Source organism: Ixodes scapularis, unplaced genomic scaffold, assembly GCF_016920785.2.
Source record: "Ixodes scapularis isolate PalLabHiFi unplaced genomic scaffold, ASM1692078v2 PGA_scaffold10__122_contigs__length_95168666, whole genome shotgun sequence".
NCBI lineage: Eukaryota > Metazoa > Arthropoda > Arachnida > Ixodida > Ixodidae > Ixodes > Ixodes scapularis.
The window spans coordinates 17,830,239-17,974,107 of NW_024609836.1; the positions used below are offsets into that span (position 1 = coordinate 17,830,239).

Consider the following 143,869-nt stretch of genomic DNA (forward strand, 5'->3'; position numbering starts at 1 on the left):
CTCGCAATATGTTATCTAATTTCTTATACAAGACAGGCATTTTTACTGCCTTTATCGCCTTAGGAGATGTCCTAAAGGAAAAAGTCACTAAAAAAGAAGTATGGTGCAAGTATCGCAATAATACGCTTCATTTGAAGGGTTTGTATATCATCGCTGTCATAGCTGGAACATATTATTATTGTATAAATGTAGAAAATAATATGGCGTCTGTAACAGGCTCAAAACAGAAAACTTTATTCCTGCTGCCCATATATTTGCACAGATTGGTGTTACTGTTAGAAGTTGCTAGATTTGCGAAGTATTCCACTCAAAGCGTTAGCTAAAGAAACGCCAGGTAGAATAGCACCATATCGTTCAATATTGTCAACAGACTGACGGACAGAACCTAGATTTAGAAGTGAATTAAATGCTGAGCATACCAAGTCGGTGCGACCAATTAGTGTCACTAAGCGTCGTGTTATAGTACTCTACTTTAGCGATCGTAGCAACATTGTCCATTGATTTCGATATACGTACATGACGGCACATTTTTCGGATATCTAATTTAAAAAAAAAGTCTGCTACATTGCATTTTTATATTATTTTTCGAGTGAATCATGGGCTAACCACTCTGCCGCACTTTTTTAGTCATGATCGGAATCTCCACGAGTCGAGTTGTAGGCGTTATAAAAAAAGTGAAAGCCGTTTACAAATCCCTGTAACGCCGAATTGGAGCGCAGCTCTTGAGGAGGAGTAGGAAAGGGTACTGGGGGGGTCACGTCACCTGCGGGTAGTCACGTGACCTCGGGGGGGGGGGGGGGGGGTCACGTGATCTCGGGGGGGTCACGTGACCCCCCCAGGTTACGCCGACGCCGCTCAGGCTGTAAACGGGCCCCTATAAGAGCTGCGCTCTAAAATGTTTATTCCGATCTAATACGTACATACTCAAAACTTGTGCCCCAAATTAAAGTTATATAATGTACAAGTGTCAGAAGGCACGATGGAAAACAGCGCACAAGGGACAGAGCAAAGAGACACACACAACACACAAGCGCTGACTCGTAACTGATATTTATAGATGGAGGAAGTTTTCTTTATCTCATAAATATCAGTTACGAGTCAGTGCTTGCGTGTTATATGTGTGTCTCTTCCTTGTCCTGTCCTTTGTGCGTTGTTTTTCATCATGTCTCAATAGCAAGTGGCCCAACTCACCCCACTGATCAGAAGGTTCGTGCTACGAACTGAGATAAGTGTGTACAGTCCTGTATCTACTAATGCATTGTGCACAATAATATTCAGGCATCAAAAGTTGTACTATACTGGCCATTCTACCCTTCCACAGCGCTTGGCGCTGCGTAATAGGCCCTTCCCGAAAGTCAGTCAAGCAACCTTGGCAAACTTAGCCGACGCCATTACTACGGCGTCGCCACGAAAGCGATGGCTGCAGCTGAGTGTGGGCCAACCGCTGACAGCGGTTCAATCAGGAGCTTCATCGTGGAGCACGAGTCTCACTAAAATACCGCAGAGCTTCGATGTAGATAAAGTCGAATCCTACCGCACGTCCCGGTTGAGGTCGAGCCGTCAGGCTGCACGAAGCTACAAGTTCGTAACGGAGGCCTACATAGACCCGTCATCGATTCGAGTGTCGAGGTGAGCATTATTCTTTCCTTGGGCATTTGACATGAATCATATTATCTCTATACTCCGTTTGGCCGTAAGTATGAGCGAAGCCAAAGCTACAAGTTCGAGCAAAACGCCGTAAGCGATCTTTGCGCGCAGTCGTGCCGTCCAAGTGCTGTTAAAGGTACCATGCTGCCTGCTTACGCCTTCGAGTTCGCTTGCGCTTGAGATGGAAGCAGGGGGAACGGAATGCTGTAGTTTTTAATTCGGAGTTTGTTTTTGGTTTACGTAACGTTGCGAAACTCAGTAACGTGGTTCTTCGGCGGGGCTAAAGGGCCAAGTCAAGACGGGAGTCACTCGTTGCGTCGTGTCGGTGGATTTCGCTACTCCACGCCAATGTACCATATTGTGGATTAGTTGTTCTACCAGTCTTAGTGCAAGCTATCTGTTTCATTCGTCTTGTCCTCATTGCCGCGCAACAGCGCAACTAAACGTGCAACATATGAAGATTGGTTTTGATTTGTTGGGCCATTAGCGTCCTAGTCCTAGTGAAGCTCGTCCCCCCGTGCGCACGGATGAAGGCAGCCTCTTCCGCGCGGATCTGCCTCACCCAATTTATATTATTCACAGCATTGTTGGCAACAGTGACTTACCTTGTTTTCTTGTTTATCTTTCAGTCCTCTTTAGCTGAATAGGGGGACGCAGCAGTGAGTCGGCATCGCACCGATTAAGCACTAGCCGAACGGTACGAAAAACCGATGCCGTAGTAATGGCGGATTTTGTGTAGTACGCCCGTTTGGCACCAGAGGCGCTTACTCTTGGGAAGCCCCTATTTACAGGGAGATTGGCTTCCCGCACGTGTGCAGTTAATATCACCTTTGACGTCTCGTTCGACTGCTTAAAGGCAACGCCGCTCCATTCCGAAAATTTCGAGGTAATAAGTGATTTCACATTAAAAAGCACCCATAAAAGGCGCTACGCCATTTTCTTCGCGAAAAATGGGATATATATTTCTAAATCTTACTTTAAACATGAGCAGAAATCAAAACCGAAAATTCCGCTCCGTCAGGCAACAGTGGGCTCGGACCACCAGAAACATTGCTATAACGTGGTAGGAGATGCCACGTGATCCACTACGCAATGACGGCGGGCCGGCGGGCTGCAGTTGGGACGGGCGTATGGCAGGCGCAAATGTCGTCTGCACCGCACTTTTCACCATGTTATGGCGTCTACGACATTAGACGACGTTTGCACAACTGCGGCATCAGACTTCACGCGTAGTGTGAACGAAACTCCGAGAGGCAATAGCGAGTTTTAGTAGACCGTGTTTCCTCCTCCGCTAACCCTCTCCGCTACCCGGAACCCTACAGCCAAGGCCATCCGCACGCAGGCGCAGTAACGGTTTCTTCGTAGCGGAGGGGAAACACGGTCTACTAAAACTCGCTAATAATAGGGAGTTTTAGTAGACCGTGTTTCCCCCTCCGCTAGCCCTCCGCTACGAAGAAACCGCCACTGCGCCTGCGCGCCGATGGCGTTGGCTGTAATGTTCCGGGTAGCGGAAGGGCTTAGCGGATTTGGGAAACACGGTCTACTAAAACTCGCTAATGGCAAACGGTGAGACGACAACGGCGGTTGTGACGCGGGAGACAGCGGTAACAGCGGGAAGGCCGGACGGCTCCCAAGAGGCGCGCTGCGCAGGCGCATTACGCCAATCACGTGGACACCGCTGAGTGCCGAGAGGAAACGTTGCTGACGTCACCCGTTACGTTTGCCCGGAGAAGTAAAAACAAACAAAAAGGGGCAATCGTGATGACGTTTAGCTCAATTTTGGCTACGCCAACGCCGTTGCCTTGACTGTGCCTCTAGGTGGCGCCTCAATTCGTTAGCCGATTTCGGAAACTTGGCGCGTTGAAAAGTTTGCCGGATGGTTTAAGAAACATTTACACAGAACTAGGTCGTAATATTTGATGTATGGTCTTCCTAGATTAAAAAGGACAGTACTTTTTTTAACAAAAATGAAGCGTAGTTTTTTTGTTTTAAAAGTCATTACGCCGCCCTTTCTGTGGGTAAGCTCCTGCCGATAGCAAAGCATTTTTTTAGTGCACATTGCGTTTCGGTGAGCTTTTCTCAACAATTTTATGCGCCATTGGCAGCTCAAGGTTACAAAATTAACAAACAAAAAGATAACGAACATCATGTTGATCCGGTATCACTGAGATCACAACCCGGTTAAAAACAAATATCCTTTCTTTTTCATTTTGTGATAGCTTTCTAGCTTTAGAACAGTGAAGTCCGCAAATTCCACCGCATACAACAACTTTAAAATTTGCAAATCTCCAATCTAAGTTTTGTTAAGGGCGAGCCCTTGAAAAAAATGTATTTAGAAATATTGAATTATAGCTGTTGCCCGAATGATAACGCAACAATGCTGGAGGAATACTAGTTGTTTCAAAACATGGTGAAAGCTTTGGGGAGGATGTCACAAACAACTTGAAAACATTGCGCCAGCACAAACTTGCAGGCGTTTGATAAAGCGTGCTGCTATCGGCCTATTGTTTAGTTGTGGAATATCCACGCCACATAACCGCGCATTTCTAAAATCAAACGGGTTCCCGCACGGTTGCTTCAACCTGTCGGACATTGCACCTGAGTGTTTAGTGTTCAGGCACTCTTCAAAAAGAGTTCAGTATCTGGCTCAGCTAAGTGTTTGTAAGCCAGGTGCAGTTGTATTCAAAGTTAAGGTTCGATGTTGAGGCGTTTTCAAAACTCCAATCATACACACATAGACACAAAACAATTTTTTTTTTACTAGCAGCGTGATTTGTTAAAATTACTTAATTGTCAAAAGCGTTGATTGCTTTTCCGTTGACGCTGTAACGTCCTGCAAGTCGCCGCTGGTCCTGGGGGTTTTGAGCTCCTGGTAAAAATAACGCTCATATGCAGGGTTTGTTTGTTTGTTTGTTTGTTTGTTTGTTTGTTTTTGTTGTTGTTGTTTTTGTTGTTGTTGTTGTTTTTGTTGTTGTTGTTTTTGTTGTTGTTTTTGTTGTTGTTGTTTTTGTTGTTGTTGTTTTTGTTGTTGTTGCTGCGTTGTTGTTTTTGTTGTTGCTGCGTTGCTGTTGTTTTTGTTGTGTTATTGTTGTTGTTGTTGTTTGGAGATATGTATTTAAGAAAGTTTGGGAATTTACGCTTACGCGGTCTGTGCAGAAGAGTTATACGGGCAGGGGTACACGTTATAGGGGACTAATTATTATGATCTGCCCTTGAAAAAGTGAGTGAAGCGTGCCTTCGAAGTGGGTTGGCCGGCCGCCTAACGCCTGCGCCGCGATCTCTGCCGGCCACAGAACGCAACTGTAAAAAATTAGCCCAAAAAAAAAAAAAAAAACAGAAGAGGCAAGAGTGAGAACTGCGAGACGCTTCGAAAAGACTTCGTCAGCCGCGAATTCTGAATTTGAAGAGGAAAACGAGGGCAACAGTACAAAAGGAGGACGTCGAGACACTGACCACGGCGTCGCATGCCTGGAAGGCTGAGTGGAGTTCCTCGTGAAAGTTAAATTCTGCATTTGACGGTTTATCGATCAATAGATAAAAATAAAACTGCAATCTTGCTTTTTGTTTTTGGCCTCCACCTAGGTATATAGTTTCAAATAAACCTATTGAAATCGGGCTGCGTTCAGTTTAGAGCCTACATGAGGAATTGCCGAGCCTATGAGGTGCTGAGCGGCCATTCCTGAAGCATGACTCCCAGAACGCTGTCTGGCAGGCTGCAGTCAGTCGAGTAATGCGGAAACTGCTACGTCTTTCTATGTTTAAATTCTTTCATAAGTGTTTACGCTATACCAACGCACTCACCCTCGAAAGTATACGATCCATACTGTTTGGGCCTGCGCATCACCCGAGGAGCAGCTTGGAAAAATAGTAACTAAAATATCAAATAAACAAATTCATTTAATTTAAGTTCGATTTATTTTATATTAATTTGATAAATATGACTGAAATCACTTTAACGTGAAAATATTTTCACTGCGTGTTTCTTCTTTTCTTTAGCATGGCAGTTCAATTTTTAAGTCCACCCGATCACTGAAAACAGTGTTGAAGAGTAATTTCTTCTCAATTTAATTGTATTATATAGTGCAACGCACAGTTTAATTCTTTTTTTTTTTATGCAAACTGCGCTATACCAGAAGGAAAGCAGCTCGATTTTCTTTTTATTGAAAAAAATTCTACTCCTGCGAATAATTCAGAAAATCGAAACAGGAGTCGCGAAATTGAGATTACATATACGAAAACGTTGTGGAAGCAACCCTGCCCATTTTATAATCTCCTCTGTCGAAAGGCTCCAGCCAGATTGTTTTCCGTCCGTTTCGTGCGTGCTGTGCCGTTGTTCCCACTGCCTCTTCGGCAGGCTCCAGAAGAAATATTAGCGATCTCTCGGCAGCACCAAAAGTGAGAAGCAACGAAAGAAAAAGACATTCAACGACTCAGAATCGCGGCCTTTAAACTCAAGCACGATTTGCAAGTCCCTTGCCGTCGGCGGTTTTTTCTTGTAGTTTTGAAGTGCGAAAGGCGGAGGTAGAAAATAAATAATTTTATACATGCAAATTTAAAACAAAAAGAGGCAATATCGTGCAAGTGAACACGGATATACTAGCCAGTACAATGTCAACCTTAGATGAGTTACATGTATACCATGTATAACATAGCTCTTTCTTTCTCTCTCTCTCTCTCTCTTCCTCTGTGTCTCTGTCTCTCGCTCGCTCCTTTCACGCAGGCTTTTCTTGTTTTGTTTTCTTCGTTCTGCCCAGAAGAGCACCGTTTTACTCGTCATCAGCCTTATATATATCGTTCTTGCTTAATAATTGCTTAACTTAAAGGGGCGGTGCAGCGATATTCAATTGGAATGTTTGTCACTTTACACGAGCTTACTGGCACTAATGCGACTTCAAGATACTTGCACGCAACGCCACTAGCCAAGAAACTCCTTCGTTGCGGTGTAATTTCAAGGGCAAAAGAAAGCGTTTTAATTCAATCACTCCTTGGCCAAACTTGATGACGTAGCTGGGCTGTCGCAGTATCCTTCAGTGACGGTATTTGAATGCGGCTTATTGATTGGACCCAAGCACTGCGTGACACCTGATTTGGGGTCATGATAAGCGATAGCTCGACAAGTATTCGGGTAGTGGCCCGTGTCCAATCCCTGCAATGACGACAATAGCCGAACCGTAGCAATGTCTGGAACTCAGGGCGTGTCCTGTGCCTTGTCAACCCCAGCGCGAGGCTAGGACCAACATGGCCGCTCCATATCACATGGCCGCTTATTCTAGCTGCGAGTTCAGGTTGCGAACTCTGCTCGTTTTTCTTTCATTTTATTCTGCGACTTCGATTGCGTGAGGTGAAGAACGAACGGGTGTTTTATGGGTCATTAAGGTCAGGGATCCGTTCTAAACGGTATTTGAGCAAATTACGAAAACAAACGTTGCATCGCCCCTTTAACTAAAATTCGCATGAGAAACAAGAAAGGGTAAAAAAACGTTATGCGTAGTGTTCAATTTTACCTGAAACAAATTATTAAAAAAAAAAGAGAGCGAGAGTTGCTTTAAAAATAAAATTTTGGCTCAACTGGCTGTACGGAAAAAGTGGCGACAGATGTCGTAATTTGGACAGTGTAACTTGGTCACGGGTTACAAGACGCTTGATGGTGGGAAACGAAACTGGGAACAGTGATTCCGGCAGAAGGGAACAAAAAATGCGAGTCATACTCTATTTTCTAGACTGCCTGCAAGTTTTACATGCTACGTCACGCCTCTAGCAGTTGGGAAAAATTTAGAAGTTTGTTTTAGAATCACTCTTTCTTTTTGCTTTTTTTTTTTGTTTGTTTGTTTTTTCTTCTCGAGAGCAGTTCTTATTTTCAAGGTAATAAATAGCGTGTCGGGAAGAGTAAAACCCAGGTATCGCTAAAATGTAGTTAATTTCGGTAGCTCAAAGAGGTGCTGCTCGGGGTAGGCTATCTCGGGTGAGCCTGCAACGTCCCGTAGTAGATCTCATGAACAAACAAAGATAAAAAAAACTGTGAGTGCGCAGTCGAGCTGGTGGATGTTGAACATAATGTAGAAAAACCGAGACTGTGGTAAAAGCAGGGAAACGGTGTCAAAGAAAAAAGACAGGGGAAAAGAAAAGAAAGATAGTCGGGGTCCGTATATCCCGCCCTCGGGCAAGGTCAGTCGTCTTTAATTCCCGCCTGGACACGTGACCACGACTCCAACCCCCAAATGTCCGCGGAGAAAAAAAAGGAAAAAGCGATGAGCCGTACAGCGCGAGTCTGCCTCCTAATGGCTTGGCAGCCGTGATTGATAAGCGCGCCGGCGTTTATACCTGAGGCTGATAGTTAGAAGGCAGCGTCGGGGTGCTAAAACCGGACGCGGGCTGAGCTGCACTCGGGAACAGCCGCGCCGCACTCTTGGCGTCGCCAATCGATGGCACTTGGAGCGAGCACCCATTTCGGCCTTCCAGGTTGGACCGAACGTTTGGCAGCGAGCAACTCGCGCGGGACACCGTCCAGCCGCGTCGGTCACACTTGCACGCTGGAGTGACGCTGAACGCATAGAGGCAAACGATCGTTGGTCCTTCTTTTGGTTGGAAAAGTACCTCGAGAGATGAGAGAGACCATCAAGACGCGAGGAACAAAGTTGGCGGACGTTTCTCATTAAAATGTCGGCGTATGTGTCGGTGCGCTGTACAAGTCGAGCAAGATTTCCTCGGAAGTTTCTGAGCGGCAGCGAGCGCCAGCGAGTCAACGCCCTCAGCGTGACTACACCGTGCAGCCGAAGCACGTCTAAATGAATCGTCATACTAGGCGAACACGGGGCAAACATCGTTCGCGGACATGTCGACCACAAAAAGAAAAGAACAAACATTTTTCTCAACAAGCGGTTACAAGGCTACAAGCTATCTAACGCATATTTTTTTCTTTTTCTTTTTTCTTTTTATAAATAAAAACCCCTGCAACATGGTCGAAATATCTTGCACGCAGGAAACACTTTTGGGTGCTAGGGCGTCCAATTGGTTCCGCCGGCCTCTTTTAAGCGTTGTGAATGTAGATTGGGGGGGGGGGGGGGGGGGGGGAAGGGAGGGAGGGGGAGGGGGAGGGGAGGAGGGGGGGGGGGGGAGAGGAGACGGCCAATTGTTAACAATGCGTTGACACCGCACACGCTCGACACCTGATTGGTCGGCAGTCGCGGTGACGCAACGTGTTTGGAACACCTGGTTGGCCCGGGAGACTCGAAGCTTTCACTTCGGTCCATAACGTTGCTCAGCAGCGGCTTTCTTCTTCTCGCGGTCGGTCCCGAGTTTGTTGGGAAACCCTAACTTGGCCCCATCCTTTTGTTCTTTCTCGTCGAAAGGACGGCGAAAAAGGGGAAAATTTTGGTTTAATTATGGTACTCGCTCCTGTAACTAGGGTTTCGTTTTTACTTTTCTTTGTCGCGTCGACACGGTAATTCGCTGTTCTCTCCGTGAGCCAAAAAGTATTTTTTTTTTTTTTTGTGCGGGATTTGGTTTTTGTTTTTTATTGGATTTGTAAAATTCGATGCGCTGATGCTTCGAGCGTCCCTAAATAAGGCAGTGAATATGAAGCATGCATGTGAAAACCAACATGTAACCTAACTCGACCGCACCCCCCCCCCCTTTTTTTTTTTTTTTTTATTTTTCCTTGCCATTTTAAGAAAGGAAGGAAGGAACGGCAGAGGTTGTGGGGCAGGCACCGCCAAACGCCAAAGTGGTTCTCAGATATCAAGCGGGCAACCCTCGTGAGTGTACGGGTGTTTATCGGAGCAGCGACCAGAGTACGGCGTACTAGTGTATGCGAGTCAGGCATGTACTCGAGCTCGAAAGATCGACGGAGGATGCCAACGTTGAGTAGACCACGTTGGGCCGTGCCGGTCAGTTTCATCGAGCCCGTCGAGCTGCCGTGTTGACAGAAGTAGACGACCAGGCGGCCGTCTCTCTGGCACAACTTGTTTGCTTCCTTGAATGAAACGAACGTTCGCAAGCATTCCGTACGTTTACGGCGTGACGTCGTCTTATTGTGTGGCCTGCTGCAGCGGCGTGTTGTACTGAGCCGGTTCACCAGTTTGCGAACGAAGAGGAATCGCCGAAGCTGTATCCCACAACCTGGTTTATAAATCTGCCCCTGTCTTTGCCAGGTTTAGCATCACTTGTCCTTGCTTCACAAGCTCCGCGAGGCAGCGAGCCTGCCAAATGTATCTTCTCTATATCGCTCTATGTCGCTAGTGTGACTCGGGCATTAACAATGCCCGAGTTTCTACTCCAAACTTTTCCGATGCAACAGAGCAAACTGGGCAGTGCTGGCAGCGCTGGCACCGCATGACGCTGGCAAGAGCACGTGGTGGACGTGCAACGTGCACAGGAGAGTAGCCGGGACGTCGTTGTCACGAACCATACCACGGTTTCTCGGCCACGCGGACCGGTGTGGCCATCTACGGTCAAATTTTAAAGGGGTACGGAAACCAAATTCTGGAGCTCATTTCTTTGTTTCAACACGACGCAGGTAGCAGCACAACCACAGAAACATAAATATTGCGCTAGAAAACGCAAGAAAACATATTTTGAAGTGAATTAAACGATAATCAAAAACCACCTGGTAGTTGGTTATGAAGCTTCAATGGAATGTCGTGACGACAACATGCCTCTGAAAGCAGCGCCGCAGCGGTATGTCCGCTCACTGGTATAGATTGCCTAGGCCTGAACGCAATACCGAGGCGTCTTGGTGGAAAGAGCCAAAACGAAGTGAGCCACCTTGGTTTCAGCTCTCGCGCGACGTGCAAACGCGTGCTTCGGTTGTTCTCAGGTTTGGTGCGCGTGCTGGCCCCGCGATATCTACAGCCCTTGGGTACTTCGACAAAGCGAGATTGTAACGCGTTGACGCCTCCAAGTGGCAAAACTCGTCACTACGGTACGCTTGGTCGTCCGAGGCATGATGACGTCAAGACGTCTGCCGGATCTCCCGAGATGCATCGCGCTCCTCCATGGCTGATTTTGAAGCGCTCGCCAAAATCGCGGCATTTAGAGCATAAAATATAGCCATCTGCTCAAAATACGACCGTGCGATTATTCATTACAGGCTTAGCTGATCATATTGAACTCATTTCTTGATGTTTTCTCTATATTTCAAGTTTCGATTCCGTATCCCTTTAAGCTTCTTCAAGATGGCCGCCGTGGGACGTCAGCCTGAAAGCAAATTACGATGCTGCACTCGCTCGTGGTGGTTTACGTGACTCGCGCGTTCGCCAACAATGGTAGTCGGTACTTGTAGAGACGCCAAGGGTGGATTCTATTAATTTTACTCACAGTGCTGGTTTGGCTTCGCTGGCTTCTATCGCCCGCTTGACGTCTTCTAAGTTATTTTAAGGCCCATGTTCTGTTTCCGAGAAACATGCGCTGTGGCTTATCTCATCGAAAGACCTCTGGCCACACCGTCCACTTTAAGATATATCTGTGTCGAAATGCCCTGTTTTCCGCATTCGTTGCGTGAGCCAAGCCGGGCGTTAGTAACGATTCCGTGACAAGCTTTAATGTAGTTATCCTACTCAGCTTTTTGCATCTACGGCGTCCCGTACCTCAAAAGTTAAAGAGACGCAAGTTTGGCCGAGTTAGCGTTAGACATGGCTTGCACATAACGTCACTGCACAATGCTGTTGGTTTTTCCTCCTTGTGCTTGCCAAGAAAAAGAAATGCTATGGTATAAAATTTACGGTGCAAACGCTCCGTGCTCTGCAGCACTGCGCTCGTGTCCTTCGCCTCTGTGACTGTGAAAATATTAAAGGCCGGTTCTCACAGGCAGCGAAGCGCTCATGTAGCGCTCCTCACGTGTCGTCGGCTACTTATCCTCTGCCATGAGCAACAGTTTTGACGGTTCGATACAAAGCTGGTGAACGCTGCCGTCAGCACGCGCTTAGCGCGAGGTTAGCGCTATGCTTGTAGCGCTCCGCTGCATGTGTGAACGGGCCTTAAAGTGCGAATGACGCAGAGGACATTTAGTTTTGGAGAAGACACTTCCTCACGATCCATGCAGTGGTTCATTATCTGAGACAGATGCTATAAATTTAGAGGGACTGCACTTTCTAACACAACCGGTCGCTGGGGGGGGGGGGGGGGGGGGGGGGGGGGGGGGGCTTGCTTATGACAAAATGCTGTGTGATGGGGAGGGGGCAGAGGAGGCCACAACGAAATGGAAGATTTCGGGGGGATGGGGAGGGCCGGGCCTCATGCCCCCCCCCTGGCAACGTGCTTGCGGTCGTTAGTGTGGTAATGTACGCTGAATCTGTTGTGAACAAACTTATGTCGTCCCAGCACATCGATCAGTTCTTGCGGTTACGTGATCAACGAAAAGTGGTCAGGGATCTGGCACTAGGTACGCTGTCTGAGTTCGAATACTTGAACACTTGTGCGAGAGAGTCATTAAACATTCTTCTTAACGATGTCTGCCAATACAAAAATGATGCCTGCCTTAAACAGGGTGCAAGGTCTGCTCCAGCCGAAAAGCAAGTGTATGTTTTCCAAAAAAAGTTAGCGTTATTTTAAAAATAAATTGTGAAGGAACCACGACATCTCTATAGACCGACATACTAAAACCAGAAACGGAGGCAAAAAGGAAGTTGTATCATGAGACGAACTATACATTTTGTCAGGTTCATTTATTACATGATGCCCTTCTGACATGTGGTCAATCAGTCACATCTTGTTTGGCATTTACTTGTTTCACTCCATTACAACTACCTTTTTTTCTTTTAATAAAACAAATGACTTAAATAGCGAGCCGTCACTTATTTTCGTACATTTTAAATACAAAAGTCCCCGTCCAACCTATGGTGGGAGGTCTAGAGCGCGCTGTTACTTTTGTTTCATCTTTCAGGAAACCACCTAGAAGGTGCTAAGCGTAAAATACTATTTCACATTATTTCTGGTAGTGTGGTAAGCCTGCGTCAAGAGTATGTTTTAAGCTAAAATATATGTGATTGCAGAGCAGTGCTTTGGTTTTACAAAGGAGATTAAGTTAAACAATTGTGGAAAGGGTGTAGGCGCTAATATTTATCATGAGCGTTTTTGTCGTCGTAACTTAACAAAAGAGCTGCAGAAGTTCGAGTTGTTATATGATCCTCTAATCTTAAAATACTCTAATCTAATTAATTGCGTCGTCGTCACGCACGGGTAAGTAGCATTCGTACAATATTTTCAATCAAATCCACAGGCCGCCCGTCAGCGCGTCGGCACAGCGACGCCCACCGCCCAGCCGACTTTCTCTTTTCCGCTCGCTGGCCTAGCTACAGTGACGTTACGGAGAGGGCACGCAGGCCTTAGTTCGTAGGTGTTGCACTAACGGGGAGGAGGTCGTGGCTAGAGGTGGGGTGAGGAGGAGGTGTCCACGTGATTGAGCGAGGGGTAGACGAGTGATTAGCGCTATCGCGTCATTATCTCACGAAGAGAATCTTAGTGATGCGTGAGCAAAGATGTTAGACACCTGAGTTTGAGCACTAGAGGCTAATCCCACACTACACAGACTAACAACATCAGCGCGCTTGACTGGCTTGACGCTGAGCGATTAAGTCAGAGCGTTTTGCATATGCGCTTTTTTTTAACTCGAATATTTTTTTAGAGAGCGTGATAGAGACGAGTGTCGTGTTCACAATACATTCATTCATTTATTAATTTATTTCTTTTATGTGCTCATGAACAGCCCCAGTCTTGTTAATGATGCTAGAAAAGTGAGGCAGGTAGTCGTTTCAGTCATATCGTTACTTCTGTCGTTGGCGTACCCACCAAGGACACGCTGCCCGGATAGTGATGACATGACTCAAACGACTACTTCACTTTTCTAAGCGTCATCGTGGACAGGGCTTTTGGCGCGCAACTTTTAAATCGGGTTACAAAAAAAAGACCTGAAAATTTATCAATATCACAAAAAAATTACATTTTTGCAACTTCTTTTATTTGGGCTGGCCTTTAATAGCAATGGCCATTAATAGTACAATGGCAACAGAACCCCTAAAACTAGGGATTAAGGTGTTACTAACAGATTCTAGTTAATAGTTTTACTTATTTATCATGATGATTATCCCTCACCTAATGACCGCCGAACGTGAGAAATAAATGGTGAAGACGGTAATCGTCTAACTCTTCCTCCCCCTTTCCCATTTTTTTATCGGGTCCAATTAAAAAATGAATAGTCACGTCCAGACGAAATTTTATGAAGCGAAGCTCAACAGCAAAGTGGGCGTTGCAAAATTATCTTACGATGCACTGCCTCGTATTCTTTGGCATCAAACTTATGCGACAAACAAGCGACGAATGCCACCGAGGCTTCTACGTGCGACCAAGAAGTCAGTTGTCTTAGCGACTCTATAACTTACGAAACTACGGAACTACCAACGAAGACAACCATCGTGCACAACCAATGCACAACACAAACAACAAATCTGGTGTTCACCAAATCTATCAAGATTGCCGGCCTCAGAACCCTAAAAGTGTGAGCTTGTTCCGAGCATGCCAAGCACACTTAAATATGGCGTCCAGTGAATACCCTACCCCCTATAAGGAGCATTCACTGAACGCCATATTTCTTGGTGTCGTTTAGAGCGCGTGCTCAGAACGAGCCCACATTAATAGTTTGCCAAGAACGGCAATCTTGATGATCCGGAATGCACCTTGCAAAAGAACAGTGGAAGCTCGCCAACAGGACGCATTCAGAAGTCGCGCACACAGCTATTCGCCTCGAGATCGAACCGTCACGCGCACGGTGGCGAAAGGCGGAACTGTGCCTCTATTTGCACTCACCTGGAGCACAGTGAAGGCTAAAGACGCGTGGTCGAAGCTCTAAAAGGCGCCAATTTACCGTCTAGCTAGAAGCAGCGTCTCAAGCCAAGATCTGCGGGGACGGTTGTGGTCATCTCCTCTGCGTTCACGAGAGAATGCTCACAGGAAACCATGGATGAACAAAAGCACGTGTCTCCGCTTTTGAAACTGGATCTCGAGGCGAATGGGCACCAGTGAGTACTTGCTACTAGCGACATGTTTAGGTGGTGCCCTCTAATGGCTCCTATTCCTGACGTCACAACCAGGGTTATCAGTAGCGAGCAACAAGTTCGATGGTGCATAAAAAGCGCGGCGGAAGACAAACCCTTCCTAAATTTGTCGGTTGAGAGTCTGACACATTTCCGTCGATGAGGGCAGGAAGGATCCTACTCAAGACGTCAGAGTGAGTGTCTGGCCTTTTGGTCGCGCACGTCGTCACTAGACCTATTGCTATATTACCCAAGCATCAAGGACAATGCGGAACACGCGTCGCACGCGCACACCTTCCCCGTATAAAAGGTTTGAAGTAAATAAGCAAAATAAAGCGTCGACGAACGCGCGTGCAAGTTGTGTGTTTTAGGTATTTGATTTAAAAAAGTTACTACTGCTGAGGCCAGCACGTGCGGTGCGTGGATCACCAATCCCTGCATTCTCCTTGATGCTTGAGTAATTTGACAATAGGTTTATAGCTTGCCAAGATCGGTGACGAACAACTCGTGGCCCGAGTCAACCCCAAACGCCCGCGCCGCATACGCAGCTGGGAGCGAGTCGTTTTTTGAGGAAAATATCGCGCCATGTTTGAGCAAAAGGTTACAGATAAATCGCGGGTGGTAAAAACTAGGAAGCAGGAATAAAAATCGCAGCTGTGCCATTTCGTTTTGTTGCTTGTCAATCGCAGACTTTCAAGGTTAAAAGTTATCCGTTATTTCTTATGGAGTAGTTCATTTTATATCATAAAATATTAGTACGGATGTTTACGCGTTATAAAAGCAAGCATATAGACCTTTTCCACAAGGGCGCCGCCATCTTGAATTGTCGTCACTTCCAGTATGGGCGAAAACATTACTTTGCCGTCGCCACGCCAATAGAACACATTTAGGATATAAGCCTAACCGTCACACATTCTCGTTTTGGCTCCCCTCTATTTTTTTACTGGTTACACGTTGAGACGTTCTACTATTTTGTCGTCGCCCATACTGGAAGTGACGGCAATTCAAGATGGCGGCGCCCCTGTGGAAAAGGTCTATACACACGTTTAATGCTTTAGTTAGTTTAGTGTAGTGAAACAATAAAGCCATGAAAAGCTGCACTTAGCGAAAAACAGCGCAAAAAAGACGGACAAAAAGGTAGAAGGCGGACACAGGGCATACGTTGTACGTCATCTACTTTGTGTCCCGTCTTTGTTGCGTTGTTTTTGCCTATGTCGTTCAACAAACCAGCCCAGCAAGCTAGCCTGTTAGTGCAACTTTCATCCGCTAGATAGCGTCAGCTCGTTTTCAATCCTCGCACATGCGCACGACCGCCGAACTCAAGTCGAACTTTTGTCAAACTTTCCGGTAGAATTTGGAAGGAGTCGAACCCGGCCGAACTCAAACCTCGTCAGGTTGGTGACGTCCCGAATTCTGCCTGTGTTGCTAGCAACAGGGACCGATACGGCGCACGCGTCCTTGTTCCGAACTGCGTCCGGACGCCTGACATTCAGCCGAAGGAAATGCCGGCGGCTAAAGAGAGAGCAATCAGTCCCTCGCCCCTCATTATCAACAGATGGAAAACTGCCCGGGCGGCCCGAGCTCTTGGCGGAACAGCCGCCCTTCGCGGCTTTTCTTTTGACCGCGATTACTCCACGCGGTCCAGAGTCGCCCGTGGCGTGACGGCGACAAAGAAAGCCTCGGCAATCTCCGTCGTCGGCGCGCGCATGGGCAGTAGGGAAGATTCTTCCTTTCTCCTGCCCTCTTGACGAAACTCCTCTCCTCTGGCGTTTCTACCGCGAATGCACACCACGTGACTCTGCTCGCTGCCTATTGTTTCGCCACCTTCAAGTTAACATGACGCGGAGCACGTCACTTCGATCCAGCTTTCCTTTCCTCTTCGTATTTTATTGTTCGCTCTTTGGCACCTTTTTATTTTTTTTTGGGGGGGGTCGCTCTTATGGCATTTGCGATTCTTTCTTTTAACCTTGTTTCCTGTGGTAACCACGGACCAACTGAAAAGTCGGTGTTCAGGTTGGTAGTTTCCATACGAAGAGTGTCCTGCAATCGACAAGATGTTTGGGTGGCGCCCTCTTATGACCTCTTATGACCTCTATCCGTGACGTCACGATCCAGATTTTTAGAAGGAGTGACAAGTTCGATGGTGCGTAAAAAGAACGGTGGAAGCCTGGTCATTACGTTCCAAAATGAACCCCTTCAAAGTTTACAGTCTGCTCTAATTTCCGTCGATGAGAGCAGAAATATTTCCACCCAAGATGTCATAGTGAGGCCAATCGAGGAAGGCCGATCACAGTGCTGGGAAGCTCGCTGGGGGCGCTTTCGTTTTCCTCACTTTGGGGAGTGCAGGTGCTACCCACGCGGTTATGTTTTATTTTCACAGTGCATAGAAGCTTGGCATTGCACGTGCTTGCACCAGCAGAGGAAGTTGAAGTATCATTACTCTGGGTTGTGGAAAAATTCCACCAGGCGGCGACACTCAAACTTCTCGCCGCGAACAGTTCTTCATGCGCGCTCATCGGCACAAGATGTGGGTAATTTATCGCTTGACATGAACAGCATCTTTGACGGTGCGAAATGTATCTGGCGAAAACTCTGAGCATGCACTTCACCTCAAAGCGCACGGCTATGGCTGCCCGTGAATACTCCTTATAGGCCCGTTGTTCTCGGCCAGGGGGCGCGAGCGCGCCCGTAAGACGCAACCATGTAATGCTTGCATCGAGCATAAAAGTCCCTGCGCAAACTTGCGTTTGACTGCGTTTGACTGCGTTGCGTCGAGAAACGCGAAAGCGAATCACCGGCACATCTGTGCTTTGTAAAAGCGTGGGATCCCATTCAAGGGATAGCTTGGAACGCGACATAAGAGGCAACTGGGATGTCCTCGTCTCTCGCAGCCGCAACGCGGTCAAACGCACTCGGACGCTTTCAAGCGTACATGTACTTAGGGGCCTTAAAGCGCCACTGCAGCGGTCGATCGTGCACAAACCACGGTCGTTTACAAGCGTCTGTCTGCATCTGTTCACGCGCGGTAACAAAACGTCCGTAAAACGAAAGAGATTTTTTTTTTTTTTTTAATGCAGCTCGTGCGCTGTTTTAGCAGAACAATAAGAGGGCTTTTTTTGCAGCACTTTGGTCGTTACCTTTTTTCGCAATCTTTTATCCACCAATTAAATCCCAGCTTACCATCCGCGAGCGACGTGAAAAGCGCAATGACGAGGGCCCGAAACACGACCGAGAAGTATTCGATTTTATTCACCGGAGGACCTGCCCAAACTTGAGGGCTACATGCCTATACACCAAGTCAACTCTCTGACATCACGCATCTGCGGTGGCGCTGCTGTCGGCACTGCGCATGTGCGGAAGCTTTGCTTCACTCGAATCTGGTTTCTGCACACGGGCAATGCCCGCACCCGGTGTAGGCAGCTTGTTTGTAAACAGACTTCCCCGCTTGTTGTACAAGCCGAAATAACAAACAAATGTTAGCGCTTCCGCAGCTGATGTTTCTCTTTACGCGCTTTATTCATTTCCAAAGTACGTAAAAAAAAAGGGGTGTGTGTGTGTGTGTGTGGGGGGGGGGGGGGGGGGGGGGTTTCGCAGCAGCTGTGAAAAACGAGCCATTTCAGCACTTCACCCTTCTCTCTCTTCCCCCAAATAGACGTATCAGGTGCTCGGGATGAACGGCCTACCAAGGACCGTGAGGTCTGCAACAGATGGTGCATGACTCATGAACAAAGGCAAAAAGACCGAACGAATAACTCTAGTGGAGGAGCGAGCAGACAGCGCACGTTGGGCGCGCGCACATGCGGCGCGACAGAGAAGCGCGGTGATGGCGTGCGGTGTCGAAACCTGGGGTGCGCTCCGGCTGCGGGAGCTCAGGCACTTCAGGGTCGTTATTGGTTTGCGTGCGACTGGCTCAATTTAGGGCAGCAGCTCTTAAAGGGGCCGTGCAATCATATTTAAGCGTCTACCTTTTTTGCAGTTTTTAAGTCCCTAGGGGCTCGTTTAAGCGTCTACCTTTTTTGCGGTTTCCACGTCCCTCGGGGTTCGGGCAACCCAGCGGGCACGGAGAGAGTAACTAAATAACAGTGCGTCATATTTTAACCGGACGACGCGGAAACGTCCTCCACCTACGAAAGCGACCCGCGGTGCCGAAAGCGCGCGATATGTGACGTCTTAGGTCCTGGGCTTACTACTGGTCAGAGCCGTTAAAAGCTTATTTTTTGTCGAAATACAAAATATAAGTGGCGCGAACCGCTTCAATAGAACGATCTCACCAGCCAGTCTGACTACGCCACCGCTGCCGCAATGCATCGAGGGAACTTTAGTCTTTCTGCGCGTACGGCAACATCGCTGGAACTCTGCGCGTGCAGGGCACGAACAGTCTCATGCACTGCCGAATGCCTCCTGTGAACTAAAGTTATGGCTGCCTCGCGCAAGCGCCATACGCTTGGTGAGATCGGTCTATTACTTATAAAAGTAGTTTTGTTCACTATTTTTTATGAGAAAGGAAACAAATGCAGTTTTAAAAGTAAGAAAACAAGAAATGACCCGTCGACATACCCGCCACCAAGCGGTGCAAAAGGCGGCGCATACTAGAAAGGTGTTTTGGGATCAGGCGCCAACGAGCGGAGAGCGTAGAAAGGTCCCGGATGTACGCGGCGGCGAAGCCTCACCGTTCTAACATAGCCTCCTCTATACTGACAAAGCCTGACAGATCGTCACGTGACGCGGCCGCCAAAAGTGAAAAGGTAGAGCGGCAGACAACGGATAAAGGCCCGTTCACACTCTTGCGACCGAGTACGACCGAGAGAGACGAGATCTCTTACAACTTCTTAAATGTTTTTAGAATGAGGGAACACACTGACATTGTGGCGCCATCTATGCGGTGACCCTGGAACTGCATTTCACAAGAGCGAAGGTTTTGGGGGATTTTCGAGGTCAAATGTGCGTAATACCCATAAAAAGGCTCGTTTATAACATTGTCAAAAGTTTTTCGAGCCAAGAAAGAAAGGATAATGCTCGAGAAATAAAAAAAATATGCCGGGCCGCCGAGTTTACACTGCTTCCCAATAGATGGCGCCAGTGTATTTTCTGGTTTAACAAGTTTTAAGGAACCCAGGTTTAAGAGGTCGCAAGCAGTCGCAAGAGTGTGAACGGGCCTTTAGAGGAAAGTCATGTAACGGGCGCCCCGCTGCGGCGGGACGCCGAAACGCACTTGCCCCGAGCGATGGAATGTCCGCTCGTGCTTCTCGCGCTCCTCGAGCTATCCGCTTCTTTTCTCGTCGGGATTGAAAACCATGTTTCGTGTGCTCGCCGCTCAAAAGCTGTGCGCTGAATGCCAGACTCCCTGAGAAATGCTCTGTGCTACCAGATCCTCGCGCTCCAAATCAGCGACCGGGCACTCTATGACTCCGTCATCGAACTGCCAGGCTTTGTGAGTATAAAGGAGGCTATGGTTCTAACCAAGGCGCATCGTTGTGACTCAGAAAGCGCCTCGGGGAACAGCAAAACGTCACGAAATACGCAATTTCCGGGAAGCGCACGGCTTGCGCGCGCACAAAAACGCGTTAGTTTCAGCAAAGAGGTCTGTTACCTGGACACGTGCCGAATTGACCATGATGCTGTGGAATGCTGTTGTTTACTTCGGTGTTAATTTTCAATAAAAACTTTAGCTGAGAGTAAGCGCTGGCCCTGTGTACACCTCCTATACTTCGTCTTCGTTTCTTGTGCGCTGTGTGGAATCTACTTAGACATATATGAGGCCACCCGAACCCAAGATCCACCGAAATGCAATAGCGAGTCAGGAAAATAATGTTTTACGACTGACTTTCAAAATAGAGCTTTTAATGCCCGTGTTGTACAGCTGCAAAAGCCATATAAACTCCGTGCATATGCGACGTTACGGAGTTTTAGCAAAACAGTAGTTTCCGGTGTGACACTCCGGTCGTATCCTCATCTTCGCTGATGTTCCTAACCGTGACACTTCGTTCGATCACGGTACTCAGAGGAAGCCGCATGACGCGAGCGGGAAGTGCAGTTTCTGTTAGTAATCGTGGAATTATTAAGGCAAAAGCCTTACACGTCCTATAACGGGAAAAGGCGGCGTCGGCGTTGTGCCTGAAAGATGGCCGTAAAAATACGTCATCAAGCACGCACCGCTCAAAGTCAAAGCGGATGCGCCTCAGAAATAAGACACAAAGAAAAACACAGCAACGCAGATGCTTCGTCGCGGAAGCTGTGAAGCCGGCGGGGGCGCCGCGCCTGCGCACTGGGCGAGCGTGATGTCACCGCCGGAGCGCCGTGTGCAAAAGGAAGACGTGGCACGCTGCCTTCGGAGTCCGGCGCGTCAGTTGCGCTTCGGACTGCATCTGTGCTGGTTGTGTGCTCGGTGCGATGGACTGTGAGGCGACCGCGTCTACATCTACGGCCTCGACATCTGCGGCAGTGTCTGCATCTACGGCTGCACACCGAATACAATACCGGCAGAAACAAATTTAATACCTGTAGAAAGATTACTCGAAAACATTTCACCCGCGGAACTCTAATGCTTTCGCATTGCTACGCGTAAGCAGTCTTAAGTGCCTTCGGCTTGTTTCTGTTAAAAGGATACTTCAACGAAATTTGAAATATTCCCGTCGTGTTCAAAAATAGGTTGAATATGATCCACAATATCCGCAAATGACAATCGCACGTTTGTATTTTGAGCCTGGTGGCTGTATTTTTCGTTATGAACGGCCCACTCTGGCAAGCGCTCAGAGAAGGCCCAGCGGAGACCACGGGACATCCAACGCAATCGTGACGTAGGTCGTCTCAGGACGAGCAAAGCTACGGCGAGGCTGACGTTGAGAGGATGGCCTAGTCGTTCCTGCCAACGAAGCGGCTGCTTTTGTACGAATTTTGAGGGACGAATTAATCTTCTATAATCTCGTATGGGGACAATAGCTACTTCTGCGACACACAAAAGGCATTCTCGGGAAGAGGGAGTTCCTCCTTCCCCTCTTCTCTCGTCGTGGCCAGAGGCGAGACAATCTCCGTCACTAGCTGTCAAGGTTCCTAGACGGGCATTACAAGCGAGTCGTTAGCGACATCCACCAGGTGCTCTTTGCTAATCGTTTAATTCGTCTTAAAATTCATTTTCGAGACTTTTTTAATAAAATATCCGTATGTTCGATGTGATACCGCTCCTTTGAACACATATAGACCAAAAAATGAGCACCGAAATTTCGTTGTAGTATCCCTTTAAAAGGACACTCCATAGATTTCTCTATGACTCCCGATTCGCCTGAATATTTGCTAAACAAACCAACGAACATCCCTGAAATAGCATCCCAAAAATTAGGTCAAAACGTTTTTTTTTTTTTTTTTTTTTTGCGAAGTTATTAAATTTAAAATATTGGTTTTCACCGTGCTTTTCAAACTTATTCTCTACTGGCAACAACAAAAAATTGAATCCAGCGGAAGGCAGGGGTTCATTGTTTGGACTGTAGAATGCGTTTCCTACTCGATCCAAGCAGTTTCATTGTGTCAAATTAGTGCTTTGGAAGTTCGCTCCAATACCCGCGCACCAGTACGGAACAAATACTTGGCATAGTTTATCTTTTAGACTGGTTGCTCGACTGGCAAATCCGCCTGCCACTGACATCGCAACACTGGAAAATGCCGGTGTATTTGAATGTTGGTTTTTGCATAATTTTCATGTGCCGATTTTAAATTTTTGCGTTATTAAATATCATACTGGAAAGAGTAAACGCCGGGGATGCGAAAAATATAGTTAGTTGGGGTAGCCCTCTGTGAGCAACTTCGCTACACAAACCTGAGTTTCTGGAATGCACGAGAGTATAAGGAGTATTCACTGGCGGCCATAGCTGTGTGCGCGAATGATGAGCGCGTGCTGATGGCGAGCTTCCACAGTTCTTTTGCAACGTGCGTTCCGCACTATAAAAAGTGCCGGTCTTAGCAGCCTATTGATGTAATCTCGCTCTGAGCATGCGCACTAAACAGCACCCACAAATATGGCGTCTAGTGAATACTCCCTATAGATTCTTTTGGAGGTTTGTTACGAAGAGGCAATGAAGGTCATAGAGCCCTTAGATTTTCTCTTGAGAGTGCTGAAGATTTGTAATCAACATATGAGTTTGGACTGTTTTGAAAGCATTTTGAGGCAATTTAAAAATTAAAATTACAGTCATGTCTCGTTTATATGGACCCCGTTAGTATGAATACCCCGCTGTATGGACATCATTTTCGGGGACAAACTGGGAAAATACATGCATTTTTGTCTCGTTAATATGGACAACTCACACTATCATAATGTGAATTGTCCATATTAACGAGACAGAAATTTTTTTCTGGGGGAACGGAGCTGTCCATATTACCGAGACATCACTGTAGTTTCATGATAAAAGTGACAAAAATATGATAGTACGTACTAGAGGCGTCTCCTATCTTAACTTTAAGATCATGACGAGAAGGCTAAACGATATGACATTTGGTTTTTATGTGATTAAATTTGACGGGACTGTTTTCGCTAAATTTATTTTCAGTAAGTTCGATAAGACGGCGACACCAGCACAAAATGACCCTAGGGTGCCTCAATGCCCTTCTCTTTAGGGTGATGACCTCCTTTTAAGTACCCAATGCCGACGGAACAAAACGGTCACATGTCATCACCATAGTCATCACCCTGAGTAAAGCGCACATGAAGGCACCCTACAGGCCGGTTCTCACATGCAGCGAAGCGCTGATGTAGCGCTCCTCACGTGCCGTCAGCTACTTATCGTCTGCCATGAGCAACAGTTTTGACGGTGCGATACAAAGCTGGTGAACGCTGGCGTCAGCACGCGCTTAGCGCGAGGTTAGCGCTATGCTTGTAGCGCTCCGCTGCATGTGTGAACAGGCCCTAAATTCCCCAAGGTCAGAACATCTTTTTTTGTTTTCGGTTTCTTGAGCTCGCGGCACGCGTCGTCTGCCTGCCATTGCCGAGATCAGTTTTGCCGGGGTATGGTCTGCGTGGGATTTATGTCTGCTGCACCAACGTTGACTGCACCACAGATAAAATAGGACCATTGAAAGGCGACGGATCTATGGGGTACTCGCAACGTGCAATCTCGTGCCAACGCGCTTTCACTTTCAAACGCATAGAGTGACCGCGGCCGATGCCTAAGGTCACTGAATACGATTCCCATAGTACCGAAACTCTCAAGCTTAGATTCGTAAACGTTTCGTGTCACTCAAATTCATCCATATTCATGCCGTCACTTTGGATCCTTGCATGGTATACTCGAAAATAACTGTACGCATAGCGCGCCGTTGCCGTCATTTCTCTCAGGCAGTGTGTGGCAATGCGGATAGACTTCGTTTTCGACATATTTTACATTGCAGTCTAGCTCGAAACCGAACGTATGAAAATAAACCAATGTTGAAAAGAGTATTGCTGGTAATCACCTTTTTAAACTGACACACACACACAAAAAAAGTATTTTTGCAACTGCAGGTTTGTCGCAAAGGAGAACAAAAATAAATAATGGCTGAACTTCCGGGGGGAGTATTTTACTTCCGGTTCAATTGTTTTTGCTTGTCTCTGATGACCCTCAGTGAGAGCGCATATATTAAAAGTCTCACCGCCGAGGACTAGCTGCGGTACCTCCTGAAATTTGCTTATAGGAGTCGACATCCCTTCCTGTTCCCTTCGGTGAAAAGAAACAGCACCTGTTCCTCAAGAAAACGACAAATCTTCCGAATGTATCGCGGGCGTACCTTTATGACTATACCTATTCGACCTAAAACCTACAAATCCCTAAACGCGCTCAGCTACTTCGTGAACGGCGAGTGCTTCCCCGGAGGGGACGCCAAGCCGTGTCTTGGGTTTAGCAGACAATCTTCCGAAAGTTTTCATTAGGCTTCCTTTCCTGCGACGCGTCTGTAATGCACACTCTTCTAATGTTTTCACTTACTTGCTTTAGTATTCAAGGTTTCTTTATTAGATCACCGTGCACGTTGCGTTTGTACGTGTCGTAATGGGCCATCGTTGTGCGGAGATGGTCAGTCGAGGCGCCTCGGCGCCGCATTCTCGCGTTCGTAACGTTGCGCCACCTGTCGGCAGCACATCGAAATGGGCCAAGTCTAACATCGTCTGCCGATGCCGTCGTCCTGCAATCACCCAGGCTCGGCCGCGTCGGTGGCGTCCCTCGTCTCGCGATAGTCGAAATAACTTCAGTCGTGATATCTTTTTGTTCATGCCGGTAAGCATGAATGCAATCTCACGGAATTGCTCGCTAGAGAACCGAGAGTCGTCGCGTACCCACCCAAACACGAGGTAAGCATAGGAGAACCGGAAGTATTTCTCCCCCTGTCATGGCGACCGGAAGTGGTCTGCACGCCCTCTACCAGGGTGTAAGATAGACAGGTGAGGAAACGAGAGCCAAATGAGTGACCGCATTGTGTCCCCTTCGGTTTTCTCTTTTTCTGTGGCGCCATCAATGTGGAGCACCGCGAACTCCCACTCCGGTGGGCGACCGATGGCGACCGGCTAAACCAAACTGACGGAGATAGTTTCTCGTGGATTTTTAATGAAGGACTGTCGTGCTCTCGGTTTATTTTGCGCACTCTCCCATAGAGTTCCACGCAAATCCGATTCCGATTTTTTTCCTCTCGCCGCAGCGCCATCTGTCGCAAGTCGGGGGTACCCGCAAGCAGACGAGTACACAATCCGGTCACGGCGTTGCGGTAGGCTTCTATGGGCCGTTACCCCACCTGTCTATCTTACACCCTGCCCTGTACTTTTCCTGTTACGTTCTCATGTAGTCACGCAAATATGCCGATACTCGTACGGCCTCCTTTCCAAATCAGGAATGGCATACGTTTCGCAAGCCGATTGAACTTCCAAAAATCCTAGCCTCGAATCTGCTGATAAGCACCCAACCCATTCTTGTTAGCAGGTGTTAGACCACCGCAGGAGCTCAGCCGGTTTCGGTCTGGATTCGCATTGTACCGGCTGCGCTTGTGTAATAATTACTCCTCCATAGTTCAAGTTAAAAAAAAAAAAAAAAAAAAAAGTTGAAGAGTTGTACCGTACTGATGAAATATCTAATTCGTTTCAATGTCGAAACATCCAGACAGTGAGGGCGCTTTTTGCCCTGTTCACTCGACGAGGCTGGTTTTTGCCGCGTTGCCGTTGCAGCAGCGAACTTCATCGGTTAGAGCTTAGCCAAGGGTTTCTGTCGTTGGCATTTTTTCGATATTTTGTCGATGTACTTTAAGCGTGCAAACGTCTCGTATTAATGCAACAACATTTTATCGATTTATTTACAACTGGGTGATATCTCAAATCGCGCAGGCAAAAAAAAACGCGCTTTTAATTTTGTCGAAAAAACAAAGTACGTTGTCGGAAATTTTATACCGAGAGGAAAGGTGAAATCCGCGGGTTCGGATAATATTGTTCTCGAGTTATGGCCCGAGGGAGCTGCACGGTGGAAATTGGCGTTTTTCGCAAATGTCGAAGGTCGCGTGTTTGACAATTATTCTCCTCCCATGGTTTTTTGCTTCTACGTCCATTTCGATTTTTATCTATAACTGTGCACACTATGAAGAGGACTTACTGTAATTAAATATGTTTAACCGTTCTACGCTGTTTTATTTATTTCTTCTTTTTTTGCCTTTAAATTTATATTTAGGTCCATTTTGTATTACCTTTGACAGGCTGCTATCTGCGACCTACTAAAGTTATATTTATCATTTTGATGCCTCTGGAAAGCCCAAAAGGATAAAGACCGTATGCTATACGGGCAGAAACTAGGGGAAAGAATGAGATGAGAGCGAGAAGGAAAGTCAGAACACCGCGAACTCTGGCTGGAATGATCAGAGGTATAGACGCAAAGCTAGCTGCCGTTGACTCCACTCACCCTTGGAACGCGTTCGAACGCCGAACGCCGGCGTCTTTGCTATTGGCGTTCGAAAGCGTTCGAAGACCGAGTACAGTCAAAGGCAGTTAGGTTTGCGTCTGTACCTCGGATCATTCCAACCAGAGCTCGCGGTGTTCTGCCTTTCTCTCTCATCTCCTCCGCTCTCTCAATTTCTCGGAGCATTCGATAAGCGATCGTGTCTGATAACTGGCGAAGGGGCCAGGTGCTCGATTGGAAAGAGTGTCGGGAAGCTGAAACAGAAAGCTTGTAGAACACGTTTGCGTATTAATCTTATCTTATCGATTACGAGACAGCGATAACTCGGAACCCGTCGCCAAACTGCAGGCGAGAAGAGAGCAGCGCTGCGATTACCTCCGATCCCTGTCAATTACTCTTCCGTTGGCAAATTTTTCGTTTTTTTTTTTTTTTTTTTTTTTTTTTTTTTATTATGTAGTTTAATTCTGCCATTTCGGCTGCCATCTTTGAACAAGAATCGTTTTTCCAAGCAACCACAGTCTTCTCCTGTTACTTCAGCGCCTCGGGTCTCGCCTAACGTAACTTAGAATCCACTACCATGCATGCTTCAAAGCTCCGATATTAGCGTAATCCGCTACGTACGTCCAACAAAAACTCTCCGTTAATTAACGACTTCTTAAAAAAAAAAAAATCTGCAAGCGTATACTGAATATTCCGTAGTCCGGGCCAGTAAATCTGCAGCCGCGTAGTTTGCTGCGACAGCTGTTTCGCAACGGCATTTCGAGTGGCGCCGGGCATTCGACACTCCATTGTCCGGTCAGAGTAAGCGGGCCGCCGGAATCTTCACGGGTATAACGGCCGGTCCACCGGGTCACTTTTTGGGAACGCGGCGTCTATTTTCGGACGAGGAAAAAGGGGGTGAGACTTCGCGTCTGATACGCGCGCCGAAGGCTTTAGATTAGCCGCCGCGTCTTCGGATAGCGGTCTGGGCTACGAGAGAGGAATAAGCGCACGAAAAAATGCGGTGGAATAAAGCAAAAAAAGAGGCGATACAGACGAAAGGGAAACGCTGTCGCCAGCTCCTCTTCGATTGCAACTTCCGCGATTCGCGCCCAGCTGTAATCAGACGGAAGTGACGCTACAGGTGACACGCCGCCGCCGCTCTCCTTTCCGGCGGCGCCACCTCCGCGCCGGCGGCTCCCTTTTTAGCAGACGACGGCAGCTGCGGCTTTCGAGGCCCCGACTGACGCGCATTCTGTGCGGCTCTTCAAGTCGCGTTCGCGTGTCGTCTCCCAGCTTGTTCGTCTTCGTACTTGTCCCCCGGTGTTTCGTCCCCGCTTAGGATGTGACCCGTCCACACCGCAAACAAAAAAAAAGAAGCTCCGATCGGCTGCGAATCTCCCTTTGCCATGGCGTTCGATCTCCAAGAACTGTTACTTAGCCTTCTGTTCCACCGTGTTTCTTGACCAGCTGCTGACGTGCCGTCCGTCTTGGCGGATTCGCAGGCCGCCCTAGTTGCGGTTGTGTTTGTTCTCTCGGTGAAGTGAGCGGGGTCCCGGTCGCGTTCTCTTCGGACGTGACACTTCCCGCCTCCTGGTTGCCGTCGTGGCGATCGAGGTGCTTCTGCTGGAGGGCTGTCCCCGTTCCACGGGCGCGCTGGACGGCACGCTGGAGATCGGCGAAGTGGCGGACACGGAGCGCTTGGTGCTGACCCGTGCCGACCAGGCGAGGATGCGCAAGCCCCACTCTGCGGCCCACTACAAGGAGCTGATGGGCCTCCGGCGGAGCAACTTTCTGCTGCTCCTGCTGCTCATGATGGAGCTCAGCTACCTCTGCTTCGGCGCATTCATGTTCTGCAGCTTCGAGCGGCCAGGAGAACTGGAGCGGCGACTCCACCTCAAGATGTTCAGAGCCGCCTTTCTCAAGAACTTCACCTGTCTCACCGGTGAGCGGAACATCATCGTCATCGTCATCGTGTACCTTTGTTATCGTCCCGCACGCCGTCTCATTTGCTGTCTTCCGTGCTGTCCCGTTGGCAAAGCGGCAAACCTAAAACCTGCCGCTTTAGACGTGCTCGAGGAGTACAGTGAACCGGACAGAGGACCGCAAACGTTTCTGGCACCCGTAGTCGTGCAGGTGTCCGTCCAAATGAGCAGCGCGCAAGAGCGCCTCTTCGATCTTAAAACCACGGCAATGTCGTCACCATAATAGAACGTCACTGTGCAGCTTCCGGGGCCCCAGCCCGAGCCGGCTGGCGTTCCTAGTGCTATGAGCATTGACCACACGGGCATGTTGAGGGCTCAACTGCCACGCGAAATCGAGCTGATATTGAAGGCGAATGAACGTTGCGTGTGGCCACATCGCAGAGTGATGTGGTATAATATGCTCTTACTATTGTTTTTTTAATTTTGTATACCTAAAATTAACATTTTCGCGTAAAAGAAAACGAAAAAAAAAAAAAAACGGAGTGCATAGATTATTCTTGCATGTCAATAGAGATAGTTATTATTTCTGCTCAGCCTATATACAGCATAAAATACGGTGTGAAGAGAATCAACGTCCATATGCGAGGAATTTTACGACGAAACAATGATGTAATCGCGATATAGAAGCGACGCTGAAGGAACGAATCTGGACTGGCTAAACTTTAGAAAACAACTGCCGTTCACTGCCGCGAGGGGGAGCCAAAACCAACGGCTTCGCTAGCTGCTGTCACGCGACGGTTGTATCTCAAAACGTCCCATTCGCATTTGAACCTTGCACATTTCGACCCATTCTCATTTGGTCCTTCTCATTTAAACTTTCTCATAAGATCCGATTCGTGTTTTTCGCAACTGGAGCCATTCTCATTTCGCCCGTTCGCGCTACGACCGAATTGCACTAGTTCGGCATGCTTCTAACGTCGCTATGCCTTCGCGGCTTTGTTGATGGGCCTTACCTTGCTTGGGCCCCCAACATACCATCAGATATATGTCATGTGTAGAGGTACGCACTGATAATCGTACGTTGACGCCTGCGTCCCTTCCTCTAAGCAAATAAGAAAAAAAAAAAACGATGAACATTTAATTTGGAAACTTTGTTTGAACAGAAATAGCATACGTAATAGCAGTGGTTCTCAAGCATTGATGTTTCGCGGACCCCTTGTAGAAAGGCGGAGATGATGGAGGAACCGTTCGGGGTGAGGGGAATAGAAAGGTATAGTTTATCATGATAATTATTTAATAAATGGATATAACTAAGTGCGTGTGAAGTAGACTTATCTCATTGGCATACACACGAGAGTACACCCGAAAATTGGAACGTTTCTTCTCAACGTGAAGAAAGACAACTAATATATCCGCGCCTGACTGATGAGACAGGGCTTCGCAGACGCCTAGGATGCCTTCGCAGACCCCCTTTTGAGAACCACTGCATTATAGAAGTGGTGGCGTTGTCCCAAGTCGAGAGACCTCAAACAACGTGACATTTCGGAATATGACCTGGCTGCGATAAATAGTTGGTCTATTTTATTGTCAGATAGTAGCTTTTCATGACGACCTCGACGCACTAAAATCCTTAGCAGAGAGTATGCCTGTAGCGTGGTACACACACACACACACACACACACAAATTATATCAATGTATTTATTAATATTACCCTAAAGACGATTTTAATATAGAAAGAGTCAAGTGCGACGGGTCAACGCGAGATATTTTTGAGAATGGCTGTTTTGAAAAGGGCCAGGTGAAAAGGGCGAAACGAGTACGGGCCCAAATGAGGAGGGTTGGAGTGCGAAAGACGAAACGAGAAAGGACCAAATGCAACAGGTCCAAGAGAGATATTTTTGAGAATGGTTATTTTGAGAAGGGCCAAGTGAGAAAGTCGAAACGAGAACGGGCTCGAATGATAACCACCCCACGTGACAATACCTGTGAGTCGCGCCTCCAGCGACGAACTAAAGAAGCTCACCTGAAACACTCTCGCTACGCATCTCACGACGAAGCGGCAAGCCGTAGCGAAGTGGCCATGGTTGCCAATAGATTGGGGAGTTCTCGTAGATAGTTTTCGCCGTCCCGCAACGCTCCCCGCAATTCGCTACGATGCCTGGAACTCTACAGTCAAGGCTATCGGCGCGCAGGCGCAGTAGCGGCTTCTTCATTGCGGAGGGCTTAGCGGAGGGGGAGCAGGGTCTTCGAAAACTCCCTGTTCTGAGATGCAGTGCGGTTCTTGTCCTGGCGGCAAGCCATACCGTGGTGCCCACATATTATGAGGTGCAGTGCAGTCCCACATCCTGACGGACGTGGCAGGGTTTCCTCGGCACTCTGAGCCCTCAAACAAATCGCCTCGAAGCAGACGTGCAAGCTGGCTCATCATTTGCGCGCGCCCCATCCCAGCTCTCGTATTGTATACAGGGATTGGCATGCAGACACTGCTAACAGAACGCCAAGTGTATTCCACGCCTCGAGGTGGATTTGAGGACATTCGCATTGACCTCCTTGACGCCCATATGAGAACGCACGAGCACTCTTCCAGATGCCCGAACTCACGTGCTTTCACGGTCTTTCCGTCACTCGTTGCTTGTCATTTCTCACCTGCCTCGAGAGCGGTGCGTGACAAGGAAAATGCGGGAGAGCCTTCGGTGTCCGTTTGCGCGTTGAACCGTGCGTCGCCTTTGCGCTTCTTTGCGATCCAAATTTCGTGGTGCCCTCCTCGGATCCTCTCCGTATATCTGCTATTTCTTTTTCTCCCTCTTGGAAACGGCTCTAACCCGGTCAGAAGAGAACGGCAGTCGCCCCCGTTCCAACCGGTCTCCAACCCCTCGTGCCGTCGCTCCTGCATTTGAAAGCTTGGGTAGACCCGCTGCGCGGTGCGCTTAGGGGCGTCAGATTACGGGGTTCACTGCATCGATACCTAAACGAATCCTGCTGGAAGCCAGTTTACAGCTGCTGCGAAAAATGTGTCGGCACGTGTAAACGCGGGTCTACGACTCTTCTGAAAGCTAAACTACTCGGTGAATCAAGCTAAAACTCTCTATACTGACGTCACGACGACTGTACCGCGTGCGAGCTTTACTAAATGCCGCCAATCCTGTTCCCCTCCACTAAAAATAAAAACAGTATTTTTTTTTTTTTTTAGTTACGCAGGAAAGCACCTGCGAATGTGCGCTTTGGTGTAGATCGGTTCAAAGATAAGGGACATAAAACAGAAGCTTCGTCGCAGTGTTTACCGGTAGGCGTTACAAGTAAGGGCATTACCGGTATTACGTTGCTTTTCTTCGGTAACCTGTAACGGTGCTCGTTACTTTTTTCAAAACAATATTGGGTAACGTACTTACGTTACTTATTTCGAGTAACGGCTAACGTTACTTTTTCTTCCTAAACCTGAAAAAAATTACGCTTCAATGTTTTTCGTGTTTCCAGCCGCGAAGCCATGTAGATTTGTGTGGTTTTGCTTTTTTCTTTGCGTTTTCTTTTTTTTCGAGTATTTGGGTGAAACCGTAGAAATATGAAGTAATTGTATTCAATTTCTGCGTGGACATAATATTTCTTGAAATATGGCGCTTATGCGTTCCTGTAAAGACAAGCAAGTAAAACGTGTTCACTTATTATGATAGAAAGTATCGTAAAAGTAACGTCTGTTACTTTTTTATCTGTAACGGTATACCGCGTTCCTTTTATTATGAAGTAACGTAGGTCGGTGACGCGTTCCTTTAATTTGCAAGTAAGTAACGGCGGGGGCGGGGGGGGGGGGGGGGGGGTAGGTAGGTAGGGGAGGAAGCCGCGAGCCGCACTTTAACACGCGAAGAGCCGCGTGCGGCTCGTGAGCCGCGGCTTGGCCACCCCTGGTCTGGTGCATATCTGCTTTTGGGATCTCCACTTCGGAGGTGGTTTATTTGCTTCATATATAACTTCTATCTCTTCGAATGTGCCTTGTATTGTTTATAGCTAGTCTTGTGAACTTCGTTCGAAACATGTTTTGTCTTGTGTATACGCTGGTTCACACTTTTCCCTTCAACGGCAGGAACAGTGTTGAGAAACAGCCATCGCTGGACTGACCTCGAAGCAACTGGTGCGGTCTTTCAAGTTTCGAGTCCGTTGCTTGCACTAATGATTGTCAAACCTGATATGTGTCGCGCATAAAACTAGCCGCCTAAGCGAAGCCGTGTATATTAGAACTGCGCATTAGAAAAGAGCGTAAGCTGGCTACGGGTTAAAGTGCGCTGGCTCGCTGCTGGGAAACCGGTCCAAGTTACGGATAGGGCTAGGCGTCTATTAAAACTTTTAACCCGATTAATCACCACCCTTTAGTCGATTAATTAATCGATTGATTAATCGACTAATCAATCTCCTTCATTCTTATGCAAAATATGTATTAAAAAAAAGCAAAAAAAGTTTTGTTTTGCTTTTGTTTCTTATGTGGCAAACGGCGCAATATAAATTTTGATTTAAAATCAACCTCGATGTGTATGTGAGAACAGTTCATAGACACTCCCACAGTCCCCTCCCCCGCGCTAAGTGGGCACTCGAATGACGTTGAAGTTGCCGGGACTTCTGAAATTGTCTGCAGTTCGAGATCTCGCCCCAACAGTTTACTTCAGATTACAAGTTCACCTGAGGATTTTCCTTTCATACAGATGTATACTCAACCACGTCTGCGTGGTGAATGCGTTGAATTTTCTTTTTTACTTTCTTTTGGTTTGTTAAATGTTTACCGATTAAAGCTTTAATCGATTGATCGGTAGATTAATCGATCACTTGCCCTGCCCTAGTTACGGAGGGTTCGCGTGGCGGGAAGGGGCTTTAGAAATGCCTCTTCCAACTGGTTACTCGTAGCTCGCCTACTTTATGCTCGCGTCTCAAAACGTAGACAAAAATAAAAAGTATCTATTTAAAATTATAGACGCACAAGGTCGGTAAGGATGCTTGTTGTCTATCCAAAATAACGCACATTTAACCAGATTGCGGCTCAACTAGAGGATATACAACCAAAATATTCCATCCATGGATTGCGTTTTTTAATAGTCTACTATTGTATCTAAACAAAATCCAAAGCGAACGATATTAAAATATGGGTTTATTGATAAACTTAGTTTTAAACATGCAACTTTTGTTATTTTATACGCTGTCTACGCGACGATAGCGAGATGGCTGATTAACAAATCTGAATGATATTTGTATATCTATAATCAGCTTGTTCTTGGCTTTTCATAGATCTAAACATGTATAATTTACCTTACGTTTAACCGAAGCAGGGACCTGACAATGTTGACCACAAATCGACCAGGGAAATCAGTTTCACAGTTTGTTAGAAATTCTTTTTTTAAGCTATACGTTAGTATTTTATTTAGGGTGTATTTATAGTAACTACTAAATGATGGACATAATTTTAAAGGAGGCAAAGAAACAAATAACGGCAGCGGAGAGTGTCAAACATACGACCTTCGACGACAAGGGAAAACGCTAATTTCTGCCGCAGCGTATTCTAGGCTCCGTAACTCGAGAACAAACGAACGAGAAACTCGCGGTTTGTGCCCTCCTTTCTTTTAGAAATGCCCCCCAGACATATATTTCCTTCGTCAAATTTAAAAATTATACCCTTTTAGCCTGCCCGATTTGAGATGAAACCACCCATATATCTTATAGTAATCTGTATGGGCGAGACATTTGATGGACATTCTCAAGCAGGTACTTTATTGGCGAAGAAACTTTTTAACGACTGGACATTCAATTAGTCAGCAGTCGTCATCAAAGAGCCCCCTTTAAGGCTTAATTTTACTACTTCTGCTTCTTTCGCATTATTCAATATTATTTGCTTATTTGCCAGTTTTGCCATTAGTTTTGTATTTCCCGGTAAGGCCGATTTCCTCGTCTATATTGTACCCAACATAAACATGGAAATCAACGCTTCGCGTACCGGTCAGCAAAGCGAGAGCCTGCGTGCTCACGTATGTCCTGAGCTCACAAAGCCGACAGAAAGCATCGGCTTTTTTTTTTTTTTTTTTAGCATTTTTGACATCTGTTCAGCTTTTTGCGCCGTATTTACGAAACGGCGAAGGTTCCGCCTCTCTTGTCTTCGCAATTGTATCGCGCGTTAGGGTTAAAAGAGAGAGAAAAAGAAAAGAAACTACGCATTGCCGAAGGCCCCAGCTCCGCAACAACAAAGTAATGCTAGGTTGGAACCAAATTCCAAAATTTCGAACTTATAGTTATATTCTTGGAAGGTTATAACTTATAAGCGACTTTATCGAGTGTTCAAAGCGAAAATGGGGCCTATTCCCGGCGGCACACGCTATTTATCTCCATCTATTCGTGACTTGCGATAAACGCCTTTAATTATTATTTTTTTTTTTTAATTTTCTTTACCTTTTCATGTAGATACCGGTAGGTCACGAAACTTGGGCGCCTTATTAGGGAGTTTTAGTCGTATACGAGCGAACGCAAGCCCTGTGCGTTTGCGTTAGTGTTGCATGTTCCACACTGCGCGTGCGCGGAGCCCAAACCGCGGCTTTGGATTGGCGCATGGCGACTTCGCGCATGCACAGCGTGGAGCACGCAACGCTAACGCTAACGCATAGCGCTTGCGTTTGCTCGAACGCGCAATACTAAAACTCACTATCCTTACAGCTACCGCTACTTTCGGGGGGAGGCCGAGCTTTCGACGATGCGTAGTGCATTTCTGCGATACGAAACGCAGCCTTTGTCCCGCACAGCGGGTATACTGTCACGTTTGTTCGACCAGCATGGGCACGTAAGCAGAACGTAAGACGCGTTTTGATTATTAGGTCCCGTGCCTCCGCAGGGGCCTTTCCAGAGGCATGCCATGTGCGCGAACCGCGTAAGCTTGAGGTTTACAGGTCGTACGAAAAGGCGCTTGGTTTTTAGAGGGAGCTGCTCTACGAGGCGACTGAAACGTTCTCGTACGCGTTGGCGACCCTAAAAGAGCGCCCATGACGTCGATTTTTCTGTTCTGCGCTTGCGTCGCGCTGCTCACATCACCTGCAGCGCGGACATGTGAATTGCGGAGACCAGGACTCTTCACTCGCTTAGTTTCGGTTTGAAATGAGCTCGAGAGTCCAAACTATATTATGCCCCCCAAAATATATATTTTTGAAAGGTAATTAAAAAAATGCGGTTGATAGGCTAGCAAATTATCCAATTGCGCTTCTTTTCTATTGGCCCCCGTGGCTACCAACTTAGCCACGGTGCAATCCCTACCAGCCAGAAATTCCTGCCACACTCCTTGGCTGTGGAAACCCGGTCAGCGCGTTTTTCCGCCTGCGTTGTGCATTCGGAGTTCGCTGGCCTTTCTTAAAAGGTTTTACTTCATTTGCCCATTCGGGGTGCCCCTTGTTTGTGTGTTCTCTTTCACTGCGAGAGCCAAGGAATACCGGGGCTCATTTCCTGCTCGGCCTTCACGGGAAACGAACGAAGAAAGCGAACGTCGAACGGTCCGCTTCGACATTCGCAGCCTTCGCAGTCTTCGCGAAAAATAGGGAGATTCCGTAGATCGTTTTCGCCGTCCTGCAACGCCCTCCGCAATTCGCTACAATACTCGGAACTCTACAGTCGAAGCCATCGGCCCGCAGGCGCAGTAGCGGCTTCTTTAACTCCTTAGTAGATCTATCGGGTGCTGGGTCGGGGACGAAACACGCGCGTTCGTTCCTTTGCTTCGATGCTGTGCAAAAATCGAAGTTCTGCTAAAAACGTGGCCTAAAACAAGTCAAGATTCTGTCCGATCGTCGTGAAGTGACTGCCGTTGACATTCTATATTGCATGTGCTGTGTTATTTGAGATCTTTCTCAAATGAACACTTTTCGGATAATGCGGCACCGTGGGGTACATACAAGATGTTGTTCGATTGAGCTGTTTTTAGCGGGGAATAGCCATGCCTTTCGGCTATCGTGTTTGGTCAGATATTTTTGACAGTTAAGACCTCGTCGATTGACACGGCTGAATGTTTGGCGGCGTGGAAAATCTGCGTAAAATGAAACAAACATTCAGTTGCATTCCTTGTCAGTCGCGAAAGGACTGAAAGAAATATATATATGTTTGTATTTGTTCCCAGAGATGGTCGAATGCTTTCTCAAAGGCCCGAAAACTTCTACGATAATATACCCTGGAGAAGGGAAACAAGGGGAACAAAGGACAAACACAAACCTCCAAACACTTCTAGGTGACTGGTGAGCCACCGAAAAAATCCGCCTGGTCCTGGCATCGAACCAGGGACCTCTCCGCCAGGACCAGGAGGAATTTTTCGATTGCTTGTGTTTTGTGTTTGTCCTGTGTCCCCCTTGTTCCCCTTCTCCGGGGTTTATAATCGTCATTTTTGTCCAGCTCGCTCGCACCTTGGCAATGATTTCATTATCATTAAAGGAGAAGTTATATTTGCCATAAAACACACAAAAAACAATGAAACGCAGCAATCTAGCCGCCACCAGTGTCCGGAATTAGGCCTACGCAGGCTACCACAGCCCGCTGATGAGAAAGCCCACAGCCCAGCGCAGTCGAGCAACGTACACTCTCAAAAGCTGTCACGCGCGTTGTAAATCGCCTGGTCCGAGACTACCGCTGCAAAGGTCTATAAGCTCCGCGTGTTTAAACGCACGTCCTCATGATCGGGCATGCTGTGCTTGTCCATAGCCTTTGCATCACTTCTGAAGAAAAAAATACACAGAAAATTACCGGTAGTCTGCAGTTAGCAATGCTATACCCCGAGTGTAATTCGAGCAATAATTTGGACCAATTTTTTTTTTTTTTCGTTATTGAATGAACAGAAAGCATGACATGCAGACACAGTTTTCTAGGCGCTTCAAGGCCTTCGTTGCCATCCCCAACTGCTGCGCCGTTTTCGTTCGCGAGACGGTAGAAACGTAGCGCACCTGTTGCCGCGCGGACGCGCTCGCCACGTGGTTGCAGGAAAGACAGATTGCGCACTGATGGGCTCCCCGCAGTCTTTACGGCCAAGCAAAACTGCTGCTCTTATTACAGCGATAGCTGTTCTGGGCACTTCCCACCACTTCAAACGACGTCCGTTGTCGTTGGGGCAGTCGCAGTGGTTGTCGATGTTGTAGTCGGCGTAATGGAGCTTATACGGCGTCCGCCCGGATATTGCCAGCTGCTGGAGAAAACAAATCGCCTGCCGCTCTCTGGAATCGAAACTGGATTTGTTGCGTGTGAGGCAGGCGCGTTACTACAGAGCTACGCCACACCTTTGTTTTCTTTATTGAAGACCTACACCGGAGCTTGGCAATCCGCTTTATTATACGGTTTTTGTGGAACAAATGTGACTATGAGTCTCGAGTAGTGCTTGCTAGATGGCCACAGTGACTGTGATGTCGTGCTAGAAAAATTTTCGTCAATCTTAATTTATTTTAAATTAATTGGGAGTTAATCGTGGAAATTAAAATCTTCACCTAGGTGGCGCCAGCCGCCGCCCGATCAAAGGGGTCCGGCCGTATCCATCCGTGCAATACCACCTAAAAGAAGGGCCTGAGCATTACGTCATCGTTCGTGGGTCCCTGAGGAGCCCCAAGCGTCAAACGCGCTGAAACTCGACGAGAGTATGGCGCAAAGCGGCAGACTCTGCTGCCTTGGAGTCGCTGCGTGCTAGTGTCCCGTTTGTTGTGGTATTCGCGCAGCGAAGGAAGGTCTTCCGACACTTTCCTTCTCTGCGCGCTGCCATATTGTATTGGACCGTGGAACGCTTTCTTGGCATACGCAGTAGCATAGCCTATGGCAGTAGTTCCCTTTTTCGGAGTATCGGACGCCCAGTGACTTAGCATTTTTGACCCGGGTGATAAACGCTGCAAACGTGTATAGACCCTTTTTGACGGCCGCCACGTTGAATTCTAACGTAGCTGGGCTTGAGCAAAATACCAAATCACTTTATTTGCCAAAAGGCGCTAGAAATCAACGAGGTTGCCCTATTTTCCCGGCTATGTTTTTTTGTGGGCAGTGCAACGATATTTGTTCTTTCAATAAATACCGCGTAAAATTAATTCTCGACATTCGTAACCTACGAAACACGAATTCTGCGAGATGGTAAAATATATGGTCAGTTCAATCGACCGACATTTTTACCACACGGGCAGACAGCCGGGGGCACCCGAAGTCGATTCGCCGACGTCGATCAGTGCGCCTGACTACACCCTTGGCGCATTAAAAACAGTGTGGCGCGCAAGTCGTGTGCCTGCGTGGAGTCCTCGTTGATCGGATGTTGCTCCGGGGCCGCCCTCTCCAGTCGCGGATGCCTCTCTCCCCTTCCTGGTATCGCAGGGAGGAGGCGGCTTTCTTTCTGCCTTTGCCCGGCATTTGGCGGCTATCAGCTGGACGCGAAGCCTTTGCTGCCGCCCGCTCTGCAACGCTCATGCGACGGTCTCGAGCCGAGCGCTGCGCCGTCCCATGACGTCACGCACATCGCGTCAGGCTGCATCACAGATATCACGTCTGCACGGGTTTCGCTCCCCGGATCCAAAACTGCGCAATCGATTCAGTGAATCACCGTCAGTTTTCCTCGAATCATTACGAAAAAAAAAAAAAAAAAAACGCGAAGCTGTCGTTATCGTTACAGGTTTTTATCTACTTCAGTGACCTGTTCGGTATCATAAAATCGTGTTCCGACCTGCCCCTTTCTCGTACTATATATATATATATATATATACACGAAGAAGACGGCGACACGGGGACAGTGGCCTGCCTGACCATCACGTGCCACACTCCGCGCGCACGGCCCGGCTTCCATAAAATCCTTTCTATCTCATTGAGTGGACGTGTCATTATCATTCGCTCCCGGCCGCACATCTTCGTAACAATATATATATATATATATATATATATATATATATATTTCCCCGCAACTCGACTTTGTCGTCTGCGTCGCCACTCGCCGTTGATCCTGGCGAGTTTCTTAGTTCTATTTTTTTACAAATGTAACTATGAATCTCGAGCTTTGTAATTTTATATGAAAAAAAAAAAAAACCGACCTGTGAAATACATCTTTGATGAAAATATCTTGATTGCTATGTGCAGGCGTTGATTCTCACGGTCCATTTTAGATCGAGCCTGGTGACTTGGAACGCCCTATAGTTTTCAGAAAACTTAGCTTGGACTAAACACGTAGACTATATAACTGCGACAGCAGCTAGAATGCTGAATTTTATTACACGAAACTTAAGATTTCCCTAAAGCCGTCAAGCGTACACTCTATGTTACAGACATAAGACCCATCTTGGATTACGCCAGTGTTTTCTGGGATCCCCATCGGGCCTTTTATGTAAAGAAACTCCAGAAGGTGCAAAGCAGGGCAGCTGAATTTATTTCGGGAAATGGTGACTTTAGCTCGAGTGTTAGCCTACTAGAAATAGCTAGATTTGGTTTCGTTATCCCACAGAATGCGGTGTATACGATCCAAATTATATCATAAAATCTTTCATAAGCGCCGCGGAAGAGATGAAACCAAGTATTTGCTAACCCCCACTTCACATCAGGAAGGCGGGACGACACTAAAAAAAAGTGCGAGAGTACGCGTGTAGAAGAGATCTAGTCTACAACAAGAAACTGGAACTCTCTACCTGAAGAAATCATTTCCATAATGCCTAGAAGAATGTTTTTCAATGAGATGGTAAATGCTGTTATTTCTTAGCTGGCTCGGCGTCTTCATGTATACCTGCCTCTACACAACCAACATGTGACCTTAAATTATGTGTCTTGCGGGCCCATACGTCTCCTTGCCGCATGCTTGCACCCTTTCTCTGATGTATATTGGCACCCCGACCTTCTCAATAATGCCTTCGGCTGCTGCCAGGTATCTCGAATAAATTAATATATAAATGAATGACGCTGCAAATCATAGAAACCTGATATATATAAAACGCGTCCGGGAACCAATGCTGTCACTGGCGTGTGTTTTATTTTTTTATTTTTTTCACACTAACCTAGTTGTGAGTCAGCTGGCATTTTGACACAGTCGGGAACACGTGCCTTCCAGATGGTTGGCTTCATTTCGCGTGTCAGGCGGCTGTACAACAGCTGACAGCTTTGACAAGCTGCGCGTTCAGCAGCTGGGTACCTTCCGCTGCTTCCGGAAGGGGAAACTGCGCACGCCACGCTCAAAGGCCCCTCGCGCGCACTGCCACCGGTGCTGTTTGGTTCATTAGCGTCTCCAAACCCGAGTAGACTTTTTAGCTAACGGCTTCGGATATTGAACACTTGACGCCGTTTGAGCGACTGGTGGCTCAGATACTTTAAAAGCCTATTCACGCAGTATCCAAGGTGAAAACAGTTTTGTTCGATTGTGTTTGCTGTGGGGACGTAAAGTGCTCGAGTATAATGCACGACAAAACGTCCGACAGACCGTACAACCCGTCGAAAAGGTGCCCAAATTCGACCAGGTGATGCAATGCCGGTCAGGCATTGCATCGCCTGAATGCACGTGACGCCGTGATTGGAAAACGTGTGGTTGGATTCGTCCGACGTGTCGTACGATCCCGTCGGACGACTTATCTGACTTGTATATCGGGCGCTCTACTTCGGGACACTGCGGGGACACTACCATATATGTATCTGTCTCACCAATTGTGCAAAGCACCGACAAAGACACAAATACAAATGCGTTATTTATTTTTTTTTTCTGTTGCTATATGTACGCGCGAACACTCTTGTTACAAGACAGCATTTTAAAGCCCTCGAGCTGTATACCGCCGCGGAGTGGACAGTACGACCTGAAACGGCCCTCCATGCTCCCTTCGCTCTCCTGCCAGTTTTCGTAGAACGTTTGGTCCTAACTCTCCCAAGCTTAGGGCTCTGTGACAATTTGAGGAATAGTGAAACTTGTGGAAACCGTATGCGCATATAACGTCCAGATCGTGTGTTTCAGCTCATATTTTCCGAGGGTGAACCTCTCACAACGTTGCGCGGAGGAATTCGGAGAATTTCTATATCTTTTCTGCGATCGTGCGCTGTCTACATCGAACACTCCAAGGTGTGATCCTAAGAAGAGGGAGAATGCCCCCCCCCCCCCCTAATGTCGTGCTGTCTTTTCAGAAGGCTAGGCCGACCGACTCTCCAACGCAGGGCGCGGCGACTCCCAAACGTCTTAAAGGGATACTTCAACGAAATTTGAAATATTCCCGTCGTGTTCAAAAATAGGTTGAATATGATCCACAATATCCGTAAATGACAATCGCACGTTTGTATTTTGAGCCTGGTGGCTGTATTTTTCGTTATAAACGGCCCACTTGGCAAGCGCTCGGAGAAGGCCCAGCTTAGAGCACGTGACATCCAACGCAATCGTGACGTAGGTCGTCTCAAGACGAGCAAAGCTACGGCGAGGCTGACGTCGAGAGGATGGCCTAGTCGTTCCAGCCACCGAAGCGGCTGCTTTTGTACGAATTTTGAGTGACGGGTTAATCTTCTATAGTCTTCTAGGGGGACAATAGCGACTTCTGCGACACACAAAAGGGATTCTCGGGAAGAGGGGAGTTCCTCCTTCCCCCCTTCTCTCGTCGTGGCCGGGGACGAGACAACCTCCGTCACTAGCTGTCAATGTTCCTAGACGAGCATTACAAACGAGGCGTTAGCGACATCCACCAGGTGCTCTTTGCTAATCGTTTAATTCGTTTTAAAATTCCTTTTCGAGACTTTTTTAACAAGATATTGGTATGTTCCATGTGATACTGCTCTTTTGAACACATATAGACCAAAAAATGAGCGCCGAAATTTCGTTGTAGTATCCCTTTAATGCCAACGAGATGAAGGCAGAAAAGAAGAACAATGCCCAGGCAAGAACATAAGAAGCCACGCCTTTCTGAAGCCTACGAAATTAATTATACTTTGGAGAGGGATCTTGGTTTTAGGATTTGAAGGTCCGCGTCTTGTAGAACCGCAAGTTTGTACGTTATTCTTTTAAGTTCGCGTGAAACAGAAAAACAAAAACGGGCAGACGAGATGGCCGATGGAAGAGGGTAAAAGACACTAGTGCCGCTGTTGGCAGAGTTGGCACCTGCAAGTTTTGAGCAGGTCTACCGGCTCGAACAATTCACCGAAGAATTCACTCTGCTCGAGGGGAAAACTCCTAGAAAGAAGTCTCAGCGTGGCAGCCACTGTTTCGATCGAGGTTGTTCTTCGGGGCCCTGTATAAGCCGAGTGATCCAGCTGCGGCAATCGGGCGTTCTACCCTACCAGCCTTAACTTAATTGTGTTTTGTTTGCGGGAAGTTAGTCAACCCCCGTGGGGCGGTGTCTCTGCTGCAACTGAGAAATTTAGCCAGTGCCGTACCACGCCTGGGCTCGCTTACGAGCATTACGCGGATACGAGTGGTGCACGACCGCACGCCGGTACGATGCTCATTCAGATGGAAGTGGGCAGGAATTGAGCCCATGGTAAGGTACTAGAATGGGGAGGTGTGCGGCCGGCGACCGTGGGGGTGTCGCGACGTGCAAGCACGCCGGGCAGGGTGCTGTGGAGCAGAGCGCGACCATCCGACGACTGACCTGGTGGTCGTTGCAGAGATGCTTTATTTTGCGTGAAAAAGATCGCATTTTTCGTATGTTTTCGCCTGCTCCGTCGCGAGAAAGAATAAGTGCCACCCTATATCACACACCTGTGAAAAAGCGTGACTTGCGCGAGCGGCGGAACCTTATATTCAAAGCACAAATGCCGTCAAGGAGCGGTCAGTTACCTAAAAGTTTCTCGTCTTTAATTTTTTTTTTTTGTTACAAAAGGTGAATTGTTTATCTCACCTTATATACCGTCATTAAGAAAGCGAAGTTTGAGTATGATATGATGTGCGATGTTTTCCTCTCTTTTTTAATGTCAAAGCTCTTTTAATTTTTTTTTTTCGGAAGATGTACATTTTGCAGACCTTTTTATGCCTACTTTTTGTTCTAATGTTAATGCATCTTTTTTTTTTTTCAGCCTAGATTAATGAAAGCGAGCTTTTCTTGACTTCTGTACTATCAGTCAAAGCTTACAGACCAGAAAATGTATGAATTTGTCATCTAGTGAGCATGCATCGTTACCATCGTATGAAAATAGACACAAAGACTGGCGAGATAAACGGAGCAACTTCAACTGCTGTTTTTATAGAAGAGCAATCCCACTTGGAGATATTTGCTTTCTCTGACATGTCGCACAGGTTCTTCTTAGACTTTTTTTTTCTGCCTCACCTTTGTTGTTTTTTGTTTTTGTTTTTTTTCCTTGGAATCCTACGATCCCATTCCTCTAACTAAGAGGAGCCGCTCGGTGTCCGAAACAAAGACTTTCTTGTTGAATGTGTTGTAACCCCCGGTGCACCCCGGCACAAAAATAGCACCGCTCCTTCTTTTTCTTCGCCGTATTCGACATCTTTGTGAGTCCCTTGTCTCTTCGTCACAGCACGCTGCAACACAATATTGTATCGCTTCACACACAACTCAAAACAAAAAGAAATGGTCTCACCAACACGCCTCTCATCAGCATCGCTAAACGCTGCCTGACCGGCCTCCTGTCCCCGCTATGACTGGCAGCGCCACTCCAGACCCCTGCGGCAGAATTGAGCCACACGACTCCCAGCTCTTATGGAGATGTCGATGCGGTCGGCACACCTCCCAGTTCTAGTACAACCTATCCATGGACTCCTGGGAGTCTGCAGCGCGATCTTACCACCCTTGGCCACCTTCGTGTTTTGTCAACCTTTGCCACTCACTGCACTCGAGCGAGTCCGAGTTACTATAACAATCTCTCCATTCGTCTCTATAGAAATTACGCAGCCATCTTCAATGGTCACACGCAGAATATATGGCACACAGAGAGGCCAACAGTTAGTCGCAGCCCAACCACTCGGCTCGTACGTATTTAGGAAACCGAATCAACAGACCGCGGCGCAAAGATTGTCGACGGCGGCCATTTGGCCAGTGGCTTTTCTTAGCAACAAATGGCTGTCAGTGGAGCCGACTTTCACCCAGCGGGGGGCGTCGTCGCGCAGCTGAGTCATGGCCGACGAGGCCATCGATCCTCCAGGAATCGGCCGCGGACCGATCGGGCCGAGGGTCCATCGGGACGCGGACTGCCCGGGGCACGCCGGGCGGCCCGTCCTCGACCGAACGAGCAGGGTCTCGCGACCGCGTTATCGCGCCGCACGTGAGCGATCTGGGCAGCGTGGCAGGTGCCTTATCGTGACGCGGGCGATTTCACCGTATCTTAGACGCGAGCCGCCCGGTCTTGCGACGCCGATACGGGCTGGCTGTTCCTCGTTTCCCGTTCCTTGTATGGGCCACAAACAGCCATGTTGTACTCTGGAGACAAGAGCTGAGGTCTACGAGCCTTGAATGGAGCGTGAGCTTGGTCGAGGGGACGTGCGACAGCGACCAAACCCTTTTGTCGGAATAACATCCATGTACGAATATGCGCTCGTTGGACACTGTCCAGTTTCCGATCGGCGGACTTCGACCTACGATGAACGCTTAAGCGTCCCCGATGCACGCAGGATATCCGTCATGGTAGTGTTTGAATTGTTTGTCAGAAGCTGAGCCCCAGTGGTATCTCGAGACAGAACATGCGCCTATATTCAACGAGGACGATCATTGATGACAGTGAAGGACTCAACCCGTGGTTCCTGGGGATCGTCCATATGACTGCAGTTACAAGGCTCTCAATCGTCCAATCGACGATCTTCCAAATATATTTCGATGCCAGAGCTTGAAAAATTAAAAGGGTCGTGAAAAGAAAAAAAAAATATTTTTAAAGAGTCTGGTTGGGATACGCGTGTCCGAAAAATTAATTTTACGCGAAAAAACAATTTTTTTTTAGAGAAAATTTAATCGGTAGTCAGCTCCTTTCCACTTGTTTTCTCTCTCGTCCTTTCTGGATCGTGGAGGAGAGGTGGATCGGCTTGGCCATCATGTTGATGTGGAGAGAGTGTATGACCATATTGTTGAAGTGGAAAGAGTGTATGACCATTCCGTGATGTCATGACTTTGCGCACAAAATTTTAAATAAATCTCGCGCCGTCAATATTGCTCTGAACATTTTTTTCGCGTAAAATTATTTTTTGACACGCGTGCCCCAAACAGATTGGATAAAGAAACTTTTTTTTTTTTCTTTTCAGGGGTCTTTAGGCCTTGCGTCACACGTGCGCTCCTGTAAGCAAGCACGCTTTACAGGGAGCTTGTCAAAGGGGCATTTACGCGCATATTGCAGGCATGATCAAAGCTGCGCACACGCGCTTTTCGCTCCTTCAGAAATGTATATAAGGTTTGGTCGACGACATAAGACGTCGCGGAAACGAGTCACTGACATGATGTGAACGGCAGGGAGATCTGGTCATCGCCTCCAGCGCGAGCTAGCTCCGACAGCACTCCCCGGCGTAAGGCAGCGAGCCATTCGAAAGGTACGCGAGCAGCCGATGAACCTGACTGCCTGATGACGACGCAAACATGCTTGCAGGGACAGATCCGTCACATGTCACGGGTGAGTGGCTGATAGGACGACAGGCACAAATCTGCCATCCCTGCAGGTTAAACAAAGGCTCAAAATAGTGCCTCCCTTAGGTGCGCGCGCACACGCTGCAATCTGTAGTGCAACAGGCACACCTGTGCCCGTGGTAAAAATAACTCAGCTAGCTTATACTGTTTGTGAACCTCTGTCTGACCTGGGGGATCCTCATTTTTAAAAATAAAATCCGGAGACGGCGGATGAAGAAGGGACAACTTTCGGGACAAAGCCCTCCAGGTAACGGGCAAACCTGCCCTCCCCTTTTGAGCGGTGATTGAAGCTGCACTCGCGCTCTCTTTGTCTCCTCGGAAATGCCAAGAGATGTTCCCGTGTATATACCTTTCCAAAAGAACGTTCCTAAGCCGCCGCCATGTTGCTGATAATGATGCCATTGGTCAGGCACGTAGCCAGGGGGAGGCCCATGGAGCCCTGCCCCCCCCCCCCCCCCCGAAATCTTCAATTTTGCTGGGACCTCCTCTCCTCCATCCCCCTCATACACCATTTTGTCATGGGCAAGCGCCCCCCCCCCCCTCCCCCCCCCCCCCCCCGAAACAAAATCCTGGCTACGTGCCTGCCATTGGTGCGACTCTCGCGACCCCTAGATGCTAGAAATTTTCAGCCACTCTTTCGGACTCTTGAAACCTGCCGAGCTCGAGTCTTCATCTGTGTTTCGCGCTTATGCATTCCAAGTTTTTCGGCCGTTCTTGGAAGTTTTCGCGTACACTTTTTGTGCTATCTTGCACTATGAGAACTAGGGCTGGTAGCCTATGTGCCTGCCATGCGAGTGTTTCAGCTCGGCATTCGAAGGAAACGAAGGAAGGCAAGGGCGTCGAACGGACCTGGACGCGATTTTGAGGACAGTGACAACTGTTCTTCCCCGAGAAAATTCTTTCGCCAAAAGTAGCTCATCTGCTTGGGGTGGGGGAACAAATCAGTCGCGTCCGTTGCTTTGCCTCGATGCTGGTGGATTCCGTCCAATCGTCGTCAAGTGACTCGTCGACACTGCTGACTGGATGAGAGTCGTTATTTTAGATATTTCTCAAATAAACTCTTTTTGAATAATGTGGCACCGTGTAATACGTTCAGTACATAGTTCAAATGTTGACACTTGGTGACTTTCATGTCCGAATCCTGTTGTATGCATCCGCAATCGCGTTACATGTGCGCCTGAAATACGCATGTCGTTCGGCTATCTTCTGTCGTAAATTATTTTTGACAGCTAAGACGGTTTGTCGATTGACAGGACTGAGCGGGCGGCGCTTCGTAAAATAAAATAAAACAAACATTTCAATTGCGTTCGTCCTGTCTCGCACGCAGTGAACATAAATGCCTTAAAGTTGCTCATTTTAAATTCTAAATGTGGTACAGGACTTTCTCAGTGGCGTCGGGAAAGTATATACACCATGAAAACAAAAACAACGGGAAAATACGATCATTTACCCGCCAGCAGTGACTGAAATCACGTGCCTGCGCAGGCTACGCCTGGTACACGTTTCATCGAACGTCGTTTCATCAAAAAAGTGGACCTTTCGTCGAACGCCAATTCATCGAATGCCCGTTCATCGAATCGCTTGACGCCGTTTCATCGAATTTCACCTCACCGAATTTTGAAGCATTAGAGTGCGTTTTAGATTATTTACTCTCTCTCGTCTGTGTTGTCCTCACTCTGCTGTCGAATCACCAGAAATATCATTACTACCCTGGTCACTATTTCACAAAAAAAGTTTGGTTACTGAATGATAGAACATAAGAAAACAGGAGTGGTTAGTAATAAGTGTTTCCTGTTTTCAGGTAAGATAAGCGGCTGTGCTCCACCACATACTTTGTTTATCTACGAAAACTCTCTAATCTTTCGTGTGTTTTTTTAACGCTTTGTCTAAAGGTTCATCGGACGCCCTATTTGATCACGCATAAAAAGTCGATCCGGAAAGGACTGTAACTATTGTTCTCTGCACCTTTTTTAGGTATAAGGTTTAAAAGCGCAAACAGACAGGGACGATAGGAAATAACACAAACGATCTATCCTAGGGGAATCTATAGCTTTCTTTCTAAGCACAAAGGTTGGAAACGGTTCTGCCGATGACGAAAAATTAACAAAGTGAAGAGACAAGCCTTTTTTTTTCTGTTTCATGCGACATTGATTCATGTCATTGCTTCAAGGACGGCTTTGTGCTTGAAACAGAATACGTCTCTCTCTTCAAGAACGCGGATACGCCCTTGAAAGTGTTCCCGTTTATTACTGGCTACATTAACAGCACAAGTCATCAGTTAGTGTGGAAAAAAAAAAGTGTAGCGGAGAAATTAAAGTTTATTTTTAATAGTTACCCTCTCTCTAAGAAGAGGAAGGTCCGCTATTTTTCCGGTTTTAAAAGACAACTATTTCCTAGATCAAAAGTTCCTACTGCTTAACTACCGGGTGTTCGATAAAACGGCTTCGATGAAATGGCTTTCGATAGAATGGAGTTCGATGGAACGGCTTCGATGTAACGGTATTCGATGAGACGGCGTTCGATGAAATGCCCGGACCTAGGCTACGCCTATCGAAACTGTCCACTCGGTTAGGGTAAGCAGGAACGCCAGTGCGAGATCAGCCTCAAACACAGAGAGTCTGCTTGAAAAAGGCTCTCTTGCCCCTAAAACCAAAGTTTTTTTGTTTGTTTTTTTAATGATTCAGCGTACACCAGCTTGAAGGACGTGGAGTAAAGCTCTCGCTGCAGAACCCGAAGTATTACTATCTGTGTGGTACACGTTCAAGAGCCTAGGCTAGTGGTTGTACTACCTGGCCAAGTTTCTCATCGACAGCTAAGACACCAGACGTTCATTGGGGCTGACTAGCTTCTGGCTATGTAAACATACACAACACAATTATCTATCCGACGTAGATCTCGTCCTGAAGTGACTCACTTCATAGGCATCCAGAAAGATGCCGATGAAGTGAGCCCGATTTTCTGCAATTTTCCAATTGCAAAAAATTGGAAAATTCAATTTTCTAATTTTCCCTGCAAATGTCTTCCGTGCAAAGATGACTCCAATGTACACAGCGTAGGGAAGTTCAGCGGCTGAGTCATGTACAAAACTATAAATGCACCACTGCTTCGCAGTTGACCTAAAAACTCTGATAAATACAAACAGCGTAAAAATGAACAGGGGGACAAGTAGATGACACAGATAAACAATGGCACAAGCACGAGAGCTCGAGGTCGCTGCTTAGGAGCATAGCCTCCTCTATACTCACAAAGCCTGGCAGTTTGACGGCGGAGCTATATAGAGTGCCCGGTCGCAGGTTTGGAGCGCGAGGATCTGGCAGCACAGAGCATTTCTCGGGGAACCTCGACGTCAGCACAGAGCTTTTGCAGCGGCGAGGATCCGAAACATGGTTTTCAAACCCGACGAGAAAAGAAGCGCTCCTCGCGTCCCTCGCGCTCTTCGCGAGGGACGCGAGGAGCGCGAGCGGACATTTCATCGCTAGGGAAAAGTGTGTTTCGGCGTCTCGCCGCAGCGGGGCGTCCGTCCCGTGGCTCTCCTCTCATCCGTTGTCGGCCGCTCTGCCTTTTCGATTTCGGCGGCCGCTTCGTGGCGATGTGCCAGGCTTTGTCAATATAAGGAGGCTATATTCGGAGCATTTTTCCGCAGAACGAGGGCTCGAGCTAGAAATGGTCTTTTGTTTCTTTTTTGGTCGATAAATGTTTTAGTTCACCTTGAAAGCATAGAATATAAAACTTTCAAGTGCGCGACATGGAGAGAATGCAGCACATGCGCGATACAAATGGCATATGGGCTACACGGAAAGAATCTAACTGGTCCAAGTGCGCCACACAGACACAGACTGCGCATGCGCGACCGAAACGTTTCACATAACACCCCGCAATTGCCTAGCGTTATGTCCAAAAACAACCAATGTTCCAGACGAAAAATAAAAGAAGTCCTACTTGTACTTTAGCTTCTGGATTTGTTTGACCACGCGTCGTCTGTTAACAAAGTGGTGTCCAGCGCAACAAAGTGGCGGTCAGTAAAAGTCAAAGTGCATTGTTGACCCAACCATGTTTTGCCTCTCCTCCACTACAGCTCCCAGCGAAATCAAAGCATGCAACCTAGAGTTCGAGCACGACAAGACGAGCGCGCGCTCACGGCGTCGTCCATTCGGTAGCTGGAAAGTCATTTCCGATGCTGCGTTTCCGGTTGACCACCGGAAGGTCGTGTTCTGTTTGTCCGCTTATTGCTTCCCAAAGGAAAGGACACTGGGAGGTCCTGACCCGGCGGTAGGCCGCCTGACATTTTTTTCCATGCGGATTTGTTCACGCTCGTTACTCTCGTTCCCGTTCCCGTTTCCGTCTTTTTTTTTTTTTTTTTCTTTTTTTAAATTGTTTTTTTTTTTTTTTTTTCCGGAAGGGATTGAATCGGAACGTTTCGGAACTTAGCGTCTTCCTTTTCTATATATATATATATATATTCCCCGCGATTGATTCTACTTATTTTGAACATTTCTTTCGTCAAATCATGCTTTTCTCTCTCTCTGTCTCTGTCTCCCCCTCTGCCTCGCACCCCCCCCCCCCCCCCCCCCCCCTTCACCGTCTTGGAAAACCTCCCATGCGATGCCGGACAGGCATCGTCATCACCCTTTAACGTTGCAGCGCACCCAAAGAAAAACCCTCAAGACACAGACACCCTGAGAAAAACGCAGTTGCTCAGCGCTGACTCACAACCCTTGTCGCCTTGTCGCAGCGATTGGCTCTTTGTGACCTTTGCGGGGAAGCAGAGGCGCTGGCGTTTTCTGAAGCGCACCTCTCTTGTGCACTTGCACAATGCACCCACGTCTCGAAGAATCGGTTGGAACGGATACTTGCGCCGAACATTGGTCTGACTGTTCCGAGTTTCCTTAGATATGTTGTTCCTCGCGCCTTGTATACAGAAACCTTGCTGGGGATATGCCATCAGGATGGGTCAAGAATCCAAAGAAAGTCAAATATACATTTCGTGTGTTCAATATGAAAGTGCGCTTTCGGATGCTTTTGTGCGTCAACTTACCTCTTTAACCCACCTTTCCTTAACCGATTTTTTGCGCTCGACTTGCACCGATGAAAAATAGATACCGATAATCGCCGATAGTTCCCTTCGTGAACTAATCGCGTCGCACCGGATGTGACGCAAAAATGAAGGCTAAAATCTGAAACAGTCTACTCGTATAACTTGGGCTCTGAAGACTAGGATTCGGTTCCACTCGTTTAGCGCACCCCCGGCTTCACGAGCAGTCGCAGCAGCTGATCGACCACAGCGAGCCACTGATAGCGACTAGAGCCACTAAATGAGCTGCGCTTAGAGTATCGTCACTCTGTTCCCCGACATTGTTGTGGGCGCCGACATTTTGGTGCTTGTGCTGAGCAGACTCAACTGCCGATCGTCATGATTCAAAAGTGCAACTTCCTCAGCATTATAATCGGTGTTAGGGAGCTCATGTAATATTTCTTTGATCTGGCGCGAACCGTTTAAACATTTGTGCAGGGCGGAAAACCGTTTCCTCTGATTTTATATAAAGCTTCAGATAACTGGCAACCGTAATTTTAAAGGGATACTACAACGAAATTTCGGCACTCATTTTTTGGTCTATATGTGTTCAAAAAAGCAGCATCAAATCGAACATACCAATATCTTGTTAAAAAAGTCACGAAAAGGAATTTTAAAACGAATTAAACGATTAGCAAAGAGCACCTGGTGGATGTCGCTAACGCCTCGCTTGTAATGCCCGTCTAGCAACCTTGGCAGCTAGTGACGGAGGTTGTCTCGCCTCCAGCCACGACGAGAGAAGAGGGGCAGGAGGAACTCCCCTCTTCCCGAGAATGCCTTTTGTGTTTAGACATGAGGAAGAAGATACACAGAAAGGGGGGACGGACAACGAAGACTTCCAACTAGCAACAACATTTATTGACCCGAAGTTTGCATATATAGGTGAAGGAGGGGAGGGTGAAAGACGCTACACTGGAAAGTGGGAAAGCGATGGGGGAGAGTGTAGAGCCAGGGAAATGAGGGACGATCCCGTGGGGTAGATATCTAATCGCTCGGAGCCGCTGAAACGAGGGACGTCAGCTCTGGCCCCAGGAAGTTTATCTCCCTCCTGGATAAGCCTATGGACGGGGATCCGAAGTTGCTGCGACTGTAGTGCATGGCGAAGGCCTCCATGATCTCTCGTCCGTATCTTGAGGCGTGACCTCCAATCCTGGTGGTCGAGGGAAGGTCGGCCGAACAGGGTTCGCTGCACTCAGAGGTGTGTTTCGCAATCGGGTGGTAACAAATCTCCGAAGTGTCGGAGGCGGCTTTCTTGATCTCGTTTGCATGTTCCCTCACCCGATCGTTTAGGCATCGGCCCGTCTGTCCGATGTATTTAGCACCGCAGGACATGGGAATCGAATACACGCACTCTTTGCAGCAGGTTACATAATTGGTCTGGTGCTTTTTCTGGCACGGGGGCGCTGGACCGGGGTTGTTGACCTTTCTACAAATAGAAGCTAATTTGAACTTGCAGGAAAATACAACGTTGGTGTTGAAGCCGAGCGCAATAGATTTCAGGCGATGTGAGGTGTTGTGTATGTAGGGGATGCACGCAAAGCGTGACTTAGGAGGGAGGGGTTTGGACTTCTGCCCCGCGACAAGTCTTTTGATTGTTGTTTCAATCAGGTCTCTCGGGTATCCTGCCTTTATGAGGCGACTAATCTGCTTGGATAGGCTGGGGGCGGAAAGGTGCTGACAGGATTTAACCTTTGCCGAAGCAACTAGATTTCGAACGATCCCATTTTTTACGTTCCTTGAGTGTGAGCTGTTGAAAGGAAGAACGGGCTTAGAGGACCTCTGCTGGTGAGCCCAGCAGATACCTTTGCTAGTTGGGACCAACCTGAGATCCAGGAACTGTAAGCCCTCAGGGGAGGGGGCCTCTTTGGTGAACGTAAGCCCATGTGAGTTCTTCTGGAACACGGTCTCTATGGCTGCAGAGTCAGAGATGGCGGAGTGTAGGATGAGATAATCGTCAACATAACGAAAAACCTTCGCATCGGGAAAATCTCGTTGAAGGTCCGCCTGAACTTTGGCGTCAACATAAAACAGGTAAATTTCGCTGAGGACGGGAGCCAAGCAAAACCCGATACAAACGCCGGCCCTTTGTATGTACACTTTACCCTCATATTCAACAAGCGTTGATTGGAGATACAGTTGTGTCAATTCGAGAAATGAGGACAGCGAGACGCCACATGAGTTTTGAAAGTCTATGACACCTGTCTCGTGGATGGCGTCAGAAATGAAGCCCAGGAGGGTCTTCACATTTAGGCTATAGTAGAGATCTACAACATCGAGCGAGAACGCTCTTACAGCTTCAGTGCCGGCGTGTAACTCGTCCAGCACGGGAAGGAGATCTTCCGAATTCCTTAGTCTGAAAGGTTGGGGGAGCTCTAACGTGCCGAGATGTTTCTGCAGAAACTTCGCCAAAGGCCTCTGCCAACACCCCGTCTCGGATACAATGCTGCGGAACGGCACGCCTGGTTTGTGGGTTTTAGCGGAAAAGAAAATAGAGAGGTATTGGTTCGCTGGAGCAAGAACGGCACTTTTTAAAGAAGGGAGGTTAGATGAATCGCACATTGCCTTCACCCTGGACCTGAGGGATCCGGATGGCCGCGTTTTGAGGCCGATAAAGTTCTTCTTTAGGGCCTCGTCGGATTTCTCTTGCATTTGTTGTTTGTTCAGGATGACGAACTGACCCGTTTTGTCAGCTTGAAGTAAACTCAGCTCACCGGCCTGAAGTTCTTTGATGACTGGCGTAGAGGCGTTTTTTGGCTCTCCTACTCCCCCCGTGGAAGCACACAGCCCTTGTACCAGCACCGACGAAGTCTTGACGGCTATCCTCCGGGATCTTGGCGGCGATCTCGTACACCGACGCAAGTTCGTCGATTCTGGAGCTGTTCACGGGTGGGGCAAATTTAGGTCCATGGGCGAGCAGGCTTTCCGTGGCCGGAGACAACGTAACCCCTGACAAGTTGATGGGGGGCTCTGGTTGGGCCTTGGCTGACACGTCTCCACCGTTCCTCAGGTGACGGAGAAAATGGTTCCAGGAGTCTGACAGCAGGGTGCTGGCCGACTCCTGTAGAAACCTGAAGGCTGCATGGCGATCATAGTTGGGTCCCAGGTGTCCGCACATCACGGAGGGCAGGAGTTGCTGCATGACTCGGAGTTCATTAGAGATCTCGTCCCGAGCGATCTGCATCACCCTGTGGTTTGCTTGCCAGTTGCTTGAATGAAATCCCATGATCTGCTTGATGGATCCATGTGGGACCTTCTTGCGAATTGAGTATCCCAAAACACGCAGACGTAAACGTAAGAGTGTCATCTTGGAGAGGAAAACTGCAGCTTGGAAGAATTCACCAGGATCAAACTCCGAGGTCGGTTGCTTGGGACAAGACATGAGAGCTCACGTGAACGAATTAAGTACAAAACGAGCGTGTTGGTAACTGTAATTAGTGTGTGTGTCACAGAAGTCGCTATTGTCCCCCTACAAGATTATAGAAGATTAACCCGTCACTCAAAATTTGTACAAAAGCAGCCGCTTCGGTGGCTGGAACGACTAGGCCATCCTCTCGACGCAAGCCTCGCCGTATAGCTTTGCTCGTGTTGAGACGACCTACGTCTCGATTGCGTTGGATGTCACGTGGTCTCCGCTGGGCCTTCTCCGAGCGCTTGCCAGAGTGGGCCGTTTATAACGAAAAATACAGCCACCAGGCTCAAAATACAAACGTGCAATTGTCATTTACGGATATTGTGGATCATATTGAACCTCTTTTTGAACACGACGGGAATATTTCAAATTTCGTTGAAGTATCCCTTTAAGCCACAATATGGCCAAGTGTCGTTACTCTGAAGCGTAGGTTATTTAGTGGCATAAATAGCGACTAAGCAGGTGGCAACAATCGTGCACTCGTGCCGAAGAAATCTCGAAACTTTGGTTGAAGGGATCGTTCGCTAGCTCTTTGCCAAGTTATGCTGAAACGGAGTAAAGGAGTGTGAATCTCGGCCCTAAGTGCAGCGTAACAACCTGGAAAAAAGCGTCCTCCAAATATCAGACACACTATCGAATATCGATGCAGCTGCAGCTGCGTTCGAAGGATGCGCAAATTTCCCTCGCATCTTGGCGAACCTCGGTTTGTGCAGAATATCTTGCCTTGCCCACAACCAGATTGCAAGGCGCTTTGTCTGTGGGGACAAGTGCTTCAGCGACAAAGCTCTCGAGGCCGGGCGACTTATCGATTTATATATTAACCTTGACTACATCTCACTCCCCCGTGCCGCCGTAAATATAGCGTCTTGAGTGTTCGACCTACTGGCGCTGGCGGTGTCACTCGAGACCGTGCTCTTTCTTTGAAACGCTTGTCGAGGCTTGATTTCGCCAACGGCATGGCGCAATGCCTCGAGACTTGCGCAACGCCAGCCTTTTCTTTGAGTGTATATGTACCCCATCCCAGTGCCTGCCCGACGTCGACACTACGAGCCGGTAGGCTCAATAAAGCAAGCGTTCGTCGTCTTTCTTTGCGTCTTGTTCGATCAACGCCTTAAGAGTACGTCGTGATCCTGCAGGCTCTTAGCCTCTGAAGATGTGCGTGCGTGCCTTCAAGCTTTTATCGGCGCTCTGGCGCGTAAAGGCAAAACGAGGTTTAGTGCTACGTTATTAAATTCGCTCTGTCGTACAACTCTACTCCGCTAGAGGGGGCCCCTTCGCCTCTCCTCGACCAGGGGGCGCACGCTCCGCTTTAGGAGACATTATCATCATCATCATCGGCTCCCCTTTTCTGCGCTTTCGAGTGCGGTTTTCCAAATGTATGAGGCTCTCGTTTATTCATAGGAGCTTTTAGCAAACCGTTAGCGCGTTTCGCGTACAGCACTATATACCGGAGCCTTTGGAGCGTGTTTTAAAACGCGCGCCCGCGTAATACCGTGACCGCGGGGCCGAGCGCTTAAAAGCATGCTTCGAAGGATCCGGAAGCGCGGTACTCGGAACACGGTAACTGTTTGCTAAAATTCTCCAATCGCGCGTTTCCGTTTTGTTGCTGCTGATCCAGTTTAAAATCATCGCCCACTAAAGTTGCAAAAGAAGCGTTTCTGCACGCGTGGTGTATTTACGGAATTAATCAAATCACCCGCAACAAAAAAAAGAGAAGAAGAAATTTACGCGTTTCCCCGTATTTAAGAGCAGTGAGCTGCTGATATATAGTTGTTTCCAAATTGCAGCTATAGCACACACGACGTGGGCATAATCAGAGCCTAAAGCACCGGCAGCTCTAACGCTGCAAAAGATAGGACGTGGCCACGCGGTTTCGAACGCACTCCGTTGTACTACGTTGTACAGCGTCTGTGAGAAGTTGTTAGGTTATGGGACCTCGACCTTGAGAGCCATCTTTCTACCTTCGGTAATACTGCGGCGTCTCGTGAGCCCGCGCAGTGAAAACCATAGCCTCATCTTTACTCACAAAGCCTGGCAGTTCGACGACGGAGCCATAAAGTGTCCGGTCGCAGATTTGAAGCGCGAGGATCTGGTAGCACAGAGCATTTAAGAACCATTTCTCGGGGAACCTGGACGTCAGAGCACAGCTGTAGCAGCGGCGAGGACCCGAAACGCACTTGTTCGCTCGGGAGAAGTGTGTTTCGGCGTCTCGCCGCAGCGGGGCGCCAGTCACGTGGCTCTCGTCTCATCCGTTGTCTGCCGCTCCACCTTTTCCATTTCGGCGGCCGCTTCTCGTGACGATCTGCCAGGCTTTGTCAGTATGCAGGAGGCTATGCCAAAACATGACTGAAGCCAAAAAGCGCGCGCTGGAGGTAGGGCTTCTAATTTCCCAACAGTTTAGGAACAGTATTGGCGACACGCGGGACCAAAAGCGTCGCTTTGATCGGCCTTCCACGATTGGCCAAAAGCTTACTATGACGTTTTAGGTGGGATTATTTTTGCTCTCATTGATGGAAATAAGAGCCAGGTCGGACTCTCTACTCTGACAATGTTAGGCTTCCACGGCGCTTTTTATGCATCATCGAAGTTGTCGCTCGCTACTAATAACCTTGGTCGTGGCGCGAGGGATAGGAACCATAAGAAGGCGCTACCGAAACATCTCGTCGCCATTAAAGACTCGTGTGTCTTCTGTCTAAACCTCTGACCGTTTTGTTTCGTTATTGACTCAAAATGAGCTGGACGAAAAGGACTCGACTTGACTCAGCTGAAATCAGACATGAAAACGTCGGGAACAGAAACCTGAGACTCGGCATGTCGGGAAAGGACAACCTTATCTGTCCATGGTTTCTGAGTACAGAATTACGTTTTGCTGGTATTTAATTTTTAATATAGTTTTTGTTTGCCTTTTTTTTTTTTTTTTTTTCATCGATCTTGTTTGGGGTTTTGATAATCCTGGGAGTTTTAAGCCCGCGTGCACCTCTCCGGCTGGTGAGCGAACGGTGCCCAGTTGTATCACTCAACAGTCGAGGCTTGTGTAGCCGCCATCTTCCTCGGGCAGCATCCCAGCCCGCAATCGGTAGGCGAGCAAGGAGGCGGGAAAGGAGGGCGTCTCCCGGGAAAGCCTCCGACGTCATCCGATAGCGGCCGATAAGCGCGCTCTCTGAGCCGAGCAGAGTACGTCCCGGGCCCCCCCACACGCGATTCAGTTCCATGGTCCAAGGACAGGACGCGGGTACGCTGCGGTCGTGCCACTTTGAATCCCGGAGAGCCGACATCACGCGGCGGGACGCGTTGCGGAAGTAGTCGTTTTCCATTGTTCTTGCCCGGCACCCGTCCTTGTAAAAACGGCGTTGGAATCCGCTGTATTGCTTATTAGAGAGAAACTGCGCATGTTCCAACTGCATCTCGCAAGCCGCCTTCAGTGCAATGGGCACCTTTCGAAATTTACGTGCCGACTGATTGAAGATTCACTGGCGGTCATCGTTGAGACCGTTGCTGGTGAGCTTACGATGAGCTTCCCCAAAGCATCCGCAACGTGCATTCTACACCACCAAGATTGCATCTCTTAGAACATAAGTGGGACCCCTTTTGAGCATCCACTGTGAATACCACGCTCAACTCTACCGTCCGATGAACCTTCACTGCGTGACCTGCAAGTCTAAAACTGCCTTAGGTGGTGATGATAACCACAGTGTCGAACCGGAACTGAATCGAAAACCGGAACTGAACCGTTACCGTTATTTTTAGCCGAACTGGAAATGAACCGAACCGAAATCGTCGCCGCCATCTTGGAACTGAACCGCAAAAAAATATAACGGTAACCAAATCAAAACAATTCACTTTTTTTTTTTTTGTATTACAAAAAGAAGTTTTGGGAAATAAAACTTTGCAGTTGTATTTCTATATAGTGATCAAATTGTCATACACCGAATTGCAAGGTGTGGGAAATTGTATACGTTTTCGTGGCACTTTTGTATTAGCACTATGATTAATCATCTGTCACGTCACACGCGCTAACGTGAAGTTATGGTGCCAAGACATGCAGCCAAGTAATGTCACCTCCCGTGGTCCCGTGACGTAGTCGCGTGACTCACTGGGTCAGGCCTACCTAAATTGAGAACGTCACTAGGTTTACTAGCGTTGTTGACACCGCGACTTCAAAAGACATCACGACTTCGCACCACGAGTCACGTGGCACCGTGAGGTAATCGAGTGTCACGAGCCCGACTCCAGCGCTCGGGTTCATGACGATCAGCGTCTCCAAACATTCGGGTAACGGCTCGTGCTCAATCAGAGATGAGAATAGCCGGTGTCTAAAGCTCAGCCCATACTTTATTCATTATAAACCCTAGCTCATGACTATGATGAACACTGACGGTATATGTACTATAGTTAGTGCCAGATCACGTCGCCGCTTGTTCCAATAGTGCTAATAGCGTGTTGAGAAGGGGAAAGCTGTTTCTTTCCTCTATTTTTCTGGCGTCCGCCATTGAGCGGAGAGGAAAACTAGTGGGTGTTTTTGCAAGTTATCAGCGTCAGTGATTAGCTTTTAGCGGTATTTACATGAGGCACCTAAACATGTTTTTGTTAGAGCCCGCATGTTAGAGCACGCATGACTGATAGAACATGTTAGAAAGCGCATGACGTATTAAGCACAAAGTTGTAAAGTGAGGGCCCAAAACAAGTATACGTAAAAGCGAATATAACATTTGTCGCCTTAGACGGTATTTCGCGAAGTTTGGAGATCGTGCAAGCATATGTTCAAATTTGATTTATATTATAAATATATTGTCTGTCCTTCGCGCTAGTTATGTGCAATTAAAAATATCATTGCAAGCATCTCCATGTATTTCTCTTTTGCAGTAAGGCGTTGTGTAGGAGATTATTTAGAAGAATACCATTTATTATCTCTCTTTCTGCACATTTCGTGTATCTGCCTTGAGATCTATTATGCCAGCACCCAGTCCTTTGTGGCATACCCCGCGATCCGGTGTTTCACACTGCCAAACAGCGAACAAAAAACCACGTTTCCGCAGACTCAACAGCTGGCGTATTTCCGAGTATCGTCCTCCCGTGTCGGTCTCAAGCAGTTATGTGAACTTCATACAGTCAAATTTATTGATGACAATAAAAATACATCTAATTACTGCCCGAAGATTCGGCAACATAAAAAAAAGGGTAGATCATCTAAAGGATTTATATCATGAATAAATGCACTCCCTTCTTCTTAAATATACGCCACAAATCTTTTCCGGCGTGGAGATTCTGTGTGGACTATCGAAAGCTGAATTCTGTGGCGAAGAGACACGTCTATCCGCTTTCACGCATCGATGATACGCTATTGACTACGCCACGCCCGTTACTGCTCATCGATGGACCTGAAGAGCGCTGGCAGATCGAAGTCGACAGGCGGGTCTGAAAGGGCAGAGCTGTCTCGCCTTACCTTGACGACGTCGCAGTAGACGTCGTCGAGCGACTTCGACTAGCACTTGCGACGACTCTGCGCCGTGTTCCGAGCCATCAAGACCGCTGGACCGACGCTCAAGTCTTCGAAATGTCGGATCGCTTACGGCGAACTTAAGTTCCTGGGCTACGTTATGCACCAAAGGGGTTCGTCCTGACCTTGAGAAGACACGCACAGTGGCCGAACTTTTACTGCCGCGGAACACAAAGGCCTCGAGGAGATTTCTCGGACTGCATGTGCGCCTACTACAAGCGTTTTGTCCTAGATTGCGCGATCTCTGCACCGCTCGCAGTCCTCACGAAATACACCGAACAGTTTTACTGGACAGAAGAGCAACAGCGCGCATTCGATGAGCTGAAACAAAGACTCGAGACGCTTTCAATCCTCGGCCGTTTTAACCAGCCTGTCGAGACACCAATAGTGCGGGACTTCGCACGGTTCTGGTACAGACTCAGGAAGGCCTAGAACAAGTGATCACCTATGCAACTCAAATACTCTCCAAGGCAGAGAGCAATTACTGTGCACGGCGGAGAAGGAATGCCTTGCGGTCGTCTGGCCGGTCACCTATAGCTTGTCCCTATTTGTACGGAAGTCCGTTAAGAGTGGTCACAGACCACGACTCGCTTTGCTGGCTTGCGAACCTCAAGGACCCGTCAGGACGCCTGGCTCGATGGAGTCTACGACTGCAAGAATTCGACATGACCGTGGTGTGCACGTCCGGCCTCAAACACAGGGACGTGGACTGTCTGTCAAGGGACCCCGTCGAATCAGCTCCGGCCGGTACCGACGACGACGAGGAGAGTTTTCTAGGCGCAGTCAGCGTCGACGATATGTCGGCCACTCCAACGAGACGACCCTGACCAGCGCGCACTGATCGAGCATCTGGAAGGAGGAGGAAGTAGAGTTCCCCGCGTCTTCTCACGAGCCCTGGCAAGCTTCGCCGTCCGACAAGGCGGGCTTTACAAAGAGAACTTCAGGGACAACAATTCGGCGTAATCCCTACTTGCCTTCGAGAGGAGATCTTCGAAGCCTGCCACGAAGACACCAAGACAAGGCATCTTGGCTACAGCAGGACACTGACACGAATCCGCGCAAAGTACTGCTTGCTATAGCACCTGTAGACCATCCACCAGTACACAAGGGCGTGCCACAAATGCGACTCAAGAAACCACCGATCGCACCGCGGACCGTCCCGTTCCAGCAGATTGGAATGAATCTACACGGGCCATTCCCCAAGTCGACACAGGGAAATCGGTGGATAGTCGTCGCGATGGGCTATCTCACCCGACACGCCGAGACGAAAGCCCTCCCATTCGGCACAGCTCTGGAAGCCGCCAAGTTCTTCATTCAGTCCATCGTTCTCCGTCACGGCGCTCCTCAAGTCCTGATTACGGACCTAGGAGCAGCATTTACGGCTCAGCTGACTCGGGAGGTTCCTCGCCTCAACACACAAACTACCGACGAACCGTACCACCCGCAAACCAACGGGCACCCCGAGTGTAAAATATAAGGACGCCAGAATGACTTTGACAAGTCAGTCTCGCCCTAGCTCACTTCCCAACATTCTAGGCCGAATCTTCAAGATCTACGGGGAAGCGTCTTAGGGAGCGATTTCGGGACATCGAGGACTATACCCACGCCGCTCGTCTCACGAGGTGTCTTGCCGTCGAGTAAACGCGCGAATCTTCTAAAAGTACTGCGTTCCTTCTCGGTCATGCACGCGACAGTATATAATGGTTCGCCATCGTCTGTTCGGGTGTGTTCTGCAGGTTGAGAGCGAGGGAACGGTGGCCAACCTTCTTGGGCGTGTAGTGGCGTCGAAACGGGGACTCAGATATTTCAAACATTTAATGGAAAAAATACGGGGGAGGAGGCGGAACATCGCTATCGCCCCCCCCCCCCCCCCCTTCCTCCACATGCCGAATAATTCCGATGCCTCTGTGGCCGTGTCCGTCTCGATTGGCCAATTAGTTACCCGACGTAACGGAATGAAGCTGATGTGAAAACTCAGCAATAAGAAAGAAGAATTCCCCACTCCTCACCTATCCTTACTTCTTTCGTTGTATATGACGTGCACCGAGATAGGCAGATTGGCGTCTTTCTTTTCCGTCGCTAGGATAACCCTTTCGTTCTCTTTTTCGCGTCATTGCATTGTGTTTCTTTGTCGGCACCTTATCGCGTCAACAAGGATGGTTCCGTCTCGGTGTCTTCTTGCGATCAGCATTGCCCTTGTCTTGAGCAAGTACCGGCGTCGCGGTTCGGAGAGGAATAGAAAATTGCGTTGTTTGTATGTTTAGACAGTCCTAATCTGCTCTTCTTAGAATCTGACAACTGCTCCTTTGAACGTTCTGTTTCCATAGTCCTAACCACACTCAAGACCCGTGTAGCACCACTAGAAATCACTCATAGGCTTCCCTCCAAGGGCTCGTTGAGATTCCTACACCCCCGATCCCTTTTGTTAGATGATCATGTCTCTTGGGCTTAGTTATTGGCAAAATCCTGCCCGCATTCGATTACATGCAGTTTCAAAGATCAGATTTATAGGCTGGTTTCAGCAGGCGACCCCGTATCTCTATTCACTTCCATGGCTGAAAATACTCTGAGAAATATAAAGCGAGGTGGTGACACTAACAGACAGTTAAGGGGCAGACAAGAAAGATTGGTAATCATGCCCTGTATTCCCAACGTTTCCTACGCGCTAAAAAAGATTGAAAACTGAGAAAATCTGAATGTAGTCTTTTCGGGCCCCAACAAGCTGTCCAGTTTAAGCAAGAGTCAACATCAATGACAACCAACAACACGTACGCTGCACAAAAAAGCACCGCAGAAAGTTTATTTCTTGCACGGATGGATGTGGTTTATTATAATCCTCTACGACGACCATCCAGAGGACAGCAATTTTGATATGCGCCAGTGCGCCCCTATAGGTCGTGAAAGTTGCGAATTGCGGCACTGAACAATAGGTCAGCACGACCGCAAACCCTACAGTCGTGACGAAACGGGGGCATGGAAGCGACCTGGATGCCAGATCGCGAAGCGGAATCCTTCCCCTGACATCACGGTACACCTCACCCAATCAAGGCGCTGCGACCGCAGCGACGCTTCGGTTCGCCCTCGGGGCTATATACATAGAAGGATTAAAATAACATTATCGTTGTGCTCAAATGTACGGCATGAAGCCGATACATGTTTTCGGAAAAAAGTCGGTTGGATAACGACTATGGTCGCCATCTTCGCTCTTTGGCACGCATTTCTAGGTCAGGGTGTTCATGGACGTCGGCTTGACGCTTGGACTTCGGATGAACGTCCACGTCACCGGAGAAAACATCTATCGTGCTAGACGACATTATCATACTCGTACTTATCTCCGCCGAGACATGGCAATCGGACGCAGTCCAATGAGGCACCGTTCGTAGGCCTCGTCGTTACCTTTGATCCAAAGGTCTACAAGGTGCTTCGAAGGAACATGTGACGAGTGAATGAATCTGACTACCTCTTTCGTAGTCTCTGATAAATTTGGTGAAGGGCGAACTGTTTGTGCCCCGCGCAGTTTGAGGAAGCTGCGGATCCTTTCGGCGTTACCCGGCCATCTTGGATAACGTCGTCTCATTCTGTAAGGCCACAACCGTGCGCGGCACAAAATTGTTTCACGATAGACCAATGCTGAAACACTGAAACACCTTCGTAGAGTGCACCAATGTCAAAACGGAGTCTCCTCGAGGCTTAACCGGCAGCTGGCTAAAGAATGAAGACCCGAGTGTTTCTACTTGGGTGGCTTACCAAACTCCAAAGATATTGAGACTCGAGTGACTTACAGAAATACCTGTAGATGCTTGAGTCACGCGTAGAACAAGGTTCTAGTGACTCATGGTAAAAAGACAACAGGACAGGTTTTATCTTCTCTCCTTACGTTCTTCCGCGCCTTGAGCACGCTATGCTTTGTTTCACCCTAAAGGGCGGTTCACACTTCTGTTGAGAGCGACCGAGTGCAACTGCAACGGCTTGCGACGTGGGTTGCCATGGCAACAGCTGTGTCGGCTCCAACACAACCGGTTTTTACCCCGTTTTTGTTGGAGCCGACGCAGCTGTTGCTCAAGTGTGTGCGCGGGCTACGCGACGATAGGGCCGACAGTTGCTTAAGGTCACGGTGTGTGTCGCCTGTCTGTGCCTGTGCTATCTTTAGCTGAAGCAGCCAAGCACAACCAATGCGTGTGTGACTTTTCACTTTTAGCTTGTCTGTGTGTGTGTTTGCATCTGTTTTATACTCGGACTTCGCTCTGCGTTGACGAAATATAGCCCACGAGGTCAAAGTAAAAGGCGCACTTGACGCGTCTCACACGTAGCGTTATTCTTTGAAGCGTCTATATACTGCACAGCGGTTTTAAGGGCGGTCCATTCCGTCTAAAAGCCGCAGCACGCTGTGGGGGAGTTTTCGTAGGTCGTCTTTGCCGTCCCGCAACGGCTCTCCGCAGCCCGCTACGATACCCTGAAGTCTACTACACTCAAGGCCATCGGCGTGCAGGCAAAGTAGCGGCTTCTTCGTTACGGAGGGTATAGCGGAACGGGAAATGCGGCCTACGAAAACTACCTTTTGTCTCGAGTGGTGTGACGTCACCGGTGGCGCATTCCGTATCCCGGGAACCGTCTCCCAAGATGGCTTTCGCCGTCCCGCAATGCTCTCCGCAACCCGCTACGATACCCGGAGCTCAGTCAAGGACATCGGCGCGCAGGTGCAGTAGCGGCTTCTTCGTTGCGGAGGGCAAAATGCGATCTACGAAAACTGTCTATGTCACCTTTCTACGGTCCGCAAACAAACGGGCGGGAGCGGGAGGGCGCTCCTCGCTTGTCAAAAGGCATACAAAAGGACAAAGAGAGGTCTCAGAAGCCGTCGCTTTTGTTGTATTGTCCCCCTCGAAGTCACTCAAAAATCCCTCTCCCGCCAGTGGCGTTCACTACTGCGCGTTTTATTCCCGCTTTCCGGCTGCGGCCAGCACAACAAAAGAACCCTCCCCCAAGCGGCCCTCACTCGCTGCACGTCCAAACATAAGCGCACACTTTGTCACACTGCTAACACGTCATCCGGTCTGCATCTGAGGCGTTCTAGTACGACGGTCACACGAAAACTGTCTGCAGACATATTGGGCATAGGCACGCTAGAAAACATGCTTGGAACATTGTCTTTTCTACCATGCAGCGTGAGTTGGGCTCGGAACAGTTGCCCGGAGCGAGTCTGCGACTGGTCTGTTCCTATCCCGTCCACACACCATGACGTCACAGAAGCGGGACTGTCATGATGTCGGATGTCGCGAACCTGAGGCTTGGTCGTACAAATGCTGGTAAAAATCACGAGCGAAACGCGAGTGTAGCTGTCGTCTCGGCGTCCCAACTTCTAGCTGCCGAAACTTCGGTGGGCAGCAAAACAGGCGTCTGCCACATGCACCGCCGCTGCTGGGACACCGCCAGGATCGCGACCGGTGACAGCATGACACTTTCATGACCTCATGGGGCGCAAGTCGAGGAACCACTCTTTTGGCCTCGGTAAACAGACCAGTTGGAGACGCGTTCTACACACTAAAAAAAATCAGTTCGAAAAAGAACTTTTTGGAGTTCTTCGGCTTGTCCATATTTTGCACCCTAAAAGGTTCTTTTAAGCACCTTATAAAAAAGTTCTTCACGAAGAACCTTTAAGGAGTTCTTTTAAGTTCTCTTTTCAATGAAACAGTTCTTCGTGAGAAACTTTTAAAAAGTTCTTTTCAGCCCTTCTCTCGCTAAAACAGTTCTTGGTGAAGAACCGTTTAACAGTTCTTTTAAGTTCTCTTTTCAATGGAACAGTTTTCGTGAGGAACGTTTAAAATGTTCTTTCCAGCCCTTCTGTCGCTGAAACAGTTCTTTTTAGTTCTCTATCGGATGAAACGATTTTTCATCAAGTACCTTTGGAAGGTTCTTATAAGCTCTTTTTTAATTAACCAGTTCATAATATGAAGAACCTTTATTGAGTTATTTTAGGGTCTAAGGAAAATAAATAACCTTTCAATGGAACTTTTATATTGGGTGTGCGAATACCCCTTCGGTTCAAAAAGAAGAGCGATATTTCTAGGTTCAACACTGCAATGAAAGTTATTGTGTACAGTGGACTTCTTGAATCTAGAAATATCGCTGCGCTATTTGAACCGAGGGGTATTCGCACACCCCAACAGTAAAGTTCCCTTGAAAGGTTATTTAGAACTGTTATTTCCTTAGACCCTAAAAAAACTCAATAAAGATTTTCATGATTTACTGGGTAATTGAAAGAGCTTATAACAAGCTTGCAAAGGTATTCGATGAAAAACCATTCCATCCGAGAGAGAACTAAAACAAAACTACAAAGGATTTCATTTCAACCACTACTTGCTCACCCCTAACTTTTAAGTTACTTTTCACCGAAAGAGCTTTCTATTATGAACCTTTTCAATGAAAGGCTTGTTGCAAAGACCACTTTCGAGTTAACTTGAATAACTTATTCGCAAAAAGCGACTTGGGCAGCAATTTTAGGTGTACAGTAGCTCTTTTGTAAACCGCTCTTTATCGACTGTCTCGAACTGTTCAAAGAGGCAATATACATCACCTAAACGTTTTGTAAACGTCAACAGACGTGCAAAACAGGCTTTGAACGACAAGGCTCCTTTTCTGGGGCACTACATCTACTGCAGAACCACTGGCTTGGATGGGTATTCAAGTACACATTCATCGTTGATACTCTTGTCAAGACCAAGTATGAGGTATAGGGAATAGAGGTAGGAGAAACAAGAGATGCTCTGCAATGCCCAACCTGTCAATGGTGAAATGAAGACAGGATACCGCAGTTCACAAAAAAAAACATACGGACGTTTATTGAACATGACTAGATTGAAACTTAGCACATGAGTAGAATGCTTCTCTGCCTAAAATATAGATCAAATAAAACACGGCCTAGTGGAACACTGAAATGAGACGCTGAAATTTTGGCCTTGAGAAAATTTAGACAACGTTCTAGATGTCTGATTTCATGTGGCACGTTAGCGAGCTCAGATCTATTATTTGACCACTAACAAAAGAAAACAATAACTGACTTGGAAAAACTTCAAAACCCTTTCTTGTTGAGGTATACTTTATGGATAAAAATGCTATCTTGGAGACGAGATGGACGAGGCAACCACTCAGGTGTGGAAGCAGGAAAAATAGAATTGCGGCAAAACAAGACTTCTGGCCCCTTCCTTCTCATGATGCCCCTCTCCAACCACACACTGCGAGGGCGCATGGCGCAAACAGGTGTTAAACCCAGACAAAGAGCCCAACGGCACTGCAAGATAGGCAGCTGCAAACCAGGCTGTTAGCTTAATTTAGACAGTGCCTAAGTCTCTTAGTATACCCTTTTTAGGTTTGAAGAAACTCAAAACCAGACAAAACTGATCCACCATTCAGGCTGTCTATTGCTTTGAAAGTTTAGTGGAAAAGGCGTTAAAATTACCACTTCGGGAATGCAGAGGGCCGGGTACAGCTAAATAACATCAGTGGTGGTCTTGCCAGCGATGTCTACCCTCCTTGCCTGTGACGTCTGTGCTATTATTTGAAGTAAGAGCTTCATATCTGTTGCAGCCTTGGAGCATTCAGCAGCCATAATCTCTACGTGGTCTGCACAGTTGTCGGTACCTTCTACGTCATGATGTGGAACCTGAAAAAAAAAAAAAAGTCAGTGCCATGCAGACAATATGAGATTTGAAGAACAAAGTTGCGTACCAGACGAACTCCAGCAAGCCTTATTGTAAAAAATTGTAATTTAAACAGTGGGTGCACTGGTCCAAATAGATCAAGTTATATGCACTCTATATTTTAGCTATAATAAGGCAGTTCAATGCAGCAAAAGAGATTTAACCGAGAGACAACCAGAGAGTATTTGATATATCTGACAAGTCATGCAACTGTGACTTTTACAGATTACATTTACAGCAATATGATTCGTTCAAGTCACTTTGGAGCACCTGTTGCAGTAGTCAGAAGTCCATTTAGGAGTAATCAAAAGTATGTTTAGGAGCAGCTAAAAGATGTATCGGCATATAAGCAAAAACTTCGTCTTTATTCTTACCACTGTGAATATTATCATACGGTTAATGTTTTGGCATCCTCAACTAAAACACTATCTACTTTGCCCTCCCACTCCTGTGCAACCTTTTCTTAACATCAATTGCTTGACAAGTTTGATTCTCTCGAACAAAGCACTATCTGCTTAGTTGCACATAGAAGCATCAGACATGGCAACAACAGTCTGAGTGATGATGGATAGTATGAACTGCTGTGAATGGTGGTTTTAGGTACGGAATCAAAAGTAAAGCAAACAGTACGTACCACTAAAATAAAATAATATAAAAAAAGAAACATTTTGAGTACTCAAAGTGATGTGTTGTTACTGTTCTAAAGGTTATAATAAAACAAAGATTTCGTCATTTGATTGTGAATATCAATGTCGTATATTTAAGACTTCATAACAAGAATCTGCATGCGAACAATAAATATGCCCTTTAAAAACAATCAAGCCGAATTTGGTAAGGTCATTCCTAAGCTTCTAACCATTCCTCTGGACGGGCAACTAAAAACTGTATAAAGATCCTCTCATTTTGGCAAAATGTAACAGGCTAAGCACTTCGAAGCATATGGTGCAGCAATTACATAACTACATTTAGCTGAATAACTATTTAAGAACAGTTCCCGCTTCCAGGTTAGTTTTATTTCTTTTAGCTGTATCAGAACCAGGTTGTAACAAACTTACCATGGTCCTTTTGTATTTTTGAATACAGTCACTGCGTTGGCGTTTTTCCTTTCGCTTTCGCCCACCACCTTTGCCACAGTTTTCCTTGTTTTGCTGAACTTCTGGCAGATGCCTAAGAAGCAACCTTTCTTTTTTTCATTTTGTTAATAAGGCTGTGTCGCAGTGAATCCTACAGTGAGACTGATGAGCAGCAAGCCTGTTACAATGCAGATATGAACTTCGATACAAGCATTTCAATTGTCAGAATGAAAACAAGTTCTTGTAAATCTTACGCAGCGTCCAGTGGAGTCGGCCAGGAAGGGGTATGCCGCTTGGAGGGCACACATGACGTCATCTAGCTAAGAACGACTTGGCGTTCTGGAAAGAAAAAACAACAAATGTTAGCCTCTGTTTTAAGATATATAAGTGAGGACTTCAAATGCTGCTGCTTTCGGAGTTTTGCTCAGAATGTCGTCTGCCAACGCAGCGACCAACTTTGTTCGTGCTTCATTTGGCTGTGGTTGAAGGAAAAGTTCACTCTTTTCACACAGCCTCTGTAACAGTAGCGAGGGAAATTATGGGAGAGTATATCTCTGTGGCCATACATTCCTTACAACCTCTGTAGACCAAACTGAGGCTGCTGTGTTACTAGCACGAGACACATTGGAGGTTCCAGGCAAGCTGAAAGATAACAATGTAATTAGTGCATCTCGAATTTCACAAATGGAACGCAAATTTCCAATTGGGTAATGTGCCCCACCTTTCTTTTATGTCTCCTTTTAGCTGTTCAATCAGTTTTAGCAGTTTGACTCGCAGTTTCATAGCAGGGAGCAACTGGTCAATCATCCACACTAACAAGTTTAGTAACGTCTTCCCATCAACCTCTTCTGCATAAAAGGAGATAAAATATTGCACATACAGTTTATATTATACATATATGTTATATATGTTAATGACAGAAGTTATACCACATTTTTCTACCCTTTTATTCTGATGGTGTACACAAATATAGTATAAAGAGAGTGAAGATGGGGGGAGGGGGACAACCATAAAGCAGTGGCATGCATCACCTCCACACTGCTTCCATTTTCTGGTTCCCCAGATCCTCCCTCGACATCTTTAAATTTCATGTGCTTCCTGAAGCTCTCCGATACAATAAAATATCGTCCAGACGGAGAGCACTTACCCAACTTGCAAACAGAATTAAAGTCCGGGTCACCATGAGCTATCTGGACATGATTTGTCAGATGACTCCCGATGTGGTAGCACTGCGAAAACTTTTAGCACTCGTATCCGCTGATGCTGAAATCGCACAAACGACGACAAATCTCACCAATCGCCGAAAGACCCGGAAGCACTTCCTCGCTCACAAAACATGTCCAAATATCCACACTGCACTACAAGTTTCATAAAAAAATATTCGCGTGCGCATGGAAGTATGGAAGGATAGCGCCATCGAGACCCCGATCAGCCACCGTTACCGGCATTCAACTTGGAAACTGAAAACGCGAGACGAAACCGACGCCGACGCCGCCAACCAACACAAACAAAGAGGACGGAGCATTCTGCTTACCTTCGAATCTCTGGGCGAAGTCTCCAAGGTTTTGCTTTGTCAACCAATCTGACACGTCCTGGAGCTTCCATCTAGACACATCTGTATGTTCTCGCACCGTGACCACATCCATTGAATGCCGCCGACAGAACCAAGTCGAAACAGTAAACAGCGAACCCCGAATAGTTGGCCGCCGTTACTTTCGCCTTTACAGGATCTCACGCAGGCAAACGGCGCGGCGCAGCGGCACCACCGGCACTCCTTCGCGCGTAACCGCTTCTTCAAAAGCAAAAAAAAAAAAAAAAAAAGTTATGAAGAACTTTTTTTTAGGCAAACGTTCCTCATCGCCCTGTCGCCTTTCTGGTGCGCCAGGGGGCGATACTGTTTGAGCGAAAACAGTTCTTCACGAGGAAAAAGAGTTCTTGGGGCGGCGAAGAACCTTTCAAGAACGGATATTTTTTAGAGTGTAGCTGAGGTAACGACAACACCATTAAAAAGCTAATAATGCCGATGAAAGGCTGCGTCGTTGCTCAAGTGTTTCTTCCGCCCGCGCAAGTTCCCTCGCGCTCCCTGGTACGACGCGACCATTAATAAGGAAAAGTAGCGCGGATGCGGCTAATGAGGCAGGGACGGTGTCGTCTCCGGCAGCGGCGGCCCGCGCAGCCCGACCAGGAAGCGAAAGTGACTTATCTTCCCAGGCCGCCGATTTCCGGACGCCGAACCGACCGGTTTCGCCGTCTGCGCTTTCTGGATCACGCGCGATCCCGCATGCAAAAACAAGGAACCGACCGCGGAAGTTCCAGTCGCTCTTGGCTCGAAGGACCCCGCTCTGTCTCACTGGCATCGAGGGTAAGCCAGAGCGACGCGAGGGCCTGCAGAACGGCGTTGCAAAGAGAAACACTAAAGACGCACTACCATACAAAAGTGCTCTCTGTAGGCACAATGACAGTACTTTCCAGGCGCTTCGTACGATGCTTCCAACATGCCGGCGGAGGTTTCACAACCTCACCTGCAGACTGCCTTTTGTATGACGCATTAGCAGTGGGATTGTTATTATAGCATTCAAAGCCTCCGCAAAGCTGCCAACACATTCATTGCACGTGCCGGCGCATTTGGCACGCGCTATTCGCAACTCCAGCCCGCCGCTCGCCCCCTCGCGGACGAACGAAGAACCAGAGGAGCGGGAACGGCGGTGAAGACGGTGGAACTGTCGGCCTTGGCGCTGATGCTAGCGCGTGGTTCTGGTCGGCGTGATCGTGCATCGAGCAGTTTTAATGAAAAATGCGAGTGCATTAATACAGGAATTGTGTTCCGCTTCGCCACTTTTAAAAGTCAGAATGCTCATTTTCTTAGCGCTCGCCAACACTTTCGTTACCTGTGGTACGCTCCTGCCCTGACCGCTTCGTCTACCAAATAAATGAATTCTAGGAGGCTGACCAGCGTCAGCGAGTGGGCGCAGGGGTAATCCTCGAAAATCGACCCCCGTCTCTTCCGCCATCTTGGGACTATACTGTCCCGCCATCTATAGGGCGTTAGGGTAACGACGTCTTGAGCGAGAAACGGATTGATATCGGTTATCATTGGCCGCTCCTGTGGCTTATTGTCTAGCGAGCGTAACGCGGTTCAGAGTTTTAAATAGCTTATTTCGTAAGCTTCCTTTCAGGACGTTCATGTTCAAACAGGTAACGCGCGCGTCATTCGACGACACAGGCCGATCGGTCGTGCTTTACAAGAAGAAATGACTCTCCGGTGTTGCGCATTGTCTTATTTTCTAATTACTGACTCTGTTGTTTTACCAACGCACGCTCGCGTGGACAAACTATACGACTGGGTTCGTGGATAAAACCATCCTGACGCCCCCTTGCGTTACAGTAGTCATCCGTCCGTCGGATCGCCACCGACGAATGCGAAGATGCATTTGCACAGTTGTTGCTCTCCCAGCGCTTAAATTCTCTATAAGCCCGCCACAAAGCGGTCCGACGAGCGACTGACAATCGGCCATGGCGGCAGCCGTCGCGGGCCCAACGAGGAGTTATCTTCCATTGCCACAATATGAACGAAGCCATAAACTTGTTCGATAAGTTCGTCATCTCCTCGCGCAGCATGCGCGTTTGGGCAATAGTTTGCCGGTAACACCCAGGCGGCGCCAGTAGTGAGAGCCCAAGGTATAATCTGCCTCGGTGTAATTTGGCTAAGGGTGAACGTTAAGCCCCCCATTGCGATCCGACGGCTTCCATATTCGCTATGTTTACGAGCGCAAAGCACACATATTTGAGCATGACGCAGCGAAAAGCCTGGTCCTTGTTCGCAGTAAAAGCACACTCCGGTGATACGTAGTCACGTTCCGATTGGCCCGCCAGGCCGCAGCTTCCGCTGTACTTGCATGTTGTGCAATCGCGGCTTCCTGGCCTACCCAGTATTTCTTGCTTTAGACACTAGGCTATAGCGGCGCCACTAGAGTAATAGCTCACATTTGAACAATGCAGCTGCCGCTCCCATGCATATTCGATGTTTCTTGCTTCAGTCGCTATGTAGCGCCAAACCAAACAGCATTGCAGGTTGCCTATAGCGGTGCGCGCTTAACTGCCTCGTCATCGGGCCGCCCCATGCGCCTTCTCTATGCTGCCCTTTGATTGGCGTCATTCTGATGCGCCGAAGACGGATTTTGGAACACTGGCCCGCCGTAGAGACAAACGCGCTGTTTACCAACAAGTAGGGGTGGCCGAATAAGAGCTGCATCATTCATAGCCTTCACAGTGCCCGGGAAACCGGTGTCGGGCTCTTGCGATCCCCTATTCGCCCACCCCTACTAACAAGCAGTCCAATCAACCACCTGTCTTTCATAATCTGATCGCGCTCTCTGCGCTTAGGTACCTACGGGAGCGTGATCACATGGCCAAAGATAAGACAGTCTACAGTCCTGTCAGGGCTACACAAGTTGGGCCGAGTCAGCGTACTTTCGAACGGCGTTCGACTGCATCCAAAGCGTATAAGTCTCACGGTGGATTACGAGGAACGTGGGGAACTTTTGCTCGTTCGGTTAGTCGAGTGCTGGTGAGACAGACACGGGGCTTTTGTCGGTCGCAAAGCTTGCAGCTGCCCACGAGCGCCGGAGTCGCGTCAAGTTTTTTTTTTTTTTACTCTCCTGGACTTAGCGGGACACTAAATATAGGAAGCGAAACGGTCCTGATTTGCATATGCGCCGGCAGGGAGGGCCGCCGCGTCCCCAGAATCCCCCGCCTTAATCCAGACGGGGATTAAGGAGGCACTTCCGGCGGACGTAGAGCGGCCTCGTGAGCAGAGCCCGGCACTGATACCGCTGTCCGTTCCTGTTCCAGACGAGGCCCTGGAGAGGTTCATCGTGGAGATCGTGCGCGCTCACGAGAGCCGGGTGTCACCGGTGAGAAACGTCACGTCGGACCCGAACTGGAGCTTCGGGCACTCCTTCTTCTTCTCCAGCACCATCATCACCACCATCGGTGAGTAGCTCCGTTGAAACTCATTCGGTCCTGTGCGGGTTTCGGACATTCCTCTGAGCGTTTCTAACGGTCCTCGTGCCACAGTATATAGATGTGTAGAGACGAGCCCGTGTTTGCCCGCACCAAGTGTGGGCACTGCGCCTGCGCAGAAATCAGATTTGAATAATGAAGTATGCGCATGGGCACCGCACCGACATCGGCGTGACGTCAGAGTGTGAACGCATCAGGTGATTGATGCATTCCCTCTGTATCACTGTCTCGCAAGTAGTTGCAACAAAATCTCTACACGTAAACACTCTCGCCATTGCTGCTGGTGTGCGTTAAAAATTGTCCGAGCTCGTTCGGTATAAGGACATCGTGGCTTCATATTCTTTTTTCAGTCCGCACAGGTCCATTGCTTTTAGCAGTGCCTTGACCGCGTGTATATATATATATATATATATATAGCTTCTTCCTGACGAAGGCCGGACTCCGGCCGAAACGTCGAAGATTAAATCGTCCGTTGTTGCTGTTTTTCACTAAGGGTTTTTTTCTTCTCAGTTTTATATATATATATATATATATATAGAGAGAGAGAGAGAGAGAGAGAGAGAGAGAGAGAGAGAGAGACCACGCGCGTCACAGCTGTCAGATAAAGTCCTCTCCTCGCCTTTCCACACTTCTCTATGGGAGACATGCGCGCTGATGGAAGCGGCACTTGACCTTTTGTAGCAGGTTCTGTAGCGGGCAAAATATTGGTTTAGAGCAGCTACCGACGTTTTTGGAGCAGATGCCAACATCTCTTACCACGTCACTTGAGAATTAAAAGGTGATTGCATCTCAATGAGTTCATTTATGATAGTGATCGAGGGTTCCTCTTTAAAACTCGCGCGCATCACTTATTACCGTTTGTGATAAGAATAGATAGTGCATAAAAGGAAGGTAGCCTTCTTAAATTAGGCTCTAGGCAAAGTAGGTTTTATATTAAAATGGGTATTAAAAAAAGAGGCTGAAAAGTGAATCATAGCGCAACACACCATTGGGATAAATTCCCTCTCCATTTTACATTCGGTAGCCAGGTAGCAGCGCAGGCTTTTTGGAAGCTGGACAGGGAAGGGTGTCACTGGAAGGACCACCGCCCTGGTTGGGGTTTGAACACCCCTGGGATAAACCAATCAAGTGCAGCGAATGTCGCGTGACTTGCGCTTTTAGTATGTGTGTTCGTGGTCGTATTTGTTCGAGCCTTCGACTGTACTCTGGCCCGAGACGAAGCAAACGCTGAGTACAGACGCCGTGAAATTCATATTCGTAAAATTTTTCTTACCTTCTACTTCTCCGAATGGTATTGTCGACCAATAATAAAACAATTGTTTCGCTTTAAGCCCATTTCGGCGCAGCTGTGTCACAATTCTTAGCGAAAATGGCATTTTGGCGCAAGATGTAGCAGACTTTTGTTCATGGCGCAATTTGGCGTAAATGGCGCAACGCTCCCACCACTGCATGTTTTTTTTTTTTTTTTTTTTTTTAAGTCGTTTTTTGGGTAAGCCACGTCGTGTGGAGCTTGGCACTCGCGTTACGCGCGTTGCTTAGACACTGCTTCATCAATGACCAGTTTCGTGCCTCGACGGCGGCAATACGAGTTTTATGAGCGCGTTGAAGCGGAGAGATCTCTGACGCGGTGTTCCAGCCAGCGTTCGTCAAGGAAGAGCAGACGCTCCGAGCCAACGTTATTTGATTAGCTCAGTTACGGAACTGCTCATAAACGCTGCTAGCACGAGCAGTACCCCTCCTCACTTACCACGACTCACCTCCCGTCGTTCGGCGCGTCGGACGGTTGCTATGGTAACTGCAGCGCATTCTTTGAAATGGGTACGTTTCAAAACACAGCGTCTAGATGGCGATTCGCCTCGAGATCGAACCGTGTCGCCACCGTGCGGCCGAAATTGGAAACGCGCGAAAGTGGGGATATCGCCGTGCGTCGTCTGCTACGGGCGCACGCTCAGAAGCATGGATCTCGACGCGGCAAGCCCGTTTCAGGCTGAGCTTGACATTCCTTATTAAATGCTTTATGTTTTTGTTGCCGTTTCTTCTTACTAAAGGTTGTGTTGTATCGTTTCCCATGTGTAGAAATTCAGCAAAGCGATTATTATTCAGTCGGAAGCTTCCATAATCTTAGTGTGTTGGTTTGTATACAATCGCTGTTCCCACGTATTTTTGTTATTTCGCACAAACCGTGGCTTTCATAATGCATTCAATATTGAGTGGGCCTGTGGTTTGATTAGAAAAGTAACCCGACTGATCGCTATCCTTTAGCAGACTAATCAATGAATAAATCCGTATGTTGATTTTTCGCCGGTCATATCGCGTGAAAGGCGTTAAAACTACACATTTTTTACTGCTTTTACTATGTCATACGTGGCAAATTGCATTCCCATTCTAAACTTCACGTTGTGAGTCCTAAATAAATATGAACACGGGAAGTCTTTTAAATTGCAGTATTTTTTAACTTATTATTTAAACAGTATAATCACCCTCGGTGAAATGTCAAGCACGCTGAAGTGGTTTACCGTGCAAGCCAGTGTCACAAAAGAAATAAAGACGTCAAAAATATTAAAGCAGGCATTTTTACCCCTTGTTGACTTTCTGCAGCACAGGACTCCAATTAACCGGCAGAAAAAAAATTGCAATTAAAGCATTACTTGAATAACCTGAAAGTTGTTCGATGCCAACTGCCCAGTCTTACGTCAGGTGAGGGCGAAGGGTGATCGGAAAGTCTCGTGAAGCCTCGCTAGCTTTTATCAGTAAAAGAGTATCACTGCGGCCGATGCTAGCTGTGTCGTGGTGCGCGTCGTTTGTTGGGTTTGCAGAGTCTACTGTGTTTGAACACAAGATTATTTAGCCAGAGATTTATAGTATTAGCCTCTTGACGTCCGCGGCCCTCACCAAGAAAATTGAAGCGGGTGAAACCACACTGCCGAGAAAAGCATTTAACAACAGGAACATTGCTGCGTTGCTCAGTCACACCCGTTTATTACATTAGAACAGTTTGTTTTACTTGTTTCAGTTGTCCTGCCAACCGTGCAGTTTGCAGATCACTAGAAGAGACACACTTTCCTCATCGAAACGCAGTCGATGTGTTCAGACTCCACAAAACTTACCCACACTATGGCACAGTAAAAGGGCAGAGGAACTCAATAGCACGGTAATTTTCAATACAGCGCTAACTTATCTTCATTTTAAATATTTATATTACTGCAAAAGCTAGAAGTAAAAAAAAAAAAGAAAACATAGAAGCTGCGATTTCACTGCCCACAGTACCGGTATTATTTTATCTGGGTTGGAATTTATTGTTTTTCTTAATTGCCACGTTGAAGAGCCAACACATCCATTAAAAAAAAAATATTTAACGTAAATATTCCAGTTCAGCCGGAGACAGGTATCAGTCGTGGTTATCCATGCTTTCCAACGTCTGCCTGGAGCAGACGACGGACCCACAGAAGCGATTATATAAATTTAGGCTTCACGCTTGCAACACGATTCGATCTTCACTGAAGCACCGAACAGTACCGTATCCTTTTCCGCTAGAATTGTTTTCCCACCGATAGTATGCGACAAAATAAACGCAACAATATACGCCGTCACGCGCGCGAACCTGGAGAGCCTATGGGGCGGAGGTTCTCCTATCCCCGCTTTGATGATGATGATAGCGCGACCGTAGCGCCACCTTTAGGTCCCTTTTCCTTTCGCCGCCATCTCCGTATTGGCGGAGGAGTGGTCACGTGGGCAGAACTGGATCCGACCTTCGTGCGGGAAAGCGGCCTTCCAGAGCGCCGAGTTTCGGGGGAACATATTTTCCGCTTTGAGTTCGCCAAATATAGATCTTAGACTAAAATAGAACGACCCGAAAGCTTCCTAAGTCATTGAACATTATGTGCGTCAACTAGGTACAATACAATCCTGTTTTTTTATAACGCGAGTGATGTTTTAGGACATCCGTTTCCAAGGTAAGGGAAGCAGACGACACGGACGGCGATCGCGTTGCTCGCGTCTGCGGCTCTCGCGGAGTGATACGCGATACGCGACCGGCACATCCGGCCGTCCTGGCGAGTCGGCGAGCTCTCGTGCGAAAGCGAGGGGACGGCGTTTTCGTCAGCCGCTGCGTCGTTTACCGCAATGTATTGACGACTTCTCCTCACACGTGACCCGCAGGATCCGCGGTTGCGATTTTTGCGACCGAGAGGGAAACAGGAAACGACGGGACAACGTTGACGGCGCTTGCCCGGCTCGTCGCCGCACGCCGCACTATTTTCCTTCCGCAGCGCGCCGCAGCACGCCACAGCACGTCGTCTCGCGTCGGCGCCTTCGCGTCCCCTGCAAAAACTGACCGTGGCTTCCCGCAGTGCTTGGCTCCAGAATGGCACCATTGCGGTACTCTGCTCCGCAAGCGGAGCATATACAGTTACTCTAGCTCTATAGACCACGCAGTTATGAAACGAAAATCCAGATGGCGCTTCAAACGACGGGAGGCGGACTCAAATGAGTAAGGGGGGCTACCCCCTTCCGAGGGAGTTCTACAACTGAGGTAATCTAGTAACATTGCTCCGAACGGAAAGAGCGCGTGCACGGGTGAGAATGAGTCTCTATTTGAATGCGAATGTGTTAACTGTCCCATGGAGCAAAGCCGGCGCTGTCTGTAACCGTCCGTAGCACAAAAACGGCACTAACAAGCAGAATTCCCGTTGTCTGCGACGTGCCATATCAGATGCTACGTCACAGAAGGCGTCAGGGCGCTCAAGGTCAAAGCGGACGCGCCTCACAAATAAAACGCAAAGAAAAGCGCAGCAATGCAGATACTTTGTCAAGGAAGCCGTGGAGCCGGCGGGAGGCCGCGCCTGCGCAGTGGGGGACCACGATGTCAGCGCCGGCGCCGTGTGAACAAGGAAGACGTGGCGCGCTGCTTGTAGGATGGCGCTGCATCTAGGAATGTTTTGGCATTCCTACAAGTAAACAATCGTTTCTCTGTCGAATTTTTTTAGTCCTTTTTTTTCTCACTTGCGCCGTCTGCACGGCGGAGACGCTGCCCGCTGAGGCTGCTCGTGCCTAACCAACGTTATACCTCAGTTGTGGAACTCCCGAGAAGTGCGGTACTCCCCCCCGCTCACTTCAGACTGCCTCCCGTTTTTTAAAGTGCCAACTAGGTTTTCGTTTCAAAACAGTGTGTTCCATAGAGTATGGTGGAACGCCATCTAGACGCTGTACTTCAAAACGAACGTATCGCATTGAATACACTGCAGTTACCATAGCAGCCGTCCGGCACGTCGAACGACAGGAGACGAATCGTGAGGTGAGAACGGCGTACCGCTCGCGCTAGCAGCCCCCATGAGCAGTTCTGCAGCTGAGCTAATCTAGTAACATTGGCCCTAACCAACATTGTTAGAAACCTATGTGGAGCACAAGTTAGTCTGCTTTTTGAGCAAGGGTATCGATGACCTCAGAACACCGAGCTCTTATTGGTTGATTAAAAAAAATAGTGCGTAGACCTCGAGGCATCTAGCATTGGGGTACCCACTATCCTTCCAATCAAAGCCGATCAGAACTAGGCGTCGTTCTGACGTCACCGCAACCCCTGCGCGAGAGGCAGACGAATTGCTATCCGGATACAGAGCTTACACTGATGCCACTTGGTCAGACATAAAGAGGAAAACGGCGCGCGAGAGGGTTACTTCCAGTGCATTCACGAGGCACATCAGACATGAGGTCTTGAGGTCAGGTGACAATCTTCCCGCTAAATCTAGCGGGGAAACTAAATTTGTGTATAGGTCACGTGACATCAAGTTGTGACGTCGTTTTCCCCATTAAATTTAGCGGGGAAAATAAGCGGCCACAAACATGCCCCAAAGTGGCCTGGTGTTTCCAATTTTGACTAAATTTGTATTTTTGAAGTTACCGGGTGTTTATCGGTGTTTTTTTTTCAGTTTTATCCGATTTTGTATTGTTGACACTGACGGATGTTTATAGGTGTTTTTCGGTTGCAATCGGTGTGCAGGCTACGGCAACATCACCCCGCTGTCGACAGGCGGCAAGATCTTCTGCATCGTGTACGGCCTGATCGGCATCCCCCTGACGCTCATTCTGCTGTCGGCCTTCGTAGAGCGCCTCCTCATCCCGGTCACCTGCATTCTGCAGTTCCTCAACTCCAAGCTGGGCCACCTCTACCAGGCCTTCAACATCCGCGTCCTACACCTCTTCATCGTGGGGGTGAGCTCCAATTCATCTCCTTTTCCGGCAAGAGCAGTAAAAGTGCTGTACTTTCCTCTTGCCGTCGCATGTCTCGACCGCCGTTGTCTTTGTCTATTGGCCGTTTGCGAGTACACTTAGCACGCTTATTCAGTTGCTTTACATTTTCATGGGAGCTACGGCTCCCAGAATGAACGACGACGATTGGGCGAAAAATGTCCCAGGCCAGACAGAATGTCCATACCGAAACTTGAAGTCATCTTGAAAGAACGTCGCTACTACAGCAGTTTCATCGACACCTTTTCAAAAACGTCGAGTTCGGTAGAGGTTCCGTCGACGCCAGAGGGTTCGGTAGAGGTTCCGTCGACGCCAGAAAGTGTTTGATGCGAAGGCATTTGCGTCAGACGTGGACTCCGTGGCCTAACAATACGACATTTTCACAGGTTATTTCCATCGTCCCGCTACACTCTCCACAACCCCGTACGAGATCCGGAACCCTGCAGACAAGGCAGGCACGCGCGGTAGTGGCGTCTTTATTGCGGAGGGAGAAACGAATGGTCTCATACGTAAACTTCCTATTAGTGGTATCGTGTAGCCGCTTATTCGGAACTATAAACCACTGACGTGTAGCTGATGCCGGCTTGCCGTCGTTATCAAATGCACGTGAAACTGAAGGGTTTTTATTTCCTACCGCAGCAAGTCAGACTTGAATTTTGCCCTAAAAATAATTTTGGGATTAGTTAGTTTGTGAAACTTTATAAATAAGACGCTCCATGTGTAATCGATGGAGGCGGTGAACTACTCCGGCAACACCGCCACTCTGCGAGTTCGGCTTCACTTCGCTCTAACGAGCATCGTAATTCGGCAGTGAAGCCCGCTTTCAGTTAACCAAAAGAAATTGCCTACACGCCCGACATATCCGCCCAGAAATCGTGGCAAAGGTGGGATGACCAAACACTTGGTCTACCGATATAAAAGCTACTGCAATATCGAAGATTTAGTTTCATCACCTTAGGAGTGATATGCCGTAAGTAAAATCAGTGGCACAGTTAGATATTGTCCCATTCATGTTTACGCTCGTATATTAAATTCAAGCAAGTTCATCGGCTTTAGGCAGAGAGACCAAACAAATAAGAGTGCATTATGGGCGGTTTCATTGGCCGATCGGCCTACGTTGCTGAAGCGGTGGTGTCCTAATCATTTGGACACAGGTACAGCTCTCAACACACCAATTCATCTCTGTGCAATTTCTTGAGCTTCTGCTTTACTCAGAAATATTAGTGAATGCTCAGTGACTCACCATGTTTAGAATTACTCCACAGTGTACTCAAAACAAAATCCTACTATCAACTTTTTTTTGTTTTTGTCACACTACTTTTGCTTCTCTACGAGGTCCAAAGAAATGTTTCCAGAGTTCATTAACTGGCAAGACTTTGGATATGTATATGTATAGAATAGCCTTTTGCATGACATCCATGTCTGCCTCTTTCTTAACAGCTAGCATTTTGAAAGTCGGAAGAAATTTAAGCAACATAGTTTTCAACTTTACTGCCCGGTAGTTGTAAAGGGAACAAGTTAAAGGGCTCTACACGTTTCCAAAATCGAGAGAAGCAGTGCAACAAAAAGACCCTTGATAACATTATCCAGCTGACATTGAACAACCTGGCTGATAAGACAGGTCTATTGTGATCTAGGAATGACCGCCCTTCCGATTGTCTTGTTTAGGCACGGACTTCTGCAATGGATGCAAGAGATAGGGTGCTCCAGCAATCCTGCCACGAGCCTTGCACGTTTACCGAAACGAAGCTAGCTATACTGCACAGCTGCACGGTGTCCCGTCATCAACCTCCGCAGAGTCATCTGGAAAACTCAAATTCAGGAGAACCAGCATAAAACACAAGACGCAATTTATTTCGGCAGGTATCGATCTAGTAAAGAATAGATAGGGCTGGGTTTGATCAAGTTTTAACCCAATTAATCCCTATCCTTAAATCAAATATTTAATCAAAGAATAGGTCTCATTAATTTTTTATGTGCCTAATATTTTTAAAAATTCAAAATTAATATTTCTTTTATGTTTTTGCATTTGCTGAATATGAGATAAGGGGCGGAATATGCAATTTTTATTAGGAATCAACCTTGATGTGTAGTTAAGAAAAGTTTGAAGGCACTCACAGTCACATATTATCACTTCAGGTGCATGAGGTAAAGAGGTTCGTTGATGTTATCCGGCAAGAGTGACCTCCTTTGATTGTTCACACTATAGACTCTGCTGCACTAAACGGACACTCGAGAGGCATTGAAGTGGCCGGGACACGTGTAACCTTCTGCACTTCTAAGGAGTTAGAAATTTTGCCCTTACAGTCTACTTTAGGTTACATTTCGACCTAAACTTTGCCCTTCATACAGGTGTTCTCATCCACCTCTGCATGGTGAAACCGTTTACTTTTTACTTTATTTTGGTTCATTAAAATATTACTGATTAACCGGTTAATAAAATTAATCGCAATCAAAAAGCATTAATCGATTAATCAGTAAGTTAATCTATCAATTTCCCAGCAATAGTAAATGGGAATCAAAGTGCGAACTAGCAGAAGTGATGACATGTTCCAGGTAGATAGCTGCTCTCTCATGATTCAGCAGAGCTTTTCTTTTTAGATTCTTTTATGCCAGAACTTACAGTGCAGTGCAGTGATGTGATCGGTCCCAAACATTTTAGAGCACCTTCTGGAGCAGCTAAAAGTGCAGTTGGGGGCAGCAAAGGGAACTTCTGGAGCATAAGCACACACTTTATTTTCATTCCTAGCTCCGCGAATATTATATGGTAAGATTCACGTATTGGCCTGTCCATCAAAAGACGCCGTCTACTTCGCCTTCCCTTTTCCGTGCAACCTTTTGTTTGGGTAAATCGTACGGCAGGTTTGGTTCCCTCAAACACAGAACTATACTCCACTCACCCTTAACCCTTTCCCTACCATAAACGACCTGGGTTCGTCCACGCTGTTTGTACCGCTCCCCCCGAAGACGAGCTGGGCTCGTCCACGGTTATTCGGGCTCCAATACGCTACCATGGACGAACTGGGCTAGTCCACGTGTTTCTAGTGAGCTTTGCCGTGGATAGATGGCACTTCACGGAAAATAAAAACCGGGTAAATTTCTGAATTTGGCAGAAAATTGTTCCAACACAGGCAACAGGGAATTTAAAAATGGTGGCGTCAACTTCTGGTCGCTGCGTTTGTAGTGACGATCTTGCCTCAAAATTGGGACGAAAAGAAAGATATTGTGACGTCTCTTTAGATTCAGAAGATGAGGAAATGAGTCTTTCATCGAACAGTGAGAGTGATGCAACCGAGTTATTGGATTTTAGCTCAGATGACTCTGATTTCGAGGAAAACATTGTATCGGAGTGTCGGCATTGGACTAGAATCAATGTAGAAAATTCCCCTCCAGCCCCTCGACGTTCTGCGTTCAGTTCGCGCGCAAGGTGATGTGAACTGTCTGCAGTACTGCTACGCCCGGCCTGAACATCCATGTGCAAGGCGATGTGAACTGTCTGCTGTAATGCAGTGAAGCAGAACTTTAGTCCCTTTTTCTTTTGCAGTGTGCTCAAAGACTTCTCATATAATAAATATTTTGGCGTTTGTTTTTGGCCTTTGTATTGCATATTAAATTTATAGGACACCTAAAAGAATTCAATATTTTCAAATAGTTTTTTGTTTTTTTTCAAACTTTTTGCGGTAGGCAAAGGGTTAAGCTGAGACTAGAAACTCTGCCTTCAGCGAGAGCACTCTAGTTCCTGCGGTGCTTTGGTTGCGCGAGCCTGCATGTTCACACCTGTGTTAGCAAGGGCAGAAAGCTTGCATTGAAGGTGGAGCGTATAGTCTCAGCTTAAGGGTGAATGGAGTTGTATAGCTGCTGCGTGTAGAAGTAACAGACGCAACAAAAATATACTGATGAAGGACGGAATGAACTGCTGTGGATGGTTATTTTAGGTATGGAGCCAAAGGTAAGCCGAATAGTGTATTGCATGGAAATAATGTTAGAACAGAATAATATTGAGCACCTAAGTTGATATTTCATTCAACTCCTTTAGGCTATAATCAAACTGCAATAATTAAATCAAATAAAAACAAAGCTTTTGTAATTGATTTATTAACATCAATTACAATTTTTATATAGAACTTCATAAAAACAAAAATCGCTATGTGTATGATGAATGAGCCCTAGAAACAATCCAAAACAATCCAAGTTTTCATTCTCCACTCTAATTAATGTACTTCTAATTTACTCGGATCATTGTGCCATCGCAAAGATGGGACCTAGGTAAAGGTGACAAGTAAATAAAAGAGTTGTCATAAAGAGTATAGGTTTATAGAGCCGTCCATGTATATCTTCCCACAATACGTAAGTACTCTCACTAAATCTCAAGTTAAAAAAATATTGTATGAATATTGCAGTCTATCATACATATACTAGCCACAGTCTTATTTGGTACTTCTTATTGCAAGGTAGAGTTAATTGTTACATCAGCGCTTACCAAGTTATTTTTTTAGTATATACCCAACACTTTTGTGTGCAACGTCTTGCTCTGGAGAAGTGCTTTCCCCTTAGCACACGGATGCGCTGCGGCGAAGCAAGATATGCAAAATTGCGATGCCTACTCCGCATTTCTCGCTTTAGTGCGGTGCACCAGTGCACGGTGAGAAGCACACTCAACGAAGCCACCTCACTTACCAGAACAAAGAACATGAGCAATATTGCGACTTCGGAGTACTGTCGGTGTTTGATTAGGTATCAAATCGAGTAGCACGTCGCTTAAGGCGATAATCCAAAGTTCTGAAAATTTGGACAAGCCTTAACGATCCGGTTGTGTAGCGGGGCCTCAGCTAGTATACTTCGAGTTAATAAAGTGAAAATCATGTAGGTGCAAATTCATCACTTTTTGGCGAAATGTAGCAGAATGTATCACGGTAAGCACTTTGGCGCAAATGGCGCAGCAATCACATCACTGCGATTGTGGTGGAGGAGCTTATGACACTTCTCCCTCTCCTCACATTCAAATTGGAGGAGTGTAAAGGACAAAAGTCAGTAGATCATTGCCTTCAGCGAATGACACCAGCCTGGTTTTCAACAAGGTAGATGAAAGAGGTAGAAGAGAATATTAAATTATGACAAGCAAAAAGTTAATGTTTTCAAGTTTTCAGGTGTACACCCCCGCCTTTAGTCTGTAGTGTTTTCAGAAAGGTTCGAAAGTAAATCGCATTCCCCAACTTTTGGTGAACGATGATGAAAGCTTGTCTGTATGAAAAAGGACACTATCTTCTTTGGACAAAGTCCTGCAGATTTGTGAGAAACATAAGGTGGGCAAACCTTACCCATCGTTCACTAGTCCAATGCTTGCAATTTGACTGCTCTGCCCACATCTACGAAACTACAGTAAAGACGCAGGCGAGCTGGTGACGAATCATAGTAGAAAAACCCAGAGACAAGGAGCTAAAAAGGACAAGAACAACACTGTCTCAGAACCAGCACAACAATGATTCAATTTGACATAGTCTTCCTTCTTCTCTTCACAAATCACGAGCATAACCCCTAGTCATCTGTGACGGTGCTGTTCTTGTGCTTTTTAGCTCCTTGTCTCCGGGTTTTTCTACTATGATCTACGAAACATTATATTGGCAACTCAGCCAGACTGCATTGACCCCAACAGTTGTCAGACGCAGTGTCTGTTGGTGTCGCCGAGAAATCGCAGGGCTCTCAGCATGTTCTGGAAGTCTACGGCCAGAGTTTGGCAGTGAAACGTGAACATACGAAAAGATTTGTAATCTCTGACCCGTCAAGATCTGCACACGTGGCACTTCACAAACGTATAAAGAGTCTCCCCACAAGACAGTATTGTTTGCCTGCGCCAACGTGCTAGGTCGCCACATCCCAGAACATAGTTTACAACTACAAAAAAATAGAGACATTCACACGATGTTGACATGCCTTCTTCGGCTGAGGCGTGCCATGCATGCACAGGCATTGCCGAATGAAATGACTTAGTAAAAATAGGCAATTGAGTAATTAATTTGAACGCATTCGCTGTGGCGACTCTTGCGTAAGACAAGCGAGTGACGTGGTTTTTCTGTCCGCAGCTGCTGGTGGTGGTGCTGTTCTTCCTGGTCCCGGCGGCCATCTTCTCCTCCCTGGAGCCTGAGTGGGACTATGTGGACTCGCTGTACTACTGCTTCATCTCGCTCACCACCATCGGCCTCGGCGACTACACGCCGGGCGACAGCTACGACCAGCCCTACAGGCCCCTCTACAAGGTGGCCGTCGTCGGTGGGTACAGTTGCACTCTTGAACAATGGTTATAGGAAAGACACTGGACGCTGAGAATGCAGACCGAAATGCACCTCGTGCCCCGAGGAGTCAGCGTACCACAGCCCAACATGCACTCATTGTTCTAAATGTACTTGCTTCACTGCACTAAATGCAGTGAAGACTCCATTCACTGCAAGTTGGGTGCCACTATCGTGCATGTGTACTGTACAGGGCCGTGAAAGGTATACTGATGCAATCTGTGCAAATGGCGAGTCATTCGGCCAGGGAGACATAATATATACAGACATGCTGTTTACGAACGAGTCGGCATTTGCCCGCACCGGCTGTGGGCGAATGCCGACTTGTTCGTCAGGGCCGTGTGTTGATGCATTGGACGTTAATCGTCGCATTAAGTCGAATAATTAACAAAATTTTGTTAATTAACTTTTTAATTGGCGAGAATAAATGTATGGTCCCAATTAAAAACCTGCAGAGCATCACTGAAAACCCCCAAAGTAGTAGGTTTTAGAGATACCTGAAGCACTTGGGAAGCACCGGGGTGGGCTAAAGTTATCACTTGTGCAACAGGCGCAAGGCTGGCATTGCAAAAGCGCGAACAATAATCCGATCCGCATATTTTGCATCACCAGCTTTGCTTCCATCACAATTAATGCATAGAGATTAAATTTTTTTTCTACTCCTTTTAATGACTAGCACTATATGCCGTTAATCTCGTTAATTTTAAGCGAGGGTTTTAAAAGTTGACCCTCCTGGGTTGTGTCCTCTGTCTACGAGCGACTAACATGCATGTACAAAAGCCCATTGAAGCAGCATGCAGCAGAGAAGCGTCATCTGCTTCCCTGTGCGGGACCACAGTGCCTCCTGTTGTCATTTATGTGAAGCGGGCACAATGTAGCAAGGCATGCAAAAGTGAGCAATTAAGGAGTTTCGAAGTACAACTATCACAACAATCTCGTTCAATATCCCACCCAGAGAAATAACTGTGTATTTACCCTCAGGATCATAAAAAAAACTACAGCAGCAAATGGTACCTACAAGGGCAGAAAATCGCACAAAGCAAATGAATGTATACGGTTATGGTACCTCTAATTATAGAAGGAAAAAGCAGCTTTGGAGGTAACTGTCAAATAAAGAATTCCATCTGGGAGGAAACTCTAAGCAGGGGTCTCCAAACTTTTTCGCTAAGGGGCTGGATCAGAGATTTGTCATTGTCTCAAGTGTCGGAAAAAAAATAAGTAAATATAAACGAGAAAAAACTAAATAATAAAAGCTAAGTAAACAATTATTAAATAAAAAATTGAAAGTTAGACTAAAATTTAAAAAAATAACAAAGGATGTAAAGTGTATGAATACATCTACTTCATTTTTAAATCCAATGTTTAGCTAAAAACTAGGAGATTACACTATAATGCGGACCCAGAAAACTTTACAGGCATAAATCACAGTGCGTAGGAACTTTGGCATGTTCCAACAGGACAGAAAGCAATGAGAATGATAGAACTGATACTGACAATATGCAATGGATAGTACAAAGGACACTAAGCACAATATAAATGGGAACCAACAAGAATTTTAAAGTAGGAAGTTACACAGATATGAAACAGGGACTGAGAATGGTGATGCTGGTGAGGACAATGTAAAGCGAATAAAATGATGAGAGGACATGCCTTATAATATCGTTTCCCCTCATTTTTTTTTTTTTTTTTGGCAGGGCTGGGCAGTATTGCCATGCAAATGCATCACAATAGTATATTAAAGATGCTTTCGAGTATCTGCATCTCTGTATCGAGATATTTTTGAAAGATGTATTTGTATTTTAGTAGCGTACAAGCGATGTATCGCTTGTATCGCATTACTCTGCCAGGCTTGGGGACCTCGTTACATTGGCTGCCAAAAATTAACTGTCGGTTTTCTATGATAAGCTTAACACCACCTCTTCAGTACAAGGGGTCCCAGAATTTGTAATACGTGAATAGATGAAAAGTTTGAGGTAAGGGGAAGTGCATAAACTGACATAAACTGGAGGAATACAAGCCCTGCCATTTGCATTCACCACAAACTGCACCCTCTGTACCTACCACTGTTCAGGAAAAATTTCATTAATATATCTGTATCTGCAATCTGGAATACTTTTTTTTGTTTTTGCGGAAATATCTCAGGAATATCCCATTGCATAAATGACAAATGTTTCTCAGTATCTGTAGCTTGGATCTAAAATACATTTCAGTATTTGTATTCTGGGATACTTTTTGGAGTATCTCTGCTCGGCCGCGTTTTCTAGTATCTTCATTTACGTGGTTGGCGCATGTCGTAGCAGCATTTCTTTCCGTACGCTCATTTTTACGCCACTAGCACCGAGCCTGCTGAAGCGGGCTGCGGGCCGGTTTCAATTTAAAGGATCGCGGCCTGCCGCAGGCCAGTCGGAAGACCACCGTAGGCAGGGTTCGAAGACCCCTGCCCTAGATCATAAAAAGAACACCAAATTCACATAGGGTAATCTGCTTTGATATTGTCAAACATCCTTCCACTCTAGACAGCTAATTTGGGCAGTGCAGAGTGACTGCTAATGTGGAGTTTTTTTATGTTAATCACACAATGGATTGCATCGCACAGTCAATTAATTGTTTCACTTGTAACTTTCTAAACGTCATATAATGATGATTTCCGTTCTATTAGATTACGTAATGTAGTCCCATACATGTCTTATAATCATCCTGTCAAGAGTGACATGAAGGGCATTAAATAAAATTATTTTCCCGCCAAGACCGTCCAGTTTGTGGGGCGCAGCCGTGACGCCACCCTTTCGTTGCAGGCTACCTGCTGGTAGGGCTGACGTTCATGATGCTCCTGCTCAACGTGCTGTACGACATACCCCAGCTCAACGTGGGCATCTTCTTCCTGCTCAAGAGCGACGAGATGACCAATGACCCAGAGAAAGTGCGCCTGCACCACGGCCTCGGCCCCAAGTACACCCAGCAGATTGACGACCCCCCTCAGCCAGCCATCCGTCACATCAAGGCTCACCCCCCGCCCCCCTCCTCCTCCCCCGAGGACATACCCTAAGTATTCCCCGTGAGAAGCGTACTTCCCGCCACCTAGAGCCACCTAGTGTTCTCCAAGTGCCGGATTCCGTGGCACGTGCCGGAGCTACGGGCCCAACTCGCCAACTCGCCTCACCAAATCGGGCTGCTGTTGATACTCGCGGCAGAGTTATTTGGACCAAGATACTGCCGCACAAAAGCCAAACCAACCTGGCCTTCTTGCCTTCCACACTTTCGCTGACGTAAACGTGGTGGCACTCCGGAAGAGGCGCTTCAAAATTGCTGTTTGAGTTAAATAGTGGCGCTACATCAATCATAGTCATTGCAGCGCAAGGGGGCGCAACACCGCTTGGATTCTCATAGCACCACGAAGACAGTGCCCGGTATGCCACAGCATGGCTTGAACCCCCATTCGTGCACTCCTAGCCCATAATGCTACATTTTGGCATGAAACAGATTCTCGGTTATTCTCCCACGTCTCTTCGCACCACTGCCTTCGATCACTTCGTTGGCACACTTCTAGCCTTTGAGAATGAAGGAATGTCGTAACGCAAGACAGAGGCTCGTACGGGATTCGTGCCAAAAGGTTGCAAGCAGCTATTGAAGCACATTGCAAACTCGATGGCAATGCCATGGAACACCGGCGAGCAACCGCTCGGAAGTCGGTGCTCCATGAACATCCGGGACTCTGATGGCCCACGGTAGCTGCCATACGGTGGATCCCCCAGGTCACCTCCCTTTCCTCGTGTCCCATGCCATGGACGTCCTCTCCTCTTCCCGAACTTGATTTAGATGCAGGGCCGAGATTCCGGCATTCTCCTGGAAGCGTCCTGACCGGTACCTCAGTGCCGCACCACACGTCTGAGCAGCGCAGCGTGCACACGTCTTTCTGCTCTCGACGAGAGCACAGTGCTCCCCGAGAGCTCCAGTGAAAGATAACCCACGCCACAGACTAGGCCAGCTGGAACAGGGTTCCGCGTGAAACTACCCCAATTCCACAATCCTACAATGACACGACGTGATCTGACACGAACCAACGCCGACGGTCTGGGACCGGAAAACTCGAGAATCTTTTTGTGTGTGTGTGTGTGTGTGTGTGCAGTGTATCTTTTTCTTTTCTCATCTCCCCTTTGCAGTGTAACTGCTTTTAAAAATGCATGTTTGCACGACGCTATATCTCGAGAGAGCCCAGGGCGGCGAAAGCTGTAACGCAGTGTTGTTTGTTTTTGTGTCGTTCTTAGTCACATAAGCCTCTGTCTCATTCTCTGTGTTCTTGCTTCTCAATGTCCTAGATGTCACGGCAATCTGTGATTTTGACACGCTATACCTGCTACACACACGTGCAATTTCAGAGATTCCACCCCAATCCTGCTTCCAGAAACTGTGACACGAGTGTTTTTTCGCCTTGTTCTCGGAGGATTCATCTGAAACAGTCCGAGGTCGAACTGCAACGAGCGTTCCGACAAAATTTTTAAAAGATGGTGTTCATTGCCAGATGGAAGTTTAGACACTTTTTTTTTTTTACATTGAGAGTTTAGCTTTTTACTGAAAACCTAAACAATGTAGTATCTGGTCCTGCAGGATTTGAGTACCGCTTTTACCTAAACCGCAAGAGCCATCCTATGGAGTCCCTTGCCCGTTTTGCGAGTGCCGTTGAGCAGCATTGTCTTTCCACTACGAAGCAACTTGGGTCGAGCTTCGTCAGCCTTTTTATGCACTGAACCGTCGTAAAAATCTGCTATGCGGCAACAACTCTTCCGAGCAGTTGTTCGCGCCTTCTGACATTATTTTCCGACGGGGCGTTATATTTATTTTTCAATGCCTTCCACGGGGCATTTGTGACTGTTACACTTCTCCACAAACTGGTTATGTCACCTACTCAAATACGAGTCTTTTGGTGCGACTTGTACACTGGTACGGCCACATTTGGATTTTTAAAACCGAGACAACTCACCAATTGTACTTCACGTTTGACATTTTATGCAAATTCTGCGCTCAGTTTACAAGAGCACATCACAGCGAGTCATTTGGTGTCAATTTTGCTAAAAAAAAACCATATCATGTCCTGTGATAGTCTATAAACTCTCTTGCCTGTTCTGTAAATATGTTGTTGTATATTGTTGAAACGAGACGAATTTATCTTGCGTAGTACCTTCTGAATGTGCTGCATGTAGTCTATTACCATTGCTTTTTCCAATGTCTAAAAGCTCTAAAAATAAAAGCAAGCAAGAATATCCTCTGGCTGTTCGATAGGAAAGGGGCAACAAGCAAAGAACAACACTGGATCCACTGCCTCCCGCTCTCAAGTTTTGCTGCTTTAGCACTTGGGTGTGTTCACGCTACTTGTTGTTGCCGCAGTGTGCCAAACACGTCTTTTGCTTGGGCCTCAGAGAGTCACTGCATGAAGCGACAGAGGAGCCGTCTCGACTCGAATCGGCAAAAAAAAACAGACTATAACGAGCCCGACATCTGACGTTCATCGACACTCCATGTGATACTATATATATATATTGTGTATAAATGAGTCTATCTGTACATGTATATATCTACTTGGTGGTTGTGTTTGTTTTTGCAATGGTTGAAAGCAAAACTGATGACCAAACATACTCCTCACATCTAGGACTCGGTAATTGTTATGGAATTAAATATGGAAAGAAAGCCGAATAAATGATGAAACGTTTGTTGGTCTCTTTATTGCTCCAGTAACAATCTGATTGTTATCCCTCCGTACAGTGCTCCCTTTACCCTTACATGTAGACAGGCAGGGTGGTTAGGACACATACAGGGATTTTTTTATCTGGGGATGCGGGACAACTTTACATTTATACATTGCAAACCACGGTGCCTGGAATAACATACCAGGGGTTGATGCGCCCCAGGCAACACACCATGCACACTATTTAGATTAGGTTAGGGTGAATTCACCCCTCAAATGGAAACATATTACTACCTTTAATCCCTTTCTGCTTTCTTTAGAGAGTGAACATGCACTCCGGTATAAATAAAGCCAACTACTGCAGCAGGCGTCGCATATTTCTGGTCGATGTAGCAAGTCGTACAACCCTATTAGTCGCACATACAAATTTTTGATTCTATACTGTTTCCGAGACAATGTAATAGATGCCAAAAAAACTCAAAAGCCAAGGAAAGAAAACCCTCGACTGGGCTCAGGGTTCTCGACCAGAATTAGAAACCCTGTAATTCTTTTTTTTTTTTTTTGCAAGATTAACAACAGCACCAGTAGAATGAAAGAAGCTCGTCACCTAATACGTGAGTATGAAGTGTACAAAAATAGGTATAAATCTCTCGGGTGTAGGTGTAGACACCCGGAGCGGCCCTACCCCGTAACAGTCTTCAGCACCAGGAAATAATAGATGATGAGGAAGAGGAGGAAGAGGCAGCCTGCAATTGCCATGCTCTTTCGGTTTTCTTTTCTGAGGCCAGTCAACTCATTTTCTAGAAAGCAAGAGGAAAAGCAAGGCATATAGGGTGATTACATGTGTGTCTGTCTCAGGGTGAAGACATCCTTGTTATCATCGAGTTGGCCTGCTCGTGACTCGGTCCGTGACCTGTGTGTTAATATAGTCTAAGCAATAACCAAGGTTATGCACTTGAGCTGAATCAAAACAGATTGCACTTACTTCAAAAGACATTAAAAAAACGACTAGGGCAGAAACATGGCTGAGGTGTCGCCACTCAAGCAAAAGCATGTTTGCATATGAAGGCACTCTAAAGGTATACAGTTCAGTCTCAAACAATAAACCTCTTGCAAAGCGTGCAGTGCTTGCCCCGAAAAGAATGCTGCGAACCGCCTGTACAGAGACAGCTTCAGTTGACAACAGGGGCGACCTTCAAGGCAACGAAGGACGTGCAGGCGAGGGCAGGTAAGAAACAGCACTACCCTCTCACTCTCTTCAGTGTCACATGGCAGATGTTACGAGGACAGAGAGGAGCGTCCAGGAGGTTTCCGTAATTCATTACGTGCAGCTTTTCGGAAGTTCCACAAAAGGTCTATCAAACAGTCCAGTGAAAGATGGGTGCATTCCTCAAAAATTACTAGATATGAGATAGATTCTAATTTGGAATGATTAGATAGAGATAAAGCTCTACTGAATTCACAATCCGTCGTTGTTTGCAATATTGATGGGCTCCTGAAAGCTTCAGAATGGCAGCCGACGTATTGCAAAACCACTAACTAGGAGGCACGAACCGTTACCCGATTTCAAGGGTTTGACAATTATGTGCATCCATCCCTCTATCGAAAAGGCAGCTTCTGAGGCCAGGCTTCTAGGCAAAATGGTGACTGCCATTCAGGTCAGGCCTCAGGGTGGGCTGGAGGCAGAGGTGTGCTCATTGCCTGCTTTAGCATACTAGACTATTGGGTGATTTAAGGAAACGGCAGGCTCTTTAAATCGACCGGAAAATTCAGTTTCCTAACCTATCGCGCTACGACTTTGTGCAGCGTTGCCCACAGATGGTGCATTTTTTTTGTAAAATTTGCAAAGAGCGAATTTACGTGAGGAAAAATTAAAGAAAGAAAAAGGCTTAGCTCCTATGGAAACGAAGTGACGCCACCGGTCTTCAAACAACACGGCGCCGTTTTGCACGGGTCACAAGAGATGGCGCAACGAACGCCGCCAATGAACGAGCATACGGCGCCGAGAGCCAGCGTCTTTAGCAGACAATTTTTCGACTCACAAGCGGAGCGCGTTCCGCGGGCGGCGACAGTCGCAGAAACAAAAACAGGCGCGGTAACAAGGAACTGCAGTTCCTTGCCTGCTAAATACGCCAGCTCTCGGTGTCGTCTGCTCGTTCGTTGGCGGCAGTTGGCGTCGCGACCGCTTGCGCCATTTCTCGTCTCCCGTGCGAGACGGCGCCGTGCTGTTTGCAGACCGGTGGTGTCGCTGCGTTTCCATAGGAGCTAAGCCTTTTTCTTTTTTTTACTTTTTCCTCCGGTAAGTTCGCTCTTTGCAAATTTTACAAAAAAAATGCACCATCTGTGGGCAACGCTGCACAAAGTCATAGCACGATAGGTTAAGAAACCGAATTTTCCGGTCAATTTAAAGAGCCTGCCATTTCCTTGAATCACCCGGTAGAAGCGATGCTAATGGAGCCATTCGCTTGTCCGCACTGTAGCAGAAACGCCACCAGTATATGATCTGCACAGCAGCACTGATGCTGTCAGCCGTGTCATATGTGGCCAGATGGAGCTTTTTTTTAGCCAACAGACCCTTTCCAAAAAGTCGCCAGGCAACATTGGCAGTCGCCATTTCTTGGAGCCATTAACCCTTCTTGAGCTCTTCCGAAGGCATGCGAAGCTAAGTGTATTTGGTGTTTCCTTTGTAGATTTTGTTCTAGCGTGCAGGAAATAGTTTGCCTAGATTTAGGAAGCGCTAGTATAGGAAGTTAGGCTAGTTTAGGCTGCCGAGAGGGCGCTAGCAAGTAAGGCTAGAGTAGGGCTTTGTTATAATTTTTGGCAGGAACGGTTTGAGGTAGATAGGCGCAATGCCTCGGCATAGGAAACCTTACAAAGGGGGTGATGACCTAGCGTTGTGTTTTGAGTGCATGCAGCGGGGCATCTAGATGAGACAGAGCTTGAGAGCTTAGCGGAGGCAGGGGAGGGTAGCTTGGTTTGCCGAATCTGCGAGAGGGTTGCGGAGGGATTTAAGTTGATAGAAGGGCAGTGCGCAGCTAGGGTTGCGAGTGGTCCTGGAGGCTCGGGTCGAGGTGTCAGCTAAGGGAGAGGAACTCAAGGTAGAGCTCCAGGAGCTCATCAGTGAATGGGAAAGAAAGGTGGAGGACCCGGTAGGCGAGCTTGGTGAGGAACGGGAGAGCAGGTGGGGGGGAGCTTGAGAGAAAGGTGGAGGAGTTCAAGAAGGGGGAAGTGTGGAAGGCTGAGATGGGGCAGCGTAAGAGGGAGTGCGAGACTGGGTTGGAGCAGCTGAGGAGGGAGGTGACAGCGAACGTAGCGGGAAGGGCAGTCTCAGGGGAGGGAAGCGCTAGTGAACAGGTGGAAGACAGTGGGACGGGGGTGGCACCTCGAACCTACAGTGCCATAGTGGCGCAGGTTACTAGCGGGGCAGTAAAGGACACGGTGGTAAACTGACAGATACAAAGTGAGGTGGTGCAGATAGCTGGAGGGAGTCAGCTGCAGGGCAGGGAAGGAGGAAAAGGGAGTGAAGGCAGGCAGCCGGAGGCTAAGAGGGTACCGGTGGTAGGAGACTCGGAACGTAACGAGGATTAGGGGGTCTACTGGCCAGGGCGAAAGGGGATGAGAGCGTAAATGTAGGTGGCCCAGTCAGGGAAGTGTGTCACAGACGTTATGATGAAAGCAAAGCAAGAGCTCTGGGGTAACATGGAGGGAGAAAACTTGGCATTAGCGCATGCAGGACTCAATGACGTGTTGAAGGGAAAGAGCCAGAACCTCAGCAGACACATTGAGGCTGGTGTACGTAGGCTGAGAGAGGTCTCTGAGAGGGTGCATGTGCAAATATGCACTATCCCAGAGGTCAGGGGGACAGTCTTATCAGACAGAGCAGCGGGTGTTGCAAGCTAACCGGGTGACTAGGGGGATGAGCCAACGACTTCAGTACGGTGTATTGGAAGTAAACAAAGTGGTGTATGAGGCTCGCTCCGACCCTTTAGCATAGGGCATCCACTACACTGGAGTTAAAGGTGGCACGATGAGGTATAGGATTGGGCGTCATGTCGTAGATTTTTGGGGGACCCACGGAGCCCGGAGGGCATTGGTGTAGATGTATCAGTACTATTTGTACCCGTATCAGAGTCAAGGGAAGCTCCCGAGTGTGAGTACCGCAAAAGCAGCAGGGAGAGCAGGAGGAAGCCTCGTAGAAATAAGAGGAACAATCGGCTCAATACAGGCTTCATAAACATGCAGGGAGGCAGGAACAGAATAAAGTGGGAGGAGATGGGTGAACAATTAGAGGCGGAAAATTTCACAGTGTATGGGGTAGCAGGAACTCACCTGAGGGATGAGGAGGAACCACCATACATGCCAGGCTACTCCTGGATGGGATGCAACCGGAGGGGAGGTGAATGCAAAGGTGGAGGTCTAGGAATGTTAGCTAAAGGACAGGACTGGGAGAGAGAGAAGGAAAGATGCAGAAAACACTTATGGCTGAAAGTTAGGGTAACAGGTCTGGACACTCTTCTGGGGTTTGCTTACCTGAAAACAGAAAATGACTCAAGGGAGGAAAATACGGAACAATTTACATGTATATCGAGGGACATCAGCAAAACTGGCCTTAATCAGGAAATAATTATCATAGGAGACACGAATGCCCTCTTAAAAGAGTTTTGACAGATTCACAAATACAGCCGGAAAGTTGCTAGAACATTTCTGCGATGCCCTGGACCTAGTGTTAGTTAATGCACAGGTAAAATGTGACGGGAAAATAATGTGGGAACGAAACAACTCACTCTCAGAAATAGACCACTGCCTCATGTCCCATAAACTGTATGACAGGCTAGGAAATATGGAAATAGATGAGGAAGGTACGAAAAGCTTAGAGAGTGACCACAAAGGAATTAAGATTAAATATGGCACGTCCGAACCAGAACAACAAGCGCAGAAACGGGTGGATAAGCCTAAACTACCGTAGAATACCATGCATCCGCCCATTCCACACTAAGCGCCCATCCCCAAATTCGTAAGATCTGAGAAAATATGCACAGCACATTGATATGTAAAATTGATGACTGGACAAGCGCCCATCTCCCATCTTTTCACAATTATCTCAAAATTTTGAGTGGGCGCTTGCCCGGCATTTTACGGTGTGGGAAGCTCAAGTACAAAAAATATCGAAAAGTATTGAGCACATAATAATGAAACAACCAGAAAGAAAAATGGATGTATGAGGATTTAATAGGAATCTTTAAAAGAAAATTAGAAAAGCATTGAATTAAACAAAGAGGAAAGCAAAAACGAAGACACAAACAAAAAAGCTGGTGGAATAAGGAGGTCAAAGCATTTAGAGGCATTTAGGGGGCATAGGTGGACAAAGAAAAGGGGAGCCTTGCCAACCGAGGTAGCATCAAAATGGGAGAGCTTCCAAGAGTGGAAAAGGGAGACATCAGCTTTAATACAGGCCAAAATTGGGAGTGCAGAAGTGCAGTGGATGATGGAAATAAATTAAAAGATAGGAATGCGGCAAAAAGTTTTTGGAAGCGCATTAAAGCGCAGGGGAGAAAGGGGGTTTCCAACACATACTAACCACACAGCAAGGGAGAAGAGAAGAGGGGGAAGAGGCACGGGAATATATAAGGCAAACAATCGAAGAGGCCTTCTCCCAGCTTGAGCAGAGAGGGACAGTGGATAGCACGGACAGCGGCAGTGTAGAAAAGCAGGATTGTATAACAATGGAGACGACTACAAGAGAATAGGATAAGGCAGAAAGTAAGGTTCCAGTAGGTACCACGACAGGCAACATACGCTTAGCCTCACCGCCCGATGGCGCCACTATCGCAAGAGAAATTTACTATCATGTAGTACATTCTCGTAGACAGCTACTATCAAAATTGCAACCGAATCGGACTCATAGTTTCGTTTTGACCGCATGTGGAAGCAGGCGTGTCCGCGAATTTTAGAAAAAGGGAAAAAGAGCAATATCGGTCGGTGATTCGATTCTTGTTTTTGGAGGGGAAATCGCGCAGTGAAATCAAACAGCGCTTGGATGCTGTATGCAGTGACTCTTCTCCTTCGATGGCGACCGTCAAAAATTGGTTTAACGTGTTTCAACGTGGTCACACGTCGGTTTTTCACGAGTCACGCCCAAGTGCCCCGAAAACGGCTACCACGGAGGATAATGTGACAAAAATCCACAATCTCGTATTGGCAGACCGCCGATTGAAGGTGCGAGATAACTGAGACAGTGGGCATCCCAAAAGACCGCGTGGGTCATATGCTGCATGAAATTTTGGGCATGAGAAAGCTGTCGACGTGATGGGTGCCGCGTTTGCTCACTCCGGACAACAAGCGCAACCGTGAGACCACTTCAGAGCAGTGTTTGACGCAGTTTAAGCGCAACCCGAAGGAGTTTCTGCATCGTTTCGTGACCGTCGACGAAACATGGATCCACTGGTGCACTCCAGAGACCAAGGAACTGTCGAAACAGTGGACTTCATCCGGAGAACGTGCTCCAAAGAAGGCGAAGACTGTCCTATCGGCCGGAAAGGTGATGGCCACCGTTTTCTGGGATTCACAAGGTGTGATCTACATCAACTACCTGGAGAAGGGCAAAATGGTCACAGGGCTGTACTATGCCGAATTATTGGGCCGATTCAACACCAAATTGCAGAAAAAACAGCCCCATTTGGCGAAGAAAAAAGTGCTCTTCCACCATTACAACTCACCAGCTCACACCTCCGCCCTCGCCACGACCAAATTGGTCGAATTGGGCTACGAACTGCTGCCCCATCCACCATATCCTCCAGATCTGGCCCCGTGCGACTTGTTTTTGTTTCCGAACTTAAAAAAGTCACTCGCCGGGAAGAAATTTGAGTCGAATGAGGAGGTCATCACCGCCACGGAAGCCTGCTTTGCAGACCTCGAGAAAACATAATTTTCAGATGGGTTAAAGAAGTTGGAGCATCACTGGGTCAAGTGTATCGAACTAAAAGGAGACTATATTGAAAAATAAATCGCCGCTTTTCCAAAATTTTTGTTTTTCTTTTGTAGGCTAAGTACTTATCGGACCACCCTCGTACCCACGGACCATATTAAAACACTGGGAAAAACAAGCAAATTGAAGTTACGGCTTGTGATTAATCAAATAATTATGGGAGGAGAAGTATCCAATGATTGGAAAATAAGTAAAATGTAACTAATATATAAAGGCAAAGGAAACAAAGACAGCATTAGGACATATCTCCAAATAACAGTAACTTCAGTTATATACAGATTAGCTATGCAGGTAGTAAAGCGGAGAATGGAGGAATGGGCAGAAGATATGCAAATGCTGGGTGAGCTCCAAAACAAATCCCGAAGAGATAGAAGACATGAAGGTGACTTATTTGTAGCCACACAATGCATAGAAATAGCAATAAAGAACCAAACTCCTTTATGAATAGCTTTTTTGGACATCAAGGGTGCATACAATAATATGAGCCAGAAAAAACTCTGGGGTCAGCTGAAGCAGTGTAACTCAGATGCAAATTTGGTTAGGTTTCTTCAGCAGGTATACACAGACAATAAGGTTGTTATAACTTGGGAAGCAGAAACTACACAACCCGCAGCAATAAAAAGAGGGCTCAGGCAGGGCTGTCCACTGTCCCTTTGCTCTTCATGATATATCTCGGTGAAACGAAAAAGAAATTAGAGAAGTGCAACTTAGGTTTTGATGCGAGTTATATGGAAGGAAGGAGAAATGTAGTACAGGTGAAAACAGGACTGATGGATGCGGACGACATAGTACTTGTGGCAGAAAACTAGGGTATGTTACAGGAACTAGCTAGTATACAGTCAAACCTGTTTATAGCGAACAGCAGGAAACGCTACGATCAGCTCGATATAGCAAGTAATTCGATATAGCAAAAATCATTTACAACGAACTTCCACGATTCATTCGTTGTAAGGCCGAGAGCTTCCCTCTCTTTCTCATCTCTTTGCTTCCGCCTTGTAACAACGTGCTAAAAAGTTTTTTTTTTTTTTTTTTTTTTTTTTTCTTGTGTGCAGTTTTTTTAGTTTTTCTTAGCTTTTTTTTTTTTATTCGCTTCTTTTTGTTGGCAATTGTTTTGGAATGAAAAGATATTTTTCCATGCGTGCGTGCAGAAAGTATTTTTTAGCTTTCTCCCCCCTTCTGAATCGCTTTTCTTCACTCAATTTTGTTCGCAACTTGAGCTTCTGAAATTTTCTTTCTTTCCCACTCTTTTTTTTTTTGGAGGGGGGGGGGGGGGGGGGGGGAAGGGACAGGCTAGAAGACGACTGTTTGCACGTTTCTGGAAGCCTTCCCAGGGGGAAAAGTTCGATATAGCCATTGCCAATATGTTCGTTATAGAGTACTTTTTACATGCATTTTTATTTAAATTTTTTGTGAGTTTGATACTGACAATAATTCGCTGTACGTGGGTTTGTTCAAAACGGGTTTCACTGTATGTGGAGAGAAAGGAGACACCTTAAGCATGAGTTTTAGTAGCGACAAGTCTGGAGTAATTGTGTTTAACGACGAAAAGAGGGAGCCCCGGAGGATACAAGACATTGCAATAGAACATGTAGAAAAATACAAATATCTGGGATTCTGGCTCAATAAGGGAAGGAAGTATCTAGAGGAACATCAGAATATAATTAGAAAAGGGAAAATAAATTTATCTATTATGAAGCTCAAGCCACTATGGAACTATAATAGACATGACAGGGTCAGGGGTACATGGTAAGAAGCAATGGTACCAGGACTGTCTTTTGGCAGTGGGGTCTGTGCATGAAATCAGAGGTTCAATCAGGATCAGAAATTCGACAAAGAAGCATGGGCAGATTGGCACTGGAGCACATGGAAAGACACCAAATGAGGGAGTACAAGGGGACATGGGCTGGTCGTCTTATGAGAGCAGAGAGGAAATAAGTAAGTTGGAATTTTAACAAAGGTTGCCAAAAATGGATGATATGCGGTGGGCACGGAAGGTGTTCAAGCATTTATACATGAGAAGTGTAAACACAAAATGGACAAACCGAACCCGAAAGGTCACATTTAACTACCTACACACTAATGATAGGGCTGAGCAGAGTACTTCAGTGAAAAAGGGGGTGAAAGAAGCAGAGAGGAAAATGTGGGATTGAGAATGCAGGAGAAATCAGCTTTAACAGTGTACAGGTCACGAAACAGGACATAAGAAAGGAAAAATTGTTTGAAAATTCACTGGGAAGTGCTTTGCTGTTCGAGGCAAGAACGGGAGTTTTGAGGACGAGGACGTATAGGGCTAAATTTCAGGAGGCAGTCACATTATGTGCCACCTGCCATAATGAGAGTGAGACACTAGAGCACTTGGCTCTGAAGTGCACGGGGTTTGGCCCTGCCCTCCCTGAAGGGGTAAAAGATTTGGCCGGGGCCCTGGGTTTCACTGGCAACAACGGAAGGACGGAAGAGAAATGGATTACAGTAACAAAGAGGAGATTAGAAGATTGGAGGAAATTATCAAGCAAAAATTGAATGATGCAAAGCTAACTAGCACAGCTGGGGACAGGCAGGACAGAGGAAAATTGGGACTCCCTCCCACGTGACTCCGGCCCAAAGTCTCAACCCTGTCCCCCATTGGGTCCGGTGCTGGGGTAATGCCGACAAGGTTTGACCAGAGGAAAATTGGCCACTCCCTCTCCCGGGGAAGAGGCGGGGTGGGATGTTTTTTAGTTCTTTTAGCCTGATCCCCCCAAGGACATCCTGGTGATGTCTCACACTGCCTGGTGATAGTTAGGGGGAGAAAATTGGCTTAGAAGGGCGAGAGGAATCATGTTTGTCTTTTTAGACTTAGGCTAGGTGGCGCAATCTACCGTCATTTAAAAATGGTATAGCCAGAAACATCTATCCATCCATCCATTGGGAACGAAAAGCGTAATTGTATCCGAGTCCTTGCCGAACACTGACACAAACAGTCGTCCTCAACATACCTCGGCAAACATCACTCATGAGGACCCTCACTCACCCTCATCTTCACAGATGAGGTGAGGGCGAGTGAGTTTCTGAACCAGGAAAATTCATGAGTGTGAGGGTGAGTGAGGGCCGTGAGGGCTATGAAGACAATGAATGTGTGAGGGCAGTGAGTGCATGAGGGCCATGAGTGCATGAGGGGTGTGAGGGGCGCGAGGGTCGTGAGTGCATGAGGGCCGTGAGAGCCGTGAGTGTGTGAGGCGCGTGAGGGGTGCGAGGGCCACGAGTGCGTGAGGGGCGTGAGTGGCGTGAGGGCCATAAGTGCATGAGGGGTATGAGTGCGTAAGGGCTGTGAGGGAGGTGAGTGTGTTAGGGGTGTGAGGGTCACGAGTGCATGAGGGACGTGAGGGTGTTGAGCGCGTGAGACCTGCTTTAGACGGAGCAACTTTCTCAGCAATTTTGGTGCTGCTGGTGGGATGTTCCCTAGCTTTCCTTAGATCGACACAAATTGCTGAGATCGGGTCCGACTCGAAACAAGCGGGCAATTTGGAGCAATCAGAAGACGTTTGAAGCTGCTGCAGCCAATCAGGGACACAATATTTTGACGTGATACCTCGTGCCGGTGATGATGACAACTAAAGACTTGGTTCTGGTATGAAATCAATCGTTTTTGGAAATATACCGTTTCAAAAATATGATTTAGTATTCTCAACGAGATTTAAATGCATAAAAACACATTTATAGCACGTAATTTTGTGTCTAAATAGTACAAGAAAAATAAAATTTCGTGATGATGATGGCAAATTGCAGCAATTGGTTGCTGCGTGTGAACGCGGGCGGCCCATGATGCTGGTGCTGCGACGTCAAGTTGCTGGGCGAAATATCCCCGTCTGAAGCAGACCTGAGTGGCGCGAGGGTTTGAGTGCGTGAAGGGCGTGAGGGGTATGACTGCATGAGGGCCGTGAGGGCGGTGAGTGCATGAGGGGCGTGAGGGCCATGAGTGCGCGAGGAGTATGAGTGCGTGAGGGGTGTGAGGGCCATGAGTGCGTGAGGGCAGTGAGTGAGTGAGCGGCGTGAGGGGTGCGAGGGACATGAGTGCGTGAGGGCAGTGAGTGCGTGAGTGGCATGAGGGCCATGGATGCATGTGAGGCGTAAGGGGTATGAGTGCGTGAGGGCCGTGAGTGTGTGAGGGCCATGAGGGCAGTGAGTGTGTGAGGGGAATGAGGGCCGTGAGGTTCAGTGAGGGTGAGTGAAGGGCTGAAGGTGAGTGTGACTGTGAGGATGAGGGTGAGTGAGGGGCTAAAGGTGAGTGTAGCTGTGAAGGGTGAAGGTGAGTGAGGAGCTTAGGTGAGTATGGCTGTGAGGGTGAGGGTGAGTGAAGGCAACCTAAAATGCCGACCTTTGCCCTCCGCAGAGTCGAACTGTGCCACCGAATCTTGGAGGCAGATCAACCTTTTCCTGTTTAAATGTTTACACAGCCCCATTCGTTTTCCTTCATTCAATACCAGAGTGAAATAAAAAAAAAAAATGAAAATCTCCGTACAAGTACATGTGTTTGTGAGTATTCCAACATCCCCAACAAAGAATGTCTGGAAAGGGGGAAATTCTACCCATTGTCATTGCTCTGTGCCAGAGTGACAGCCCAGTCGCATAACCTTACCAAAATCTCATAAACCTGGAAACAAAAACTCCAGGAAAGCGATTTGAATAGTATTGTGCGAGCTACATGTTGAAAGCCATTCGAGTCAGTAAGCGAGTTAGCGTACATCCATGTTGATAGCCGAGATACCGCAAGGCTCTATGAAGGTATCTTTTTTCTAAAAATATGGAACACGGTGTCCTTAGGCCGACCTGCTCAATATTTGTATTCATCCTCCGTGTGCTATGGTTCTCATGAAGCCCCAATTTCATCCTTTCAGCAGGAGACCATTTATAGGAAATGGTATGAAACGCGACCAGTGAGAAAGCGGCCAGCAGCAGCACGCAACCAAAGTACTCCTGACTACTCTCAATACCACATGACCCCCAGCGACATGGCAAGGTTTCTTGGTGGATTGTGACCATATTTGACGACTCGCCACCCACTACCATCCTGAATTGCTGGAATGAAGCAGCCAATGAGCACACCTCCCCCTCCCTCCCCTCCCTCTCTTCCCTCCTTTCCCGGTCCTTTCGACTACCTTCGTCTACCTTTGTGTCTTGCAAGGACAACCAATCATTAACTACAAGTTCCATCTGTAATTGCACAGGATTGGGCCAAATGAGAGCAAGAGGTTTACCGAGGGAATCCAGCTGTTTCTTGACTGTGCGAACCTCATCTTCGAGTGCCACCCTGCAACAAATGAGAGCTCTTTAGTTTGGGCGACATAAAAGAGGCTGAACAAAAGTGCACCTTTGCTCGTCAGACAGGTTCGTCCTGCGCAGTTTCGTTTCTATCTGGTCCAGCTGGAAGAGGTACTCGTGTACTGCTGCTTGATTCTTGTCGATCTGATGCACCAGATATGAAACAAAGCCACAAACATTGACAAAGAAAATATACAAGGTAGACGTTGTGGGAGCCACTGGTTTCCCTCCCCCAAGAAGGCACAAGCCGCAGACGTATTGGGCAAAGTCGTCTGGCTTCGAGCCTGGTCGCTCTGAATCATGTCGGAAAGAGTATGCCACCATGTTGGCCTACCCTGTCGTACTCCTCCACGGTGGACCAGCGAGATCACGCGAGAGGGTCGGGCCTACCCTCCTCCGAGTGGATGACCGTCTGGTCGAGGAGTCCTGGATTGGACTCCAGGCGACGGGTCAAGTCGCGGCGTACGAGCATGTCTGACCGACGATGACTCAACATTAGCGTTTCCCCTGACTCTGACAGTCGGCGTCCCCTCCTACTAGTGGACGTCCATCTGCAGAGAGCCCTGGCCTGAACTCCGGCGACAACGGGTAGCAGCATGAGCTCGCGCATGCAGCATGAGCCAGCGGGCGCTGCGGACACCTGTTTCCCGATAAACGCTGTTGGATACCCAGATCAAGGCCTGTCCAAACAGGCTACCACAAAAATTGTCAGGACACACGACTCCTGCAAAAATCGGCAAGATTGCAGCATCCGGGAGTCGTCGGTCTTATCTCTGTCTGGACACCGACCAAGCCCAATTCACAACTTTCCTCCTCGCCTCCTCCACTTTTCTTCGACGTCGGTGCTTGTCAGACTTGATGTCGCACGCCACCTGCCAATGGTGTGCCTGCTGCCCGTCTATCTGTTCTCCTGAGGCTCATGAAGTCGCCAACCTCGCAAGCGCCGTCGCCTCAGCAGGAAGGCCAAAGAGGTCTGCCTTTGGGTGGATTTGGAAGATTCCTGCGGCAAACCGCGCAACTCAGCCACCCGGGCTCGGCTTTTCTGGTCGAAATCCACGTTTGTAGCTCGAAAAAAATTAAATAAAGTGCAGTGCGCAACAGTGAGACTTTTTGTTGTATGTATAAACGCCGAGAATTTAAGTATATTTTATTTTATTAAACTCCTAAACAACCATGTTTGTTTGTCGATGCAAGGTATGTTGGGAACATAAGAGCCGCGGGAATCTGATCCAATCCACAGAACTGCGGGAAGACGACACAAACTTGGACACGACGCGCACTTGCCTGGCTTTCCCCCTCACCCTCAAGCAGCGGAGGCCTTGAGTAATTGACCGTCAGCCAACAGAGCGTGTGAGTGGCCCTCCAGACCCATGTGATGAGCAGATCAAGGCTCACGAGGAGGACACAGGCGAGATATGACGGAGGGAACTTTCCCCCCGGCCAAAAAAAAAAGCGGGCGGAAATGGAACGCCGCACGATTTGTTAGGAGTCGAGTCTCCCGACGATTTTTGCAGTGTCCTGGTTGGACACCCCGTCATCGTTCTTGGCATGGCGTTGGCGAACCCGGCGCGGCGACCGCCCTCGCTGGTAGCCGTCGGCCGTGCAGTGGGACGGGCATCGGGTTCCTCTTTGAGCACCGGTCCCCGAACGTAAAGGTACACAAAATCCTGCCCACAAAATGGCGCCCCATATTGGGCGCCATTTTGTGGGGAGGATTACATTTACATACCTTTACATCCGGAGACCGGTGCTCAAAGAGAAACCCGATGCCCGTCCCACCGCACGGCCGATGGCTACCAGCGAGGGCGGTCGCCGCGTCGGGTTCACTAACGCCATGCCAACAACGATGGTCCGGGTATCCAAGAGCGTTCATTGGGAAACAGGGGTTTCCAACGAGACACTGCTGTCAAGCGAGCTGTGGGCAGAGTGCGTGCAGCGCCCGCAGACCTGAGAAACCAAGGGGTATTGCAAGCGGAGCCATCGCCGGTGGATTGAGCTCACACCACTACCTGTCGTCGCAGGAGTTCAAGCCAGGGCTCTCGGCAGACGGACATCCACTAGGAGGAGGGGACGCTGACTGTCAGAGTCGGGGGAAACGCCAGAGTTGAGTCATCGCCAACCGGACGAGCTCGTACTCCGCGACTCGACCCGTCGCCCAGAGTCCAATCCAGGACCCCTCGACCAGACGGACATCCACTCGGAGAAGGGCAGGCCCGACTCTCGCACAATTTCGCTGGTCCACCAAAAACGTTAGACGCGTGGAGGAGTATGGGAGGGCAGGCCAACATGGTGGCGTACTCTCCCGACATGATATGAAGCGACCAGGCTCGAAGCCAGACGACTTTGCCCAAAACGTCCGTGGCTTATGCCTTCTCGGGGGAGGGAAACAAGTGGCTCCCACAACGTAAAAGATGTTTTCAAGGCAGAAGGGCACTTGGATTAACCTTCAAAGCGCACAAGGAACACAAAAACTAAATTTTTCGGGTTAACCAAATTTATGTAATCCATCTCAAGTTCGGAACAAAATATAGAAGTTAATGCAAGGACGCAGGCAAGCTGTTTAGGGCTGACATTTATTTAACCCTGGAGAGTAGAGGAACAGAAGCACAGGACAGGACAACATGAATCTTTAAATACAGCTGAGGTTTATTTCACAAAACACAACCTTATACAGACAACCAAGGCAAAGAACCCGAACAGACCAAAGACGATGAGGACAATGTTGACATCACGCTTACCCAAACCAGGATACACGTATCTAAAGACGGTACATATCAACCCCCAAACCAAATCTCTGCAACTAGGAGGCAGATTTCACCTTGACACATATAAGACCGAGAACATAGTCAAGGTGAACAAACAGATGACCGCTATGCAACAAAAAGAAAGAGGTCAACCAACTATTAACAAAACTACAATAACCCCCTCAAAAAAAAAAAAGGTGTTGTTTTGCTAATGTTTATGTTTGCAATACACCAGGATTCAAAAAAATGTCAACAATATAGAAGCCACATCTGTGGAGCTGGTTGATGTTTATATATGCAAACCCTCGATTTAACAGACTGAAAAACTGCCTCTTATGCAACATGAAATTGGGTCAATGCACTCACTTCAGCGAATCAAACCTTTCCATACGATAAGTACTTCCCCCGTCAAACCATCGCCAGATTTTGTGAGATGCCCCAACCGTTGCCATCAACCGGGAGCCGGTCCACTCGTCACAAAAGTACTTGCGGCAGAAGGCCAGCATGATCAGAAGGTCACGCTGGCCTTCTGATCTGAGGTGAGTTTGTCAACAGAACACTCGGTGAAGAGAAGTCTTAATCGGCAGAACACGGGCGGGCATGCAATCGACCGTGACTTACACGAAACCACTGGCATCTTTTTGTCTAGCGCATTTGCAAAACGAAGGTACTTCTTAAGTAAATCTGTTTACAACCACTTCACCCGGGTTTGATTCAACATTAGAAAAAAAAAAGCTTTGCCACATTAGCGTGACAAAGGCAGCGATAACACAGAATGTGATGTGCTAGTATGGAGAAACTGTGTACATATGTGGGAACTGGATGGCGCAAAGCGGCCTTGTGTCATGAAAAGTAAGCATGAGAGCGCTCCGTGGATGTCTTACTTGCGGGTGCCATCTTCTGTGGCCACAGTGTAAATGCAACTTTCTTGGATCCTGCTGGTGTGCAAGACGCAGTAGACGGAGCGTGCGGAAAACGGAACGACTAGGACGCGGCAGCGCCAAGCAGAGCCTTGACACCAGCTCGCAACAAAAGAGAATCAAACGCTCAGAACTACCTCGACCGATTATGTTAAAAAAGTCAGCTTTTTTTACAGCGGAGCTGTTAAGGGCTTGCTTCCCCAGGATCGTGTCTGCCGGATTAGCAATTGGCCTCGAGATCGACCTAGTGGTGGCGCTACGGTCGCGCTATCATCATCATCAAAGCGGGGATAGGAGAACGGCCGCCCCATAGACTCTCCACGTTCGCGCGCGAGACGGCGTAGATTCTTGCGTTTATTTTGTCGCATACTATCGGTGGGAAAACAATTCTAGCGGAAAAGGATGCGGTACTGTTCGGTGCTTCAGTGAAGATTGAATTGTGTTGCCAGCGTGCGGCCTACATTTATATAATCGCTTCTGTGGGTGCGTCGTCTGCTCTAGGCAGACGTTGGAAAGCATGGATCACCACGACTAATGCCTGTCTCCGGCTGAACTGGAATATTTATGTTAAATATTTGTTTCTTTTAAAATGGATGTAACGGTTCATCAACGTGGGAATTAAAAAAAACAATAAATTTCCACCCAGATAACATAAAACTGGCACTGTGGGCTGTGAAATCGCAGCTTCTATGCTTTTATTTTTTTAACTTGTAGCTTTTGCAGTAATATAAATATTTAGAAGGAAGATAAGTTAGCGCTGTATTGGAAATTGCCATGCTATTAAGTTCCTCTGCCCTTTTACTGTGCCGTAGTGTGGGTAAGTTTTTTGGAGTCTGAACAAATCTACTGTGTTGCGATGAGGAGAGTGTAACAGTAAAGTTCAGATTATTCTAGTTAAGATCTGCAAACTGCATGGTTGGCAGGAAAACTGAAACAAGTGAAACAAACTGTTCTAATATATGTGCCGTGACTGTAATAAAGGAGTGTAAGCGAGTAACGCAGCAATGTTCCTATTATTAAATGCTTTTCTCGGTAGTGGGGGTTCACCCGGTTCAATTTTCTTGGTGAGGGCCGCGGATGTCAAGAGGCTAATGCTATAAATTTATGTCTAAATAATTTTGTATTCAACCACAGTAGACTGTGCAAACTTAAAAAACGACGCGCACCACGACACAAACAGCATCGGCCGCAGTGGTACTCTTTTACTGATGAGGGCCCTTTACGAGACTTTCCGATCACCCTCCGCCCTCACCTAACGTATATCGGGACTGGGCAGTTCATCGATTAACGTTCAGATTATTCAAGTAATGCTTTAATTGTAAATTTTTTTGCCGGTCAATTGGATTCTTGAGCTGTAGAAAGTCATCAAGGAGTAAAAAATGCCGGCTCTAATATATTTGACGTCTTTATTTCTTTTGTGACTCAGGCTTGCACGGTAAACCACTTCAGCGTGCTTGTCATTTCACCGAGGGTGATTATACTGTTTAAATAATAACTTCAAAAATACTTCATTTTAAAAGGCTTCCCGTGTTCATATTTAGAATGGGAATGCAATGTGCCATTTATGACATAGTAAAACGAGTAAAAAAATGTGTAGCTTTAACGTCTTTCACGCAATGTGACCGGCGAAAAATCAGCATACGGATTTATTGATTGATTAGTCCATTAAAGGATAGCGATCAGTCGTGTTAATTTTCTAATCAAACCACAGACCCACTCAACATTCAATGCTTTATGAAATCCACGGTGTGTGCGAGATAACAAAAATACGCGGGACCAGCGATTGTATACAAACCAACACACTAAGATTATGGAAGTTTCCGACTTAATAATAATTGCTTTGCTGAATTTCTACGCATGGGAAACGATACAACACAACCTTTAGTAAGAAGAAACGGCAACAAAAACATGAAGCATTTAATAAGGAATGTCAAGCTCAACCGGAAACGGGCTTGCGTCGTCGAGATCCATGCTTCTGAGCGTGCTTCCGTAGCAGACGACGCACGGCGGTATCCCCGCTTTCGCGCGTTTATAATTTCGGCCGCACGGTGGCGACACTGTTCGATCTCGAGGCGAATAAGGACATCGAACTCTGGACAGCTACCACCATCTATGAACGACGGCAGCAACCAGACAACTGGTTACCGCTGTCAATCATAGATGGCGGCAACCTTTCTTCCGAGGAAGAGGGGCGGGAGCGGAACGAGCGGCGATGTGCGCAGCAATGAATGGTTCCACAACTGCAGTGAAGCCGCTATCGCCTAAAGTTCCACTGCATCGAGCGCTTCAGATTCGCTTGCAAAAGAAGAGCAGATCGCTCGCCTGGAAAGCCATCGCCGAGAACAGAAGCTACAGCTCCGCTGCCCTTCCTTCTTCACCAAAGTGGAAAGGCTGAAAGTTTATTTTTTCTTTGCTTTTCTGTCGTTCTCTCTCTCTCGCAATCTTTCTCTGGGGAAGCCCGGAGCGGAGCATCGCCATATGTCTAAACACATGACATTCTCCCCCCGCCGGGAGCAACATGGAGGCACTCGAGGAAGGGGTTCGGCTGGCACTGGTGTCCAATCAGTGAGGAGACGAGCGCTGCGTGAGCGTTTGGCTGGCAGTCGGCCTGTCGACTTCCGTTGCTGGTACCTAACCGAATACAGTTAGGTACCGGCCATATAACACATTCTGTGCTAAAAGAAATAAACACCTTTGAACCCCATGAATATATCTTCTAAGCACGTTTCTCGTCCATGTGCGCTGGGTACTGACCGCACCCTTCTAGACTGTGGTAGGGAGAGTATGGAAGCCATGAAAACTCAGTGTGGGACTGGAATGCTGCTATACAGGCAATTTTCGTATAATAAAAAAAAAAAAAAATGCAGTTCTGGAATTTACTGGAAAGGAATGAACAGAAAATATAGGGGGGGGGGGGGGGGGGTAAGAATGAGAGTTCTTAAAAGTCAGTCAGTATGGTCATGAGTGGCATCCAACTGTAGCCGATCTACTAATGCTACAACAGAGCATGAAGGTGTTTCTCGTTTCTTAGGATTAAGAGAGTAGTGTGCATTTCGTTTATTTGACATTTTTATCGTTTCCTCGCTCGATTTCTGTCAAGATTGTCTTCTTCCAACTGAAAGAGGGAAAACGATGCGCCATATCTCATTCTACTTGATGCATCGAGCTAAGCACGTCATTCACAACCAGAGGCAAGAACGCCAAAACCCACATGGCTCTTCGCATATAACGCTTTAAGGATGTATTGTACTTTTCCTGAGTGATGCGATGATTAACAGCACAATTAAACAATAAAATGTCGGCCGTTCGTCTCCGGTTTACAATCATGTGTCACGTTAACCAAGTCGCGTGGTCTGCTCCAAGTTGGCGAGTAACAGAAAATAAATGAGCAGAAACGAACGCTCACCTCTTTGATTACAGATGTTCGGGACGTGTCGGGCATCGTGAAGCGTTAACGGTTTGTTCCCCGCGTAGCTTTTGAATCCTAATTCTCCAGTTTGATGATTTCCGCTGACAGACGAGCTGACAGACGACGCGTGTCGGCAAGTGCTGGCAAGCGCGCCTAGCGCGCTACGAGGGCTTGCAAATGCAGCCCTAAAACGTAAAAAATATGTAGGGGCAGCACATTTAAGTACAAAAATATTTTAAATATTCAAACCATCAACATTATCAAATATTAACTATAAAATAAATAAACCTGAGGCTCAATTTTTTGGTTTAATAAAGCTTTTTTTTTCTAGTTAAAGCAGTACGTCAAAGCCTGCTGCAAGTTTATAAATTTGTAACTCTTTGTAATCGAATAATAGCTTGTGACCTCATTCATTCGTACGTTTTTTGTTAGGAGAGAGTGTGTCCGGAGTAACTACGAGCTTTCACTGCTTTCACTGTGTTTTATCTGAAGTTGTAAAACGTCGAATAACCGAATGCTCCACTTATGGCGCCATCCGCGTTCAATGAAAGAAGGAGGAACGAGGAATGCCGGTATGCATTCCGTGAACGTCGTAAAGCGGTAGAACTACAGTGCAGTGCAACCAGCACAACGTTGATCTAGCGACATTCGGTATTCACCAGGCTCCAAGTTAGCCAGAACACTCCAAGAGGTAACAGAAAGCGAGCAAATCATGACTGGGGCGTGCATTCCTCCTTCGCCGAACTGGTACTGCCCTGGCGTCGCAGACGCTTCTGATAGCGGGCTGTACTGCTTCGCCTCCAAGAACTCCGTGGTGGTGTTCGACGCTCGCGCTGGCGTGCCCGAACTGAAAACATCGTGGCCGGTGAGCACGGAGCGGGTGTCGTGCGTCGCCTTCTGCCGCAGCCAGCGGAGCGGCGCCGACGACGAAACACCGGCGCTGCTCACCGTATCCGACGACAAGAGCCTGAAGGTGTGGGACGTCAACACACGCAGGGCTCATCACCACACGTCGTCCACCGCCGCGGTGAGCTACGCGGACTGGAGGGGCAGTCTATCGACATCCGTGGTTTTCGCCGGCGGGGACAAGGGCTCGCTGTTCGTCTGGGACTTGGTGAGCGGGACTGTGATAGCGACACCGGTCCACGCGGCGCACCCCATTCAGCTCGTTCGATCTCACCCAACGGATCCCGACATGGTCGCCGTCGGCTACAAGAACGGTCTGGTCGTGGTGCAGGGCTTAAAGAAGGGCAGCAACGCCGTCTTCAAACTGAAGGGACACTCGGAAGAGATCGTCTCCCTTTCCTGGAGGCTCGGCGATTCCTCGGACCTCGACGAACATCCGCACCTCTGTTCGACGGCCCTGGACAAAACATTGAGGATCTGGGACGTGCACGCTGAGAAGTCAACTCAGACGCTGAAGGTTCCATTTTCCAGCAAGAGCCGCAAAGTGGACCTGAGCCAGAAGGGTCGCCTCTGGATCGCCGCCGTTTGGGTTCCAGGGACACCAAAACAGGTAGCCTGCTCGACTGTTTGTGGGGACATCTGTCTCAGGGACTTGGCTACTGCCGACGCGGACTGGGAGTTCCTGTCTACCGATGACGACTCAGCAGGACACTCCCGTTGCGTATTCAATGTGTCCCTGTTGAAAACATCATCCAGGATTTACGCAATTTCTACCTCCATAGACCGCAACATTGTGTTCTGGGACCTGGCGTCCAAGAGGTCCGCTTACTGCTTGCCATCGCTGGGAGGGTACGCATACCACATGGAATTCTCGCCTGTCGCTTGCGCCTCTCTCGCCATCGGAGCGGGCGACAATACCCTGAAGGTTTGGAGGACGGACAGTGTGGTGAACCCCTACTGCTGCTCCAGCTTCTGGCAGGGTGTCCGTGGCAGGGTCATGGTAGTGGCCTGGCACCCGAGAAAAGACAACTTGGTGGCCTTTGGCACAGACGAAGGGAAAGTGGGAATTGTAGATGTCTTAGGAAAGCAGACAGTGGTTTCAGTCTCCTACCACCGACAAGCAACCTATGGCGTCTGTTGGGCAGAACTGCCCGTCGGTCCAGATAAGGCTCTCAAGACCGTTTTACTATCCTGTGGAGATGGCAAAGTGAAGGTCCACCATCTTCCAAAGATGGACAGAGAAGCCTTAGATCTTGACAGCATTCTGCTCAAGTTAACCTCTGGCAGGACAAGGCGCATCACTGTCAACTATAGCGAGCGCTTAGGCTTTCTCACTATTGCCAATCAGGATGGTGTGGTGGATGTGTATGAAGCAAAAACCCTGCGGAAACTGGCAGTTTTGGAAGCACAAAGGAAGCCAGTAGAGAGCCTCTCCTGGCATCCCTGCCAGACCCTCTCCTCAGAGTGCAGGAGCAACTTCAGCCATTGGCTTGCTTGTTCATCCACCAATGGAACCATCTTTCTCTACGACTTATCCAAGCTTGCATCACCGTCTGCTGATGTCCTGCGCATGTTGCAACCCAGTTTGCAGCTATCTGGACATTCTGCCAAGGTGGTGTGCCTTGCCTGGAGTCCCTTCAGGGATGGTATGCTGGCCTCTGCCTCTTACGATGAAACGGTGCAGGTTTGGGACGTGGCTCAAGGCAAGCCTGTGGCAAACTACCGGGGACATTCCGGACGTGTGTTCAGCGTCTGCTGGAGCCCGCTCGACCCGGACGTGCTCTTCTCTGGAGGAGAGGATGCCACTGTGAACTGCTGGAAGCTTTCGGAGCAAGGAAGCAGTCTTCCACCTTCCAAGCAGCGCAAGACCAAGAGTGACGGAGATGTAACCAGTGTTGCGGATGAGACACGAAGCGTTGAATTGCAGTCGACAGATTGTGGCTCGACTGAGACAGCCAAAGAAAGCAAGGGGGCATCTGAGAAAGCAGGCTACGATACATCCATTTTGAAACCAGCCGGAGCAAAGAGCTCAGGCACCAAAAAGAAGTCTAAATCGACCAAATCCTTTTTTCCTTTATTTTCTGGGTATGAAAACCGGCCCAAGCAGTCTGGGTCGGACGACTTTGTGCTTCTGGCTAACCTCCTGTCCCAGAGGGACGAAGGGTGCACTGCCCCCGATGGACTGCACACTCACCTCGGCATGTATGTTGACGACACCGGAGCAATGGCTGTAGTCGATGCCGAGATCCAGCACCACAAGCGGGAGTTAAACTTTGACTATGCCTTCCAGATGATGCTCTGGAAAGGGGACGTCTCCAGTGCACTCCAGGAGGCAGCTGCCCAGCGTAAGCTCACGGACACACTGGTGGCACTTTCGTCCATGGTGTCGCGTGCCACGTGGCTGGATATGTGTCAGCAGTTTGCAGTACAGCTGTCGAGCGATGGAGAGCACCACAAGGCGGCACTTTACCTTTTGGCGTGCCACAAGGCCCTGGAGGCCGTGCAGCTTCTTCGAAAGAATGGACTCGTCCAGGAGGCGCTGTGCATTGCCAGGGCCCACCTGCCAGAGGGTGACAGCGAAGTCACGGAGACATACGTGGCTTGGGCGGAGAAAGCGTGTGCCGTGGGAAACTATGAGCAGGCGGCCAAGTGCCACCTTGCCAGGGGGGACATCAAGGCCGCCGTGTCTATGCTGCTGAACCGCCGAGACCCCCACTCGCTGAAGTCGGGCGCCTACATCGCCAAAAAGTTTGGGCTGGCCGCTGACGCAGAAGTCGCCTTCTCTCTTGCGCTGCGTAGTGCTCTAATCCACCGAGATTGGGACGCTGCCCTTGTCTTGATAGAAGAACAGGAAAAAAGCCGAGCATTTGTGAGCTTTGTGCACCTACATCGAGGCCTGTGTCACGCTATTGACAGGATTACTGGTGCCAAACCTGACACACTCGAGCAGTCGGCGCAAACAGACGTGGTTCTTTGGAAAAGCACAGATGCTGTCTCTGCAAAGTTCCTGGAAGATGTCAAAGAGGCATTTGAAAGTAATGGATACAGCCCGCTTCAGAGCACATGCGGTTTTTCTGAGCTGAGCGAGCTCCTCGGGTACGGTCAGCACATCTCCAAGGAAGTTCTTTTGCACGAGTCACAGGACCAGATCTTGTTTCAGGTTGCTGGCTGCCTGACGGTTGCTCTCTTCAGTCGAAATGAATGGAAGTTGTACGTTGCCCGAGCGCTCGAGGCAGCATCTGTAAGCAGCCGTTCCCTCTTTGCTGCACTCTGCAAACTCATGTTTTGCGGTGAAATAAGAAACTCTAGGTTTACAAATGAAATCATCATGGACATAGGTCTCGATCGTTTCCTTCTCTTTGATAAACTGATCCCCGAAGGTGAGGCCGGTAGGACAAACAGCTTCGAGTGCCCCAAATCGTCCAAGGGTCTCTTGGAACGTTTCGAGGTCCTGAAGGGAGTTGGCTCTAGATACGATATAAGCAGGGAAGCTCTTGGCCTGTACTTGTGTATGGGCATATTAGACAGCTGCGACGCATCGTCTTTCACCGACTCCAAGACTGCTGTGGCAGAACAGCTGTCTTCACTTGCGCTCTGTCCAGTTCTGGCTTGCAGAGAAAGCACCTTGCGTCAACTTCAAGAGATCGAAACGAGGCAACTCAAGCAACGGCTCGAAGCACTAACACCAAAGAATTGCAGCACCGAAGAAGCAGAAAAAGGGCAGTTGTCGTTGAGCGACCTGGAAAGCCGTTCTCGGGCCTGGAGGCAGCGATGGCTCGAGCTCAAGCAAGCCACCGAAGATTGCTTGTTCCCAGACCAGGAAAAACTGTTGGCCCGGTTGCTGGAGCTGCTGGGTGGCAATCAGGATGAGGAAGGCTCCCAACTCAGAGCCAAACTGGAGTCCTGGAGGCTACTTCTCCTGAATGCCTGAAGTGGATGTTCAATTCATGTTTTGTTTGTATGTTTTGCCAGAGGTTGTCCGTAAATTAAAGAAAATGTTTCGTTTTGGGTGGTTCTGCCTGTTTCACTACGACGATGCTATGATTCGACGGAGCCAATCGAGCCACGTCAAAAGTCACGGCACCCAACATCTAGGTACTTTTGCCATCACCAACCGGACCAATCGCATGCTGTGCATGCACCGCAATCCTGCCGTCTTCTTTGCACGACTTGTTTAACCACTGACGGCAAACCCGCAGAGAAAATGGGTGCCGTGACGATAGACTTGCCACTGCTCCATTGGATGGCATTGTCGGCTGCGGTCGGACTTCAAGTGAAACGGAGTATAACGAGTCCACTCTGAACTCCAGCTCCGTGCTGATCAACCGAGGCTTTTCTATTTCTTAACCCAATTCATTTGTGTGGATTTTGCCCATGTGGATGCCGCCTCGGTGGCTCCGAGGCGAGAGCACTGGCCTACGTATCCCCATGTGGCGGGTTCGAATCCCGGTTGAGGTGCCCGCAATCTGACGGAGGCTTATTGCAAAGGAGGCGCCGTGTAATCGAGCTTTCGGTTACGCGTCAAAAGATCCCCAGGTGGTCCAAATTAATCCTCAGTCCTCCGCTGGAGCGTGCCAGATGCCCGTCGGTTTGGCACGTAAAACCCCCAAATTTGACTTTTGATTTTGCCCATGTGGATGATGTATCATCACATATTCCAAGTAATGAACATGAATGGAATATTTCGGGGCATTTGATTTCTAGTCGGTCTATTAAGTTGTGGATTGCTTTTTCGTTGTTCAAGCCTGGATTTTGTTGCCTCGCCCGTTTCGCTGGTGCCAACGTTACTAGGCTGGTACAATCCTTAAAAAAAATGACACCATGGCAGACGAAAAGAATAGGTAATAAATATGATTGTCACGAGGTACCTTTCCCAGTTGAAAGTTAAAAAAAGGCTCCCTGCGAAGTACTTTAAAACTCTACCCTTCTTCAGTGAAAAAGCAAGTTTTGCAACCTGTGAAGTACTTCAAAACTCTACCGTTCTTCAGCGAAAAAGCAAGTTTTGCAACTTCAGTCAATATTTTCAAATTTGAGATTACAACAGTTTTCAGCTCAGTCGGCATCCCTGAATAACAAGGTAGGTTTTTTTTCCTCAATATTGTGCGCATATGTTTGGATATAATATCTCAAAGTTTGGTTTCAGGCTTCTAGGGCAAAACCGAAACTATCTGAGAGGGATGGTAACACTGGTTATCAAACGTCATGTTGGCGCTGTGCAACATTACTATAGTTCATTGCAACTCAAGAAGGTAGGGTGGGGGAAAGGAGGGCTGGGGAGGAGGAAGCAGACAGAACACTGGAGAGAAGGAAACCTTATTCTGTCTGTTTTCTCCTCCCCAGCCTTCCTTTCCCTCGCCCTACCTTCTCAGTTGGTCGAACGTTTGTTTTATTGAACGCCGACTTTTCCTCGAAAGACACTTCAGCGAATAGTTGGCTGCTGCAAAGTGGCGTTTTACGAGTGGACCAAATGGGTTAACATTTTTGTAATGCACCGCTGCAGACTGCCGCCGCTAAGCGGCATGCCGTTTATTCGCTAAAACGTCATTCGCTCATGTAATATGGACCCGCATAAAAGGTACGCTTATAACATCCAGGTGCCGGCACAAGACATGCATCTTTGCGCCGCACCAGTCAGACTTTGTGTGGCAAGAGGGAGTTTTCGTAGAACGTTTTCGCCGTCCCACATTGCTCTCTGCAACCTACTACGATACCCGGAACTCAACAGTCGAGGCCATCGGCATGCAGGCGCAGTAGCAGCTTCGTTGCAGAGAGTTTAGCGGAGGGGGAAATGCAGTGTACAAAAACTACCTAATGAGGTGCGTGCTGCATACCTAGAGCCATAGGCGCCGACTACGAAAAGGGGGTGGGGACTCGGGGGCCGAAACCCTACCGGAAATTTCCCAGGAGAGCAGAGCCCCCTCCCCCTTGTTAAGGGATTGCAATCAGTGATTGCCAACATCAGGGATTGCAATAAGCATACTAATTAGCTAAATAATTACATAAAGCTTAATTGTCAACTTTTTAGTGAAAACTCTTAAGGCAGCCAAGTTTGGGACGACTCGAAGCACCTGGGAAGCGCGAATGTGGCAGCGCGGCATTGTGCAGCAGGTGCACAACACTGTGCGGGGCAGGCAATACAAAAGCGCACGTTCGACCATGTAATTGGTCGAACGTGCGGTTACGCCGACGCCGCTCAGGCTGGAAATGGGCCCCTAAGAGCTGCGCTCTAAAAAAAATGAAAGCCGATTACAACTCCCTGTAACGCCGAATTAGAGCACAGCTCTTGAGGAGGAATGAGTAGGGAAGGGTACTGAGGGGGGAGGAGGAGGGAAGGGTGGACCCCTCCTCCTCATCCTCCTCCCCTCATTCTTGAATATGCTCCGGGGGGTCACCTGACCTCGGGGGGAGGGGGTCGCGTGGCCTTGGGGGGAGGGGGGTGTCACGTTGACTTCGGGGGGGGGGGGGGGGCGGGAGGGGGGTCACGTGACCTCGGGGAGGGGGGTGGCCAAGGTCACGTGACCTCGGGAAGGGGGGGTCACATGGCCTTGGGAATGACCTTGGGGGGGGGGGGGGGTCACGTGACCTCGCGGTTACGCCGACGGCGACGCCGCTCAAGCCGGAAACGGGCCCCTAAGAGCTGCGCTCTGAAAAGTGAAAGCCGTTTACAACTCCCTGTAACGCCGAATTAGAGCGCAGCTCTTGAGGAGGAGGGAAGGGTACGGAGGGGGGGGGGGGGGTCACATGACGATGACAATGCCGATGATGTCATCAGTGGTGATGACGATGCGGATACCGATGACGTCATTAGTGAAGTCACTGATGACGTCACCAGACGATGCGGATGTCGGTGACGTCATCAGTGACGTCACCGATGTTGTCATCAGTGATGACGATGCGGATGTCGGTGACGTCATCAGTGACGTCACTGATGACGTCATCAGTGATCATGACAATGCGGATGCCGGTGACGTCATCAGTGACGTCACTGATGACGTCATCAGTGATGATGACGATGCGGCTGCCGGTGACGTCATCAGTGACGTCACTGATGATGACGATGCGGATGCCGGTGACGTCATCAGTGACGATGACGTCATGGGGGGTTCACGTGACCTCGGGGGAGACACGTGACTTCGGGGGGTCACGTGACCCCAGGGGGAATCGCGCGGTGCATTATGGGACATTTCCCATAATGCACCGCGCGAGTGCATTATGGGACATTTTCCATAATGCACTGCGCGGTTACGCCGACGCCGCTCAAGCCGGAAACGGGCGCCTAAGAGCTGCGCTCTAAAAAATGAAAGCTGTTTACAATTCCCTGTAACGCCGGTTAAAGCGCAGCTCTTGAGGAGGACGATGGAAGTGGAAGTGAATCATCCCTATATGATTACAGGCTTAGCACTAGCCTTAAAGTAGAGCAACTTAAAGACTCAACTTTTTTAACAGATCTTGGAAATTTATCAAAAAATGTTCATTATTACCCTACCCGAGGTGCTGAATGTTGGGAGGTGGCTACACCAAGAACAAACTATGGCAAACAAATGCTTAAATACACTCTCCCCAATTTACTCAATTCGTATAAGACTAAAAGTATAGATTGGGATAAGTTATCCTTAAAGGGCAACTCCACTCAAAAAGTCGACCCTATCGAAATGACTGATATCGCTTTAGGAGGTCAAAATACGGTCATACCCAAAATATTACGTCAAACCGACGCCGCGTTACCGATTAATACCAATATTAGAAATGTTCTCCCGGCTCGGTTAGCGGCCCGAAAGCGGGTGAGCAACGCTGGCACCGGGTGAGCTAGTGAAGCAACACTGGGCAATGACGTAGGTCTAGTCCTACGCTCTCGTACGGACGCCGCGAACGCTTCGTTTCCCGTGGCATTCTGCGATTCTGCTGTCGGCACGAGGTGTTTACCACATTATCCTGTGTTCTCCTATTTTTATTAGCGTCCAGGCAGTTGCTTTAATTCCAGCATTGCTTCCGCGACAGCGCGGAAGCGAGCGAAGCGGTGCCGCTCGCTCACGCGCGCGTCGTGGAGCCGGAGAGATTCGCCGGTCTCGCGTTGGGCAATGTCGAGCAGGATTTGTAGTGCTGTGGGCTGCACCAACAATCGGGTGCGCAACCCGGAGCTGCGGTTCCACCAGTTCCCAAGAGACCGGAAGAGGCACAAGGTGTGGGTCGGTGCCGTTCGCCGGATAGACTTCGGAAGACCGTTGACTCCGAGCTCCAACGCGAAGCTTTGCTCCCAGCACTTTACGTCAGACACCTACACACGGGATCTGCGGCTGCTGACTGTTGCGGGTTTCACCACGAAACAGGCGTCTTTGAAGAACGATGCGGTGCCGTCGCTGTTCGCGTATACCGTCCGCCGGCTGCTCCAGCACGATCGGCCGGACGCAGCAGGTCGCGGCTGATCTAACTAGCGTGCACATAAAGGCACCTTGGCTTTAACAACTTAGACCACTTGTGGATAGATCTGTCCATCTATCTCCCATTATTTCGTTTTCTCGGTCCGCGCGCAAGAAACAAATACAGTCACGCTGCGTCGGCACCGACCGCGTCATATTTATAGCAGTCGGATTCGCTTTTCGGCCGGCAAATTTATAAATACACACTAAAACTTACTACATTTGATGCATATCAACAAAGTGAAGCGGTAAAAAAAAGAAAATGTGCATCTAACCTTCTGTTTTGAAACTCCACGTGCGACTGAGCCGACCTTGGCGCGTCGGCTCAGAAGCGCGGGACTAGAACTAGGTCATGCCGACGATGGATGGATGGATGGATGTTACTGGCTATACCCTTTGTAGCGGGTGGTAGCTTGCGCCACCTAGCCTAAGTCTAAGAAAGACAAACATTTGATTTGATTTCCCGCGCCCTTCTAAGCCAATTTTCTACCCCCTAACTATCACCAGGTAGTGTGGGATATCACCAGGATGACCTTTGGGGGATCGGGCAAAAAAACTAAAAACATCACCCCCCGCCTCTTCCCCCCGGCGAGGGAGTCGCCAATTTTCCTCTGGTCAGACCTTGTCGGCGTTACCCCCCGCACCGGACCCACTGGGAGACAGGGTTGAGACTTTGGGCCGGAGCCACGCGGGAGGGAGTCCCAATTTTCCTCTGTCCCGCCTGTCCCCAGCTGTGCTAGTTAGTTCTGTATCATTCAATTTTCCCTAGATAATTTCCACCAATCTTCTAATCTCCTCTTTGTGACTGCAATCCTCTTCTCCTCCGTCCCTCCATCGCCGCCAGCAAACCCCAGGGCCCCGGCCAGATCTGTTACCCCTTCTGGGAGTGCAGGACGAAGCGACGCGCCACTAGTACCAGTGTTGCCAAGCTGCTTCAACCGGTAGTTTCGGTTTCGCCGTGCCACCGGACCGATTCTTGCATTCGCGATATCTACAAAACTATACACACTATCGAAAAACAAATTATATCTCGTGATTCAGGGTCGCCGGCTTCGACTAAACAGATCATAACCCAAAAATTGTAAAAATGGAGTGGAGTTGCCCTTTAAGAGAAGTAAAATCATCTTTTTTCTCTAGCAGCTGAAGGTAGTTGCCTTTCTTTCTTTGTGATCTTTGTAACTAGTTTTTGCATAATTTTATCTCTGCTGTCTGTCCTGCCTCAATGTAAAAAAGGGGAAAAGAAATCTAAAATTTGTTTTAAAATGTCTTTAAAATGTGTGATAGCGACAATCATTGTACAATTTTTTTTTTTCTTTTCTCCTCTTGAATATTGTTTTTTCCGGCTCTGTTGCTGCTTTCTGTAGGCGGTCAGGGACCCGTCAAGCTGTACCTGACAGCTTTTTTCCCTGATCGCCACCATCTTATGGTGGAAAATAAACATTATTATTATTATTATTACTGAGGGATAGGTGACTCCTTGAGGTCATGTGACCTCAGGCGGGGGTCACGTGACATCGGGGGGGGGGGGGGGGGTCACATGGCCTCAGGTGGTCACGTGACCCCAGGGGGGTCACATGACTTGAGGGTGGTCCCGTGACCTCGGGGGGGGGGGGGGGGGGGGTCACGTGACCTCGCGGTTATGCCGAGGGCGACGCTGCTCAAGCCGGAAACGGGCCCCTAAGAGCTCCGCTCTAGAAGTTGTTGCAGGGCCCTTTTAATAGTTTACTTTTTTTTAAAGAGCTTTTAGTTTGGCTGTTGGTCGGGGGGGGGGGGGTGAAGTGCTCATTTTGTTGGCTCCTTTCTGTTGGTGGCTTGCCTAGAGAGTGCGTGGGTTTTTCGAAGATTTCCAGTGTCCCTACAGAGTAGTGTCCTCTTGTCGGTCATCGGGGTCCTTTGTTCTCTTGTCTTGGTTCTTACCTGCCATGGGTGTGGGACCTCGGGCAGCGTGTGTCTACCAATTCCTTTTTGTCCCCTAGCTCCATGGATTACTATGTCTATCCTTAACCAGCTTGCCTGCCTACTTGCTTTCACATCAAAACTCCCTTTATCGTCTCAAACTTTTTAGTGAATTGTCAAACACAGTACATTAATTGTTAGAGCTGATTTTCCCTGCATTCTTACCTCGCACATTTTTTTATTTCTGTTTTTTTTCACTTCCTTTTCTACTGAAGTATTGTCTGCTCAGCCCCATCACTAGTGTGTATGTTTTTTTTTTAAATGTAAGCTTTCGGGTATGGTTTGTCTATTTTGTGTTTAAACTTTTCATGTGCTGTGCCCATCGCGTATCATCCATTTCGGCCAACCTCACTCAAAAAACAACCAGCCAATGTCCCCCTGTACACCTTCATTCGGTGCCTTCCCGTACGAAAATGTCAGATGCAGGCCGGAAGGAAAAATGCCGGTTCTGCCTGGACCCGAAATTGGGGCACCAGTTTGAATCCAGCCTGGGAATGCGCCATCCCACACGGGATACAAACCGGTGCCCCAATTTTAGATCCAGGCGGAACCGGCTGGTTCCAGTGGCGGTGCCCCAATTTCAGACCCAGGCGGTGCGCCGTCGGAATTCCCGCTGCGCTCACCACTGGACTCTACAAAAGTATTTCGCGCAAACCCCTAGCCGTTACAACCGAGAAATCGTCGCGATTTCAGACCCAGGCGGACTGGGTATGAAATCGCGACAACCTCTTGCTTGTAACGGCTAAGGGCATCGCGCGAAATACTTTTGTAGTACAGTGGTGAGCGCAGCGGTAACTCCGACGGCGCCACGGTCGTCCAGGCGTCGTCACCAAACACGGTGCACGGAACACACACACAGCACGCACAAGCACAGTATCCAGTGTTGAGTGCATCGGAAAGTTTCGGTGGGCAAGCGGTAGTTGTCCAAGTATTGTCGCCGAGCACACCGGTGCCAAGCGCATCCATATGCCGAGCCAAAGTGCAATGGGTCGGCATGCTTCACACTATATGAAGATTAAAAGCCGAGGTTAGTGGGGTATCCATCCTGGGAACTATGGGCGCGTCAGTATCCGTGCGCCCGCAGCGTGAACGTCGCCGCCGGGCGAGCGCCGACCAACAGTCCGACAAGAGCGAAGAACCTAGTCTCGGAGCGCTGCCGCCGACTGCAACAGACAAAGCCAGGCGCGCGCGCGGAGAACGCCCGCTCGCAGCGCCTGCGTAGCGGATGCGCCTGTCCCCAACACGTGACCCTGCGAGACGCAGCCCAGGCGGACTGCGTCTGAAATCGCGACGATGTCTCGCATGTAACGGCTAAGGGCATCGCGAGAAATACTTTTCTAGTCCAGTGGTGAGCGCAGCAGTAATTCCGGTGGCGCTGACGGTCGTCCAGGCGTCGTTACCAAACACGGTGCACGGAACAAACACACAGCACGCACAAGCACAGTATCCAGTGTTGAGTGCATCGGGAAGTTCCGGCGGGTAAAACGGTATCCGAGTTGTCCAAGTATTGTCACCAAGCACACCCAGCGCCAAGCGCATCCAGATGCCGAGCCAAAGTGCAATGGGTCGGCAGCTTCACACGTATGAAGATTAAAAGCCGTGGTCAGTGGGTATCCACCCAAGGGCAACGATGGGCGCGTCAGTATCCGTGCGCCCGCAGCGCGAACGTCGCCGCCGGGCGAGCGCGGACCAACAGGCCGACGAGTGCGAAGAAGAACCTGAAGTCTCGGAGCGCATGCCGCCGAATGCAACAGACAAAGCCAGGCGCGCGGGGAGAACGCCCGCTCGCAGCGCCTAGCGGATACGCGATACGTCTGTCCCCTGACCTGCGAGAAAACCGCGAAAGCTCCCCGCCGACCCCCCCCCCCCCCCCCCCCCCCCCCCCCCCCCCCTTCTCCAGTCACGCATGTGAGCGCCCCGCTGGCTGGGAGCAGACCTCCACCCATCACCGCGCGGTTCCAGCAGTTCCAGTGCGTTGCGTCTCACTGGATCCGACTGGTTAGACCCAGAACCACGCGATACCAGATCGGATTCGCGCGCTGTCCACAAGTTTAGAACCGCGCGGATCCGAACTGGAAACCGCTCCGATCTGACAATTTCGTACGGGTTTCCATGTGCTCCCCAGTGCCAATCTGCCTACGCTTCTTTGTCAAATTTCTAATCGAGACGTTGTCTTCCTCTCACTTTGCCGTTCTCTTCCGCGTTTTGATGCTTCATAGTTTTCTCGCCCCAGTCTCGGGCAATTTAAAAGAAATTATGATCTTTCTTTGTCAAATTTCTAATCTACGGGTCCCCTTCGGGAACCTCTTTGTCTTGCAGTGCGTGTGACGTAGTGTCTTCTTGGCTGTGCACGTGCGCGCAGTTGCGTCGGAACGCGCCGCACACTTGTTTTAGCTGCATTGAGCTTGCCGATACCACGTTTCCTAGGTGTGGCTCGACAGTTGCTGCTGAGCAAATGCTCGTCAGCAAATGACGGCTCCTCCCGAATCGAAAACGCGGCAAAGATGTTTGTCACATCGCGACTTCTGCTCGAAAGAAAATATTAAATGTTAATAAATTCTTAAATTGTCGGCCATGGCCCGGCAAATTCGGGCGATTGATTAATTTGTTCTCTCCTATTTTCAAGAATTGTTTACAAATTTAAAATCACGCATTATGCGCGTTTGGGTACGCAAAAACGAAACATACAAACGGTGGTAATTATAGCAGGTATATTCCTCATTTTCTAGTACGCTGAAGTGTCACCGACTAACTGGATTACTTCGATCGCGAGGGGGTCTCGCACATTTCGGGTCGGCCGGGTGAATAAGCAGGGATTTAGTCGAAACGACTCCGGAAGCCAAGCCTCCACTTCTTCCTGCCAGTTACTTTGAGGAAATGTTTGTTTACTGGTTTACAAAATTAAAAGAAAAGAAATTAACTCGTAACTAATAAGAAACCAACACTTACAGGGCACATTGGAACCAACGGGATACACGGAGTTCGCTTTCAGTGAAGTGTTCACACACGCGAGAGGTTCTCGCGTTTCGCTTCCCTTTTTTGAATTTGATGAGATCTTACTTTCTTAGATTTATTTTGTCCGAATCATAATAAAAAACGACACCCTATTCGCCGTGGTAGACGCCTGTAACGCGATAAAGCGCTGGATATTCTATTTTCCCTCGTTCAGCTTTTTGTACGGGATAGAGAACAGCATACCACCATCTGACAACTTCGACACCTCAGCTTCAAAAGTGTTTGTTGGCACGACCACGCGTGCCACATGCGGTTTAAATCTTTGGTAAAATGCCCTATACTACAAATATCGCTTCACTAAATAAACGCAACGCGTGAACGCCTCTCTATCTCCCCCGACGCCCCCCGTCGAGCTTCAGGAGGCAAAGTCGAGCCAGTAAACGTTTTGTTGAAAGTCGAAGGCCTTTCTTGTCTGTTTGTCTCAAACGTCCCTCTTTCCTTATCGTAAATTAATAACCAACACGCTCAACCATCTACATTACACCTCCACGTGAGACAGGCTTTGCCGCGCGTTACCCCAACAGCGCATGAAGCGAGCTGACGAGTTGAGGGATCCAAGATCTGCGCCGTCTGTCCCAGTCTCTCCTACCCGTGACGTCACAAACGATGATTATGATAGCTAGAGAAGCTCCCCCCTCTAGTTCGCGCCACGCCGCCGATTCCCAAACGTCCATCGTATCTTCGAGATCCTAGAGACTCTGTGCGTAACAACGGCAGGAGCTGAGCGCTTGTTCTTCGCTACGACAGTTGAAAACATACCTGAGAGCGTTCACTTCGAATGAGCGACTGCTCGGTCTAACGCTTTTGAATGTTGACCTTGACATTGAAGTTAGAGTGGGGGGCGTGATGGATATTCTCTATCGTGAACGCAGGCGGCTGCATTTTATTGTGTAGGTGCTTGGCATATATGAGATGATGCCTGTAAATTGCTTTCTGAAATAACTAGTCACACTACTCTTTTATTCGTGGTAATTTCTAGTTGAAAGCACGTAATTATGATCAGTACTCAAGGTGTGCGTGAGTGCAGCGCCACCTGTTGCTTGCAGTGCAGTTGTTCTTACAAATCATTTAACACATCCCTGACATTGATTTATATTATAACCATGTGTTCGTTTTATTATGTTCGCTTTGGTTTGATTGAACTGCGTATTTTAGTGAGGATAGTTTGTAATACATGGCCTTGAAATTGCCATCCTTCACCCCACAAATGTTTCGAAATATCCGTTTTCTCTATATATCTGAGATCAAGTTCTGCATCCCATCAAATAAACAGGAATAAAGAAATATTGCATATTTGATCAATTTTAGCATTTTCTACCCCACAAACACTTTTCCCGAAAGCATGTAATTTGGACATAGTCCGCACTCCCCCTCGATCCATGCCTGTGCAAAACCGACTGCCCGCGGGGGTTTAACGCCCCAAACCCCTCCTCTGCCTACGCCACATGGATGGCACTACCTCCTTATCGAGACTGTTCACGACAACCGCGGTTTAATAAAATAAACACAGTCTTTTATGTTATGTACCTTTAGTTTAAAAATAAATGTGGACGATAAAAGCAAAGCTTGAAGTAAACAAATTAAAAAAAAAAAAAAAAAAAGAAGCAAACGGGGTTGAAATAATTACGGCGCTCTTGCTGCTGGCGGATTTCGTCTGCGTCTCGTCTGCGTTGTTTCTCTGGTCGGCTACACCCATAGAGATCATACATACTATATCATACACTTTCCGAGTCCCGACACTGCTCCCGACGCCATCTATCAATATGTGCGTCAAACGCGCCACGCCACTCGATTCGGTCGTCTGCATCACCGTCCGCCGTTGACCCTGCCAAGTTTTTTGGCCTTATATTTTTTACAGAAATTACGCTTTGACCTGTGAAATACGCATTTGACGAAAACTTTAGATTGCTAAATGCAGGCGCCAATTTTTACGGTCTATTTTAGGTCCAGCCTGGAGACTGCAAACACCCTATACATTCTCTCAGTATGTACTAGTGCTTTACTTAAAGTATTTTTTGCTTGTACTTTTCGAGGAAAGTACAACTCCCAAGTCCCGACTTCAAAGTACATCCCCCAAATTTCGTCTTGTTAAAGTTGTATAGCAAATATATATGCTTTGTACACTCTGAACAAATACTGGAAGGGATATTCTACTCTCACCAAAACCGCAAGCAGACAATGCATCGTTCCGTCTGTACTGGGGGCAGCTCTACCGCAGCATTTCGAACTCTGGCTACTTCTCGCTTGGTCAGCGCAAGTAATGGAGGTAAAAATATTAGTAGAGGACACTCCTTCGCGAGAGGATTGCTCGCGGAAGCTACGGGGCTGACGTCACGCTGTCTCCTAGTACATTTAACCACCTTGGGTGCAAGCCAGTGCAACTGGCGCCAAATTTAGAAATTGAAGGGACTTTTGAATTTGGCGCCATTTCCTAAAATAATTACTTTGTGGCCACTTGACTCTGTCCAATATTCGCTGCCATTTCCAAGAATAACCCCCCCCCCCCTCCCAACACTCCCATACGAAAAGACTGACATCCCTGCAAAATATATGTCCCTTAACGCCCCCCCCCCCCCCCCCCCCCCCCCTCTACCCTTTCAGAGCGCAGCTCCTAGGCACCCGTTTCCGGCTTGAGCAGCATCGACTTCGACGTCGGCGTAACCGCGCGTTGCATTATGGGACGTTCCCATAATGACGTCACACAGACTTCACCGCGCGTCGCATTATGGGTAGAATTCCCCGCTAAATTTAACGAAAAAATTTCCCCGCTAAATTTAGCGGAAAAATTTCCCCGCTAAATCTAGCGGAAAATTTTCCCCGCTAAGTTTAGCAAAAAAAATTTAGCGGGAAAATTAGCGAAAATGTTTCGTTAAACGGGAGGGGAGTAGGAGAGGAGGGCATGAATGAGGAGGAGGGGCATATAATCCTCTCCGTACTTTCCCCTCTTCCTCCTCAAGAGCTGTGCTCTAATTCGGCGTTTCAGGTGATTTTAAACGTCTTTAATTTTTTTTCTCCCCTTCAATTCGTTTTTTTAGAGCGCAGCTCTTAGGCGCTCGTTTCCGGCTTGAGCGGCGTCGCCGTCGCCGTCGGCGTAACCGCGCGGTGCATTATGGGTAAATTTCCCCGCTAAATCTAGCGGAAAAATTTCCCCGCTAAATTTAGCGGAAAAATTTCCCCGCTAAATCTAGCGGAAAAATTTCCCCGCTAAATCTAGCGGAAAAATTTCCCCGCTAAATCTAGCGGAATAATTTCCCCGCTAAATCTAGCGGAAAAATTTCCCCGCTAAATCTAGCGGAAAAATCTCCCCGCTAAAGCTAGCGGAAAAATTTCCCCGCTAAATCTAGCGGAATAATTTCCCTGCTAGATCTAACGGAAAAACTTCCCCGCTAAATCCAGCGGAAAAATTTCCCCGCTAAATCTAGCGGAATAATTTCCCCGCTAAATCTAGCGGAAAAATTTCCCCGCTAAATCCAGCGGAATAATTTCCCCGCTAAATCTAGTGGAAACATTTCCCCGCTAAATCTAGCGAAAAAATTTCCCCGCTAAATCTAGCGGAAAAATTTCCCCGCTAAATCTAGCGGAAAAATTTCCCCGCTAAATCTAGCGGAAAAATTTTCCCGCTAAATCTAGTGGAAGATGTTCTCTTCAGGTCATGTGACCCCCCGTGGTCACGTGACACCCCCAGGTCACGTGACCCCCACGTGACCTTGGCGAGGGGGTCATGTGACCCCTCCAAGGTCACGTGACCACCCCTCCCCCCCCGATAACACGTGAACCTCAGTACCCTTCCCTCCTCCTCCTCTAGAGCTGCGCTCTAATTCGGCGTTACAGGGAGTTGTAAACGGCTTTCATTTTTTTAATCGGAGAAAAAAAATGTTTCCTTTTTGCTCCAGAGGAGTAATGTCTTCATACTCCCCTCAGTAGTAAATCATAGTGGGACAAGTTGAGAAGCCAATTTATGGAGTCACTCCAAACGACCAATGAAACATCGCGAGAAAAAATGCCACAATCTCAAATCGAGGCTACCGAGAGATAGCTTTGTGAGCGTTGTGAAAACTCCAAGCGTTCTTGACGGTGAGGCGCACGGCAAAACTCTCTCGGTACCGGTTAACCACTAAGTTTAGGTTTCCATTGGCACCTTCGGTGCGGCCTAACGTAGCGATCGAAAGCACAGTATTTGAGTGACCTGCAAGCCCACAGCTTGCAGGTCAGTCAAATACGTACCTCTCCACTCGAATCCTGCCTCTGTGGGCTTAGTCTAAAGACAAAAACAAAAAACATTTCAGTACTGGTGCAGCATAATCAATATTTGGTTAGTGCAAGCCCGAAAGGTGTTTGGTTTGGCAGCAGCTTGCTCTTTGTAACATCAAGTCGAGCCTCACAGCCATTTGGTGTACGGGCCGCACGCCATTCTGTGACGCCTGCGCTCACGAGAGCGAATAAATACTACTGTTACTGCTACGAAAAACGAGCCGTGCCTTCCTTGTACACAACTGTCACTGGCAAAAGAAAATAAATTATACACAAAAAATTGCCCTCCCTACTGCACATAAACAACCGCAAACTCTGCAACATATCTCCCGCCCAAATTTTATACTGATTGGAATTGAAGTATTTGAAACCCTGAGATCGGCTGCGACGGAGGTCACGCCGAATAGTCAAAACAGCGGTACCCTGTCCCTCGCTTTAGGGCCTCTGGAAGACTGTGTCTAAACGGCGGCCCGGTTAAGAATGTTATTAAAATTCAACGAGCCTGAAAAATCATATTAGGAATGATATTTCAGTGCGTGGAACTCTTTCGTGGTTTCTCCGGAGCTCACATCAATTTTAAAATAGTATCCCGGTAAAAGACGCAATTTCTTGCACACACGCTCGGGGATCACAAGGAATGTATTTCAGTGGTTCAGCTTAACAGACCAAATAATAAGAAACGAAATACAAGGCAGTAAGGCCTATCTGGTCCCATCCTACGACCCTTTCCGTTATGTGACGCCACGCGGTTGCTATGGATGTCAGTCATTGAGTTTGCAAACAGTGCTTACAGACTCCTGTAAGTTGAGGGGGGTCCCTAAAAGAAGGTAAGGGAAAGGGGGGGGGGGGGGGTTCTGACGAGATGTACTAGATGCACATAAAATATACCCCACTGCTGACTTTACCCACGCTGTACCTGCAACCCTCAAATTGCTAATACCCAAATGTCACATTTATTTTGATTTCACTAATGCTGGGGCTGTGGTGGAAGGTCTCAGACCATCCTTTAAAATCAGTGGGGGGTCCGAGACCCCCTGAGATCCCCAGATTTTAAGGCTTTCTTGCAAAATAAAGTGCGTAGTTCCGTACCTGCGCTTATGATAGGTTTTACGAATGTCAGGCTGAAGAACTCGTGCAAGAAGCACAAAGAAATGAGATCCGAATGGAGGATGACGACGAGGCCAGCGGAAAAGATTTCCAAAGACTAGAGCTTTGTCGTACAAATAAAAAGTTGTAAACAACACGCAGAAACGGTTTGCTGGCGAGTTTCCAAAGCTGGCAAGATTTCACGAAATTTTCCTATCAAGAGAGGTGAATCGAGGTTTCAGAAAAATATCAGATGTGCGGGACGAGCGAAGGGGACATGGTCAGCGAATATAAGATCTGCCGAAAATATCCCGGCGACCTGGCTTCGAAGAAAGAACTGCTGGCACTTGCGTGCGGAGTCGAGAGGAAAGCCATGTTTTTTGCCCTGTCTTTCGCAGCAAAGAAGATCCTGCCTTTTCCCTTTGGAACTGCTGGTGTAGAGGGAACGTTCTCAACCATGCATGAACAGGAATTTTACCCTAGAAAGGTCTCCTCTGACTCCCACCATGTAGATGCCCTAATGAAATTTTTTGTGGAAGGCCCCAACATTCCCAACATTAGAGACGCCACGGATGAGGAGACGGACAAGTACCTACTGTCAGTTTATCACCAAAACTTATAATATCTTGGGAAAAAGAATCCACGTCGTGCCTTGTAACGGTTTCTTTTTGCGCTCGGGTAGTATTAAGATGTTTTTTATGTTCTGTATATCTGCGTGGGGACCATTGAGGGAACTATTTTTCGTGCAGTACCGCAACAAAGGCAAGTCAAAGGAACTATGACAGAGCGATACTGGGAGGAGGGGCCTGCTAGAAGTCAGCAGCCCTAATTAAGGGACTTTAAGCAGCCCATGACAGCCCCGCGAAGAGCACCACCGCGAAGACCGCTGCTAGGCCTAACGCACTTGCACATGTCATATCATAATCACCATCACTTTCATCTTGTATAATACATCATCACATAATCACCATCACTAGACGCGGCACCGTGGGCCTCCAAGGTACGGGTTGTAGCCTTCCTGCGGTGCCGCGGCTGTCCTGAGCAAATAAAGATTATCATTATTATTATTATTTAAAACATCGTTTATAAATGTTGTGTTACAATCTTCTAGGTTTTCTGACGCGAGCTGTAGAGAAGATCATTACCAATGCATCTCCGATTTTTGGCCATGCCTTGTGAGGCTTGAATGATCTGTTGTCCGATAACTTTGTTTATATATATATTAAACACACAAACACACACACACACACTTACACACACACATATATATATATATATACACACACACACACACACACACACACACACACATATATATATATATATAATTACTTGATCCAAAAAATATTGTCACAACGATATTAACCTCTGAAAGCTTATTGAAAGGTTTAATGAATATAAGTAACCATATCTTTTGTTTTTCGTCCTCTCAGCAGCAACAAACTCTTGATATTTAGAATTTAGTTGAGTTCATTGAACAAGGCTTTCAATTATACAGCCTAGATCTATTAGTACCGTAGAATAATAACTCCCCCCCCCCCCCCCCCCCCACAACATATCCGACATCCCCCCAAAGGTGAAATCCCGGATAATCCCCTGCCCCCAATTACCCCTGAAGCAATGCAAACCATATAAAAAAAAAAAAAAAAGAAATTGCATAATGGAATGAAAGGACATTAGGAAGTACTTATACTTTGATTTGAAAGTTGTATTTATAACACTTTGAGCACACTGGGTCCGGCGTACTTAGTACTTGAAGTGCATAACCTGTAATTTACATTGTACTTTACTTCAAGTACTTTTTAGATGTACTTTACCCAACACTGGATGACGGTTTATCCTGTAACTCCGGCATCTGGTTCCTGCACGTTTGAGCCGAGACTGAGCGTTCGGCAAACTGTGGTTTATATTTGGTAAAAAAAAAAAAAAAAACCAAAAAAAAAAAACAAAAAAAAAACCACGGTACATTTTTTTTTTGAGATGTGGTGTATTGGAAGCGGTGGGCTCGTCGTGCAGCCCCCCCCCCCCCCCCCCCCCTCCCTCGCAAATTAAAAACTTTCCGCCTATACCAAAAGCATCGATCACGCTTTTATATTTTACACCGTGGCACTGAGAAAAGCCACGCACTCGTCAATCCTGAAATGTCACAGAAAGTTGAGCCCTTTCTGTTTCTTGCTCGCCGAAATTAAAATCAATGGTATACATAAGATTATGATGATACGAGCGAGCGGCGTGAGTTTCCCACGCTGCAGGCCTCATTGCAGATAAGTTTCCCACGCTCTGTTTGCAGGAGAAGAAAGGAGAAGTTTTGCTTGACTGACAGCTAACCCACTGGCCTCATGTTCAAGAGCAGCTGGTTGCATCTTTATTCTTTAATATCAAAAACATCCATGGCAGCGCCTGAGACAAGGACGAAGTAGGAGACTGGACAACACAGATCAGCGCTCTGCGTTGTCCAGTCTCCAACTTTGTACTCTCAAGCGCTGTCATGTTTTTGAATACACAGTACCAACTCGCCCAACAACCTGCAGTGCTTCAATATCAGCTTTAGCAAAGTAGGTGGCTTCACCTTGACGTAATATTTCGGCTGTGATTATATTTCGTGCCCCTAAAGTGACACCAGTAATATATTTGTTTCGATTTTTGACCGGGTGCCCTTTAAAGCTTTCCCATCATAAGTAATTCTGAAGATAATATATTCATATTCAAACAATCGACCTTTCGAGAAAAAAAAAATGATATTCATATTTATAAAGCGCGTTCAGTGTGAATACGTACCAACTCGCCCAGTTATCTATTCTTGTTCACACTTCAAATAAACTAATATGCATAAAAACAACCACAACAAGAACCACCGGGGGGCAGGTAGTTCTAAAACGTCTGTCACACATTATCTAAACGCTTAGTCACGGATAAATAAAATAAGAAACACGATCGTTATTTTATTTTTCCGCGTCTCAGAGTTCAGATAATGGTGCTTCATAACCAGCTCGCCTACATACTTTCGCTTCTTGCGATCTCTGTGCTCTATGTTCTGCCTCAAAACTACCATGTTCATATTTTCGCGCCTCCTTTCACTCAGTTTCGGTTTCGATATGGGGCGCGCTCTATCGGCAGCTCAGCGAAGGAAGAAAGCGACAATTCCCATGATTCCGTCATTCCACTCGATGATCCGCCATTGGCAGAGTTGCCGAGTACGCGGAGTGGTCATTTCACGCCAGCGAGCTGTCGATTTTTTTCCCCCCCGTATCTTTTTTTCATTCCTGTGCCCAGTTACGCTTCCCCCCATATTCCCTGCACACAAGACCGCCGGATTTTTTACCCGCACCGCAGCAGCTATGCTTTACCAAGGAAGGGAGCTCGGAGTAACGTCCCGTTCCGACCTCCTATGAGAGCCAACACCTCGTAGGAGCTCTTGTCGGAGCCGCTAGGCCTAACCAGCGGAGCGTGTGAGTGTTGTGCATGTGTGTGTGTGTGTCGTGTGTGCCGATCGCTCGTGCTAACAACCCGTGGCTCTGCCGTCCGGCGGACCGATCAGTCCCGATGGCGGGCCGCTAGCGACTTCGGCTGCGAGCCATGTCCCGCGAGTACGGTGCGACCGGTGCTGGCTTCTGGCGTACGCTCTCTCGGCGGTTCAGCGGTGTCGGCGGGCGCATTGAGGATGTCGACTTTCTACGGGGACTGAACGAGCGCCGAGTCCGCTGTGATACAGGCGGCCCCGCGGATCGCCTAGCGATCCTACGCGGGATCTGACGACGTCGTCGCTGGATCGCGTCCACCGACTCCGACCGACGTGGAGACCGGCTCGGTAGCCGAGGCAGCCACCATGTCCAAGAAAGGGGACTGCCGCTGCCCCGAGGAGCGGATACGCGAGCTCGAACAAATGTTCCTCGGAGGGCCCGTGCTGGCCAGCGGCAAGGCCTTCACCGTCGAGGGCCTCATCGACGTGCTGGTGGTGCTTTACGACGAGTGCTGCAACTCGTCGCTACGCAAGGAGAAGACGATGACCAACTTCATCGAGTACGGTGAGTGCAATCTACTTGGCCCCGAGTCGGGCTAGCCCTTCGAAAATTCGTGTTCCTAGTCTGCTTTCACTTCCCTCGGAGTCTCCATGTCAACACTCGTGAGATGACGTTACATCAGCCTGACGTTCGTGCGGCTGTTATCTATCCAGTGACAACACCTAGGAAGATAGCAAAGCATCACAAACTTACGGGTATGGCCTTCTTCTGTGGTGACCGAATTCTCGACCCCACCAGCGACACTCAAAGCTTGGTATGTTTCATCACACCCTTTGCTTTGGAATGTTTCGCTCAAGCCACTGAGCTAATTGCCACATTAGTGCTGAGGTTGAGAACAGAACGACGTGACGAATAGAGGTACACCAGAAAGCTTCTTTCATCGAAAGGTTCACCTTTTGATCTTACCAGTGAATGTAATGACCTTTCCACTGTCATATGGTCAAATTGCAAAACGTCAGTCTGCTAAGCCCTGTCACTGTCCAGGTTTCAATACAGTGCAACCCGAGAAACTCATTTATTGTGGCGGTGGAGCAGTTCTGAGCAGATTATTATGGATACTTTTGCATTGTTTCAAACTGTTTTGGCCGTTAATTTACTATAGACTGATGTACATGAGACAGCAAAAAACTGATAAAGTGTGCAATGTTGAATGGGCTCAGGTTTGACCGCTAGAAGATGCAAGGTTATCAGACATGTTGGGGAGAACACGACAAACAAATTCAGTCCCACAGGGCCTCCAGAGGTGACTTTATTAGAAGAAACAGGGGAGCATGGCAAAGTAAAGGACAGAATGATACCCTATGCAGTAAACAACTGTTCGAGTCTAATGTCATCAGCTCTTCAGAACAAGTGCGGACAGCCATTGATTATTTGGAAGAAACGCGCTCGCTTAGTGCTTCCACCCAAGCTACAGAAAAAAACAATCAAGATTTATATGCAATTAAATGCAAATGTGCAAGCGAGGTGGACAAGGACGGCAAAAATAATCCCTGGAGAAGTGGAACAAGGGGGTATCATGATATTGATGTAGATCATGATGTAGATCACAAGAATTTACCTACCTTAGTTTAATCAATACACCCCCCCCCCCCCCCTTTCCCGCCTAAGAAAACCTCAATATATATATACATACATACATGACTTGGTGTTTATTGTTATTCGGTACTTTTGCCAAAACATTTAGTTGTGACTTCATTGTAGAACTTTCTCAAGTAAGACATATTTGTTGGAGAGAAAAATGAAGTGGTCCATCTCTGAGGTAAACAAAAATTCGAGAGTTGGCATTACCTTTTCACTTTCCTCTCAGTGGCTCAGTATTGCAGAGACCTACAAATTAAATACTTCAAGTAAAAGCTGACGAAGAAGCAGTGTGCGGCTCTCTCCCTTCTCATGCCATGCTTCTTAGCCCAATTGGCAAGCCACCTCATTGTTGTCATTATTTCTCATGTTTGGTATGTTTCAAACTTGCAGCGTTCACATAATTCTGCTTAGATCACATTTGCTGACCGGCACCATGCATTGATATTCTTGTCTCCACTAGTAGGCATTATTTCAGGATGAATGGTCTCTACCCTGTAAGAACACTTTATTTATTTGTTTATTTAAATATCCTCACGGTCATGGGAAATCGGTTATCCTAAGACTTAATCGGATGAAAGCTGTCTTCGCAAGATTTCAATATTTATCTTAAGTGGCTCTCCAACAAAATAGAGCACCACATTATTTTTTTAGTCAGTATAGATGGTTATTTCTGGGCACGAAACTCGGAACATGCATTGCCACCCTAATTCAAATGAATGCCTTGTCTTGTAATGAATGCATGTCAGGAGCATTGATTGCTTTGCAGTGGATGCTCCCGACATTGTAAAACCTCCAGGACAAAGTAGGTTTTAAGATGATCACTCTTCTGTCCCCATTAATTCGAAAATAGCACGGAGAGAAGCAGTGATTTCCCTACACCCCCCTTGTTTTTCTGAAGGCACCCCCTTAATTCGAAACGACTCCTCTATTCTCAATGCTGCCCCCCCCCCCCCCCCCCCCCTAATCCCCTTAAAAAAAAAAAAAAAAAAAAAAAAAAAAAAAAAAAATTTAGGCATTTCTTTAATTTTTATTTCTGAGGAAACCACTGGGGAGAACTCATTTGTTTCTCGGTTGAGTAGAATCGCCTTCTAAGCCGTCTTATCGCGTCTGTTTGGAAGCAGGAGAAATCGAGTCTACTGTCGACTGTCAGCATTTCCATGGCAGTCACCTCGGTTTTCGAGCTGCGTAGCCACCTGCTCATAGGGTTCACAGAAAAGCCGAGTTATCACGAGGGATAAATACGATTACATCTTGGGTTCTGTTGTCTTTGTCTTTCATGTAACGGACGAAGATTGTGTCCCGGGAGAAACTCCACGGTTCGTGGGATAGACGGTCCTGCGCCTCAAGTATTCTAAAATTGCAAGCTGTGACTTTCTGTAGGGCATACTTGAATCGGAGCAAACGGTAGAAAAAATATAGAACATGGAGACCGCACTGCTTGGTAAATCCCAGTCCGTGGCGACTGCTTATTCGGTTGAGTGTGGACCCCACGCATAGAGCAGTTCCTCACCTATAGGTCGCTTTCACGTAACTCATGTCGTCGTGTCGTCCTATGTTCGACGACGGGGCAAGGAAAGTAGTACCACGTTGCACCCTTTCATCGGGTAACGATCTACCCTCGCGAGACGGGGGACCAAAATGAATGTTTTTTCTCGGTTTACGCTCGAAGCCAGCGAAGTGCATTGGGACGGCCCAGCGGAGGCCTGTGGCACGACCTACCGTTTCGTTTACGCACAAAGCCGCTGGGAGCCTCGGTCGGGTGGCGGGCATCAGAGCCACGAAATAAGAGCAGCGACACTCGAGCCATCTTGCTGCTTAAAAGAACGCTCTCGAGTTATCTCCAGCTTGTTGTCAAATCTCAGCAAACGGTTATCCGTACTTTAGAAATGTACCTTTTTGTTTTCCTAACCCTTCCCTTCCAGGGCGTCGAACCACCCCCGTCATAATAAAGTGTATCAACAACATATAACAAGTTTTATCGCGCATGAAACAAATACAAAGTATCGTACAGGCCCGCGAAAGAATGGAGATGCTTTTGCGCAAAAATACTATATAATTATACAAAAAAAAAAAAAAAGAAATACAGAAGTGAAGAAGACGTATTACACTTCGGACAGCCCGTAAAACAAATTCAGAAATTATAGTTCATAGGCGAGGATGTAGTCTCTTTTCTGACAGCTCTAAGTGACTGCAGTTGTAGGAGCAGAGCAGAGCAAAACGATCTACAGCCTGAACAGCGTATCTGATGCTCAGGAAGCGGCTTGTCCGAATCGCTCTGTAATCTTGCACTCTGCATGATTGCGGCGCCCGCGAGAGAATCGTAGTGTAGCTTCACTTGGTCCAGGATTGGAACCCGTGGGGTCCCGCCCAGGGAACGGGAAGCATTCCTCCCACTTCCTGCTCGAGTCTCCGAGAGGTCTCCGAGGAGCGAGCAGAAAGTGAGCGCGGACCAAGGCGCCCTCGGACAACAATGGAGGAGGTGCGACCGCTCGGAATTTGACCCGATTGCTGAGTGCGGCACTGCGGCCATAGAAACGGCACAAGTCAGAAACCGCACCAGCGAGTTATAATAATAGTGTAACTCGATCGTCGGCACCAAACTTAACTGTGCTCATCATGATGGCGCTAGTAAAGCGAGCGCTGGCGCCTAAACAACGGCGGATTAAATCTCGCCGCTTGCCAGTCCGTTTTGTCGCCCGATCTTCCTCGCAGCGTGGTGGAGGTGCAGGGTACTTGCTGGTGCGACGCCCCAGAGTTCTCAAGGTGCTGTTTGCAGGCGAGCTGGTACTGGAGGCGTCATTTCATCAGTAATAATCATCATCATCATCATCATCATAATAATAATAATAATAATAATAATAATAATAATAATAATAATAGTAGTAGTAATGAAGCGTCAAGTTGGGTCATCGGAAGTATCCGTCTTTACATCTCGTCTTGTACGGTGCGTGTCCCTGGGGCTGTACTCGGAAAGAGGGCAGAAGTGGGAAGAATGTTGATCAAATGAATGAAGAAGCAGAGGCTCTCGCGTTTGCAGAAGAGGGGAGGGGTTTCCTCACTACCGTCTGCTTTAGGCTCAATAGTGCTTTCGCACACACCAGATCTCTCTCTCTCTCTCTCTCTTTTAATTTTTTTCGAAAATTTTCGAGGTTAGCGGTGATACTGACTGGTCAAACTAACGATCTGCAACAGAAGCACTAGCTGGGAAGCTGACTGTACAACAGGCTGAATACCTCTCTTTAAACCACCTTAAGCTTCGATTGTTTTTTTTTTTTTGTTTTTTTTTTCTTTTTTTTTTTTAAATTCGTCAGTGTGTGTGTGTGCGTTCCTTTTGAATTCTTCTTGGTTGTTTTCCCCACGAAAGGCAGCCAGCGCCCTTAAAGGCCGACGTACACTTCGCTCTTTCCAATTTTGCTCGCCTCCCCCTTTACTGTCTCCTCCACATTTTCATCTTGCCTCAACTTGGATCCCCTCGCAGCTTAGGAGAGGGAAGCGCTAATAGGATTGTCTTCCCTACAGAAAACCGAGGTTGTATGTCGGCCTTTAATTGCAGCAGCATAAAATATATGTGTATATTTTTTTTTCTTGGAAGCGGGGAAGGGGTACGTATGGTATTTTTTATTTTTTATTTTTGCTAAGACATGGTTTAATGTCTTTTGGCATTCACGCGTTGCTGACGCGGCTCGCGTATGGAACGCAGTCCCTTTCCTGACCTCCGAGGGCAAGCGCAGGTCGGCTATGCGGTGGCATAGCACATCGCGTCGTCAGCCGTTCCCCAGCTGTTCCGAGATTCGCACACAAAGCAGAAGGGGCAAGGCGGACGCAGCTATTCGATGCTGCATTCTTGGGTGGGGTTCGTCGACTGCAAATTCCAAGCTGACTGCAGTGGTCTGGGGAACATTTCTCGCTCGAAGGCGATTTTTGAGGGCCTCGTGCGTTGAACGTTGGTTGGCATGTAAAAAACAATGTGCGAGTTTTCATTCCTGATAGCTTATCGGGGTAATAGCTAGGACAATTAATCCCCACGGGAAAGTTAAGGAAATCGGTGGACGTGCTAATAAAAAAAGAACTAGAAGAGACAGACTCCAGCCGAATGTAACGTAAGCCGATGAGGTGTCGAAGTTTAAAAGCAATTGTCTAAAAGCAAAAAAAAAAAAAAAAAAAAATCTTTTAGCTTGTTTACTTTGGTGAAGAAGGAAGAGCAGCGGAGCTGTAGCTTCTGTTCTCGGCGGTGGCTTTCCAGGCGAGCGATCTGTTCTTCTTATGCAAGGGAATCCGAAGCGCTCGACGCAGTGGAACTTAAGGCGATAGCGGCCTCGCGGCGCTTGCGGAACCATTCGCGCTCTTCTTCCTCCAAAAGAATGTTGCCGCCATCTATGAGCGACGGCGGCAAGCAGACGACCGGCAAAAACAACACTCTGGACAGCTACCGCCATCTATGAGCGACAGCGGCAACCAGAGTGTTGTGTCGACATTTGTTTGGTACTGGACACGACCCCCGAGGAAACAAGCCCTTAACAGCTCCGCTGTAAAAAGTGACGTCTAGCGAAGTCTTCGAATAGCACCTGGTATAAAAAACGAACGCCAGTTTCCCGTTGGTCATTTCCCTAGAACCGCTTCCAACTTTCTGTCCGGTGAATATATACCAATCTGCTGTTTACAAAAAAAAAAAAAAGAAAAAGCCTTTGTTGGCTTTTACATGGTGTGGGTTATGGAGGTAGGAAGCTCCTGGAGGCGACGTGACGCTGCCAAAGGCGGAGCCGGGGGAGCCTTCCGGTTTGGAGGGACACGCCCCACTAATGACATAAAACCAAAAGACGCTATTGGACGGAAACGGCAGCTAGTTTTGGTCACCCTTTGGGGGCACCGATTGCGGCCTCTACTTCCGGCTTCACTTGGGATTTGCTCGTTTGGCTGGCTTGAGCCGGTACGTGGCCTCCTCTTCTTCCCACCTCCATGGTGTGGGCACTGCACGTGCGCACAAACCAGATCCGTCTGACGCGTGTGCAGCAGAGCCGTAGGGAGAGAGAGAGAGAGAGAGAGAGAGAGAGAGTTTGGTCAGTGGGAGGAATGGACAGAGCCAGGGCGTGCACGAGACGCAGATAGGAGGCGTGGCGTGCTCTCTTGACCTACCAGAAGCCGAAAACAATCCCCTGGCGGTGGTAGCGAGAAACAATTTTAATAAGTGCCTGAGGGTTAAATAAAGTAACCCTTCATGGTTGAAAATTTACTGCACGCGATGTTTCGATTATAATCATCAGAAAAGATGTAAGGATCGAATGTGCCGCTTGAACTCTCTTTTGGTCGATCGGAGTCTGACCGCTCGGACAGCAGTTTCCCGGCCCTCGGCGCCGGCCGTACGGATCACGTCGATCGTTCTCCTAGAATTTTATTTTGCATGACCGTGATTGAAATATCACGTGCACCATATTTTGAGTCACCGAGAGTTACTCTGACTCCCTTATTCATTTTGTTTCTTGCGACCACCGCCAGGGCATTATTCGCGGCCTCTGGCTGGCCTCATTCGCATCTGTGAAGACGCCCTGGAACACGCCCAGCCCGCTCTCGGCCAATGGCGCCTCCTCATTTGTCTCCTTTACTTCCCAATGACTGGCCAAACTCTTTCAATATACGGCTGTAATGTGCAGTCCCGACAGCAGCGCCACCGCGGCGTCAGACCGTTGAGTTGGTGTAAACCATACTTGGGTAGTAATTCAATTACAGTAATTAAATTACTGTAATTTAATTACTTTTCCTGGTAATTGGTAATTGTAATAATTACTTTTGGCTAAAAGGAATTGTAATTGTAATTTAATTACTTTCTACCGTCAGTAATTGCTAAATTTCAGGCACAATTACAATTACTTTCGCAAGATTTTGCGGCGGCGGCGCTTTTCCCCCTTGGCCACGGAGACGACAGCACTGCCAAAGCGACAAGGGAGAGAGTGTCTCCCAACCTGCTCAAAAAAAAAAAAAAAAAAGGGAAAAGAGGGATGGGAAAGAGACGCTGGGATAGAACGGAATGAAGGATTTTGTAGACTTTAAAACGATTTAATGAAGAATTTGAGAAATAATTTGATAAATGAGGGCTACATTCGCATCCGTTTTTGTTCCTGTCGGAGTTGAATCTGACACTTCGTCTCGTTCGCTTCTTGTTGCTCCTGTTTCTAATGGTCTTTCTTATTTCTCATTCCCACACGGGGGCATCGGGGGTCGAAGTCGAGCTGGTTGGCTCCGATCACATCATCCGGTGGAGGCGGGGAGGTTCGAGGCTCTCCTTACGCGTCTTCGCCGCTAGCATATTCACTTACATATTTCAGTCAAGTTTGGGGACTTTTTTGTTCATGAAATTATTCTCTTTTCTTTATGAGTTTTTTACATCCTTCTCTTCTATCTCGTATGCTGGTACCACTAACAGTAAGTCGTGCTACTCTAACATCGAGGCGAAGAAGCAAAGAAGCAGCAGGTCTCATTAACACGACGCACCTTGCCTTACTTCCAACTGTTGTTGCTACACTGCTCTTCCTTCTCCCAATCCTCGTCTGCCTTTTTGTATAAATCTTCATTAGTTAGTGTTCGCTCCACCTAACCCTTTCAACCGTTCGTCAGCCTGATTGGACGAGATTCCAAAACTTACAAACTGCGGCTTTAGACTATAGGGAGCTTGTTTTTACATTTGTTGTTCGTTAAAAACTTTTTTTTTTTTATAGAGGGTTTGACTTGCACTTCGTTTTTTCACCTCTATCATGACCCTCCACGCGTTGTCCTCTCGTCCTGGCCTGTGGAGCCGTTCCGAGGCGCGCAGTGCTGCTTTGCATTGAGAACCTGCAACAGTCTTATCTACAATGGAAAAGGAAAGGCTGCCGGGGCCTTGTTACGAAAAATTCTTTAAACAGATTAGCAGCAGTGTAAAAAATATAATTGTGAGGTGCAAAACTCTCCGCACCGTCTCTGAAAACAAATTCAACAAACCGAAAGGCGACCTCCAATTTGCGGAAACATTTGCAGGTTAGCAACTTTTTTGTCACTTTCAATAATACTTAGTTATAAAAAAATAATAATAATAATGGCTCGTATATATCTTCCAGCTGAAACACGCTCAAGTGAATCATGAAATTGAGGCGTCCAATAGGCCGCAGTTCTGGAATAATTCGCGGATTCTAATTTTCGCGACGCGGTGGGGTAGCACTATAGATTCAAATGTGTTTACATTTTCCGGAATTGCTCGCGGGACTTACTTTTCGCGAATTGTAGGCGAATCGCGAAATTCGCACAAATAAAGTCTTTTACAGTGCATTATGAATTTTTCGAGGTTGTTCTTGCCATGCTAAATTCAAATCGGTCTTCTTTATAAGACGCATAACATCGATACAATCATTGCTATCCTAATGATTAGCTGTATGACAATCCTAAATTTATTATCTATATCAGGGGCTTTTTGGGTGTTAGCGTGCAGTGAATTAACCCAGAATCCCTGGCAATAGAGTTGCTGCTATTGTGACACTAATTTTGTGAAAGCGACCACAATTCGCGTGCTACGGTTACCCACATCCGGCATGTTACAAGTCCACAGACAGGGAGAGGCAGCGAATCATCGTGGCTGAAATGTTTTCGTAAGTTGTCGTATTCTTTAAATGTTTGACGTCGTTTACAAGTTTCTCCTATTAGCTATTTTTACGTGAGTTTTATGATACCGTGCTGCCGCATATTTGTTTCCTTGTATTATTTTTAAGTTTATTTTTTGTTGGTTTGACTTGGATACCGTTTGCATAAGCTCTAAGGAGATTCACATCGCACCTGTGAATTTTGTCGCCATTTAT

The 143,869-nt window shown here is 47.7% G+C and overlaps 4 protein-coding genes across 9 annotated transcripts in view; 3 read left to right on the top strand and 1 right to left on the bottom strand.

Annotated features, from left to right (window-relative positions):
* Nucleotides 1-27,752: 27,752 nt before the first annotated feature.
* Nucleotides 27,753-91,984, top strand: LOC8051903 (potassium channel subfamily K member 1). Its single transcript, XM_040502259.2, has 5 exons — nt 27,753-28,490; nt 73,580-73,720; nt 79,746-79,957; nt 86,074-86,260; nt 89,076-91,984. Exons 1-5 carry the CDS (start codon nt 28,277-28,279, stop codon nt 89,324-89,326), a joined length of 1,005 nt encoding a protein of 334 aa, XP_040358193.2. The 5' UTR covers nt 27,753-28,276; the 3' UTR covers nt 89,327-91,984.
* LOC8051902 (coiled-coil domain-containing protein 167) lies at nt 91,969-111,496 on the bottom strand. Of its 3 annotated transcripts, XM_029975939.3 has the most exons (5): nt 111,314-111,496; nt 104,293-104,387; nt 104,180-104,232; nt 96,290-96,330; nt 91,969-92,760 (listed from the first exon to the last, which is right to left on the bottom strand). In XM_029975939.3, the coding sequence occupies exons 1-5, from the start codon at nt 111,347-111,349 to the stop codon at nt 92,749-92,751; spliced, it is 237 nt and encodes a 78-aa protein (XP_029831799.1). In that variant the 5' UTR covers nt 111,350-111,496; the 3' UTR covers nt 91,969-92,748. The 3 variants fall into 3 exon arrangements, with proteins under 3 accessions (XP_029831799.1, XP_002435559.1, XP_042143394.1); XM_002435514.5 differs by lacking the exon at nt 96,290-96,330 and having other exon boundaries at nt 111,314-111,492; XM_042287460.1 differs by lacking the exons at nt 91,969-92,760; nt 96,290-96,330 and adding an exon at nt 92,778-92,873.
* A 344-nt stretch (nt 111,497-111,840) lies between these two features.
* Nucleotides 111,841-116,231, top strand: LOC8051901 (gem-associated protein 5-like). Its single transcript, XM_002435515.5, has one exon. It carries the CDS (start codon nt 112,029-112,031, stop codon nt 116,151-116,153), a length of 4,125 nt encoding a protein of 1,374 aa, XP_002435560.4. The 5' UTR covers nt 111,841-112,028; the 3' UTR covers nt 116,154-116,231.
* A 17,870-nt stretch (nt 116,232-134,101) lies between these two features.
* The window catches only part of LOC8026993 (serine/threonine-protein kinase MRCK alpha), a 187,130-nt gene continuing 177,362 nt past the window's right edge, over nt 134,102-143,869 (top strand). For 2 of the 4 annotated variants that reach the window (XM_029966709.4, XM_029966711.4), the window contains exon 1: nt 134,102-134,972. In XM_029966709.4, coding sequence (XP_029822569.1) covers nt 134,774-134,972 — 199 coding nt within the window. In that variant the 5' untranslated portion in view covers nt 134,102-134,773. The remainder of the gene's footprint in view (nt 134,973-143,869) is intronic. The other 2 variants (XM_029966710.4, XM_029966712.4) reach the window with 1 other exon arrangement.

Coding starts and splice junctions, on each gene's coding strand:
- LOC8051903 (XM_040502259.2), top strand. CDS start 28,277: ATGCGCAAGCCCCACTCTGCGGCCCACTACAAGGAGCTGATGGGCCTC. Junction 79,958..86,073: donor TACACCTCTTCATCGTGGGG/GTGAGCTCCAAT, acceptor TTCTGTCCGCAG/CTGCTGGTGGTGGTGCTGTT. Junction 86,261..89,075: donor CTACAAGGTGGCCGTCGTCG/GTGGGTACAGTT, acceptor CTTTCGTTGCAG/GCTACCTGCTGGTAGGGCTG.
- LOC8051902 (XM_002435514.5), bottom strand. CDS start 111,349: ATGCCCGACACGTCCCGAACATCTGTAATCAAAGAG. Junction 104,388..111,313: donor GAACATCTGTAATCAAAGAG/GTGAGCGTTCGT, acceptor CTGGTGCATCAG/ATCGACAAGAATCAAGCAGC. Junction 104,233..104,292: donor AACCTGTCTGACGAGCAAAG/GTGCACTTTTGT, acceptor CATTTGTTGCAG/GGTGGCACTCGAAGATGAGG.
- LOC8051901 (XM_002435515.5), top strand. CDS start 112,029: ATGACTGGGGCGTGCATTCCTCCTTCGCCGAACTGGTACTGCCCTGGC.